This window comes from Salmo salar, chromosome ssa06, assembly GCF_905237065.1.
Source record: "Salmo salar chromosome ssa06, Ssal_v3.1, whole genome shotgun sequence".
Lineage (NCBI taxonomy): Eukaryota > Metazoa > Chordata > Actinopteri > Salmoniformes > Salmonidae > Salmo > Salmo salar.
Window position 1 is genome coordinate 42,115,346 of NC_059447.1, and position 128,645 is coordinate 42,243,990.

Consider the following 128,645-nt stretch of genomic DNA (forward strand, 5'->3'; position numbering starts at 1 on the left):
GCTTCACAAAGGCAGGTCAACACTAGACCCCACCTCTCTCAGTACTGAGCAGTTAGTTATGGAATGGCATGGATGGAGTGGCTATGTTCCTTTCCAGTATGGAGCAGGAGTGAGAATGTTAACGTTCTTTCCAGTGAATCAAGAATGGAAGATTTGACTCCATGGGATCATGATATGGAAGGGACTCTTTGGAACTTAATCTTCTCCTTGGTAGACTGTTGTCTTGGGCCTGGCGGTGGAGACTGTCAATTACACTCTGCATTATGGGTCATCCAACAGAGTGAAGTCATGAAAGTCGTATTGGAATCCCAACTTTCCTCTCTCCTCGGGCTCTTGGTGTTGAGCAGCAGCAACTGAACAGAACTAACGAGTGTAAACCTGGCATCAGCCTCTTCTCTGGGCGCCCTCACAGGCAGAGCCCAAACCCAACCAATCCTGTCAAGCCTGTCCTGATTTGACAGGCGCTATCACTATGGAGAGAGGATGAGGGACTGCCACTGGTCACAGCGGGAACCCGGTTCCGTTGTCACACTCCGTTTCATTGCCCCAAGGTTATGTCAAAAAGGACCTGCATTGTTCTACGGTTGGAACTTTCCGTGTCTCTTCGCGCGCTTCTCAGTGATGGAAGAAGTAGAAAACGTGTCAGCGCAACAGCTCCTTTCATAAGAAACGTAAATCTTACATCAGGCATTTTTAGGGTAAGTACAGTCAATTCCATTTTTAATTGGCCATTGAGGCAATGTTAACATTCTATGGGTTTATGAGTTCATAGGGAATTAGATGGGGATTAGGTTACTCTAACATAAAATCTAACAGTTCATTTGGAGAAGAAATAGCCTACAGGTTATGACAATATTGTTCACCTTGTTTTTATGCACATCTAATTCTGCAGACAGTTCAAGGTAAGGTAATTAAGTTTTACACAACTGAATTTGTTCAATTGAAATGTTCCCTCCCCCAGATATAGCTCATATGTTTAAATCGTTATCTGTTAATGCAAAGGAATTGGCTCCGCAATGTGCGGCGATGTTCTGTATGATGAGTTCCAAAATGTGTAAAATCCAAGATGTGTAAACTGACGGGCACGCGCACTGTCAAAGATGCGCAACATCCCACCGTTCTTTCGCATCACATCGACATCACTGCGCTTCTGACAGAAAATCGAGCTGTCACTCTCCGGTGTCATCGTATCTTCAACCAAAACGTGTCACCTCGAAGTCTAGTCAGCGACTATGCCATGCCAAATGGTAAACAAACGTTCGTCTGCCATAATAAATACGTGAGGAGAAGTCACTGTCGGATTGAGGTGGATTAGACCAGTTGAAATCACTTGCACAAGACATCAACTCTCTGGTTTTCCGACGATGAACCAACCCAAGAAGGAACAATAAGATGTGAGCGATTCATGGCTTTGTTCGAAATTTAGAATTGCGGCAATTGCGACAGACATGAACAAAATAACGATTGCTGTCAATTTTTCTGAGAAGATGATGCTACTGTTCCATATGCAAAGAAGCCTTTAGACCCGACAATAATAGGCTACCAAAATGACAAGACTGTTCTGGAATGCGCTCATTGGGATTTTGGCATGCATTTTACGCAGCAGAGAACTTCGCTTTAATCGACGTACTTGTATCACGAGATAATACTAGTTATCCGAGGAACATGGACAAAGAATGCACAAGCTTTCCCTGATGTGATGAGATACTCTTCAAGTTCTCTTGAGAATTGGAGCCAACCATATCAACACCGACAAATTCAATTTTGGACTGTCTGTAAAGCCAGAACCGACAACTAATTTCACGGGAACACCGTATCTATATTAAAGCATCTTCACAGACTCGCATAGCGGTAAGAATTTCCTCCCTATTCAATAATGATACTGCTCTTTATTTGCCTATTCATTGTCTGCACGAGGTTGTGTTCCGTAGTGCGTGTTGGTTAGCCTTGGGTAACTAATGCGCCTTTGCAACAATGGCAAATCGAACGCTCATTTTTGCATGGTCTATTTTTTTTCTTCATAATTTGTGATATACATTTTGCATTGCCTGTTTCACCGTTATGTTGCCTACAGGCCTACTGTACCTTAGTATCACCAGGAGGGCAACTCTCAGCCGACCACACCGGCATGCACATGTGATTGGAGAGGCGGATTGCGCGACGTCAATCTATTGTGTGCGTGCAATCCGTTTGCCCATCTCAAATGAATAGTCTACCACTGGTTAATTGTATATATGGTTATTTAAAATGAGTGTATTGGTTTACATGATAATAAGCGCTTCATTAGCCTTTGTTACAGTATATTGACAGTTATGTTGGATGATGATCTTTTTTAGTATGCATTCATTTAAATGTATATAGCCTTTAGGAACTAATGCTTGGCTACTCCATAGATTTATTAACGATAATGTGCAGTGCGCTCAATGAATGGGATTAGCAAGCGTTCCTTAGCCACAGTCAATGAGTTGGGGACAATAGGCTCTGGAGCGTTAGCTACTGTTCATAGTGTTTGGTGTTTACTACTGTGCGCCTTTGCACAATAAGACAATACACAAAGGAAATGTAGTTGTCAAGATGTACATATACCTTTTTATTTTTTTTGGAAAGGTTGTTAGGCTATTCAGAATATCTTAATTATGTGTTTTTGTCTCATGCGAATATGGTAACATTAAACATTATTTATCCTTTACTTTGTTATGACGTTAGTATTATATAACAATTCAATTATTATACATTTTTATTAAAGGAGCAAAAGTGAGTCGTAGACAGTGGAAGAAGCTATACTCTGATTTTCAGAAATGGCCCTCCTTCCCATAGCCAGCTATTCCGTTTCTCTCCATTCTCTGGGTGTTGCTTTATTAACCACCTGATTCTCTAATCCATGCAAGTATTCATTTTGAACAACTTCCCTCTCCCTGGATATGTTTAATTGATCTGTAACTGGTTCAGTCAGAGGCACTCCCATCACTTAATATGGTTAACGCCAGACATAGCCTGGATATTCCATTCTTATGTTACTGTAATTAGTTCCTGTTCCGTTATCCTGTATGCACTTTAAATATACACTGAACAAAAATATAAACGCAACATGTAAAGTGTTGGTCCCATGTATCATGAGCTGAAATAAAAGATCGCAGAAATGTTCCATACACACAAAAGCTTATTTCTCTCAAATGTTGTCCAACTGTTAATGAGCATTTCTCCTTTGCCAAGAAACTGATTTGAACAGCATGATCGTTACACAGGTGCACCTTGTGTTGGGAACAATAGGACACTCTAAAATGTGCAGTTTTGTCACGCAACACAATGCCACAGATGTATCAAGTTTTGAGGGAGCGTGCAATTGGCATGCTGAATGTCAACCAAAGCTGTTGCCAAATAATTTAATGTTAATTTCTCTACCAACGTTGTTTTATAGAATTTGGTATTACGTCCAACCGGCCTCACAACCGCAGACCACGTGTATGGTGTTGTGTGGGGGCGAGAGGTTTGCTGATGACAAACCTTTCTGAACAGAGTGCCCCATGCTACAGACAATGAACACAATTGCATTTTATCAATGGCAATTTGAATGCACAGACGAGTTCCTGAGGCCCATTGTCATGCCATTCATCCACCGCCATCACCTCATGTTTCAGCATGATAATGCACAGCCCCATGTTGCAAGGATCTGTACCCAATACCTGGAAGCTGAAAATGTCCCAGTTCTTCCATGGATTGCATACTCACCAGACACGTCACCCATTAAGCATGTTTGGAGTGCTCTGGATCGACGTGTATGACAGCGCTTTCCAGTTCCCGCCAGTATCCAGCAACTTCACACAGCCATTGAAGAGGAGTGGGACAACATTCCACCGACCACAATCAACAGCCTCATCAACTCTATGAGAAGGAGATGTGTCGCGTGAGGCAAATGGTAGTCACACCAGATACTGACTGGTTTTCTGATCCACCCCTACTTTTTTTTTAAGGTACTGTATTTGTGACCAACAAATTCATATCTGTATTCCCAGTCATGTGAAATCCATAGATTTAGGGCCTAATTTATTTATTTAGATTGACTGATTTCCTTATATGAACTGTAACTCAGTAAAATCTTTGAAATTGTTGCATGTTGCGTTTTATATTTTGGTTCAGTATACATCCGGTTTCTGTGTAGTATCTAACACTGACAGACTAGGATTGACTTCAATGTGTTAGAAATGACTTTGCACCAAGCTGCAGGAACACAATACAATGTCTGTCTACAAAATGCAGATACATTTTACATAGCACAGAAAAAGCTCTAGTCATGAATCCTACTTATTGGTTTGTATTAAATATGGAAGATATGTATTTATTCTGTGTCTCCTCTTTGGTGAGATGACCATTGAGTCATCCCCCCATTTGCCCCTTATTCCCCAATCTCTTCCTGTCCTCCTCTCTGCTTTTTAGATTTACTAGGTGTGTTTTGACCTTTCTCTTCATTTCCACCATGGGACTGTGGTACACATTTTTTAGGCAGTCTATCTCTGTCCCCCTCTACAACCCCTGGACCAGCCCCCTTAATCCTGAGCTCTCATTTTAGTCCCTGGAGAGTGTGTGGGAGACCCGACCACTGTAGGGATGAGGGAGGGGGGTCAGCAGGGAGACCAGCCTCCCTGGCCCCAGTGCTGAGAGGGGGATGAGTAGCAGATTCTCCGTGGCAGCAGACAAATGAACACCATCCCCCCATCAGTTCTTTATTATCATGACTGATGTGTTCTTCTATTTCCATTCAAAACACACACATTGCTCTCTGTTCAATCATCTGTTGGGGGAAACCACTGGGCCAGACTTATACTGTAGAGAATGAAAAAGAATGGGATAAACCAATGGAATAAATCGTGGATATTAGAGTCTGCTAGGTGGTAGAAGAGAGGGATTCGTCTCCCCTTGAGTAATAGTGTAGAATGTAAAATACATCATAGCTGTTGTAAAATAGTAGGCTAATCATGGACCTCAAAATGGTCTAGGTCTGAATAATGGTGTACGCCGACGGACTGTATCTTGCAAAATATGTCCTGAAAATGTAGTGTGCTCTTTCAGAAAAGGATTTGAAATCCACCTTCTTTAAATAGTGAATGTCATTGTAGAGGGCTCCTCAGTCTCCGTCCAATTTTCTAGCTGTATGGCACAAGAACTGAAATGCCTAGGCGTTATGTGTATATCCAGTTTAGCGGATGTAAACACACCTCAGATTTAACCCTGGTCACACAGCACACAGACAGAGAAGACTGAGGCTTTGTGTCTGAAATGCAAACGCTTTAGATTCCCTCCATTTTCCTCTTGGCTAGTGCTTTTAGACTTGTCAAAAACAAAAAACTGAGAATAATCTTGAAGTACAAATAAGGGGCCTGTTTCATCAAATAGTGTAAATGGTTGTTGTAAATTGGGTTTGTTGTGTGGAACTAACAGTCTTGGTCTGGTATCCAGTTTTGGCAAAATTTGAATAACATACAGTAGGGGGAAAAAGTATTTGATCCCCTGCTGATTTTGTATGTTTGCCCACTGATAAAGAAAGGATCAGTCTATAATTTTAATGGTAGATTTATTTGAACAGTGAGAGACAGAATAACAACAAAAATATAAAAAAAACACGTCAAAAATGTTATAAATTGATTTGCATTTTAATGAGGGAAATAAGTATTTGAGCCCATCTCAATCAGAAAGATTTCTGGCTCCCAGGTGTCTTTTATACAGGTAACGAGCTGAGATTAGGAGCACACTCTTAAAGGGAGTGCTCCTAACCGCAGCTTGTTACCTGTAAAAAAGACACATGTCCACAGAAGCAATCAATCAATCAAATTCCAAACTCTCCACCATGGCCAAGACCAAAGAGCTCTCCAAGGATGTCAGGGACAAGATTGTAGACCTACACAAGGCTGGAATGGGCTACAAGACCATCGCCAAGCAGCTTGGTGAGAAGATGACAAAAGTTGGTGCGATTATTCGCAAATGGAAGAAACACAAATGAACTGTCAATATCCCTCGGCCTGGGGCTCCATGCAAGATCTCACCTCGTGGGGTTGCAATGATCATGAGAACGGTGAGGAATCAGCCCAGAACTACACGGGAGGATCTTGTCAATGGTCTCAAGGCAGCTGGGACCATAGTCACCAAGAAAACAATTGGTAACACACTACACCGTGAAGGACTGAAATCCTGCAGCGCCCGCAAGGTCCTCCTGCTCAAGAATACATATACATGCCCGTCTGAAGTTTGCCAATGAACATCTAAATGATTCAGAGGACAACTGGTGAAGGTGTTGTGGTCAGATGAGACCAAAATGGAGTTCTTTGGCATCAACTCAACTCGCCGTGTTTGGAGGAGGAGGAATGCTGCCTATGACCCCAAGAACACCATCTCCACCGTCAAACATGGAGGTGGAAACATTATGCTTTGCGGGTGTTTTTCTGCTAAGGGGACAGGACAACTTCACCGCATCATTTGACAGGGCCATGTACTGTCAAATCTTGGGTGAGAACCTCCTTCCCTCAGCCAGGGCATTGAAAATGGGTCATGGATGGGTATTCCAGCATGACAATGACCCAAAACACACGGCCAAGGCAACAAAGGAGTAGCTCAAGAAGAAGCACATTAAGGTCCTGGAGTGGCCTAGTCAGTCTCCAGACCTTAATCCCATAGAAAATCTGTGGAGGGAGCTGAAGATTCGAGTTGCCAAACGTCAGCCTCAAAACCTTAATGACTTGGAGAAGATCTTCAAAGAGGAGTGGGACAAAATCCCTTCTGAGATGTGTGCAAACCTGGTGGCCAACTACAAGAAACGTATGAGCTCTGTGATTGCCAACAAGGGTTTTGCCACCAAGTACTAAGTCATGTTTTGCAGAGGGGTCAAATACTTATTTCCCTCATTAAAATGGAAATCATTTATAACATTTTTGACATGCGTTTTTCTGATATTTTTGTTGTTATTCTGTCTCTCACTGTTCATATAAACCTACCATTAAAATTATAGACTGATCATTTCTTTGTAAGTCGGCAAACGTACAAAATCAGCAGGGGATCAAATATTTTTTTCCCCACTGTATGTTCTTTTTTTGGTGGGGGGGCCCTGTATAACTGACCTGCCTAGTTAAGTAAAGGTAAGGAAATGTCTCTGGGTTTTAATCTGGTTTATCTTGTGGAACAGTTATGATATGAACATCTTGGCTATGGATTGAGCTGGTCTTGTGAAACTGTTTTGCTCTGGATGATGAATTTTGCTAGTCTCTTAGAACTGTTTCAATTTCAGTAAGATATTGATATGATTCATTGAACACTTGACCACCATTTTGTGACACAAAGCATTCCTCTATCCACTGACGGAAGGTCATACTGTGTGTGTGTGTTAAGGAAGCGAGTAGAGGATTTTGAAATGCGTGTGGGGAGTGTGTTAAAGGAAAGTGCCTTTCTTGAGAAAGACTTTGACCTTGCTGTTTTTTTTAAACTAAAAATGCATTTTTTTCCCTTCCAATTAATGTGTAAGATTAATGAGTGTGCACTCCAACTACACACTTTCTTTGTTCTTGCTTGTTCTTAACACTGACACAGAAACGTGGTGGGGTGGCTGTAGTCCAAAACACAAGATTAACATCACTTTATTTGGCAATCGTACACAAACGGTCCGACTGAAATTTGACTTCGGCTTTATCCCAACCCTTCCGAACATTCCAACAAAACTACACAGTGAGCAGTGGGGAGAGATCGTGTCCTTGTCCTCATGACTCATGATGACTTGACGTCAGTCTGAGGAGAATATCCCCTGCAGTCACCCCTGCCCCCCCCCCCTTAAAACACAAATGTCCGTAGTTGGCATTCCACGTGTAACGATGAGTCTGTCATTTTGTTAAGCAACAGAAATTGCTCACTTTTCTAACTAAGAGAATCTGTATCGTTACGATTCATACACCATATTTATCAGGGTAATTTTTCGGGGGAAAAAAGTAAACTGTCATTTGTTAATTTACTTGCACCACCCCTCAGATATTGAAGACTTGTAGATGGGCTTATATAGAGCCATGAATGTTCGTCAGACCAGACGTCAGAAACTGTATATCAGTGTTATAAAGGTCTGTAATGCAAAGGAAAATGTCTGTGTGTGCATGTGGGCGTGTGTGCATCTGTGCGTGCGAGCATCTGTGCGTGTGTGCGCGTGTGTGTGTGTGTGTGTGTACAGACTGTGATGTCTGGTTTACCTCAGTGTGTGCTCCTGAGGGGAGGTGAGCAGCACAGCAAAATGCGTACAGCCATGAGACTCCTTCCTACTGGGAATGTCACTGCTGAGCACGGGGATCCGCTCAGACACATGTGCCTCGTGTAACACACACACAGCGTCTCTCTCTCTCTCTCTCTCTCTCACACACACACACCGTCTCTCACACAACCTCACAGATTCACACACGCACACCGTCTCAAACACACACAGATTCACACACTGCTCATACACACAGAGACGTTTACGCGCCGTTCATCGTGGGACATACATATTCACACGGATTTCTCAGTCTCATGTGTCAGGACGCCGTGATGCATTTACATACAAGCGTGGAGGAGACGGCACGGGCCGTAACGCGTGGCGACAGGTCTCATGACTCCCGCCCGCAAGTCACTAAAGGGGTGGAGCCGCAAAGCTAAAGGCTGGCTGCACTACACACAGTAGAAAGGAATGTACTTTAAACACAGAGGCGCTTGTCATTCACTCAATGAAACTGAGATCTATGTGTGTCGTGTGTGTGGACGTTTGCGTGTGAGGTGCAGCTGTTGCTAGGGTGAAATATAATCAGGACGGAGGATGCACAGTTACACTGTTCAAACATAACCGCATACTAGGTGCTGCTTGAATCGTATTATATTGCGATACTGTATTTTGGCTCCTTAAACCAAAGCCTTTTTTCGCCTGCCTGAGTTCTAAGCTCTGTGGCTAATAAGTAGCTCTAGACTAGCACACACACACACACAGTGTGATACTAAGGTGAAACACGCTGTGACACACTGTGACAAATTATCAGCAGGTTGTCTCTGCTGTGGTGGAACACACAGAGAAAGCCCTTTCACACACAAACATACACACACAATATCAGCACACGCAAGGGTCATCTGCAGGGCGCAGATACTGATGTGGTCGTCAATAAGAATCCAATAGGGGATCTGTGTCACAGTGCTGTGCGGATTTGTCCAGCAGCGCTCACTGCTCATGCCCCATTGCTTTAGCTGGGCCAGACGTGGCTGCATGGGCTCTGTCTCTCTGTGTCCTCGTCACCAGGAGAGGAGAGCTGAACACAACAGCCAAGCTCAGGGGCCACCGCAGCAGAGACAACCTGTTACTCCCTGGCAGCCAGACACAGCTATACAGAGAGGGGAGGAAAGGCACAGAGAGAGAGAGAGAGAGAGAGAGAGAGAGAGAGGGAAAGGGAGACATTTTGTTTGCTTCTTTGCTGACAGAAGTTTTTTTTGCTTATTCACAGTATTCATTTATGTCAAATCTGACATAATGATCTTACAACGAATAGATGTGAATGAGCAGCGGAAAACAGACACTATAAATGTCTAGTCTGAAACCAAGGGTCTTGCAACTCTGAGTTGTCCAAGAGAATCCTTCCGGTCATTTGAGCATCTTTAAGGGTCTGCAGTACACACGACCAAAATGGAAGAGATAGAGAGACAATCTGGCACTGGGTTATTTTTAGCCACTGCTACATGTGCAGGAAGGGTTATTTTTCTGAGACATCCCACTGCCTTTGGTCATGTAGCTGTCCATCCAAACTCCATATGGTGGATAGGCAAACAGGTGGATAGATCTGCAAGATGATATCAGAGATGGTAATTTATGTTAAATGGTCGAACAATCATGCTCAGTCAAGCATTACAGTAGTCCTTCACTTGCAAGATCTGATCAAACAGGTAAATATTCTCCAATGGGCTGAAATATTCAAGAGGGATTTCTCCATTTACACTGTGATCAGATCACAGACAAATCACCGAACTGACGTTCTCCACAACTCTTCTCCCTGAAATAGGCTACATCTATATGCTGATATGCCATTAGCTTTGTAAGCATGCATATTTTACTGGCCTGACTCACTGTGGTGGGGTGGGTCAGTTAGAAAATGACTATGTTACACTTGAAAGATATGGGTAGGGTTGTAGAGAATCGAAGGACCATGAATGCAAAAAGAAACCTTAGGTGCTGGTTTAAGGCCGGAAGCAACCCGCCACCGGCCTTAAGAACAAGGATGAGGCGGATGTCCAGGTTCAGGGGAGTTTAACGGAAGGAGATGTCCACATTCATACACACATCTGACCACCCTTGGTTCTCATCCAGTGAGAACGGACATGAATTGTGTCTGAAAATGATTGTGGTTCTGAAAAGAAAGAATAAATACATTTAGGCTGTAGCACTGATATAATATGCGTGACATGAAAGTACAAGCTAGCGTACAACACTGTAATAAGGCCTAACAGAAATTAACTAGTAAACAGGCCCCATAAACTAGAGGTCCTGTACATAAACAAATATATAGCAAATACAGCAATGTAGAAATGTCTACAGAATATAATTAGAATATAACACAGATTATTAACCGGGTGGTTCAAGCCCTGAATGCTGATTGGCTGAAATCCGTGGTATATCAGACTTAAGGTATTACACAAACGTACGATTTACTGGTCTAATTACGTTGGTAACCCGTTTATAATAGCAATAAGGCACCTCGGGGGGTTGTGGTATATGGCCAATATACCACGGCTAAGGGCTGTATCCAGGAACTCTGCATTGCGTCGTGCATAAGAACAGCCATTATCCATGGTATATTGGCCATACACCACAACCCCTCTGGCCTTATTGCTGAATTATAGCATGAGCAATATACACTAATAATATAGCCTGTCACCATGCATGAGAAATGCAAACAAATTGCTAATGGCTAATAAGCATGCTAAATCCTAATGCATTCTGAATACAAATTCTAATGCTAGCACTAACGCAAATGGGAGTGCGAGCTAACTAACAAGCTCAACACAATATAATTATTGACAACAGACGCTACTTGGCTCCAAACCCACAAGACATAAAGATCTCTTGGCACTTGCGTTAAGCTGCAGTCACAATAAAACAACCAAACTGCAAAGGTATGTGACCTCATGCAGGAGAACGAGTAGCGTGACCTTGAACAATAAGAACTCAAATAATTCTAGGACTTTCTAAATGACTGAAAAAGACCAGTAGAGTGTGCTAGAACAGCTGACTGAAGCTGGCTGTTTTGACCCTACTCTTCTGTCCACTTCTGTCCTTTCGCTCAACTTGTCTGGTTTAGTCACTCTTCTGCATAAACCCTTTTCTCTCCTCATCAAACTCTAGGGAGTCAGCACCAACTACTTATGGAACTACTCCATGATCTGAGTTGAGGCAGAGAGAGAAGGGGAGGTCAATTTGAAGGGTCTTAGCTATGGGTTACATTTAAGGCTGTCACAGTAACATTGCCCTAATCTAGGCATCTCTTTATCACTCATTGACCTATTCTCTTCAAATCAGCTGTCAGTCAGTTGTCAGGCCCCTGTCAGATAATGACCTTTCATCTAAACAGATTTATGGAACAAACAAACAAACAGACACAGCCGTCAGCTACGCACAGAGGCAGGTTGACAACAACATGAAACGATTGGGCAATAATTGAAAACAACCGCAAAAAAAGTAATGGCACGCTCGTTGTTTTCCAACAGCCTTGTTACATCCCCACCATGAGCTAGCTCTCTCAGGACGATCCTGTCCTCTTCCCCCCTCCGGCCCGCAGTCTCTTCTCCTCCCCCAATCTCTTTCCCTCTTTTTCCCCAAGTCATTTTTCACCAAAGTAACATTCATACATGAATGGGTTTCCATGGCCATGGGGTCTGGCGATTATCTGGTGGTGTGATAGACAGGAAAAGGCCCAAAGGGCTGCACAGATGCTACATGCTACTCGGGGAATAGCTTCAGAGCTAACGCTTGGAGATTTCAACAACAAAAGAGAGAGAAATTATGGGCTTGACAGAAGCACTCAAGGCCAAAATTGTTTTGCTTATTCACAGTATTAATTTGTGTCAAGTCTATGTCAAATCTGACATAATGATCTTACCATGAATAGATGTGAATGAGCAGCGGAAAACATACACTGTAAATGTCTAGTCTGAAACCAAGGGTCTTGCAACTCTGAGTTGCCCAAGAGAATCCTTTCGGTCAATTGAGCATCTTTAAGGGTCTGCAGTACACACGACCAAAATGCCAGAGATAGAGAGACAAGCTGGCACTAGGTTATTTTTAGCTACAGTGGCAAGAAAAAGTATATGAACCCTTTGGAATTACCTGGATTTCTGCATAAATTGGTCATAAAATTTGATCTGATCTTCATCTAAGTCACAAAAATAGACAAACAGTGTGCTTAAGCTAATAATACACTAATTATTGTATTTTTCTTGTCTACATTGAATACATCGTTTAAACATTCACAGTGTAGGTTGTAAAAGTATGTGAACCCCTAGGCTAATGACTTCTCCAAAAGCTAATTGGAGTCTGGAGTCAGCTAACCTGGAGTCCAATCAATGAGACAAGGGATTGATCTGTTTATACTGTGATCAGATCACAGACAAATCACCAAACTGACGTTCTCCACAACTCTTCTCCCTGAAATAGGCTACATCTATATGCTGATATGCCATTAGCTTTGTAAGCATGCATATTTTACTGGTCTGACTCGCTGTGGTGGGGTGGGTCAGTTAGAAAATGACTCGAAGACCGTCTTTTCTGTCCTCCTCTTCAGTCCTCTCACTTCACTTTTGGGGGTTTAGTCACTCTTCTGCATTAATCCCTTTCTCTCCTCTTCAAACTCTAGGGAGTCAGCACCAACTACATATGGAAGGCTACACTGAAAGCCCTTCCTGATTGATGCTGTCTCCATGATCTGAGTTGAGGCAGAGAGAGAAAGGGAGGTCAGTCTTAGCTATGGGTTGCGTTTAAGGCTATCACAGTAGAAACAATAGTTTAACATTGCCCTAATCTAGGCCTCTCTTTATCACTCATTGACCTATTCTCTTCAAGCTGTCAATCAGTTGTCAGGCCCCTCCAAGATAATAACCTTCAATAACAGATCATGGAACAAATCAAATCAAAGATTATTGGTCGGGTACACAGATTTGCAGATGTTATCGCAGGTGCAGGGAACTGCTTGTGTTTCTAGCAACAACAGAGCAGCAATACTGAGCAATACAAAACAATACACACATAATCCAAAAGTAAAAAGAAAGAAATTAAGACATGTCAGAATTAATCCAATTAACAACACAAATAGCACTGTAAAAGTAATCCAAATGGAATCTGTATGTATCTACACCAGATTAATGTACACAAGATATTCTAAGAATGATATGTACAATACATTAGTAGATATGTTAGAATCCAGTATATAAACAAATATGCGGCGTGTATAAGTGTCACGGATTGCTTCGGTAGTTCTGCTCATTCCGTGCACCAGTTCCCGAGTTCTACGTCCCCGGCTTCCAGGTGTCACTGAACTGGTTCATTACCACCAACCCTGGACTGTCTTGTCTAATTACGCACACCTGGTTCCTATTTCCCCTGATTAGTAATTGTATATATGTGCCCTCTGTTCACCATTGTGTAGTGAGTTAATGTTCCAATGTCCGTTGGTCTTGTGAGTATCCAGTCATTTATGCAACGTGAAAGAATAACCGACCCTAAATGGAGACAGCGGGAATGGCCTGTCCGATGCCGCCGCAACTTCGTCAGCTGCAACTGGCTCATCCCTGTGCCTTTTCATGTCATGTTGTATTTTTGGGTGGTGTATTAAAACCCCCTATTACGTATTCCTGCGCCTGTCTCCAGTCATTTATACAACGTGACATTGACCGACCCTAAATGGAGACAGCGGGTATGGCCCGTTCGCCGCTGCAGCAACTTCGGCAGCTGCAACCGTCCAGTCCGACGCAACCTCGGCAACCGTCCAGTCCGACGCAGCCGCAACCACGACAACTGGCCAGTCCGACGCAGCCGCAACTTTCGGCAACTGGCAGTCCGGCAGCTGTAACTGGCCAGTCCGACGCTGCCGCAACTTCGGCAGCTGCAACTGGCCCGTCCAACGACGACGCGACTTCTGCAGCTGCAACTATCTCATCTGACAACGCTACCTCTGAAGCTACAACTGGCTCTCCACCCGGAACCTCTGCCTGCCCTGACCGACCCGCACCTCATCCCTGTGGTTGTCCCTCAGGCCAGTGTCGTCCCGCTGCTAGTGCAGTGCGTCAGGGGGTGGGGGGTACTGTCACCGATCCCTCCGGTACTGCTGCTCATTCCGTGCACCAGTTCCCGAGTTCTACGTCACCGGCTTCCAGGTGTCACTGAACTGGTTCATTACCACCAAACCCGGACTGTCTTGTCTAATTACGCACACCTGGTTCCTATTTCCCCCTGATTAGTAATTGTATATATGTGCCCTCTGTTCGCCATTGTGTGTTCAGTTAATGTTCCAATGTCCGTTGGTCTTGTGAGTACCTGTGCTTTGTTGTTTCGGCTTTCGTGCTGTGTGTATTGTGTACTTGCTATTACGGGTCTCGTCCTGTGTAGTATTGTGCAATTGTTATTACGGTCTCGTCCCGTACATTGTTTTACGGGTCTAGTCCCGTGTATTTATTAGAAGTTTAACCTTGCTCTTTTGTTTGGGTTACATCCCTGTGTTTTTGTATACGTGTTTGTTTTGGGCTTCGTCCCCGTGCCTTTTCATGGCATGTTGTATTTTTGGGGGGAGTATTAAAACCCCCTATTACGTATTCCTGCGCCTGTCTCCAATCATTTATACAATAAGCAGTGTAACTAAAATGCAATGTACAGTAGTAGAAATATTAGAGTGAGCTCTGTCGAGAATACAGTACAAAACCCCATAGCAAAATGGATAGAATTGCAGGAAATTAGCTTCCGGACCTGAGTATAAAGAATATTATATAGGATGAGCCATGACTAGAATACAGTATATACATATGAAGTGGGTAAAACAGTATGTAAACATTATTAAAGTGTTCAATGGATCTGTGTACATATGGCAGCAGTCTCTAAGGTGCAGGGAGTGTACCGGGTGGTAGCCGGCTAGTGACAATGTCTGAGGTTCAGGACCGGGTACTGGGCGGAGGCCGGCTAGTGGTGACTGTTTAAGATAAACAACTTCTATCTCCAGGCTACCAGTTTCTCAGTCCCAGCTTTGATGCATCTGTACTGTCACCGCCTTCTAGATGGTAGTGGGATGAACAGGCACAGCCTGTCGGCCTACCACCAGCAACGCACAGAGGCCGCTTGAAACAACATGAAACGATTGGGCAAGAATTTAAAACAAACTAATGGCACGCTCGTCGTTTTCCAACAGCCTTGTTACATCACCACCATGAGCTAGCTTTCTCAGGACGGTCCTGTCCCCCCCCCACAGTCTCTTCTCCTGCCCCAGTCTCTTTCCCTCTTTTCCCCAAGGCATGTTTAAACAGTAATACGAGTGGGTTTCTATGGCCACGGGGTCTGGCGATTATCTGGTGGTGAGATAGATAGGAAAATGGCCCAAAGGGCTGTGCAGATGCTAGCTAATAATGGGCGATAGCTTCAAAGTAAACTTTGAGATTATACCCTTTTTTTTTAAATTTTGAGATGAGCTTGACAGAAGAGCTCAAGGGTTAACTTTAAATAGGTTTGGATTTTTGAAATGTTTTGTAATTGTTTTGTTGTAGTCCCCTCACCTTGGTTTCCACCGTCGAATGGGAAGGGCATGGATTCGGGGAAGGGCCTCTTACATCAACAGCCTTAACTCAAGTGTTTACAGTACGACAAAGGAAGGGCTGATGGGGAATGTGTTCTATCTGAAGGTGGTAATGACATAGTGTATGTTATGGTGTGGGGCATGGGGGAGAGACTGAGTAGGGGTCCTTGGCTGGGGCAGTGGAGTTGTCTGGATCTCATCTCGTCTACTGAACTTGGCATCAGAGGACTCCTGGAGCAGCCGGTCCTCTCCCCTACACTCTCCACCCCAAGTCATCCAATTATTGACCCAGTGAGGGACCAATGCTGGAAAACCGGTCAGTTTGTGTGTGTGGAGTCACTGGCAGCCCTGGCAAGACTTAGGCTACACACATGAATAATAACTGGAGTTCGAGCTACACATAGTGAGCCAGGACTGTGCTTCTTCAGCCCAAGTCTGTAATCCTCCAGCGTGCCTCTTATCATTATTGTAAAGGAGCACGCTTCTCCTTCAAACATTGGTTACTGTGGAGAACGCCAACAATGAGATTACATGGAAACTAAGACCTTCATGGGCAATGAACAAACCAGAGACATGACTTTATCTGTCTGCTTGCCTGAACAATAAGCATCAGTGTGTGTGGTCTTGGATGTGAGGCAGCACAATGTACAACAGTAGGCCTACAATGGTGTAGTCATGGTATACTCTTATGCTTTAGCCTACACCGTTTTTAGGTCAACAAGGGATTATTTATATTGTGAATTCACTTTGTTACTGTTTTTGGGAGTGAATCTACTCCTCCCTTACTCTTCCACTCTCTACTCCATTCCTCTCTCCTCCCTGGCGCACACAGTCTTTTGTGGAAGGTAATGTGATTGCATAGTTCAACATAATGCTCTCCATCTGTTGAATTTGGCTTCAATTAGTTTCAATTGAATAAGTTGGTGTTGGAATCTGGCTCTGGGGGCCTTAGGCGTCTCACTTAAATAAATCCATGGGAAAATATTTTTCCAGGGGAAGTCCTACACTTTTCCATTTTTTTTTTTTATCCCTTACTTAGCTATGGGATGTTTACTCTGTTTGCCACTATCAATTACCTTTAACTAACAGTTGTGTTTTCGTCTTTGCTGAAACAGGGAACCCTTTCACATCAGAAACAGATACACTATAGTTTATAGGGCAGCTCTACTGAATATCTCTCAAATTCAATGATGTTGATCCTTTTTTTCTTAAAGAGATTTGGGTTCTTGATCAAAATTCCTAGCCACTTAAAGTGGGTCATTAAAGAGCTGGTATTACGGGGTAATGTGGGGTGTCCTTTGAGAAGAACTTCTGCCGGGGTGTTAGAGTGTAATGGCCAGGGAGATCCTTGTCCCAGTTCCACTGGCCCAGTCATGGCCAGACAGTCACAGGATTTATCGATACGGCCGTCTGCTCAGGGTTAGAGCCTCTGGCTGCCCCGTCAAAGCACCAGGAACACATAGCTCACAGTCCCAGAGAGGACACGAGGCATCACTTTTTTATATATTTTTTTATTTAACTAGGTAAGTCAGTTAAGAACAAATTCTTAATTACAATGACGGCCTACCCCTGCCAAACCCAGACGACGCTGAGCTAATTGTACACCGCCCTATGGGACTCCCAATCACAGCCAGTTCTGATACAGCCTGGAATCAAACCTGGGTCTGTAGTGACACCTCTAGCACTGAAATGCAGTGCCATAGACCACTGCGCCACTCGGGAGCCCCGTAGAAGCTGAAGATTTTACCGGCCAGACTGAGAGAAGGTCTAGCACTTGGAGAGGGTGAAGCAGAGAGAGATCAGAGGAAGGAATGGAGTGAGAGAGGCAGCATGTCGGGGAAGAGAGGGAGGACAATGACAGGGAGAGGAATGGGAGGTCAGGTGAGTCCACAGCCTTGCGGGTTTATAGGTGTATATGTCCTTGGTAAAGATCCCCCCCGCACAGTGGATGACTGCTCCACTCTGTCTGTCGAAGTGCATGATGGATGTTCTACACATGATGATTTTGACTCACTGGCAGGCACGTGCACAGATAGGGGTCTTCCTGTGCCCTAGCACCTGCCCCTTTTCCTTAGCACTCGCCAAGTGCCCTTTTGGGTGGTGGAGATATACACTGCTCAAAAAAATAAAGGGAACACTAAAATAACACATCCTAGATCTGAATGAAAGAAATAATCTTATTAAATACTTTTTTCTTCACATAGTTGAATGTGCTGACAACAAAATCACACAAAAATAATCAATGGAAATCCAATTTATCAACCCATGGAGGTCTGGATTTGGAGTCACACTCAAAATTAAAGTGGAAAACCACACTACAGGCTGATCCAACTTTGATGTAATGTCCTTAAAACAAGTCAAAATGAGGCTCAGTAGTGTGTGTGGCCTCCACGTGCCTGTATGACATCCCTACAACGCCTGGGCATGCTCCTGATGAGGTGGCGGATGGTCTCCTGAGGGATCTCCTCCCAGACCTGGACTAAAGCATCCGCCAACTCCTGAACAGTCTGTGGTGCAACGTGGTGTTGGTGGATGGAGCGAGACATGATGTCCCAGATGTGCTCAATTGGATTCAGGTCTGGGGAACGGGCGGGCCAGTCCATAGCATCAATGCCTTCCTCTTGCAGGAACTGTTGACACACTCCAGCCACATGAGATCTAGCATTGTCTTGCATTAGGAGGAACCCAGGGCCAACCGCACCAGCATATGGTCTCACAAGGGGTCTGAGGATCTCATCTCGGTACCTAATGGCAGTCAGGCTACCTCTGGCGAGCACATGGAGTGCTGTGCGGCCCCCCAAAGAAATGCCACCCCACACCATGACTGACCCACCGCCAAACCGGTCATGCTGGAGGATGTTGCAGGCAGCAGAACGTTCTCCACGGCGTCTCCAGACTCTGTCACGTCTGTCACGTGCTCAGTGTGAACCTGCTTTCATCTGTGAAGAGCACAGGGCGCCAGTGGCGAATTTGCCAATCTTGGTGTTCTCTGGCAAATGCCAAACGTCCTGCACGGTGTTGGGCTGTAAGCACAACTCCCACCTGTGGACGTCGGGCCCTCATACCACCCTCATGGAGTCTGTTTCTGACCATTTGAGCAGACACATGCACATTTGTGGCCTGCTGGAGGTCATTTTGCAGGGCTCTGGCAGTGCTCCTCTTGCTCCTCCTTGCACAAAGGCGGAGGTAGCGGTCCTGCTGCTGGGTTGTTGCCCTCCTATGGCCTCCTCCACGTCTCCTGATGTACTGGCCTGTCTCCTGGTAGCGCCTCCATGCTCTGGACACTACGCTGACAGACACAGCAAACCTTCTTGCCACAGCTCGCATTGATGTGCCATCCTGGATGAGCTGCACTACCTGAGCCACTTGTGTGGGTTGTAGACTCCGTCTCATGCTACCACTAGAGTGAAAGCACCGCCAGCATTCAAAAGTGACCAAAACATCAGCCAGGAAGCATAGGAACTGAGAAGTGGTCTGTGGTCACCACCTGCAGAACCACTCCTTTATTGGGGGTGTCTTGCTTATTGCCTATAATTTCCACCTGTTGTGTACCCTATTTGCACAACAGCATGTGACATTTATTGTCAATCAGTGTTGCTTCCTAAGTGGACAGTTTGATATCACAGAAGTGTGATTGACTTGGAGTTACATTGTGTTGTTTAAGTGTTCCCTTTATTTTTTTGAGCAGTGTATATATTTTTTTTGTATATAGTTTTTGTCGTTGTTCAGAACCCACTGCCCCCAAGTCGTCGTGACGTCGTTAAGTTCACCACCCCACCCCTACCCTGTCCGTTGGCCTGCCCTGTAGGGCGCTCACGTGCACCCGGTTGTGCCTTTTTCCCAGTCTGCCCTGTACAGAGATTGCGTGCACCCAGTATCCGAACATGCACGGGTGGAAATGCGGTCACCGGTCGAGTGTGTCGCTATCTACCTAGTTTAAATATCAACAGTGCTGGTGCTACAGCACCCATGATCATTTGAAATAAATTTGCTGAAGTTCTAGAATTACTGCTGTCTATTCAGAAATAAATGAAATGATTCAGAACAGCGTACTACACCTTAGTAGGCCTATAACTTAGCCACAGAGGATCAATAGCTTCTTTAAAAAAAATTGTGTAGCCAATAACAAGGCATAGCTATGGTCGGGAACATACTGCAAATCTGTCAGTGAACAGCATACAGACAAAACAGACCTTTCGCTATATTTTAAATACAATAGCGGGAAAACACAGGTTGGAAAGCGAATGGCTCCTGCTGAAAAGAGAAGACTAATCTGTCTGCTGTAGGCTACCAAAATATTTTATTAACTTCCAAATAGGTCTATTGACCAAACACTGTTTTACAAAGTCAAATAAGAGCGAGGTAGGATTTTGGCACGAGCACACCGGCCATTGCTGGCAGTGAGCCAGTGATACTGGCAATGTTTTTCAGACTATAATTTCCTCCACATACAGTAAATTTTTTATCTATTTATTTAACCTTTATTTAACTAGGCAAGTCAGTTAAGAACAAATTCTTATTTACAATGACGGCCTACGAAAAGGCAAAAGGCCTCCTGCGGGGACAAGGGCCTGGGATTAAAAATCTATCAGTCATTTGATCAATCATTTGTGCAGTGTTAAAAAAGTTTCTGCTAAAGTCTCCAGTCATGTAAAATTACATAGAATTGCATAAAAATGCTTTAACACAAGGCAAAAAAAAGGCTACTATAAATTGTCCCCGATGTGTGCAACTTCTGTAAGTGCCTCTACTTTACTGCTCTATGCCACTAGTGCCCCGATTTACAAAGTGGGCCTAAGCACTGAACACAGGTAGTTTAGATTAGCTAACAACCATATGCTAAAATATCCACACAAGCCACTATCCAGACAGCCATATACTGTATCATGAGGTAGAAGATGTATATTAGGCTATATTATGAACTTATTCTTTAAGAGCATTAAAGATAAATCAAAATCAGCCCCCAAATAACAAGGCAGTTAACCCACTGTACCTAGGCCGTCATTGTAAATAAGAGTTTGTTCTTAACTGACTTGCCCAGTTAAAAAAAAAAAAAAAAAAGTCATTTAACAAATGTGAGCTAGCTAACTAGCAGATTTACGTCAATCATCAACATCAATGATCACCTGATAGCCCACCCTCTTTTCCCCATGTCAATCATGTCATTAGAAGGCACTGTAACTAGCTTGCTTACCATTTGTGGTGAGTGTGTTGTTGCAGAAATAAATAGGCCGATGCGAAAAATAAATACAGTAATCGCTATAGAGGCAGTTAGTATGTTATGAATTTTGAAATATGAATTTTAAAAGTCGATTCTGTGTTCTGTGCGTTCTTCACCAAACTGTCGGTGTGAAGGGACCATTTCAGGTCCTCAGTGATGTGCACGCCGAGGAGCTTGAAGCTTTTGACCCTCTCCGCTGCGGCCTCGTCAATGTGGATGGGGTCGTGCTCTCTCTGCTGTCTCCTGTAGTCCAGGATCAGCTCCTTTTGTTTTGTTGACGGCGGCAGGCAGCCTACCGGTTAAGAGCGTTGGGACGAAAGGTCGCTGGTTCGAATCCCCGAGCCGACTAGGTGAAACATTGGCCGATGTGCCCTTGAGCAAGGCACTTAACCCTAATTGCTCCTGTAAGTCGCTCTGGATAGAAGTGTCTGCTAAATGACAAAAACGTTTGAGCACCTGCCCCCTGAAAGGTCTGTGAACTGCTCACTGGCCTTGTTGTTGTGTGTGTGTAGGTGCATGTACTCACGTCTGCACAACACTTGCATGTTTTTACTGACATGTACAAGGCGATATGAACCTTGTGTGAATGTGCACACGCAGCTAAGTACCCTCCCCCAATGCGAGTTCAGCCCATAAGCATCTACTCAGCGCTCAGTCACTATGATGGCTAGAAGAATGTCTCTACTTATCTGGAACTCACCATTGAACTGAAGCTGGCAACACTGTCGGTGTGAAAGGACCATTTCAGGTTACTCAGTGATGTGCACGCCGAGGAAGTTCAAGCTTTTGACCCTCTCCACTGTGGCCCTGCCGATGTGGAGGGGGCAATGCTCTCTCTGCTCCTGTAGTACACGAGCAATGCTCTCTCTGCTCCTGTTGTACACGATTGAGGGAGAGGGTATTTTCCATTTGACCAAGGCAAGTACCTCCTCCCTATAGGCTGTCTCGTCGTTGTTGGTAATCAGGCCTACCACTGTTGTTTCATCAGCAAACTTGATGATTGAGTTGGAGACATGCGTGGCCACACAGTCATGGGTGAACAGGGAGTACCGGAGGGGCCTGAGCACACACCCCTGTGGGGCCCCCGGGTTGAGGATCAGCGTGATTGAGGTGTTGTTGCCTACCTTCACCACCTGGGGTCAGCCTGTCAGGAAGTCCAGGACCCAGTTGCACAGGGAGGGGTTCAGACCCAGGGCCCTGAGCTTAGTGATGAGCTTGGAGGGACACTATGGTGTTGAAGGCTGAGCTGTAGTCGGTGAAGTCAACAGAGGTACAGACCCCTGGATCTTAAAGTTAACGCACCCTCCTGTATGTAAGATGTCTGCTTTGACTCTGCCGGAGGGAGTAGCCAACATTGATTCATTCATTATTCAATTCTAATTCAATTCTGTAATAACTCATGTGTGTTTTGAAAGGATGAGTCATTTTCACATCCCAAATGAAATGTTCACAGCTCATGGCAATAGCTTTACTGCCAATTTAGCACGAGTGAAAAGACAAGTTCATCTAACGACTTGTTATAAGGTGAAATGTCAGGTGCTCCTCCATCCTATTGTTAATAATATTACACTCATTTCACTCACTAATCAATTTCTCATTTGTGTTGTTACGTTTTTACCATGCCGATGTCATCAATCATGGCAATTGGCAACACCGTTTGGTATTCATTTCTCATTCAGTCATTTGGCTTTCATTTCAAAGGACATGAAACAGCCCATACAGATTAGCCTCAGTCCGCCGCTGGTATCTGGAGCAGAGATGGTGAATATGTTCAGATCCCAGGTCAGTTGGGAGCGTTCAACTCTGTGACAGAGCAGCAGGGGGTGAGCACATTTGGCAGGTCTCAGGTCTGCTTTGGCCTCAGGCGATGTACCAACTACTAACACAATAGAACCAGGCTTCTGGGAGCCTGAAATCACATCCTAATGCTCTTTATGGCCTCTCTCCTGACTCTCATGGCCAATTTCTCCTATTCTTTTCCTTCCCATCCAATTGTCTATCAGGTTAATCAGGGTTTGCTCTGCTCTGACAGCAAGCTCTTTGTCCAGTCATAAATCACCATTCTAATTCTTTAGTGTATACCCAACATTCTGCTGTAATGGACTCCTCCACAGCACTGGAAATCAATCTCCTCAATAAGGGAATCTTCCCACTGTGTGTGTGTGTGTGTATTGACCCTGGTTCAGAGTCTCTGATTCCCGCCCTGTTTAATCTCCAGGGGCCTTTCCTCCACAGATTGTTAGCAGCACAGCTCACATCAGAGGCATGTCTGCCTTAAAAATACCCACCCCCCCCCCGAATTCAGAAGTCAGCTATAATGAATATGTGTCGGTCTGTATTTGGAAACATTTGATTCACCTAAATACTAAACACAGAGGCTAAGCGTTGAATGACATACTGCACATGTTACAAAGAGCAATAGACATACACCCACACACTGATGCTGCGTGTTAGATGTGGAAGGAGGGAGTCTATCTCCTCAGGGTCGTTGGTGGATGATGAGGAGTTCTGGTGAGGAAGGAGGGGGATGGGAGAGGAGAAGAGAGGAGGCCTCGGTAGCGGGGGATTAGGAAGGGGGGGGGCTACAGCTACAGACATGGTGTGGTGGACGGGGGCTGGGTGGCGAGGGGAGTTGGGGGATGGGGAGTTGGGGGATGGGGAAGAACGTTGTTAGAGAGCTGATGATTTCCCCTCTCTGAGTCCACACACAGACAGCTTCATTTTGTGCCCTGGATGCCAGGCTGTGAATGAGTTGGTGAGGGCAGCATTGTGTCTACTGGGTCCATGGTGCCATGGGCTCACAGACAGACACAGCGCCCCATTCATACACACTCTACTGGCGTAAGACTGTGGGCGCCGTGTGTGTGTTTAGTGTTGCCATGTGTGAGAATCGCTCAGCTTGCAGGTTTTTCTTTGCAAATGTATGTATGCGTTTCGGCATCATTTCACTATCTGTGGTTAGCATGGTTTTGTTTAAAAGATAGTCGGCATGGAGGGATGGGGGGATAAGATAAGACCACTGAGGAGGAAGGAGAGAGGGGGTGGATGCTTCTCTCTATCTTTTTTCTTTCTCTCCAAACCCTATCATCAAGGCTGTGTCTTTCACCCCTCAGGCCCTTGTGGAGATTTCTGCACGCATTGATGAGTGCGTTAAGCTCGCAGTGCCTCTTCCCAAAACGATGCACGGACTCGCGCATTGTATACATAGAGTACATTCCCATTCACACACTGCTGTGTGAGTCAAATGCAACGCCCAGTACAGTGCAATGGTGTCCTCAGAGACGCCATCCTATTTCTGCTTTTAAATCTGTCAGTGTTTCTTTCAGATGACAGAATGTCCCTCACAGTACTAGAGACCCAGGGTGAAAGCTGCTGCAGCTGCTACACCAACCACCCCCCCCCCCCCCCCCAAACCATGCACACACACCACCGCTGCACTCGCTGCCCCTCCCCATTTGTCTGATGTTTCGCTTTGCTTTAATAACAGGACTGATGCCATTTAAATCTCTCGCTTCACTTAACTCAGTGGAAATCCAGCTGCATAATTGGGTTGCTGTGTTCTCCTTTTTCACCAAAATATGATAAGGTACGGAATTCAAGTCATCGTGTGAGCGCAGCTATGAAAAGCTGTAAATACAAATGATATTATTAATGCTAATAACACTACTGCTAGTAATAATGATGCAGCTACTATACTACTGTAGCAATAATAATTTCAATGCAACACATTCATGTCCAAATGTATAATCATCTAATGATACAGGATCTACACCATTTTGAAAATATTCACATTTGATTGAGAAGAAAAACAGAATGACAGTATTCATACATTCAAACCATTCGTTTTGCAACGCGTTACATGATCATAATATTAGCAAATTAGCACTGAGTAAACGTCAATTGCGATAGACATATGGGGCGAAACTCTTAGGTTTAGGATAGATTTTATGAGCTGTGTCCTGACTTGGTTTGAAGGAAATCTTGCCACCCCCACTGCCCCCTCTCCCCCTTGCCTTCCTCCCAGGGGGTGCCAGCCACAGTACCCAGCACCTAGGCTGTGCCCCCAATTCCCCCTCCCTAACCAGCAGCCAGACTGTGCACTTCAAATCCCCCCCCTACCCAGCGCCCAGGCTGTGCCGCCAACTCCCTGAACATTATGCATCCCAACGCAGCCAGATGGTAATCCATCTCTATAACTAAAACACACCCTCATTTAGGAAACAGATTTGACGTTAATGAGTCTACGGGATGTTATTTAATAAAAACAGCCTCTCCTCCTACATCTATGTTTTCTCTACCAAACAAAATTTGTTCAATGGAAGGTATTTTAACTAATGCTTATTAATCAAATCACCACAAATACTATACAAAGTATATTTCAATTTAGACTAAACAAAACCAGGAAACTGCTGAGTGATGTATTAAATCTTATTTGAATGGCAATGGAGGTTTGGACCTGAGGGGTGTGTGTGTGTGTGTGTGTGGTGCACACTGTCTCCTACATCTCTACCATAGAGAATAACCACTACAACAGTGGAGGCTGATGACTTGAGACCCACGGTATAAGTGTGGACTGCACAGACGACAAAGCGGGTTTCAAAAATCGGCTAAGAAATTATTTTAAACTTAAACATTTCAATAAAGACATTTTATAGTAAAATATTATGGGGAATGGGAATGAGAGGGCTACTTACACACTGTTGGGAAGGGACCACAGCAGTGATTAAATTAGTTGAGGTGTTCAGAGGCATGACTTCAGTGCAGGACAGGGGTTGAGGTGTTCAGAGGCTTCAGTGCAGGATAGGCTCATCAAATCAAATCAAATTTATTTATATAGCCCTTCTTACATCAGCTGATATCTCAAAGTGCTGTACAGAAACCCAGCCTAAAACCCCAAACAGCAAGCAATGCAGGTGTAGAAGCACGGTGGCTAGGAAAAACTCCCTAGAAAGGTCAAAACCTAGGAAGAAACCTAGAGAGGAACCAGGCTATGAGGGGTGGCCAGTCCTCTTCTGGCTGTGCCGGGTGGAGATTATAACAGCACATGGCCAAGATGTTCAAATGTTCATAAATGACCAGCATGGTCAAATAATAATAATCATAGTAGTTGTCGAGGGTGCAACAATTCAGTAACACAAGAGTAAGTGTCAGTTGGCTTTTTCATAGCCGATCTTTGAGAGTATCTCTACCGCTCCTGCTGTCTCTAGAGAGTTGAAAACAGCAGGCCTGGGACAGGTAGCACGTCCGGTGAACAGGTCAGGGTTCCAGCAGGTCTGGGACAGCAGTTCTGGGACAGGTAGCACGTCCGGTGAACAGGTCAGGGTTCCATAGCTGCAGGCAGAACAGTTGGAACTGGAGCAGCAGCACGGCCAGGTGAACTGGGGACAGCAAGGAGTCATCAAGCCAGGTAGTCCTGAGGCATGGTCCTAGGGCTCAGGTCCTCCGAGAGAGAGAAAGAAAGAAAGAGAGAATTAGAGAGAGCATATTTAAATTCACACAGGACACCGGAAAAGACAAGAGAAATACTCCAGATGTGACAGACTGACCCTAGCCCCCCGACACATAAACTACTGCAGCATAAATACTGGAGGCTGAGACAGGAGTGGTCAGGAGACAGTGTGGCCCCATCCGATGAAACCCCCGGACAGGGCCAAACAGGTAGGATATAACCCCACCCACTTTGCCAAAGCACAACCTCCACACCACTGGAGGGATATCTCCAACCACCAACATACCATCCCGGGACAAGGCCGAGTATAGCCCACAAAGATCTCTGCCATGGCACAACCCAAGGGGGGGCGCCAACCCAGACAGGAAGACCACGTGAGTGACTCAACCCACTCAAGTGACGCACCCCTCCCAGGGACAGCATGGAAGAACACCAGTAAGCCAGTGACTCAGCCCCCGTAATAGGGGTAGAGGCAGAGAATCCCAGTGGAAAGAGGGGAAACCGGCCAGGCAGAGACAGGAAGGGTGGTTCGTTGCTCCAGCCTCATCATGGATGGATGGTGTTGGAGAAGAGCTCAACTCTTCCACTGAGGGCAGGACAAGATTTAACTGGGAAGACAAAAAACCATTACACTACACAATTAGACAAAAGAGTTAAGAATGAGTTAGTCCAAGCACGGATTAAAATCACATTGATGTGAAATAAAGTGATTTGTTGATTGACTCTACATCACGTAGTGAGAGAAAATTGAGAGGAAACATTCAATGTGCCAGATGAGACATTGTTTCAGTTCATATCAGGAGAGAGTTGACACTGGTAGTGGAGTGGTCATCCCCTCTTAATCAGGGAACAGGAGGGGACTTGGCTGTAAATACGAATAGAAGATACATTCCATTACAGCCGCGCCATCCTAGGTTTGGGCAACAAGTTTCTCCACGGAGTTAGACTCAGAATTGATATTCAAACACAGACTGCACATGGCGCCCACTTAACACATCAAAGTAGCCAAAGAAAAGTTTCTGAATAAAGCCCTGATCATCCACATACCTGATGATAACTAACAACTGCCCGCGACACCTGATGTCTGTGGTTTCATCCATTTGCCATCCGTCAACCACTCTTTTAATCTCATTTTTAATGGATGATGCGATGGAAGTTATCAAATCATTCTGAATTGATTTCTACATCCCAGAGATGCTCAGCAAGTAAAGCATCCTAACGTGGAATTACCTCTTCAAGTTCCTTGTACTAGTTGCCCTTGTTAGCAGAACTTTCCATCTCATCGTGCTCTTTTGCTTCACAACTTGTCCCTTAATTAAAACCCCAAGAATGCAGTATGCCTTTTTCTTCTTATCTTCTTGTTGTGTTGCGCAGTTTGAATACGCAGACCGTCGTCCATTACATGATCAATGCATCTTTTTCTCAGAAGCTTGAATCTGATGTGGGCAATGAAAGGGGGTTCTTCAACAAAAATTCCACTATGTTGTTCCACTACAGCGTTAGCGTTAACTAGCCATTCTGGCGAGAAAAACAGCACTCTAGTATCTAGCTAGCTAATTGCTACTAAAGTTAGCAGGGCATTAATGGCACTAACTCGACACCAAAATAAAGTTATAATACCAAGAAAACAACATTATCTACCCCCTCCGTCTCCTGTAGTTTGAAGAAACACATTTGAATTGAATAATGTTAAATAATGAAAAATGCTAAACTGTCACTTCACTATCTCAATCTCATTCTATCCAACAATGTCACCAACTCACAAAGCTTCTAAATCAGACTTGCCTAGTTCTCTTAATTCTCTGATCCTTTGATTGGATGGACAACATGTCAGTTCATACTGCAAAAGCTTTGATTGGTTGCAGGATGTCCTCCGGAAGTCGTCATACTTACCATGTAAGTCTATGGAAGGGGGTAAGAACAATGAGCCTCCTAGGTTTTGTATTGAAGTCAATGTACCCAGAGGAAGATGGAAACTAGCTGTCCTCCAGCTACACCATGGTGCTCCCCTACAGAGTGCTGTTGAGACAACTGTAAACCTTCATTGCAAAACAATGTGTTTTAATCTGGTATTTGGTGACTTGTGGATACAGTATATATTTTTTTCACTGAGTAGGATTGTCCTCCCATTCCTCATCTGAGCAGCCTCCACTGTACAGCACATACAAACACTCATCCCTTCTACTCCCATACCAGTCACTTTAGGCAAAGCACTATGTACACACACACACACACACACACACACACACACACACACACACACACACACACACACACACACACACACACACACACACTATTCATGCCTCAAGATACAACAAGAAACACTCACTCCCATCCAGGTTCACAAACACAGTAAAGTATTTTTCAGCCTGAAGTTGACTCCCTCTATCCACAGCATTTTGCCTGTGGTTAGTTACAACTGGGATGACCTTTATCTCTTTATTATAGCCTATACATACTGTACGTAGCCAACTCACAAATACTTAACATACACTACAGTACCTGGCTTTCCGTTATACCGTTCATGATCCCACCCCCACACAGACACACAAACACACACACACACTTACATACAGACACGCACTCTTTTACACACTTCCAGTGGAACGTCCATGAAACCCTTGCCTTTACGATCCTGTCTGTCACAGACCATATTAATAGGGTTTCCGACAGGGGACAGACATACGTATGCAATAACCCTCCAAAGTGTACGCAAGCACATGTGCATTCTCTTATACACTCACATGAACTCTACTATCCCCTCCCTCCCCTCCTCCTTCCTTCATCTCTCCCTCCCCTCCTCCTTCCTTCATCTCTCCCTCCCCTCCTCCTTCCTTCATCTCTCCCTCCCCTCCTCCTGTCCTGCCTGCTAATGAGATATCTTTCTAGGAGCTCGCAAGTGAGTCGGAGCTCGCATTGCATAGGTGTTTGCGTGTGCACTTCCGTGTGTGTGTGTGTGTGTGTGTGTGTGTGTGTGTGTGTGTGTGTGTGTGTGTGTGTGTGTGTGTGTGTGTGCTTACAGTGCAGGCTGATAGTGCTCCTAGCCTCACTTCACCCCCAGGTCGACTCATTTCCTGAACACTAACTACAGACAAGAATCTCAGAAAAGCTTTTGGTGTTTAAAGGCTTCCATGAAATTACAGTTTTATGGTTAAAGTCTGCATCTAATAAAGTAATTAGATTTATAAGATATAAACTCATAACTGCATACTTGAGTATAGTTATTTAAAGGTAATGGTTTTCTGTACCATTATATTGTTGTGCCTTTATTTAATAGATAATACATTTATAAATTATAATTATTTATTAATAAACCTGGCAAACTAACCAGGGCCAGTCACAAGTGACAGATCACCACTTAGAAAACAAGGTTACTACACAGAGTCCACTTTTTGTGGATTTGTGAGATGTGATTTGAATTTTAATACACAGATTTTTCTTTCCATGGGAGATGCTGTAAAATGTGGTGATAGGAATCTGTCCACTCTCAATAGAGAGAGAACAGAGCTGAGTTAGCCCTTAACTCTCATTTACATTACACCAGAACCACTGGTGAGTCGATTCCTACAATACCAACAAAATCTTATTATTCTCAGCAGGGAATGATTATAACTCTATGAAGGTTTGAAAAGGGGAAGTAAGGGATGGAGAGATGAAGTGGGAAAAAAGAGATTAGAAGGATGAAAGTGCTAATTTTGCTCCTCTGTATTCATTGCTGTCTTGATGCTCTTATTGTACCCTACCATTCCAATCATGAAGCTTTTCTTCCCCATACACTGCCTATTCTAATAGATTCTACAAGGTCATTCCTTCTGCCGCGGACAGTTAGCAATTATACCGCTTATATTACCTTCTTCCAATACCCCCTCTCTTACCACCTCTTCCCCCTCTCATATCACTATCTACCCCCCTCTTCTTCAGGGGGATTTACCATAGAACCCCACCCCACCCCCATCTTGGCAGGTAGCCTAGTGGTTAGAGTGTTGGACTAGTAACCGAAAGGTTGCAAGACCGAATCCCCGAGCTGACAAGCTAAAAATCTGTCATTCTGCCCACTGTTCCTAGGCCGTCATTGAAAATAAGAATTTGTTCTTAACTGACTTGCCTAGTTAAATAAAGAATCCACAACCCTTGTCTGAGGAGATGAATGGTAAGTGGGGAACATTGTGTTTGCCTCAGAGAGACCGGATGCTCTCTCTTTCATCAGTGCCTCACACTTGGTTAGACATACACACTGCTTCCTTGTTTAAGCACATGGCTCCGTGGTCATCTGTGTTTTGTGTTGTTTAGTGCGTTGGGATTAGGCCAGGGCACTGGGACGCCAGCTCAGGTTAATTTAAGAAGTTGCTAAAGGAGACTGAATAATAACAATATAGTCTAGTGAGTGTGTATATGGTGTGTATATATAGTCTATTGAGTGTGTATATGGGGTGTATATATTGTCTAGTGAGTGTGTATATGGTGTTAAGGAAATAAAGAGATGCAGAGGAAACACAGAAACAGGCTCAGAGAGAAAGGAGAGAGCTGACACGTCCGGGCTAGGAGTGAGAGTATGTCGCCTCCCTATTTCTCCTTGTCGCGCCTTTTGTTTGTGTGTGTGCACGCGTGTGTGAAAGAAACAGACTGTGTGTGTGAGACCTTTTGTTTGTTTACTTGTTCATTTAGTACTGGAGCTCTTGGGAAGATTCAGTCTTTACTTGTTAATGTAATACTGGAGCTCTTGGGAAGATACAGTCGGACAGTTTGTTTACGTGTGCAGTGTTTTTTTCTCAAGTTGAGGAGAAATCCCAGATGCCTACAGTACAGTGCCACTCAGCCCCAAGAGAGGAGAAGGAGAGACTGAGAGATTGTTCAACTAGCAAACATATGGAACAGCTTCATGGTTGCCGTCACTCCCTTTAGGATGCTGTAAAAGACAGAATTCCTCACAATCTGTAAGCCTACTTTCCCACGAACACAGAGAAGCTTACACTTCTCCCTCCTTCCTCCTCCCCCAAATGTCCCAAGCCATCTCTCCAAAGACATCCGCATTCTCCACCCTGATTCCTCACATGGACAACGGTCCAATATATCTGACCGGATGGGAGACTGTGCTTTTCTTAGAAAAGGTCAGAGGTTGTCCAACGCTGCATCCATATTTACCCTCTAAGGAGAAAGATCTGTGTTATTCTTGATGTCTCATAGTGAAAACATTCTTTTTCCTCCTCTTGGTCTTTTTATAGAACAGTTGAGGCCCAAATGAGGGTCTCCCCATCCATCTTCTCTCCACTGTGGAATGAACTGTTGTGTTTGGGGCCCTTGTGTTTGGTTTTGATTTGTGTGTGTCTGTACAAGTGACTGATCATTTCTTATGTCGCATCCCTCCAATAGCGTTCCAGACACTTGTAGAATATATGCCAAGGTGCATTGAAGCTGTTCTGGTTCGTGGTGGCCCAACACACCTGATTAAGACACTTTATGTTGGGGTTTCCTTTATTTTGGCAGTTACCTGTATGTCAATGTGTAACTGAAGTATATAGGCATCTAGCAGCATGTTTGCGTTAGATGTGGAGAGAAGGACTGTCTGAGAATATGAAGTCAGCTCTTTGTAATGTGTGATCATAAACACTGATAACCGGCTCAGTTTAAACCCAGCTGTATACTGTCGTTTTTGGCAGACATTCTTACATATCTGCTTATCCACTCCCAGGGTTATTGGTTGGTGCTTAGACAAAATAACAGGCAAGGAGTCATGATAAGAATTATTTTATTAACTATGCAGGGATTTTAATAATTGGAATATTCCTGAACATTTAACAAAGGGGCTAATCCAACCCCCCTAGCTCAGATATGATAGGGTAACCAAGCAGGAGAGAAATCCTGTGTGTATTGCCTTAAGGGTTTACCATTGCGTCCCCTGCTGGCTGGAAGAAAACAACTTCCTCCCCCAGCCAGCTGTCTCCAACATTCCTGGTTGGGTCTGTGCACACTAACATTAAATCACACAGATGTGAATTGCTCTCTCTCTCTCTCCTTCTCTCTCCCTTTCTCCCCCCCTCTCTCTCCCACTCTCTCGTTCTCTGTCTGTCTGTCTGTCTGTCTGTCTGTCTGTCTGTCTGTCTGTCTGTCTGTCTGTCTGTCTGTCTGTCTGTCTGTCTGTCTGTCTGTCTGTCTGTCTGTCTGTCTGTCTGTCTGTCTGTCTGTTTGTCTGTCATTTCTCTCTGTCTGTCTCTCTCTCATTTTCTCTGTCTGTCTCTATCTCATTTCTCTCTGTCTGTCTCTCTCTCATTTCTCTCTGTCTCTCTCTCATTTCTCTCTATGTCTCTCTCTCATTTCTCTCTGTCTGTCTCTCTCTCATTTATCTCTCTCTGTCTCTCTCATTTCTCTCTCTGTCTCTCTCTCATTTCTCTCTGTCTGTCTCTCTCTCATTTCTCTCTCTCTGTCTCTCTCTCATTTCTCTCTCTCTGTCTGTCCTCATAAGACTTTCCTCTAGTGTTCATTGTTGTTACACCATACTGGACATTCTACTGTGCATAGTGTTGTGTGTTATGACTCTGTATTAGAAGATGGCTCCCTCACATTAACCTAAATATACCAATTTAAAGGGGTTATCTCTTACAGATGCCATCCCGGCTGTCAGTTTAGCAGATTACTATGGTGTGTGTGCAGAGCCGGTCCTGACCTCCCTGGGGCCTAAGCAAAATTCTGCTAAGGGGCCCTCCTACCTGACCCGTGAGACATGTAAACCCTTTGCCATTGCCACACAGTCATACCTGACACCCCAGTGCTCCCACTACAATCTCCCTCCTTTTAAACATCTGTCGGTCTAAGAATAAGTAGACCTATACAGAACAAAATTAGGTACAGTTGAAGTCGGAAGTTTACATACACCTTAGCCAAATACATTTAAACTCAGTTTTTCACAATTCCTGACATTTAATCCTAGTAAAAATTCCCTGTCTTAGGTCAGTTAGGATCACCACTTTATTTTAAGAATGTGAAATGTCAGAATAATAGTAGAGAGAATGATTTATTTCAGCTTTTATTTCTTTCATCACATTCCCAGTGGGTCAGAAGTTTACATACACTCAATTAGTATTTGGTAGCATTGCCTTTACATTTTTCAAACGTTTCGGGTAGCCTTCCACAAGCTTCCCACAATAAGTTGGGTGAATTTTGGCCCATTCCTCCTGACAGAGCTGGTGTAACTGAGTGAGGTTTGTAGGCCTCCTTGCTCGCACACGCTTTTTCAGTTCTGCCCACACATTTTCTATAGGATTGAGGTCAGGGCTTTGTGATGGCCACTCCAATACCTTGACTTTGTTGTCCTTTAGCCATTTTGCCACAACTTTGGAAGTATGCTTGGGGTCATTGTCCATTTGGAAGACCCATTTGCGACCAAGCTTTAACTTCCTGACTGATGTCTTGAGATGTTGCTTCAATATATCCACATAATTTTCCTCCCTCATGATGCCATCTATTTTATGAAGTGCACCAGTCCCTCCTGCAGCAAAGCACCCCCACAACATGATGCTGCCATCCCCATGCTTCACGGTTGGGATGGTGTTCTTCAGCTTGCAAGTGAATATTAACATTAACATAAATAAGAAATTGTAGAAATATAAAATGTAGAAAATAATAAATATTACACTGAGCTTTCGCTCTGCTGCCTGGAAATTAGTCCAGTCCTCACAATATTATACACTTATCTTTGTCTATACAATGTAAACATAAGCCTATAGGCAATGGTTGCAGCTATATGTCTCAAAATAGTGAAATAAAACCTGTACACCTGTGTGATTAACTTTGGTTCCCTTTACAGCCTGGGCATTTTCAGCATCAGCATGGGCACCAGTCTATCTGGACTGTCTGGAAGAAATTGAGAAAGTATGTCACATAGTTAGTTAATTAACCTCTTACATCTAGACGTTCCGCTAGCGGAACACCTGCTCCAATATCCAATGATGGGCGTGGCGCGAAATACAAACTCCTCGAAAATCCGAAAACTTCAATTTTTCAAACGTATTACTATTTTACACCATTTTAAAGACAAGACTCTCCTTTATCTAACCACACTGTCCGATTTCAAAAAGGCTTTACAGCGAAAGCAAAACATTAGATTATGTCAGCAGAGTACCCAGCCAGAAATAATCAGACACCCATTTTTCAAGCTAGCATATAATGTCACAAAAAACAAAACCACAGCTAAATGCAGCACTAACCTTTGATGATCTTCATCAGATGACACTCCTAGGACATTATGTTCTGTTCAATCAAGTTCATATTTATATCAAAAACCAGCTTTTTACATTAGCATGTGACGTTCAGAACTAGCATTCCCACCGAACACTTCCGGTGAATTTACTAAATTACTCACGATATACGTTCACAAAAAACATAAAAATGATTTTAAGAATTATAGATACAGAACTCCTTTATGCAATCGCGGTGTCCGATTTTAAAATAGCTTTTCGGTGAAAGCACATTTTGCAATATTCTGAGTAGATAGCTCGCCATCACGGGCTAGCTATTTTGACACCCACCAAGTTTGGTACTCACCAAACTCAGATTTACTATAAGAAAAATTGGATTACCTTTGCTGTTCTTCGTCAGAATGCACTCCCAGGACTTCTACTTCAATAACAAATGTTGGTTTGGTTCCAAATAATCCATAGTTATATCCAAATAGCGGCGTTTTGTTGTGCGTTCAAGACACTATCCGAAGGGTAACGAAGGGTGACGCGCCCGACGCGTTTCGTGACAAAAAAATTCTAAATATTCCATTATTCCATTCTCAGATCGACCACTTACCAAATGCGCTACTGTTTTTCAGCCATGGCCTGCAAAGTCATCATTCAACGTTCTGGCGCCTTCTGAGAGCCTATGGGAGCGTTAGAAAATGTCACGTTACAGCAGAGATCCCCTGTTTTGGATAGAGATGACAAAGAAGGCCAAGAAATGGTCAGAGAGGGCGCTTCCTGTTTGGAATCTTCTCAGGTTTTGGCCTGCCAAATGAGTTCTGTTATGCTCACAGACACCATTCAAACAGTTTTAGAAACTTTGGAGTGTGTTCTATCCAAAGCTAATAATTATATGCATATTCTAGTTTCTGGGCAGGAGTAATAATCAGATTAAATCGGGTACGTTTTTTATCCGGCCGTGAAAATACTGCCCCCTATCCATAACAAGTTAAGCAGTCATTTACACAAATGCACTTCTGCCATACAATCTTAAATGTTACTAAGTGTGTAAACATTTGAATGTTTGAATTAAAATCTTACCATCAAAATATTCCTCTTCTGCACTTTCTTGAGGCAAAATCATCAATGATGTCGTCATAGGACATGTGTTTCCCCACATCATGATTTTTGCTCATGATGGCCAGATCACTCAAACCTTCCTGTGACATGGAAGACCTCAGGTAGCTTTTGATGAGCTTTCATTTTGAAAATCTCCTCTCTGCCGATGCTACTGTTACTGGTAGGGATGCTACTGTTACTGGTAGGGCTATCCAAAGGTTAGGATAGAGTTCCTCCAGGTTCTTCTCACAGAGAAAGGAAAGCAGCTCAAAGGCAGTCATCATATCTGATGACAGATCAGGTCAATTCTGAATGTCGTGTGCCAGATCCATTCCACTGACGTCACAGTCATCTCTGAAGGTTAGAGTGTTTTCAACTTTCATGCAGTGAGCCTTTAAAGATTCACTGGGCATCTGAGAGGCAGTGCTGAAGTTCCGCACACTACATATTTTGTTTTCACCTGGTTGAGTGTTTCAAATCTCTCATCCATGGATGTCTCAGCAGAGTAGATCACAATGTTGAAATAGTTAACTTCAAGGTTTTCCAGTGCATCAGTCACTGGTTCATCATAGCTGAAATGCCTCTTGCTGTTTCTGTCTCTTCTCTTTCAGAACAGCCTTCCCATTCATTTCTTCACAGATGCTTTTGGTTGTTGTCTGAGCCTCCAAAGAATCCAGTTTCACTGTATGTAGCGAGGGAGGCCTTTGCATTTGATATTAAATTCACTGAGATAACCAACTGCATTGAGGCGGATTGGAGGAGCTTGTTCACCTTGTTTGTCATTGTCAGGATCTCACACCATACGACACAGCAAATCAAGAAGCGGTAGGACCAAACTTCCTCTGCAAGCGCTTGTGCCTCCACTTTGGCCACAGGATCGTTGATCGTCTGTCTGGCTTCCAGTAATGCCTCCCGAACCTCAGAAGCCTGATACCTGATTGCATGAGCACTTTGGAGCCTACTCTCCCGTCTTGTGTCACTCCATGACTTCACGGTTATGTTCACGTGTTTCTTCAAAACACTCCATCTTTGTGTGCCAGATGAAAAGAAGGTGAAGAGCTTTTGCAAATGCCCCAAAAAACCCAACTGCATATTTTGAAGATTTGGCAGCATCTGCAATGACAAGGTTTAGAGTATGTGCTCCATATGGGACGAACACGGCTCTGGGATTTTTTTGGAGCAGTCTGGCTTTACTCCTTGGTGCTTGCCCTTCATGTTGGCCCCATTATCAAACAGTAAGCTTGCCCTCTGCAATCTTCAAATGGAATCTTCAGCTCATTCAGCTTATCGAAGATGAAAGTGGACAGATTCAAGCCTGTTGTAACCTCAACATTCATAAAGCCGAGGAGGTGCTCCTTGATCTCTGGCTTTCCCTTTAAAGCCACGCTTCTCAGAATAATGGACATTTGCTCCTGGTGACTAATGTCAGGTGTACAGTCCAAGATAAATGGAGAAGTACTTTGAGTCTTACTTGACTCACTATTGCTTCCAGAATCTTGTCACTCACAATCTGTATCAGCTCATTCTGTGTGCTCTCCCAAGGTAATGAGCATGTGTCTCCATCTTTAATTTTGCTGAGATGATTTTCCATAACGGGGTCAAATTTAGCCAGTAATTCAACCTCTTTTAGGAAGTTTCCATTATCTGGTTGGAAGAGTTTGTCTGAAACCCTGAATGCTAGGTTTCTTTCAGCCAGAGACTGGGTGATACTTATTAAATGTGTAAGGACATCCCGCCATCTCTTTCTTTCAGCCTCCAAAATTGTAATTTGTATCTGGTCAAGAGTCTGTCCCCGACTTAGGCACAGATCAAGTTCTCTCCACTTAATCATATTGTTGTGAGTTCAGGACTACCCTCATGGTGTTTCAGAATGGCGTTGATATTTGGCCAGTCATTCACACTTCCCTTTATTATTTTGTAGTCTTTTGTAGAAAAGAGCTTACAGCAAAAACAATACACAGTGTTGTTTTTGATTGAGTATCAAAAGTCAGGTAGTCTTTTCCCCATTTGACAGCTGTCTGTAATAAGCCAGAATGGAAACCTCTTCTAGAATTGTCTTTAGGGTAAGAAAAATCCAGTCCTGGTTTGAAAGGACCTCTGCGCACTATTTCAGTCCTCATAAAGTCTGTTAAGACTGGGGGCCAATCTGCTGGCCCCCAGAGCAGCAACTGTTCTATTAGGGTCTGAGCTGCTTGTATCTGATGCTTGCTGTACAACTCTGGTTGTGCTAGTAATGACTGAGGCTGCCTGTACTTCACCTGGGTCTGTGTTAGTACTTGCTGAAGCCAGCTGTACTGGGTCTGTGTTAGCACTTGCTGAAGCCAGCTGTACTGGGTCTGTGTTAGTACTTGCTGAAGCCAGCTGTACTGGGTCTGTGTTATTACTAGCTGAAGCTGGCTGTACTGGGTCTGTGTTAGTACTTGCTGAAGCCAGCTGTACTGGGTCTGTGTTAGTACTTGCTGAAGCTACCAGTACTGGGTCTGTGTTAGTACTTGCGTAAGCCAGCTGTACTGGGTCTGTGTTAGTACTTGTTGAAGCTGCCAGTACTGGGTCTGTGTTAGTACTTGCTGAAGCTGGCTGTACTGGGTCTGTGTTAGTACTTGCTGAAGCTGCCTGTACTGGGTCTGTGTTAGTATTTGCTGAAGCTGCCAGTACTGGGTCTGTGTTAGTACTTGCTGAAGCTACCAGTACTGGGTCTGTGTTAGTATTTGCTGAAGCTGCCAGTGCTGGGTCTGTGTTAGTACTTGCTGAAGCCAGCTGTACTGGGTCTGTGTTAGTATTTGCTGAAGCTGCCAGTACTGGGTCTGTGTTAGTACTTGCTGAAGCTGGCTGTACTGGGTCTGTGTTAGTGCTGGATGTGGATCAAATGAGTCTGTGCTTGTACTGGCTGATGATCCAGCATCTCCTCTACTGACAAACGTAAGCATAGCACCTATAAATTATAGATAACAATACTATTATTAATTTTATCATCTGCATCAGGCCCATTCAAAGTGGCTCCCCCAGATTTCCTTTTATACATTCTCAAATCTGAAATACTATTTATACTATGGCTTGGCTGAATACTTGATGGTTATTATTTACTGAGAGATGTGTATCCATATTACCCGGTATGCCCAGCTAATCAACATGTTAAATTCAATATATAAATCAATAGTCAATGTCAATCCATTGATTTCCATCTTTTATTAGTCCAGAGTTGTAACTAAAACCTTGACTGAGAGACTAGATAATCATTGTGTTGTTTTAAAATGATGTGCACCTATGAGGAGTGCCATCACGCCCGTATATGGTCTGGACGGGTCCTCACAGAGGTTGCTGCTGGAACGCGTGAGTTTCATTTTGTGCACGTGCATATGAACGCATGTTCAGGCGCGACGAGGTTATGTTTTCCGAGCTGCCGTTAATAAACACCGTTGCCCGTTGGCGTTTTATCAAACTTAATAAATAGTTGTATTTCACTCTCACTTTTGTCAGGCACAAAGTCACAGAACACAGTCCCGGAAGTGGCTGGAAAGCAAGCAAGATACAGACAGACCAAGAGATGCACTGCCCAGCTAGGTTAGCAAGACAGACAGACTAGAGAGAGATGCACTGCAAGCTAGGAGATCAAGTTAACGTTACTGTTATTGGCTGACATCAAACTTGGAGAGGAGAGAACACACGTTTACCTGATTGCTGTTCCCGCAATTCACTCTCATTGTGTTTTTTTCTTTCTCTTTTCGTGACCAGAAGGATAGTTCCGCTTCATCCTCTCATCAAAGTTGTAAACATTAACACCCGCTTTGACATGAGGGGGAGGCGGGGCCCTTGCATAATTTGCAGGGTCCTACGCAACATGCGTAGTGAGCGTATAGGGCCGGCCGGCTCTGTGTACGTGTCTGCGTTTGTGCATATGCGTATGTGTGTGTGTTGCTTGCGTGTGGAATGTGTGTGTTTTACATGTGTTGAAGCATGTTTCTGATTTGGGGCGTACAATCAGACATGGAGTCGACTGCCAACTCCCCATATGGTAGTGCCAATTAGGACATGGAAGTTTGGAGTGGATACAGGAATGAACCTGAGGGAGATTTGGCATGGGTTTAGGAATGAGATGTTGTGACGAGTGGGAGAAGGGAAGGGAGAGAAAATAATGAGATGTTGTGACGGACGGGAGAGAAAAAGAATGAAGGGAGAGTAGAAGAATGAGATGTTGTGACGAGTGGGGGAAGGGAAGGGAGAGAAGAAGAATGAGATGTTGTGATGAGTGGGGGAAGGGAGAGAAGAAGAATGAGATGTTGTGATGAGTGGGAGAAGGGAAGGGAGAGAAGAAGAATGAGATGTTGTGATGAGTGGGAGAAGAGAAGAGGGAAAGGCAAAGACAAAGGATGTCTCCTTTTGATTTCCTGTTATTGTCACAATTTGCCTAAAAGAGAGGCTGGCTCTCACATGGCGAGCTCCAGCAGTGTGCTTTTAGTTCGGAGGAGGAGCAAGAGAAGGAGGGATCAAATCATCAAATCAAATGTATTTATAAAGCCCTTCCTACATCAGCTGATGTCACAAAGTGCTGTACAGAAAGGTGTAGAAGCACGGTGGCCTAGAAAGGCCAGAACCTAGGAAGAAACTTAGAGAGGAACCAGGCTATGAGGGGTGGCCAGTCCTCTTCTGGCTGTGCTGGGTGGAGATTATAACAGAACATGGCCAAGATGTTAAAATGTTCATAGATGACCAGCAGGGTCAAATAATAATAATCACAGTAGTTGTCGAGGTTGCAACAGGTCAGCACCTCAGGAGTAAATGTCAGTTGGCTTTTCATAGCCGATCATTCAGAGTATCTCTACCGCTCCTGCTGTCTGTAGAGAGTTGAAAACAGCAGGTCTGGGACAAGTAGCACATCCGGTGAACAGGTCAGGGTTCCATAGCTGTACGCAGAACAGTTGAAACTGGAGCAGCAGCACGGCCAGGTGGACTGGGGACAGCAAGGAGTCATCAGGCCAGGTAGTCCTGAGGCATGGTCCTAGGGCTCAGGTCCTCCGAGAGAGAGAGAAAGAAAGAGAGAGAAAAAGAGAGAATTAGAGAGAGCATACTTAAATTCACACAGGACACCGGATAAGACAGGAGAAATACTCCAGATATAACAGACTGACCCTAGCCCCCCAACACAAACTACTGCAGCATAAATACTTGAGGCTGAGACAGGAGGGGTCGGGAGAGGCCAAACAGGCAGGGCCAAACAGGCAGGATATAACCCTACCGACTTTGCCAAAGCACCGCCCCCACACCCCTAGAGGGATATCTTTAACCACCAACCTACTATCCTGAGACAAGGCCGAGTATAGACCACAAAGATCTCCCCCACGGCACAACCCAAGGGGGGGCGCCAACCCGGACAGGAAGATCACGTCAGTGACTCAACCCACTCAAGTGACGCACCCCTCCTAGGGACGGCATGGAAGAGCACCAGTAAGCCAGTGACTCAGCCCCTGTAATAGGGTTAGAGGCAGAGAATCCAAGTGGAGAGAGGGGAACCGGCCAGGCAGAGACAGCAAGGACGGTTCGTTGCTCCAGTGCCTTTCCGTTCACCTTCACACTCCTGGGCCAGACTACACTCAATCATAGGATCTACTGAAGAGATGAGTCTTCAATAAAGACTTAAAGGTTGAGACCGAGTCTGCGTCTCTCACATGGGTAGACAGACCATTCCATAAAAATTGAGCTCTATGGGAGAAAGACCTGCCTCCAGCTGTTTGCTTAGAAATTCTAGGGAGAGTAAGGAGGCCTGCGTCTTGTGACCATAGCGCACGTGTAGGTATGTACGGCAGGACCAAATCGGAAAGATAGGTAGGAGCAAGCCCATGTAATGCTTTGTAGGTTAGCAGTAAAACCTTGAAATCAGCCATTGCCTTAACAGGAAGCCAGTGTAGAGACGCTAGCACTGGAGTAATATGATCACATTTTTTGGTTCTAGTCAAGACTCTAGCAGCCGTGTTTAGCACTAACTGAAGTTTATTTAGTGCTTTATCCGGGTAGTCAGAAAGTAGAGCATTGCAGTAGACTAACCTAGAAGTGACAAAACCATGGATACATTTTTCTGCATCATTTTTGGACAGAAAGTTTCAGATTTTTGCAATGCTACGCAATGCTATGTAATGCTATGTAGATGGAAAAGAGCTGTCCTTGAAACAGTCTTGATACGTTCGTCAAAAAAGAGATCAGGGTCCAGACAAACGTCGAGGTCCTTCAACATTTTATTTGAGACGACTGTACAACCATCAAGATTAATTGTCAGATTCAACAGAAGATCTCTTTGTTTCTTGGGACGTAGAACAAGCATCTCTGTTTTGTTTAACCTGTTGAGGACAGACGTTCCGCTAGCGGAACCCCGTTCCACCTGCGGAACCCCTAGCCAACAGCACGGCGTGAAATACAAAACCAACTAAAATACCACAATTCAATTTTCTCAAACAATCAACTATTTTACACCATTTTAAAGATAAGACTCTCGTTAATCTAACCACATTGTCAGATTTCAAAAAGGCTTTACAGCGAAAGCAAAACATTCGATTATGTTAGGAGAGTACATAGCCACAAATAATCACACCCATTTTCCATGCAAGCATATATGTCACATAAACCCAAACCACAGCTAAATGCAGCACTAACCTTTGATGATCTTCATCAGATGACACTCCTAGGACATTATGTTATACAATACATGCATGTTTTGTTCAATCAAGTTCATATTTGTATAAAAAAAACAGCTTTTTACATTAGCATGTGATGTTCAGAACTAGCATACCCACCGAAAACTTCCGGTGAATTTACTAAATTACTCATGATAAACGTTGACAAAATACATAACAATTATTTTAAGAATTATAGATACAGAACTCCTTTATGCAATCGCTATGTCCGATTTTAAAATAGCTTTTCGGCGAAAGCACATTTTGCAATATTCTGAGTACATAGCTCGGCCATCACGGCTAGCTATTTTGACATCCACCAACTTCGGGGTCACCTAAACTCAGAATTACTATTAGAAAAATTGGATTACCTTTGCTGTTCTTCGTCAGAATGCACTCCCAGGACTTCTACTTCAACAACAAATGTTGTTTTGGTTCCAAATAATCCATAGTTATATCCAAATACCTCCGTTTTGTTCGTGCGTTCAGGTCACTATCCGAAGGGTAATGCACGAGCGCATTTCGTGACAAAAAATTTCAAAATATTCCATTACCGTACTTAGAAGCATGTCAAACGCTGTTTAAAATATTTTTTATGCTATTTTTCTCGTAAAATAGTGATAATATTCCAACCGGGCAACGTTGTATTCATTCAAAGACTGAAAGAAAAACATAGCGAGTTCTCGTGACCGCGCATCTCCAGTCTCACTGTCCCCAGCCTGACCACTTACAAACTCTGCTCCTATACTTTGCCCAGAGACAGCAGACACCCCATTCCACTTTCTGGCGGCTTTAGAGAGCCAATGGAAGCCTTAGAAAGTGTCACGTTACAGCACAGATGCTGTATTTTCGATAGAGATGCAACAGAAGGACAACACATTGTCAGACAGGGCACTTCCTGCATGGAATCTTCTCAGGTTTTGGCTTGCCATATGAGTTCTGTTATACTCACAGACACCATTCAAACAGTTTTAGAAACTTTAGAGTGTTTTCTATCCATATCTACTAATTATATGCATATTCTAGTTTCTGGGCAGGAGTAGTAACCAGATTAAATCGGGTATGTTTTTTTATCCAGCCGTGAAAATACTGCCCCCTATCCCAAAGAAGTTAAAAGTAGAATATTTGCCGCAAATCCACTTCCTTATGTTGGAAACACAGGCTTCTAGGGAGGGCAATTTTGGGGCTTCACCATGTTTCATCGAAATGTACAGCTGGGTGTAAGGAAGGAGGAATGGAGGTGTTCACCAGGCTGGGACCGTGGTGTCGGGAGAGAGAGGGAAGTTGAGGGAACTTGTGACCCCGAGCGTGTATCGACATTTGTGCGCTGCAGGAGGGATCTCTATTGTCATTGAATGTTTTTCTTTGTGTTTTTAGGTGTGTTTGTCTGTTTTGTGTATATAGGCTTCATGCTCCAGCACTTTCACTTCTGTGAAGTCTTCCCTCCCCAGCTGGAGAGACAATCACTATTTCCCTCTCAGGAGTATTTTCATACAATTTATGTTCATTATCCAACTGCCCGCCCACATTTTCCTTCTAACGCACACAGTAGCAGTGTGTATTTATGTGTGAATATGCAGAGCCCGGCGGCAGTTAATGTAGACAAGCAAATGTAAAGTCTCTCATTCCCTTTGGGGGTGAGTGTCAATTCAACCTTGAGAGAGAAATAACACAAGAGAGAGAGAGTGAGAGAGACACAATACACTGCCTTCGGGTGTGAGGGGGAAGGGGAGGGGGAGGGGGAGAGAGTAAACATGCGTAAGATAAATGGCTGTTCGTCATGTTAGTTTACAGTTTATGGTGATTCTATGTAGTTATTTGTCTAATGTAGCCTATCCACTGCTCAACAACACCCATGTAGGATATATCTGGATACAGTATATCCAGTGACACAAACACATTCCCTCTCACTGGGCTCTCCTTCCACCCCATCCTCACATGGAGACACGACCCTCCATGCTCAGCTGTCCTGCTTTAGGACAGGGTTGGGGTCAAATCCATTTCAATTTCATTAAATGCTTTTCAATGAGGAAAATGTAGAATTGGAATTTAGGGCTCGATTCAATCCGTATCGCAGAAGATTAGCGTTAAAGGCAATGTTTCCCCGTACGTAGATACTGCATTCACGGTGAATGCTGCATATGTTGGCTCAATCGGAAATGACCTTTAAATTTCAACCACGCTACAACACAGATCTTCCACACTACAGACTGAATCTAGCCCTTGGTTTACTTTCTGAATTGACTGGAATTAATATTTTATTGACCCCCAACCCTGGTCCCCATGCTCCCCTGTCCTGTCCCATATCCAGCCCCATGCTCCCCTGTCCTGTCCCATATCCAGCCCCATACTCCTTTGTCCTGCCCCATGCTCCCCAGCTAGCAATGAGGAATCGGCCCAAAAGCGGTCCTCTTCTGGGGGGCCGGAACTGATTGAATCGGCCCGGAATCGGGTGTCGGACTTGGCCCGGAATCAAAATGAATGACTGCCCAGAATCGGCCCAAGTACATCGGGCCGTTTCCGTCTACTGGAATTCAGCCGACTTTGCCGGCATCTTACCAGAATCCCCCCAGAATCAGCCTGATGCAAATTTAAATAAATGTATACAAAATTACCAGATTTTTGTAATTTTCAATATTACTATTATACATTTTATACATACAAATTTTACCCGTCCACAAAAATGTTTTGTCTCTGAGGAAAGACCATACACCTGGTAACCGTGCATGCGCCTAGCCCAGCACAGGAGTCACTACAGCGCGATGGGACAAGGACATCCTGGCCGGCAAAACCCTCCCATAACTCAGACGACGCTGGGCCAATTCTGCGTCACCTAATGGGTCTCCCGGTCGCGGCCAGCACGGGTCTCAATCCAGCATCTGTAGAAACGCAGTTTGCACTGCGATGTAGTGTCTTAGACCGCTGCACCACTCGGGAAGTTCAAAATGCAAAAGTTCAAAATGCAAAGCTTTTCATTCTTATCAGTTGCCTTGCACAAAGTATCAAAATACTAAAATACTACACAGGACTATTAAAGAATTTCATTTAAATGTTCATTGTATACACCTACGACAACATCCGATGAAATTGCAGAGCGCGAAGTTCAAAATACTAAAATCGTAATATTAAACATTCATGAAAATACAAGTGTCATACATCATTTAAAAGCTTAACTTCTTGTTAATCCAACCGCGTTGTCAGATATCAAAAAGGCTTTACGGCGAAAGCATACCATGTGATTATCAGCACCCCACACAAAACAGCACCCCACACCAAAATACTTTTTCAACCAGCACATGCATCACAAAATCACAAACAGTGATTAAATCAATCCCTTACCTTTGAAGATCTTCCTCTGTTTGCAATCCAAAGGGTCCCAGCTACACAATGAATGGTCATTTTGTTCGATAAAGTCCTTCTTTATATCCAAAAAAGTCAGTTTAGTTGGCGCCAATGATCTCAGTAATCCACTCTTTCAACATGCATACAAACGAACCCAAAAAGTTACCAGTAAAGTTCATCCAAACAAGTCAAACGATGTTTCTAATTAATCCTCAGGTACTCTAATATCTAAATAAATGCTAATATTTAAGACGGAGAATAGTATGTTGAATAGGGAAGATAAATAACGAAGTGCACGCACCTCATTCCCACGCCAACAAGACCACTTTTCTAATGAGAGACTCCTTGGAGTTCTTCAAACTACTTGTTCATTTTTCAAAAACAAGCCTGAAACCGTTTCTAAAGACTGTTGACATCTAGTGGAAGCCATAGGAATTGCAATCTGGGTCCTATCTATTTGTATATCTCATAGGAAACCATTGAAATAACCTGTGACCCCAAAAAAAGAAAAGTTTCCGGATGGATTTTCCTCTGGTTTTTGCCTGCCATATCAGTTCTGTTATACTCACTATTTCACTCATACTCACTCATTATTTTAACAGTTTTAGAAACTTCAGAGTGTTTTCTATCCAATGCTACCAAGTATATGCATAGCCTAGCTTCTGGGCCTGAGTAACAGGCAGTTTACTTTGGGCACGTCAGTCATCCGAAATTCCGAACAAAAAACAGTCTCCAAAACAGGTTTTAACTAGGCAAGTCAGTTAAGAACAAATTCTTATATTCAATGACGGCCTAGGAACAGTGGGTTAACTGCCTTGTTCAGGGGAAGAATGACAGATTTTTACCTTGTCAGTTTGGGGATTTGATCTTGCAATCATTTTGGTTGCTAGTCCAACGCTCTAGCCACTAGGCTACTGAGTGCCCTGACTCTTAGCCTGAATCGGCCCAGATCCACTGGGCTAGCTGCCCCTTCTCCAGCCCCATGCTCCCCTGTCCTGACCCCTACTCCAGCCCCATGCTCCCCTGTCCTGACCCTACATCCAGCCCCATGCTCCCCTGTCCTGACCCCTACCCTCCAGCCCCATGCTCCCCTGTCCTGCCCCTACCCTCCAGCCCCATGCTCCTCTGTCCTGCCCCTACCCTCCAGCCTCATGCTCCCCTGTCCTGCCCCTACCCTCCAGCCCCATGCTCCCCTGTCCTGACCCTACTCTCCAGCCCCATGCTAACTCCAGCCCCATGCTCCCCTGTCCTGTCGCTACTTCCAGCACCATGCTCCCCTGTCCTGCCGTTACTTCCAGCACCATGCTCCCCTGTCCTGCCTCTACATCCAGCCCCATGCTCCCCAGGAGGACCAGTGTTTCTCTGGCTGCTGAGGTTACATTGAGTCACAGCTGGCCCCTCAGTCCTCACCAGGACACACACTCCACTGCTCTGCTCTGTCTGTTGGGAGACTACATACACAGATGGTCCAGAGTCTGTTGTGTATGAGGAGGGACATTCTGTTTGATCTCTGAATTAGTACTCTACTTCTCTGAATTAGTACTCTACTTCTCTGAATTAGTATATACACTCCAAGCTCTTTGGTCAGAATGCAAGTGTTTAACAGAGTGGAATTTCTACCTTGCAATTTCTCTCAGGCTCACCTGTAAACATCACAACTGTAAATGTAAACAAGGACTACTCCAGGTTGCTGTGAGTTTGTCATTTTCAACTGTAGCTGTGCTCTTGTGTATTTGAGTGAGTATGTTGAGGGGCAGACAGCTGTTTCTATGTGTGTATGGTTGTGAATCGTGACGGGTATGGTTGCGTGCACATTTGTGCACGCTTGTACAAGTATGTGTTAGTGTGGAGGTTGGCAGGCTGGCTCATTCTAGTAACACAGAAAGTGATAGACATAGAATGATTGAGAAAGGGAAGGCCAGGATGTGGGGGGTTGGTAGGATGGTAGGGGGAGGCAGCTGGAGCCATATGCCCATGTTGGAGGCTCTCGCATGGGCAGGTGGTGGTATGACGGCTCCAGGCTGCTAGTTCTTTCCATGGAGCTCCAGGCCTTTGAGTGCAGAAAGAGGCTAATCCTGACTGCAAGGCAGAGGACACTCTGGCCATCTAACATGGTGCCGTCTCTCTGTTCACAATCACTTTCTGTTACTTTTTCACAGTCACACATAAACGTATTCCACCTCTAGCTCACACACAGTTGCACACGTGTGAACACACACACACACACACACACACACACACACACACACACACACACACACACACACACACACACACACACACACACACACACACACACACACACCTTCCCATTCCAGAGAGACAGCATGTTAACATCCAGGGGTCTGTTACCCAGATCTTCCTTTCACACGGCGATGACTAATTGACAGGTGTCACTCAAGATCCCGGCTAGCGCTGACAGATAAGAGAAACACAATGCACATTCAAGAAACAGAAAACTTGATTGGGCTTACACGGCAGAAACTTCCAAAAAGAACTCATTTAGGGTCAACAGGCGTTGGAGCACTCAGAAAAACAGGCAGACATATTTATCTTCTTACGCTCAGGCTGTATTCAAACACGTACTGACATCTGACGGATCCTCAGTGACGTCTTCCTCAGATGAAAAGATCCCCGTCCGTGTCGCACTGTGCAATAAATTACAAGTCACTTAGTGCCGTTTATTAGCCTCGGACTGGGTGATTGTACGGTATGTGTCTAAGTGTGTCTAGGGATAACAGATAGCAGAGGGATAACAGTGAGGGTTCTATAACGACGGTGTGTATAATGATGTCATGCAGGAGAGGAAAGGCCAGAGCCAGACAAGAGTCCAGACGGTTGAAGGACAAACTGCCTAATTGCTCTATGTGTTAATGTCAGCTCAACTCCTTTCCTCACTCTCAATATGACCTCATGATACTTATTCATACATGTCGGGTATGAAGTGTTAGTACTGGTGCAATACTCACTTTTCTGTTTTGGAAATATATTATATATATATATACTACCATTCAAAAGTTTGGGGTCATTTAGAAATGTCCTTGTTTTTGAAAGAAAAGCACATTTGTTTTGTCCATTTTTAAAATAACATCAAATTGTTCAGAAATACAGTGTAGACATTGTTAATGTTGTAAATGACTAAACGGCTGATTTTTTTAACGGAATGTCTACATAGGCGTACAGAGGCCCATTATCAGCAACCATCACTCCTGTGTTCCAATGGCACGTTGTGTTAGCTAATCCAAGTTTATAATTTTAAAAGGCTAATTGATCATTAGAAAACCACTTTGCAATTATGTTAGCACAGCTGAAAACTATTGTTCTGATTAAAGAAGCAATTAAACTGGCCTTCTTTAGACTAGTTGAGTATCTGGAGCATCAGCATTTGTGGGTTCGATTACAGGCTTAAAATGGCCAGAAACAAATAACTTTCTTCTGAAACTCATCAGTCTATTCTTGTTCTGAGAAATGAAGGCAATTCCATGCGAGAAATTGCCAAGAAACTGAAGATCTCGTACAACGCTGTGTACTACTCCCTTCACAGAACAGTGCAAACTGGCTCTAACCAGAATAGAAAGAGGAGTGGGAGGCCCCGGTGCACAACTGAGCAAGAGGACAAGTACATTAGAGTGTCTAGTTTGAGAAACAGAAACTTAATTAAATAGTACCCGCAAAACACCAGTCTCAATGTCAACAGTGAAGAGGCGACTCCGGGATGCTGGCCTTCTAGGCAGAGTTCCTCTGTCCAGTGTCTGTGTTCTTTTGCCCATCTTAATCTTTTATTTTTATTGGCCAGTCTGAGATGTTTTTTTCTTTGCTACTCTGCCTAGAATGCCAGCATCCCGGAGTCGCCTCCTCACTGTTGATGTTGAGACCGGTGTTTTGCGGGTACTATTTCATGAAGCTGCCAGTTGAGGACTTGAGGTGTCTGTTTCTCAAACTAGACACTCTAATGTACTTGGCCTCTTGCTCAGTTGTGCACCGGGGCCTCCCACTCCTCTTTCTATTCTGGTTAGAGCCATTTTGAGCCTGTAATCGAACCCACAAATGCTGAACCCACTGGACTTGTGATACAGTGAATTATAAGTGAAATAATGTGTCTGTAAACAATTGTTGGAAAAATTACTTGTGTCATGCAAAAGTAGATGTCCTAACCGACTTGCCAAAACTATAGTTTGTTAAAAAGAAACTTGTGGAGTGGTTGAAAAACTAGTTTTAATGACTCCAACCTAAGTGTATGTAAACTTCCGACTTCAACTGTATATAAACTCAGCAAAAAAAGAAACGGACCCTGTCTTTCAAAGATAATTCGTAAAGATCCAAATAACTTCACAGATCTTCATTGTAAAGGGTTTAAACACTGTTTTCCATGCTTGTTCAATGAACCATAAACATTTAATGAACATGCACCTGTGGAACGGTCGTTAAGACAGATGGTAGGCAATTAAGGTCACAATTATGAAAACTTAGGACACTAAAGAGGCCTTTCTACTGACTCTGAAAAACACCAAAAGAAACATACCCAGGGTCCCTGCTCATCTGCGTGAACATGCCTTAGGCATGCTGCAAGGAGGCATGAGGCCTGCAGATGTGACCAGGGCAATAAATTGCAATATCTGTACTGTGAGACTCCTAAGACAGCGCTACAGGGAGATAGGACGGACAGCTGATCGTCCTCGCAGTGGCAGACCACGTGTAACAACACCTGCACAGGATCGGTACATCCGAACATCACACCTGCGGGACAGGTACAGGATGGCAACAACAACTGCCCGAGTTACACCAGGAACGCACAATCCCTCCATCAGTGCTCAGACTGTCCACAATAGGCTGAGAGAGGCTGGACTGAGGGCTTGTAGGCCTGTTGTAAGGCAGGTCCTCACCAGACATCACCGGCAACAATGTTGCCTATGGGCACAAACCCACCGTCGCTGGACCAGACAGGACTGGCAAAAAGTGCTCTTCACTGACGAGTCACGGTTTTGTCTCACCAGGGATGATGGTCGGATTTGCGTTTATCGTCGAAGGAATGAGCGTTACACCGAGGCCTGTACTCTGGAGCGGGATCGATTTGGAGGTGGAGGGTCCATCATGGTCTGGGGCGGTGTGTCACAGCATCATCGGACTGAGCTTGTTGTCATTGCAGGCAATCTCAACGCTGTGCGTTACAGGGAAGACATCCTCCTCCCTCATGTGGTACCCTTCCTGCAGGCTCATCCTGACATGACCCTCCAGCATGGCAATGCCACCAGCCATACTGCTCGTTCTGTGCATGATTTCCTACAAGACAGGAATGTCAGTGTTCTTCCATGGCCAGCGAAGAGCCCGGATCTCAATCCCACTGAGCACGTCTGGGACCTGTTGGATCGGAGGGTGAGGGCTAGGGCCATTTCCCCCAGAAATGTCTGGGAACTTGCAGGTGCCTTGGTGGAAGAGTGGGGTTACATCTCACAGCAAGAACTGGCAAAGCTGGTGTAGTCCATGAGGAGGAGATGTGTACACACACACACACACACACACACACACACACACACACACAAAACCACTCTAAAACAGCAGTATGCACAGCATTCCTGACATGTACAGTACCTCCTCTATCCAAGGCAGGCCTTTTATGGTGACAGTGATCAATACCGCACATGTTTTATAGTGACTCCAGGAAGGCAGCTTCAAACATTCCCATCTCTAACTCTCACTCCCTTCCTTCTCCTCTCCTCTCCTCTCCTCTCCTCTCCTCTCCTCTCCTCTCCTCTCCTCTCCTCTCCTCTCCTCTCCTCTCCTCTCCTCTCCTCTCCTCTCCTCTCCTCTCCTCTCCTCTCCTCTCACACTATTGGAGACACTAACCAGGGGTCTGAGGAGCTCCAGCACAAGGGTTGTGTGCCTATGGGCCCTGGTGAAAAGTAGCAGGGAATAGGGGTCCATTTGTGACACATCCTACAGTACGTCTACTAACAGCCAACAGCCAAGCCTCCACTCCCTCCAGCGTTCAGCAGACCATTCTTGGCCTCCCTCTATCTGGGCTCCCAACCTTCCTGTGAGGGGGAAGGAAGGCAGGCGCTGTGGAGCTCCTTTTAAACCTCAGCCCAAGCTCTTGTTTCATGGTTGGGTTCAGTTCGACTCACAATGAGCCATGCACCATTGGAGCTACTTAGCAGGAAGGTGTGACTCTGTGCAGAAGGCAACCTGGCTCTGGACACCTGTTCCCTCACCACCCTCACCCCCTCACACTACCCTGGAGGCAGGCAGGAGGGTTAGGGTTCTGATCCAGTGCCTTGCCTAATGTGGGTCTACGGTGTAACTCCGTGCTCCACTTGTTTTGGCCAGGCCGCCTGCTGGTTTAACTGGTCCAGTTGGACTGGCTGCCTGGAGCCCACGGCTAATTTACATAGACAGGCTTCATCTCTCCCACACACACATCCATTTTAATATAGCACTACACACAACACCACACCACACTACACTACACAATGCCATTTACACACCAGAACAACACCGTTAAGTCAACACAATCTGCACCTCACAGAGAGGAGCAAGAGGATTTATTCCCGGAGTGTTTGTGTGATAGTAAAATGTGTTCTGTGATAGCTCAGTTCCTATTGGGATTATTTTGGCTCCCCTCTCTGCTACATTTGAGCATCTTTTTCTTTGGTTTGATATCCTATTGTTGTACAGTACAGCCCTTCAAAATACCCCCATTTATTTCACTGTGCTGAAACTGTGTTGTTGGGTTGGAGCGTCTATTCATTTGGGGTATACCAGAGAATAGAATGGATCTAATGCATGTGGAGATTGCAGTCTGTCTCAATTTCAGAGAGAACACTTGTTTGGATTTAGGCTTTTCTATCTGTCTCCTCTCCGTAATTGATCTGTGACTCCTTCTGTTGAACTTGAATTCTAACTGTACTATCTCTACATTCCCTGTCAAAATCCTCTCACTCATCCGCTTTCATGATAAGAAATTGCGCGCTCATATTTCTTTGCTTCCTTCAAAATTTTTGAGACATATTGGTAGACAGTACGTTATGTATAATGTCCTTTCATATTTGACTAATTCTTTCTTTCTTTCTCTCCCTCTATCTCTCATCCCCCTGTCTTCATCACTCCCTATTCTTCTCTCTCCTCTCCTCTCTCTCTCTCTCATCCCTCTGTCTTCATCACTCCCTCTTCATCTCCCTCTCTATCTCTCTCCCTCTGTCTTCATATCTCTCTCTCTCTCTCTCTCTCTCTCTCTCTCTCTCTCTCTCTTCATCACTCCCTCTTCATCTTGCTCTCGCTCTCTTTCTCTCTCTGTGTGTCTCTGTCTCTCTCTCTCTCTCTCTCTTTGTGTGTGAAGAGTCTGTGAGCAGGTGAGTGCGGGACCCTGTCTGCCCCACTGTCCAGTGACATAATGAGCTGGAGCTTCCTCACGCGGCTGCTGGAGGAGATCCACAACCACTCCACCTTCGTGGGGAAGCTGTGGCTCACCGTGCTTGTCGTCTTCCGCATCGTCCTCACCGCCGTCGGGGGAGAGTCCATCTACTACGACGAGCAGAGCAAGTTCGTCTGCAACTCGGGCCAGCCGGGCTGCGAGAACGTCTGCTACGACGCCTTCGCACCGCTATCGCACGTCCGCTTCTGGGTCTTCCAGATCATCCTGGTGGCCATGCCATCTCTCATGTACATGGGCTACGCCGTCAACAAGATCGCCCGGCTGGACAAGGGCGGGGGAGGGGTGGCCACTGAGACAGGGGGAGGGGGTGGAGGGGGCTACACCCATCGGAGGCCCAAGAAGATCTGCTTCGGGGGCGCGGCAGCACCGGGGTATAGAGGAGGACCAGGACCAGGACCAAGAGGATGACCCTATGATCTACGAGGTGCCTGAGCCCGAGCCCCCTCGCCGGGTCGACCCGCTAGCCCCACGGCCCAAGCCCAAGGTACGCCATGACGGGCGGCGGCGTATCCAGGGTGACGGGCTGATGCGTATTTACGTGTTGCAGCTGGTGACTCGCACGGCGCTGGAGGCGGGCTTCCTGGCGGGCCAGTACCTGCTGTACGGCTTCCGCGTCATTCCCGTGTTCGTGTGCTCCTTCAAGCCCTGCCCCCACAGCGTGGACTGCTTCGTGTCGCGGCCCACGGAGAAGACCATCTTCCTGCGCATCATGTATGGGGTCACGGTGCTCTGCCTCACCCTCAACGTGTGGGAGATGCTGCACCTGGGCATCGGGACCATCTGTGACATCCTCCGCCGTCGCCGCTGCCCGCCCCAGGAGGACGAGTACCAGCTGGGGCTGCTGGGACCCAGCGTGGGGGTCTCCGTGGGGGTGCCAGTCCCGGAGCCGGGCACGGGGGGAGGGGTGGTGGGGGACGGGGGTGCTGACTACGTGGGGTACCCGTTCTCGTGGAACGCCCCGTCGGCTCCGCCGGGCTACAACATCGTGGTGAAGCCAGAGCAGATCCCCTACACGGACTTGAGCAACGCCAAGATGGCGTGCAAGCAGAACCGGGCCAACATTGCCCAGGAGGAGCAGCAGCAGTTTGGGAGCAACGAGGACAATTTCCCCACGGGAGGGGAGGCCCGTGTGGCCCTCAACAAGGACATGATCCTGCATGCCCATGACCAGCTAGAGGCAGCCATCCAGGCCTACAGCCAGCAGCACAGGGCAGAGGAACACCTGGTGGACAACCATGATGACAAGCCCCGAAGCAACATCACCCAGGCCCAGGCCCAGCCGCACCCTCACAAGGAGCGCAAGCACCGCTTCAAACACGGCAAGGGGGGCAGCAGTGGAGAAGGGACTGGGAGCAGCAGCAACAGCAGTAGCAGCAAGTCAGGGGTGGGCAAGCCTTCTGTGTGGATTTGACCCTGTACACACACAAATAGACAAATACACACACACACACACACACACACACACACACTCCAGCCCTGGCCTGAGCCAGCACTGACGGAGCCCCATATCCCTGTAGAGTATGTGTCAGTGAGGGAAGGGCTGGCCCCGAAAACGCCAGGACCGGCCCTGAATGGAGGGCTGAGGTAGTGGGATGTCATGTTGTTTTTCTGTGGATATTTCAACACCATGTTGTGCCTTTAAAAATCCCACAAGCTGGAGGAGACTAGCCTACAGTCTTAGTATGTCAGTGTGGACAGGTGAGGACAGGTGTGTCAGGAACATTAGTGATTTTGTAGCAGGCGGCAGTTTGTCTGGGCTGTCGCTGTCTAACCTAAAACACCCCGACACAACTCTCTGAAACAGTCTCTATTGTTTCTGAACTCTTCCAGTTCTGAAGCAGACACTTGTTCTCTGTTGTCTTTCAACTGTCCCGTCTTCCAGTAGCCTGATTACTCACACTAAATGATTCTGTAGTTCTCTGCATACTTTAGTCTGAGCCTGCCATCGTTGAAGTCATTTGTGGTGACGAAGGGCACATGGGGCATTGTACAAAACAAAGTCATCAGCGACTGGATCGTCTCTAACCACTCAGAGCCCATGGGCGCCGCTTTACCCATGTGTGTTCTGGCTCTGGCCCAACCCATCGGTTTCTGGACCAATCAGATGGCCTCGAATGTGTTTGCATTCGGGGAAGGGTGCTCAGATCCAGACTTATTGAGGAGAAGAAACTAACATCCGTGGGTGTGGCATAGCGTCTGGCCGGAGCAAGGATTCTGGGCAACCAGGCAAGTCTTCCAGAGGATATTGGGCTGAGAAAATTACTATATCTTTATCACCATCTTTTTTTTCTGATGCATTTATTTATATCCCGTCCGTTCTATTGGTGATCCTGATTTCATTCCAGATTTCGATCAAGCTAATCTGTTGGCTGACTTTCTGCAAAGTCACAGACTTTGTAATACATTGGCATCAGAATGAATGGATATCATAATGCAATGAATGACATCGTAATACAAAGACAGTTTAAACAATGACTTTATAATGCAATGACATCATAATTAAATGACATCATAATGCAATGACTTCATAATGCAATGACTTCATAATGCAGGGATAATAATGAAAAGGCCAATCATAATGTGGATGTTCACCTTCCCTGAAGGCTATTGTGTAACTATTATCTCTCCAAGGTCACTGATGTTTAGTGTGTGCGACTTCATATTTGACCCAGGCCAAGTCTTTGAGTGCATGCATCTTCCAGGTGGAGGGACAGTTGATGGCTTGATCAGATGAAAGTGGTCAGGGATATGGTTGATGTAGACGGAGTCTGGTGAAGAGTGCTACTCTAGTACCCACTGGAGTTCCCCCTCCTTCACAATGTGTATGAGAATAAATTATTCTCACCATTAATTAATACCACTTATTGACAACTCCTTCTGTAAACCTGCAATCTTTTCACTTTATTTTCTCTGTGTTTCTCCATCTCTAGTTCTCTCCAGTTTGGACCTGTGTAAGGTTTCTCAGTACTGGGTTGGCATTTTATCTGTCTGGTTATTGAGTGCCCCCTGGTGGTACAGCTTTTAAACTAAGGATTTATCATCCCCTTAGTACAATATTGCTTACTTTAATTTGTTATCTTACTAGTACTTACTAATGTCGAGTTACCAATGATCACCCAGCATTCCAAACACCTGCGTTAGTCTCTCCAGTTACACAGTAGGCCACTGTTTCCCTTCCAACCTCTTCCTTACAAGAGTCTTCCGTACAGTGTTCTATATGAGACCAACAAAGCTGCAATAAAAACAGCTCTCTAAGCTAGCTGTGTTGATGATCTGCCTCTCTGTTCTCCTCTGTCCAAGTATTTCTCTGAACTGCCATATAGGCTGCGATGCGATCCTAAATAGCACCCTATTCCCTATGGGCCGTGGTCAAAAGTACTGCAATATATAGGGAATAGGTTGCCGTTTGGGATGAAGCTATAGAGACCAAACACTGTTCGTGTGATGAAGGCAGCGTCACTGCCAATGCCAAGACAACGTTAGGCTACTATGCAGCCAGGTTGTGATGCAGCTTTGCCAAGGAATACTGTGGCCATGATACCTGAATCACAAAGGAGAAGAACATGTGTATGACCAATCCTTTGTATTTTTTGTAAAAGTCGCAATTTTTTTTATTATGTGTAAGTGTGTTTTGGTGTGTTTTGGGAGGTCTAATGTAGCAGAGGTAAAATTGGTTTGCGTTTTTTTTTTGACCAGTCGTGTTTTTCAAACAACTTTTTTTTCTTCAATAAAGATTTTTAAAATTAACAATAAAGATTGTATTTACAGATATCTTCTAGAATTGGTTCTTTTATTGCCTTCAAATTGTAAAGATAATATATTTTTTATAGGTACAGTAGTTGTGTATCATGTTGTTGATGTGTAAAATAAAAAATACAATTGCCAAATGTATCCTTGTATGGAAATAGACTCATATTTGCAATGTAGCAAACTTCTGGGCCCATATTCAGAAATCATCTCAGGGTAGGAGTGCTGATCTAAGATCAGTTTGGCCTTTTAGATTGTAATTACACTCAGTGTACAACACATTATGAACACCTGCTCTTTCCATGACATAGACTGACCAGCTGAATCCAGGTGAAAGTTAGGATACGTTATTCATCCCACTTGATAAATCCACTTCAATCAGTGTAGATGAAGGGGATGAGACTGGGTAAAGAAGGATTTTTAAGCCTTGAGACAATTGAGACATGGATTGTGTATGTGCCATTCAGAGGGTGAATGGGCAAGATAAAATATTTGAGTGCCTTTGAACAAGGTATGGTAGTAGGTGCCAGGTGCACCGGTTTGTGTCGAGAACTGCAGCGATTTTGGGATTTTCATGCTCAACAGTTTCCCGTGTGTATCAAGAATGGTCCACCACCCAAAGCACATAGTCAACTATACAGAACTGTGGGAAGCATTGGAGTCAACATGGGTCAGCTTTCGACACCTTGAAGAGTCCATGCCCTGATAAATTGTGGCTGTTATGAGGGAAAAATGGGGGGTGAAGGTATTCTTAATGTTTTGTACACTGAAGATCAGCGTTACTACTCTGAGACGCTTTGTGAATACGGGCCCTGGTCTGTATCTTATTAAAAAGTTCTGAGTAGTGAGTAGTGCTGACCAGCTGTGTGTATAGAAGCGTACCAGGTTTTGGGAATGGGGGAGAAACTGCCAAGTCTTTCTTGGCCCTGCTTGACAGTAACTTTTCCCAATTTTAGGACTAATAATCCTGCTCTTTCTGTCCTAGTTGTAGTGTTGGTTTATTAATGGGTAGACCTTTCTCCTGATAGGACTCTCTTAAATCTCATTAGCCTATGTAAACTAACAGTACTTCATAACCTATAGTAACCAATTCAAATAAAAAAAAGCACTCCTTGTAAGTAATAATCCTATATTCTATTGCACATGTTCAGTGCCATGTGTCCATGGTGATAAGGCAGGCATAAATGACAGGATCTACTCCGTCCAGTCAGCTTCTCCTCTGGCAGTGATTGGCTGATTGGCATGGATGCCAGGCAACCACTCACTCTGCTCTGATCCCAGCAAGCCGCAGGTGAGTTATATCAACCGCCCAATGAAATCAAATCACATTTTATTGGTCGCATACACATATTTTGCAGATGTTAACGCAGGTGCAGCAAAATGCTTATGTTTCTAGCTCCAACAGTCTAGTAATACCTGACAATACAAAACAATGCACACAAATCCTTCAAAAAATTAAGGAATTAAGAAATATCAGAACAATCAATGTGACACTCAGGAATATAAATATATATGTGTATAGACATTATGGACAGTATATGAATAGAATCAGTGTGTACAGCGGTAGTTAAAGTCGGAAGTTTACATACACCTTAGCCAAATACATTTAAACTCAGTTTTTCACAATTCCTGACATTTAATCCTAGTAAAAATTCCCTGTCTTAGCTCAGTTAGGATCACCACTTTATTTTAAGAATGTGAAATGTCAGAATAATAGTATGGAGAATTATTTATTTCAGCTTTTATTTCTTTCATCACATTCCCATTGGGTCAGAAGTTTACATACACTCAATTAGTATTTGGTAGCATTGCCTTTAAATTGTTTAACTTGGGTCAAATGTTTTGCGTAGCCTCCCACAAACTTCCTACAATAAGTTGGGTGAATTTTGTCCCATTCCTCCTGACAGAGCTGGTGTAACTGAGTCAGGTTTGTAGGCCTCTTTGCTCGCACACGCTTTTTCAGTTCTGCCCACAAATTTTGTATAGGATTTAGGTCAGGGCTTTGTGATGGCCACTCCAATACCTTGACTTTGTTGTCCTTAAGCCATTTTCCCACAACTTTGGAAGTATGCTTGGGGTCATTGTCCATTTGGAAGACCCATTTGCGACCAAGCTTTAACTTCCTGACTGATGTCTTGAGATGTTGCTTCAATATATCCACATAATTTTCCCTACCTCATGATGCCATCTATTTTGTGAAGGGCACCAGTCGCTCCTGCAGCAAAGCACCCCCACAACATGATGTTGCCACCCCCGTGCTTCACGGTTGGGATGGTATTCTTCGGCTTGCAAGCCGCCTCCCTTTTCCTCCAAACATAACGATGGTCATTATGGCCAAACAGTTCTATTTTTGTTTCATCAGACCAGAGGACATTTCTCCAAAAAGTAGGATCTTTGTCCCCATGTGCAGTTGTGAACCGTAGTCTGGCTTTTTATGGCGGTTTTGGAGCAGTGGCTTCTTCCTTGCCGAGCGGCCTTTCAAGTTATGTCGATATAGGAGCCGCTTTACTATGGATATAGATACTTTTGTACCTGTTTACTATAGCATCTTCACAAGGTCCTTTGCTGTTGTTCTGGGATTGATTTGCACTTTTTGCACCAAAGTACGTTCATCTCTAGGAGACAGAACGCATCTCTTTACTGAGCGGTATGATGGCTGCATGGTCCCATGGTGTTTATACTTGCATACTATTGTTTGTACAGATGAATGTGGTACCTTTAGGGGTTTGGAAAGGATGAACCAGACTTGTGGAGGTCTACAATTTTATTTCTGAGGTCTTGGCTGATTTCTTTTGATTTTCCCATGATGTCAAGCAAAGAGGCACTGAGTTTGAAGGTAGGCCTTGAAATACATCCACAGGTACACCTCCAATTGACTCAAATTATGTCAATTAGCCTATCAGAAGCTTCTAAAGCCATGACTTCATTTTCTGGAATTTTCCAAGCTGTTTAAAGATATAGTCAACTTAGTGTATGTACATTTCTGACCCACTGGAATTGTGATACAGTGAATTGTAAGTGAAATAATCTGTCTGTAAACAATTGTTGGAAAAATGTAAAAAAAAAATGTCCTAACCGACTTGCCAAAACTTGTTTGTTAACAAGACATTTGTGGAGTGGTTGAAAAACGATTTTTAATGACGCCAACCTAAGTGTATGTAAACTTACGACTTCAACTGTATATAGGATACACTTTGACTAGAACACAGTATATACATATGAAGTGGGTAAAACAGTATGTAAACATGATTCAAGTTACCAGTGTTCCATGACTATCCACAATGCATTCGGAAAGTTTTCAGACCCCTTTCCTTTCTCCCCATTATGTTTCATTATGATAACATTGTGACACCAGTAGGAGTAGTAACCAATGATGGTGACACCAATGAGACATTTTTGGTAAATAAGGATTTTCTGAAATAGAGGCCACAAGTGCTCAAATCTAAGGTAATCAATAATTTAAAAACAATTTACTAAAGTGATATGAATAATAATTGTACAATGTTATTTCCCTTCATTTAAATTTACTTATGACCCTGTACAGACCCTGTACCGACACACCCAGGTGCTCTGGGCTTTTCATTTTCTCTGTGGCATTTAGACTATATACTCTACCCAGTTTGATTTCAAAGAGGGGCCCAGCTCTCCCCTGCCTCTTTAAGGGTCATTCTTGAATTGCGGTGGTAAATGCTGCCCCATTTTCAAGTCTTGCTTTACATTTTCAAGCCGATTTAAGTCAAAAATGTAACTAGGTGAACTCAGGAACATTCAATATTGTCTTGGTAAGCAACTCTTGTGTTTTAGATTATTGTCCTGCTGAAACGTGAATTTGTCTCCCAGTGTCTGTTGGAAAGCAGACTGAACCAGGTTTTCCTCTAGGATTTTGCCTGTGCTTAGCTATATTCTGTTTACTCCCCAGTCCTTGCTGATGTCAAGCATACCAAGAACATGATGCAGCCACCACCATACTTGAAAATATGAAGTGATACTCAGTGATGTGTTGTGTTGGATTTGCCCCAAACATAACATTTTGTATTCAGGACATAAAGTTCATATCTTTGCCACATTTTTTGCATTTTTACTTTAATACCTTATTGCAAAAAGGATATTGACCTCATCCCGTCAGTAGAGGATGCCTGGTTATACTTTAAAAATGCCTTCCTCACCATCTTAAATAAGCATGCTCCCTTCAAGAAATTTAGAACCAGGAACAGATATAGCCCTTGGTTCTCTCCAGACCTGACTGCCCTTGACCAGCACAAAAACATCCTGTGGCGTTCTGCATTAGCATCAAACAGCCCCTGTGATATGCAACTTTTCAAGGAAGTTAGGAACCAATATACACCGGCAGTTAGGAAAGCCAAGGCTAGCTTTTTCAAGCAGAAATGTGCTTCCTGCAACACAAACTCAAAAAAGTTCTGGGACACTGTAAAGTCCATGGAGAATAAGAGCACCTCCTCCCAGCTGCCCACTGCACTGAGGATAGGAAACTCTGTCACCACCGTTAAATCCACTATAATTGAGAATTTCAAAAAGCATTTTTCTACGGCTGGCAATGCTTTCTACCTGGCTACCCCTACCCCGGTCAACAGCCCTGCACCCCCCACAGAAACTCGCCCAAGCCTCCCCCATTTCTGCTTCTCCCAAATCCAGATAGCTGATGTTCTGAAAGAGCTGCAAAATCTGGACCCCTACAAATCAGCCGGGCTAGACAATCTGGACCCTTTCTTTCTAAAATTATCTGCCGAAATTGTTGCAACCCCATATTACTAGCCTGTTCAACCTCTCTTTCGCGTCGTCTGAGATTCCCAAAGATTGGAAAGCAGCTGCGGTCATCCCCCTCTTCAAAGGGGGGGACACTATTGACACAAACTGCTACAGACCTATATCTATCCTACCCTGCCTTTCTAAGGTCTTCGAAAGCCAAGTCAACAAACAGATTACCGACCATTTCGAATCCCACCGTACCTTCTCCGCTATGCAATCTGGTTTCAGAGTTGGTCATGGGTGCACCTCAGCCACGCTCAAGGTCCTAAACAATATCATAACCGCCATTGATAAGAAACAATACTGTGCAGCCGTTTTCATCGACCTGGCTAAGGCTTTCGACTCTGTCAATCACCACATCCTTATCGGCAGACTCAACACCCTTGGTTTCTCAAATGATTGCCTCGCCTGGTTCACCAACTACTTCTCCGATAGAGTTCAGTGTGTCAAATTGGAGGGCCTGTTGTCCGGGCCTCTGGCAGTCTCTATGGGGGTGCCACAGGGTTCAATTCTTGGGCCGACTCTCTTCTCTGTATACATTAATGATGTCGCTCTAGCTGCTGGTTAGTCTCTGATCCACCTCTACGCAGACCACACCATTCTGTATCCATCTGGCCCTTCTTTGGACACTGTGTTAACTACCCTCCAGACAAGCTTCAATGCCATACAACTCTCCTTCCGTGGCCTCCAACTGCTCTTAAATACAAGTAAAACTAAATGCATACTCTTCAACCGATCGCTGCCCGCACCTGCCCGCCCGTCCAGCATCACTACTCTGGACGGTTCTGACTTAGAATATGTGGACAACTACAAATACCTAGATGTCTGGTTAGACTGTAAACTCTCCTTCCAGACTCACATCAAACATCTCCAATCCAAAATTACATCTAGAATTGGCTTCCTATTTTGCAACAAAGCATTCTTCACTCATGCTGCCAACATACCCTCGTAAAACTGACCATCCTACCGATCCTCAACTTCGGCGATGTCATTTACAAAATAGCCTCCAACAATCTACTCAACAAATTGGATGCAGTCTATCACAGTGCCATCCGTTTTGTCACCAAAGCCCCATATACTACCCACCACTGCGACCTGTACGCTCTCGTTGGCTGGCCCTCGCTTCATACTCGTCGCCAAACCCACTGGCTTCAGGTCATCTACAAGTGTCACGTTTCCCACCGACGGTGGCGCCCCCTCCTGCTCGGGTGGCGCTCGGCGGTCGTCGTCACCGGCCTATTAGCTACCACTGATTCCCTTTTTGGTTTTCCCTTTTTGGTTTTGTGCACCTGTGTTTAGTTTGGTTAATTAGCGGGGCTATTTATGTTAGCTGGTCCGCTTCCGTGTTGTGCGGGATTATTTCTATTGTGACGGTTCATGTTCGTGTCGGCGCTATTTTACGCCGTGTGTACTTTCTCCCCTGTGTTTGGGAATATTTTGTTTGATGAGTGAGTGTACATTAAATACGCCACTACCCTGTACTCGCTGCTTCCTGTGCCTCATTCCTTCACCACGACTGCCAATCCGTTACAACAAGACCCTGCTAGATAAAGCCCCGTCTTATCTCAGCTCGCTGGTCACTATAGCAGCACCCACCCGTAGCACGTGCTCCAGCAGGTATATCTCACTGGTCACCCCAAAGCCAATTCCTCCTTTGGCCGCCTCTCCTTCCAGTTCTCTGCTGCCAATGACTGGAACGAACTACAAAAATCACTGAAACTGGAGACACTTATCTCCCTCACTAGTTTTAAGCACCAGCTGTCAGAGCAGCTCACAGATCACTGCACCTGTACATAGCCCATCTGTAAATAGCCCAAACAACTACCTCATCCCCTACTGTATTTATTTATTTAACTTGCTCCTTTGTACCCCAGTATTTCTACTTTGCACATTCATCTACTGCACATCTACCATTCCAGTGTTTAATTGCTATATTGTATTTACTTTGCCACCATGGCCTATTTATTGCCTTACCTCCCTTATCCCACCTCATTTGCACACATTGTATATAGACTTGTTTTTCTACTGTATTATTGACTGTATGTTTGTTTACTCCATGTGTAACTCTGTGTTGTTGTATGTGTCGAACTGCTTTGCTTTATCTTGACCAGGTCGCAGTTGTAAATGAGAACTTGTTCTCAACTTGCCTACCTGGTTAAATAAAGGTGAAATAAAATAAAAAAAATAAAATAAAATAGGATGCATATTTAGGAATATTTTTATTCTGTACAGGCTCTGTCATTTAGGTTAGTATTGTGGAGTAACTACAATGTTGTTGATCTATCCTCGGTTTTCTCCTATCACAACCATTAAACTCTGTAACTGTTTTAAAGTCACCATTGGCCTCATGTTGAAATCCCAGAGCGGTTTCCTTCCTTTTTTGTCTGCCCATTTGCGGTGCATTGGAAAACCTCCCTGGTCTTTGTGGTTGAATCTGTGTTTGAAATTCAGATAATTGTATGTGTGGGGTACAGAGATGTGGTAGTCATTCAAAAATCATGTTAAACACTATTATTGCACACAGAGTGAGTCCATGCAACATATTATGTGACTTGTTATGCACATGAATTTACTTTGTCTTTTCATAACAAAGGGGTTGCACACTTATTGACTCAAGAGATTTCAGCTTTTCATTTGTATTAAATTTGTAACAATGTCTAAAAATATAATTGCACTTTCACGTTATGGTGTATTGTGTGTAGGCCAGTGCCACAAAATCAAAATTTTATCCAGTTTAAATTCAGGCTGAAACAGAATAACATTTGTAAAAAGTCAAGGGGTGTGAATACTTTCTGACGGCACTGTAAATGCCAGGGCCGATTTCTGGTCCTAGACCGCCCCTGCGTGCTTGTGTGTGTGTGCCTGCAAGTGGATTTGGGCACTCTTCCAGACTCTGTGTCAACATTGTCCCAACATGGTCCCATGGTGCTTGGTGAGTGGGGTTGGAACTAGGAGGCGAGGGTATTCAGCAGAAGTGCAGATGTGACACATCGCTTTCCCAGCACTTTTCAGTCCAGCAGGAGACATAATGGCTTGTGATTGGCCTTGTAGGCTGTTTGTCTAACTGTGTGGGAGCTGGCGGTTCTACATTAGACAGATACTTTTCTCAGACGTCACATTATGTTGATGTCAGGCCCGGAATATAAACTGAAAAAAATCAAAGATCTCCAGTCAGACTGAATCAAAATGAAATTTTGTCAACTGTGTCTACTCATCAGGAGGCCACATTCTCTTCCTTCAGCATGTGTCTGTTGATGTCTATTTAGTGAAACACTTGATGTACACGCAGGGATCTATTTGTCTGATGATGGGTAGTCTGTTAGAGGTCCTTTCGGGGATGTCATCATAAACCAATAGTAGAAAAGCACTGTTTCATAAATAACACATTTGTGTTTTTCTAGACTTTTGTGAAGGATGTTTCTGAGAGTTCCAGTCTGGTATCCCCATCAATGTACTGCATGTCTCCCTGATGCCTGTCTCTTCAGTATAGAAGCACCATATCACCAGAACAAGACAAGACTGACATGGACTCTTGGGATGTTGTTCTATTGTCCTCTTACTCTCACAGTCGGGTTCCCGTTTGATTTTGATTGGTGGAGAGCAGGGGGCTGTACGGTCCTATCAGAAGGATTACAGTCATAAAGGCTGATGCTGTGTCACTATTCCAGGGACCCATGCAGCAGACGGGTCAGATATGTCACTTCTTCTCATGTCAGCTATGTCATATTTGTTTGGAAGTTGTTAATTTGGTGACAGTTGAGTTTCAGGTTGGTATGAGAACATTTCGATCCTTCAGGGAAGCCTTGATTGACTGTCAGAGAGGCCCCACTGGTATAAAGCCAATAGAGGGGATTTCCTATTTGCAATCTTTCCGAAATGCATTTTTGATTCCATCTATGATCCGATATAAGTAGAATCTCAGAAAACTCATAATTTCACCACAATTCTAAGAACTTCAACTCTAAGAAACTTAAACTCTCTCTAATCCTTCCATTTGTCAGTCAGTTCATTAGTGAGTAAACAGCTGAGGTGGCAAGGGAATATTACAGTGTAAAAATGGAAAGATTCAGTTAGTGTACTTGTTTGTTCAATTTCCTGAAATAAGTGCTCCCCAGAGATAAGGGCCAGTGGGACACAGAGCAGAGCGGAGCTGAGAGCAGCAGCTGGTTCTACACTGAGGTCACAGTCCACATGAATGGAATCTCATGAACCCATGTTCTTGAACCACAACATGTGGGGACCGCTGCTTTCAAACAGTAACAAAAGTATTTTCTGACTGAATTGGCATTAAAGAAGCTATGTTAACATTATGTATTTGGGGAAAGCAAGGGAAGGGGAAAGGAGTAACACCAGTGCTTTCCAGGGGATTAATTCCGGTTGGTTCTCTGCCCCAGGACGATAAAAAAAACAAGAGTATCCAGCCGGTAATTGAGGGATCCCCAGTGGCTGGAGACACAGTGAAAATATCTGCTCTGGACTGGCAGGGTACAGTAATGATAGTACAATACAGGAGGAATAATATGTGCTAAAGGTTACTGGTGGCGCATTATTGTGTTCAGACACCTTGACTGTTTCCACATTTTGTTACATAACAGCCTTATTCTAAAATTGATTAAATTGTTTTTCCCTCTCAATTTACACACAACACCCCATAATGACAAAGCAGAAACAAGTTCATTAAAAATAAAAAAACTGAAATATCACATTTACAGAAGTATTCAGACCCTTTACTCAGTACTTTGTTGAATCACCTTTGGCAGCGATTACAGCCTCAAGTCTTCTTGGGTATGACGCTACAAGCTTGGCACACCTGTATTTGGGGAGTTTCTCCCATTCTTCCCTGCCGATCCTCTCAAACTCTGTCCGGTTGGATGGAGAGCGTTGCTGCACAGCTATTTTCAGGTCTCTCCAGAGATGTTCGATCCTGCATTGTCTTGGCTGTGTGCTTAGGTTCATTGTCCTATTGGAAGGTGAACCTTCGCCCCAGTCTGAGTTCCTGAGTGCTCTGGAGAAGGTTTTCATCAAGGATCTCTCTGTACTTTTGCTCCTTTAATATTTCCCTCGATCCAGATTAGTCTCCCAGTCCTACCGCTGAAAAACATCCCCACAGCATGATGCTGCCACCACCATGCTTTACCGTAGGGATGGTGCCAGGTTTCCTACAGACGTGACACTTGGCATTCAGGCCAAAGAGTTCAATCTTGATTTCATCAGACCAGTGAATCTTGTTTCTCAAGGTCAGAGTCCTTTGGGTGCCTTTTGGCAAACTCCAAGCAGGCAGTCATGTGCCTTTTACTGAGGAGTGGCTTCTGTTTGGCCACTCTACAATAAAGGCCTGATTGGTAGAGTGCTGCAGAGATTGTTATCTTTCTGGATGGTTCTCCCATCTCCACAGGGGAACTCTGGAACTTGGTTAGAGTGACCATTGGGTTCTTGGTCATCTCCCTGACCAAGGCCCTTCTCCCCTGATTGCTCAGTTCCAGCTCTAGGAAGAGTCTTGATGGTTCCAAACGTCTTCCATTTAAGAATGATGGAGGCCATTGTGATCTTGGGGAGTTCAATCTTGGTTCAATCAGACCTTTTTTGGTAGCCTTCCCCAGATCTGTGCCTAGAAACAGTTCCTTCGACCTCATGGCTTGGTTTTTGCTCTGATATGCACTGTCAACTGTGGGACGTCATATAGACAGGTGTGTGCCTTTCCAAATTATATCCAATCAATTAAATTTACTGCAGGTGGACACCAATCAAGTTGTAGTAACATCTCAAGTATGATCAATGGAAACAGGATGCACCTGAGCTCAATTTCGACTCTCATAGCAAACGGTCTGAATACTTGCAAAAACCAGCCTCAATGTTAAGACATTTTCACACAGCCTTCCGTACATAGTTAATGCTATTTGTAGTGGCATAAGTGTCACGCCCTGACCTTAGATTGCCGTTTATTTTCCCTTTTTTTGGGTTAGGTCAGGGTGTGATGTGGGGTGGGCATTCTATGTTTTCTATTTCTTTGTGTTGAGCCGAGTATGGTTCCTAATCAGAGGCAGCTGTCTATCGTTGTCTCTGATTAGGAATCATACTTAGGCAGCCCTTTTCCCTCCTTCTGTGTGGGATCTTGTTTTTTGTATTGCTCAGTGAAGCATGCAGAACGTGATGTTCGTTTTTCCTTTGGTTATTGTTTTGGCTAGTGTTCTGAGAATAATAAATTATCATGAGCACTCACCACGCTGCACCTTGGTCTACTCCTTTTGACGAGCGTTACAATAAGAGTCCGTTAATGTCTATCTTTGAAGTCTAGCAAAATACATTGAAATGGTGTGGAAAGCATATTGGAGTGAGGTCGACGAAATGTAGCTAAGGGATAATCAACTAGGGGCTATGCGTTCTATGGAAAATAATGAACGAGGTGGAAGGTGTGTTCCACGACACGCTAGGTGAGTGGAACTGACCTTCCACAGAGTTGCATTATTTTCCAGGGAACTCATAGAGCCCCGAGTTGATTATCCCCTTTATACCATTATAAGGTTTCAGGTAAGACCCAAGTGCAGACTGTGTTGAAGTAACAATGTTTATTGCAACAACAGGGGCAGGCAAACGACAGGTCAAGACAGGCAGGGGTCTATAATCCAGAGTAGTGGGGCCAAGGTACAGGCAGGCCCAGGGTCAGGTCAGGCAAGGGTCAAAACCAAGAGGACGAGAAAAAGAGAGACTGGGGAAAAAGCAGGAGCTGAGACAAAACGCTGGTTGACTTGAACAAACAAGACAAACTGGCACAGACAGACAGAAAACACAGGTATAAATACCCAGGGGATAAGTGGGGAAGATGGGCGACACGTGGAGCAGGGTGGAGACAAGCACAAGGACAGGTGAAACAGATCAGGGCGTGACAACCATGGCTATAATTTAAGACATTTGACGCTAGAAATGTGTTCAACATCCACTAAAGTAGCTAGCAAGTTTACTAGATAGCTACAGTTTGCCGTGGTAACCAAACAAACAGACTTGCTAGTTTAGCTAATAAAACCATTAGTCCGAGCTTACCATTATGAAAATCGAATAAAAAATATGACAATGTTTTCAATTTGACATTTGCTTTCAAAAGCAGTTCAAACATAGAACATGTAAGAATGAATAGCCAATGAATTCTACCTTCCAAATATACCTTGCATTATAGGGAAATAATTCAAGCTCTAGAATGCCAGTAACCATGAAAACTCTTTATGAAAGGGGACTCCCCAGAAATGTTTATGGGTGTCATCACTTCCCTGGTCTTCTTCTGTTCCCCCTCCTGTGTTTTGTCCTTTGCTCTGAGTCTGAACCCTGTATGGGGTCTTCAGAAGCACCCTGCCCCAGTCCTGATGGTCCAGAGACGTTGATGTTGGGCCCAGCCCAAGGCTTCTGGGTCTGGGAGGTTGTGTTGTGTTGTACCAGTGTGGGCATGGCACTACCCAGAGAGCCAACCGGGAGACTGAAGCCTGAGACTGAGGCTGAGGCCCAGGCCATCTTTGAGCTACATCCAGGACTGTCAAATGGTACAAAGAACCAGAATGGAAAAGATCTCTCTTTGAAGGGTTATGTAACATCAGTGTATTAATGTTATTAATAAAACATACTGTGCCAGGTCACTTTCAAGCACTGGACTAACACTGAACTAATGACACTCACTAGATCATTTTCACATTTGTTTTCAATTAGGTGCAAAGACAATTGCGTGCTCCAGCATCATTACTTAGTTAGTTGGACATGCTGTGTAAGAACCCTTTATTGTTATTTTATGTTTACAGGATCATTGAAACACTGTTTTTCTTTCCCAAAATGTATTTTGAAATTATGAAACAAAAAGTGTTTATATAGAAGTAGGGTCGTTCCAGGAAATGAGTCCCTTCTGGTGACCTAATGAGACTCTTAAGGAAACGTTCTCTAAAGTTGTGGGAACGTTTGTTGTTAGCTGGGTTTTGGGTAGTCTAACTTGGTGAAGAAATTTTTTTTTTATTTCACCTAATTTTAACATTCTGTCATGAATAGCACATGTTCAACTTAATAAAAAATGTGTTTTCCCATTTTAAGAGTTTGAATAAAAAATGACTAGTCAGTGCCAAATAAAGTATCAGGGTTGACTGCAAGAGGGTATACCATTTAATCTTAAATTAGCCATTCCTCCTTGTGACAGGAGCAATGGAAGCTTGTTGGGTGAAACAGAGAAGGGCACTTGAACGCAAATATCACAAAAAAAATAAAAATTGTAAAATAAATTCTAGCCTGTTCCCATGTTATGCTCGACCCACTCAGTTTTCCATCACAAAACACCAGAAAATTGCCAAAAAGAGTAGAAGCAGCTCTGCTTTTACACTATGATTTGACTATTAGATATTCAATGTTTCGTTTAAAAAAAAAAAACATTTTTAAAAGGAATAGTTTCACCATATTAAAACGAGAGTTCAGTTCACAGGGTTGACCTTAAAATGACGAACAGGCTTTTTTTTAAATCATATGAAATAAATAATAATCTTCAGAAATGACTTGGTGAAAGCAACAAAAAAGCTAGGGCTTTACAATGAAGGTAAAAAATATGTTGGTGTTAAGTGCGTTAGAATCTTTCTTGACGTCACAGAGGGTGCACAGAGGGAGATATACAAATTCTGGTACTTTAGCAAGTCTTTATTCATATTAAAAATCTGATATATTGAATTTTCCATGTGGTCTATATTAATGGGCACTTCATTTAATATAACAGTCTTTTAAAATACAATATTGGTGGACAATTTCTACTTAAAATATCAATGAGACAAAAAAGGGACTCATTTCATGGAACGACCCTGTACCACATTGAATGTATTATACATGATGTCATAATGAGATATAACACATTTAATCATCATTGATATTAAATATGTTTATGACTGTAACAGTCCAGCTGAAGATTGTCGAATCCAGGAGGTATTAGATTGACATGACCATACATTCAGTTAACTCTTAAAGGCTTGCATGTGATCATTTTGGCTATAGTCAGGAAGGTGAGTCATATTAGGCACTGCACTGTAGTTGGGAAGGCCTCATCTAAATCTTTCATGTTCTAAAATACTTTGTATTTAACCACCAAAATGGCTTCTCAGTTAAAGTCCAACAAAACAAAAACATTCTCTAGATTCTAGCTGGAACACTTGTGACGATAAATACATAATTGTAAATCTATACAGTATATATGCATATTTCATGTATTTATACCCATTTTGGGTACAGTACAAATCATTTGATTGCAGATCAACCTGTTCTGCAGACTCTCACAATGAAAATCTACAAACGGCTGCTGGGGAGATTAAACGTCCCAGCCTTCACCTTGCTCCTCCACTGTGACCAGACAGCTGACACATAAAACATGCCCCTGTGCTGAATACCAGAGTGTTCAGGGCCAGTCGGGGCCATCCGATCTGGCATGTAGCAAAGACTGGGTAAGACTCCTGAGAGAGTCTACAGGAGGGCCCTATGTCCCTGTTGTGTCTGTCCTAGCTGTAGGTACATTTCCGGTAAAGGGGTGGGGCCTACCTGGCGGTGGGTGTACACTCTCCCAGGTGTATCCTGAGCACGCCCTGGGTGTGGAGTCTTAGCAGGTGGTCGAACTCAGCAGGCATGGCGTGCACCGTCTTCTTACTCTGCCTGTCGTCGTAGTAGTGGTTGGTGAGGTTCTGGTGTCGGTGGGGGTGTTTATTAAAGGGCCAGAACCCGTAGAGATGCACGTTGGCACACAGCTCCAGCGCCAGGCTAGCCACGATGAGTCCTGTGCTGAGGCGTACCGTTCGCAGGCCCTGGCCCTGCCAGAAGCGCGCCAGACTCTGTAGGTACTCTGGGTTGAGGAAGACGGGCCGCGAAGGGCTGTCAAAGTCCTGGATGGTGTAGAGGGCCCGCAGAGACACGGGTGTGTTGTGGCCGTACGAGAAGGCTGGCAGGAGCATCAGGGAGTCGCCATAGCTACGCAGGCTCTCCACGAAGGGCCGACGACGCTCCTGCAGGCCCCCATATCTGAGAGAGGATGGGATGGAGAGAAAAAAGAGAGAGGTGAAGAACAGCTGGAGGAGATCAATTTGACCAGCACTAGAATATATGATCAGATCATTTCTCAATCCACCATAAAACACCAGATGATAAGCAGTATGAGAAGCCCAATGTACCCCCAAACTCACTTCTCCATGAGGATGCTGGGATTAGCTGTCACCAGGTCTGTCTTGTTGCCCACGTCTCTCTCATAGCCGTTCTCCAGAGGAGGGAGGTTACACCTCAGAGAGGGAGACATAGAGGGAAGTAGTCAGTGAATTTGTGTCTAACAATGTTTGAGAGGAAAAGGTCATTATTGTGGAGTAAGTTTTCTGTCTCACACCTGATAACAAACTGGGCGGAGTCGATTTTCTCTCCACAGCTGCTATTAGCTAGGATTCCCCCATTCCCAACGACAGAACACGTATCCCATGTCGTATTCACAAAAGGATTCTCCTGTAGGCAACACAACATGTGTCATGTCACTCGCTTTCTTAAACACACACTCACACACACTATTCATTGAGGTGACACTCTGGACCAGAGCAACAAACCTTAGCGAAGGTGCTGAACAGTTCAGGGGTCACCTGAAGAGGCTTCCTCTTCTCTCCATCGTACACAACCTTTGACCCCAGAGGAGTGTTAGCCTGTGTCACCATAGCCTTGGTGAGTCCATGACATCTGTTACTCAGAAGAGACCTGAGAACACAACAATAACCTTTTGATTATAAGATAAAGACAGTATTAAAAGCGTACTGTAAATGAATCGTACGTCATGCACACATTTCTCTTGTTTTGAAACAGACTGGTTGATAGGTTAGGTATAAAAAGCTACTGGAGATAAATTGAAGAAAATATCAGATACAGGAATACATAAACAAGGCCTCATCGTCTTGTCTTGATATAAATATACAAATTGGAAAGGGATGTTTATAGAAAAATATTGTCTTTTAGAATATCCGCTCTGAGTGTCCTTCCTTTCAAGTGTTTATTCATTTACAAAGCTCCTTGCAGTTCTCTTTGGTGTTGTTTGGTGTTGTTGAAGTCTCTGTATACTCAGAGAGAGCTTTACTAAGCCAGTGTTAGCCTGCGGAGACAGGACAGCTGAGAAGAGAAATACCCACTGACTGACTGACGGATGCAACAATCACACGACTCTGACCTCTGCTACTGCTGCTACTAACAGCATGAAGAAGTAAACGCTAACATTTCACAGGTCGCTTCTCCTGCTTTTAAGCACACTTCCACCTGCTTTTGTTTCTCATTCTGCTAAGGTAGAAAGGAAACATCCCTTTTGTTATAGTTTTTGACCCTCACAACGTGGTCTTTGGCTCATCTTGGCTGGCTTTTAGTGGGGTTCAGAGTCTGGGTTTATTGTGTGCTTATATTTCACCTGAAATTTCTGAACTTGTCCTCCTGCTTCTTCCAGCTGTGAGAGTAGCGCTCCACCACTTTTTCAGTGACTGTATCCCTTTGACACACACACACAGACACACACACGCACACACAAACATAGAACATGCAGTTATGAACCATATAATGAAGTTAATAACAGTAGAGAGACAGATGAGGTGGTTGTTGAGCAGAGAGGATTGTGGGTTGCCAGGGCGTGTGTCTAGTCTCACCTGCAGCCCTTGCATGTTCTGGAGGGGACTGGCCCAGAGTTCATAATATTACTTTTGTGGCGGAGTCTGCCAGGTTGGACATTACTATGTACACCCACAGGGAGAGAGAAAGACAGAGAGAATAGGAGGATGAGTAGATCTCTGTTTGAACCCAGTACACCACTTATCTTGTCAACCCTTGTATAGCTGCATTGTTTGCTGTTGTATTACAGTGTATTGTTTGAGTTTATCATGTTACCTTCGCTGAATGAATTGTGTTGATGTGATCATTTACAGTGTGTTTACGTTAAATCAATAGCTGAATGTTGTGCGTACTGTAACAATAACCTGGTGAGCGAAAGGGTTATCCAAGCCAAAACAGAACACACTGGGCAGCCATTTTACCTTATCCCTCTGAGTCTAGGGTGTTTTACTGATTATCTAACAGGAAACCCTGAATGCTTCGAAGTGGTTTCACAGCAGCATTAAACAACCGCAAATGAACGGAAAGACAGGGGACTGTTCATATTTAGATCTGATAAGAAATCCAAGGGCAAGCCTGGATTTACTGTATACAGATAATCCCCCTTGAAGTATGGGTTTCCCCACTCCAGAACGCGACACTCTTGTGGACAGTTATTTATGGCGGGATAATTGTCATATCCTGCAGATGATGAATGTCAAACAACACTTAGTTCTATGATTCATCTGAGAGTCTAGAGTCACATTCAGACAGATACCAATTAGACAGTTAGTTTTATCGAGACATGGCTGGAAGAAAAGAAAAAAAGGCTCTCAAGTTTCACTGTCACAGAAGGGCAGACACTAAGCGAAAACAGTGTTCATCAGGCGTGTTTCGGTAACAGCGCGAGAAGGCATTTTACAGTGACTTTTCGATCTCGATCTCTTGTACAAATGTTCTGTTCCCCTTTCACTTACTTATCTTCCTCTGTCTACAGGCAACTTATTAATTTCCCACAGAAAATAGATCACTATTTAAAATCAATATCTAACTGAGCACACCTACAAGCACATGCTAGGTTTGTATGTTTTTAGAAACAACTGGTCAAGGGGAGAAAAGATCTGCTATAATGTTTTTGTTTGAGTATGATATTTCAAAATTCACCAATGTTTAACCATCCAGGTGCCTTTGCAACACCTTCCACTTATTCTACCTACATTGTCAAATAAACAGTTGAGTTCGCTTCAACACAAGATGTAAAATTGGTACGGGTTGTTCGGAGTTCATTAATAGTGGTCTCGTATGAAATCCATCAGCTCTGCTGGGGCACAAACAAACGTTTCTCTCTCTCCCTCTCTTTTCCACCACCTAATCATGGTGTTTCAGTGGTTTAGTTAAGATACCCACAGTAACAAGCATTGAGAAAGCCAACCACTTCTCTGAGGAGAGAGAGAGAGAGAGAGAGAGAGAGAGAGAGAGAGAGAGAGAGAGAGAGAGAGAGAGAGAGAGAGAGAGAGAGAGAGACAGAGAGAGAGAGAGAGAGAGAGAGAGAGAGAGAGAAAGAGAGAAGGGGAGGTGGTGGAGGGGGGACCAGTGAACAGGCATAACCACCAACACCAAACATATAATATTTCACCCCCTGCACAACTCTTACCTTGTTCCACTAGAGCAGCTACTCACACCAACCGATGTGAAACAATCACACTATTAAAATCAGAAGTGTGGAGACTCACTCCCTTCCTCCCTTCCTCTCGGCATCTGTCTGGAGGATATGCAGCTAGCTACCACCAGCCAGACCTAATCCCCCCACCCTAGCCCGGGGCTAAAGGCTCCAACACCTGCCCAGTCAAGATGGAGGAAGTTAGGGAGAAGGGGTGTGAAAGGAGTGGGACTCACCGGTTGCTGAAGACGTACCAGACGAGTGCAGTCATGACAGTCCCCAGGATGGACAGGGTGAGCATAAAGGAGAACAGTCCCCTCATGCCTCTCTCGCCCTGCTACTTCCTCTGGCTGGCCCCCTCCTCTTCTTCTCTCTCTCTCCCTCTCTCCTATTGTCCTTCACTCAGCACTTCCACATTAGTTTGTTTCAGACCTTTCCCCTATTTCCTTTTCTTATTTTTACCTCCCCCTCCCTCCCTTGTTATTTGTCCCAGATTGTCCTTCACTGCTCACTCTCGCTCTTTCTGACTGTGGTTAATCTTTCTGTCTCACTCACTCCCCCCTCATTTTCCGCCCTCTCTTTCTCTCTCTCTCCCTCCCTCCCTCTCTCTCTGTCTGTCTCTCCCCCTCTGTCTCTTTCTCAGAGCGTTTCCAGGCACACTCTTCTATAAGCAGACTATCATATCTCTGTCTGTACCCTATAAAAATCTCTCATGTGTCTCTCTCATGCGCCTCTCTCCTTTCCTCTCTCCTTTCCCCCCTCTTTTCTCCCCCTCCGCTAGGCTCCTGTAGAACTACAATGTCAGTCTTTTGTCCGCACGCCCTCCTTTACGTAGATTGATGTGTCTTGTTTCCTTTCATCTCTCTTTCTGGCTTTCTCTTTCTCACTCCTTCATTGAGAGCACACCACGTTCTTACTTTCACTGTAGTCCCAGAGCTCAAGCTGTTGCTCTGTCTGCATTCTCCAACCCCACCCCTGAGCCCTAGACTTCTCTATGCTTTCCCCCTCCCTCCCTCCCTCCCTCTCTTCCTGTAATTTCCCTCTCCCCTCTTTTCTCCCCTCCTCTGCATGAAGAGCAGCCAGTAATATAATTCCATGGTACTGAATTAGCCCAGGGTCTGCCTCTTGACTTATGTGAGTGAGTGCGTATGAGTGTGTGTAGTGTATGTGTGTGTGTGTTGTGTGAGCGTCTGTGTGGCAGGGATTTATTTTTCCATTAGCCAATGATGGTCAGAGTAGGCTAGGAGAAAGGCCTATCGACCAATCAGATTTACGGTTTCCCTGTTCTCTATCTCGTGCCCTTCTTTGACTGTCCCGTTCCATATCTGGCTGGCTCTACAAGTTTACTTTCCGGGTGGTTTGCAGGCTCAAGCTCAACTTTGTTTACAGCATCAGGCATCAGTTCTAAGAAGCTATTAATTAATACAACTTTTCTCACCCTGTGAGACGATGAGAGAAAGAGAGAGAGAAATATATACTTTGTGTACAACGCAAAACTCAAAACAATGCATGCAGAGCAGAATTAGGCCTATACCTGGTAGTTATCAAAATGTAATTCTACAAACACCTAAAGGGAAGTGATGCCCACAAGCGCCACCACAAAGCCCTCACCTACAGAGAGATGAACCTAGAGAAGAGTCCCCTCAGCCAGCTGGTTCAGGCCAGCAACACAAGTAGACCCAACCAAATTATGAGAAAGCAAAAAGATAACTATTTAACACACTGGAAAGCATCAACCAAAAAACAGAGCAAATTGGAATGCTATCTTTTCCTAAACAGAGAGTACACAGTGGCAGAATAACTGACCACCGTGACTGACCCAAAATTAAGAAAATCCTTGACTTAGTAAGCATAGCCTTGCAATTGAGAGAGGTCGCCATAGGCAGACCTGGCTCCCAAGAGAAGACAGGATATGTGTACAATGCACACAAAATGAAGTGGAAACTGAGCTGTACTTCCTAACCTGCCAAATGTATGACCACATTAGAGACACATATTTCCAATAGACCACACAGACCCACAAAGAATTTGAAAATAAATCAAACATTGATCAACTCCCATATCTGTTAGGTGAAATACCACAATGTGCCATCACACGGCAAGATTTGTGGCCTGATGCCATGAGGAAAGGGCAACCAGAGGGGCACATTGTAAATACCACCAACATTTATCTGTTTATTTATCTTCCCCCACTATTTGTATTACAACTATTTGCACATTGCTAAAACACTGATAATATAACACTTGAAATGCCTTTATCTTTTTGAAACCTTTTTGAGGAAAGGGGTGGAGGAAAATGTTCAGGGTTTGGCTTTAGGAAAACCGTAGGCGCAATGAACAATGAACACCGAGCTTATTGAGGCCACACCTAAATCATTTGTATTATACAACATATATACAAAAGTATGTGGACACCCCTTCAAATTAGTGGATTTGGCTATTTTAGCCACACTCGTTGCTGACAGGTGTATCAAATCTAACACACAGCCATGCTATCTCCATAGACAAACATTGGCAGTATAATGGCCGTACTGAAGAGCTCAGTGACTTCAACGTGGCACTGTCATAGGATGCCACCTTTCCAACAAGTCAGTTTGTCAAATGGCTCAGTCGCGAAGTGGTAGGCCACACAAGCTCACAGAATGAGACCACCGAGTGCTGAAGCACGTAGCGCGTAAAAAGTCTTCTGTCCTCGGTTGCAACACTCACTTCCGAGTTCCAAACTGCCTCTGGAAGCAACGTCAGCATAAGAACTGTTTGTTGGGAGCTCTTCATGAAATGGGTTTCCATGGCCGAGCAGCCGCACACAAGACTAAGAACACCATGCACAATGCCAAGCGTCGGCTGGATTGGTATAAAGCACACTGCCATTGGACTCTGGAGCAGTGGAAATGCGTTCTCTGGAGTGATAAATCACGCTTCACCATCTGGTAGTACGATAGACGAATCTTGGTTTGGCGGATGGCAGGAGAACGCTACCTTCCCAAATGCATAGTTAGTGCCAACTGTGAAGTTTGGTGGAGGAAGATTAATGGTCTGGGGCTGTTTTTCATTGTTCGGGCTAGGCCTCTTAGTTCCAGTGAAGGCAAATCTTAATGCTACAGCATACAATGACATTATAGATGATTCTGTGCTTCCAACTTTGTTGCAACAGTTTGGGGAAGGCCTTTTCCTGTTTTAGCATGACAATGCCCCCGTGCACAAAGCGAGGTCCATACAGAAATGGTTTGTCAAGATTGGTGTGGAAGAACTTGACTGGCCTGCACAGAGCCCTGGCCTCAAGCCCATCGAACACCTTTGGGATGAATTGGAACGCCGACTGCGAGCCAGGCTTAATCGCCCAACATCAATGCCCGACGTCACTAATGCTCTTGTGGCTGAATGGAAGCAAGTCCCTGCAGCAATGTTCCAACATCTAGTGGAAAGCCTTCCCAGAAGACTGGAGGCTGTTATAGCAGCAAAGGGGGGACTAACTCCATATTAATGCCCATGATTCTGGAGTGAGATGTGTCCACATACTTTTGGTCATGTAGTGTATGCGATGAGATTTTATCAACAACTTCTAGGGAAAAGCCCCATTGATTATGAGTAGGGCTCTGTGTCTTATAAACTACCGTTAATCTGGGAAGTTGCCCAGTAGGCTGGACTGTGCGGTCTTAAGCCTCCCAAAACAATAGAGCTCTAAGAGAGGTTCTCCTGGCACATCTCACAGTATGCCCCTGTATGCCCCTGCCCATGTAAAGATCCTGTTCAGTACTAAATGTTCTACATTGTGATTATGTGCAGTAAGGCTAATAAAAGATAATGATGATCGGTCTGTTAATAACACACACACTAGGACTAATAGTATAGCTAATGTTGGAGCTCATTGAGGCAATGAGGGAGCATACAAACAGTCTGACAGTGTTATTAGCTATTTGCAGGCAGGGAGGGAGGTGAATGGGTGAGTTGTCTAATGGTTTTGTGAACGATGACTGGTGTCTCTATACTAGGCTAGGCTCATGGAGTCAGTGATTTATGTAAGCAGCTGGGCCTCCCATGGGGAATGTGTGCTATGTGTGTGCTGTGTGTTCCATTGGCCTAAGCCTGCTGTACCATCTGGACTTTACATACCCCCTACAAGTGACACCTATAGGCAACTGCCTGTGGTCAGGAGGAGGGGTGGATGTTGTGTCCTTCTAGCTCCGTTGTGTCGTTTCCTGTTTGCAGACAGAAGGACAGACGGACATACACGGACACGTCGACTCTTCTATCTCCTATACACAGATAACAGTATTTCCCATCAGATAATGATATGTATCCTTTCATGATAGAAGAGGGAGTTCTGGAAAAGCTCTGTCTTCTTCAGACTGTATGAACCATGAACCTTGTATAGACTCCAGATAAATGACTCAGTCCTAGATCATGGGGAGAAGTACACGGCAGCATGCATGCCCACAAAAATGATGAGATAGGAGCGGGACTGTGAAGACCGCGCCAGCTTGGAACCCTAAAAACAACAATAGCAGCAGGCAGCAACATTGAGTATATAATATGCTGATAGTAGAGGGAGGCAGTGTTCTCTCTCTCTCTCTGTCGCTCTCGCTGTTGATCAAAGTATCTAAGTCTCATCTCATTCTCCTTGTTACATGGTGTCCCACACACAGCACTCCAAACCACATTAATTCCTTCTTGTTACAAGCAAATATGCCTTTTTTTCTAAGGGCACATTTCTAACCTTATTAAAGTCTCTCTCTCTGGCAACAACCTGCTCTCCCCCGCTCTCCCCCGCCTTCCCCGCCTCCCCCGCCTGACTGAACAATTCAGGAATTATCAAACTAATTAAATTGAGTATACTTTAATGTGATGGATCTATTATTTAACAGAGAGAGGAGGAATCAGTCCAGAACACTCTTGATAAATGATCAAGATTTGTGATTGTGTGTGTGTGTGTGTGTGTGTGTGTGTGTGTGTGTGTGTGTGTGTGTGTGTGTGTGTGTGTGTGCGCGCGCGTGCGTGCATGCGTGCGTGTGTGTGTGCGTGTGTGTTTACTGTTGAGCTACTACAGTAGATTTGTGTATGGATAAAGGTCTGTTTGAGAGTTCTAAGTTCATCGTGAATGGTTTTCTGTGTATTTAGGTGAGTGTGTTTTGTGCCTGTGTATTTGTGTAGGCGTACATAAGTGCTGCTGGTCTTGTTTGTCTAGGTGTTGGTTAAGTGTCGCAGTGTATGTTTCCAGGCTGACATAGCCCAGCTGTTCCACACAGGGAGCCTGAGAAGGAGCTTAGCATGTGGTGGTGGGATGGAGGGATAGAGGGGAGGGGCAGTTACTTCCTGCCTGGCCCCATGTGACATCACACGGCATGGCTGGGCAGCTTTCAGATACAGGACAGACAGACGGCAACAAAAGGACCCATTGTCCCCCGGCAAATCAAATGAAATCAAATTCTATTGGCAGCATACACATATTAGTAGATGTTATTGTAGGTACAACGAAATGCTTCTGTTCTGAGCTCCAACAGCACTGTAATATCTAACAATACACACAAATCTAAAAAGTTAAATAATGGAATTAAGAAATATAGAAATATTAGGATGAGCAATATCAGAGTCCAGAGTATAAATATTTATGTATTTGATGGGATGTATAGACGTTATGGACAGTATATGGATAGAACATGTAGTATATCTGTAGAACACGTAGGATAGAATAGTATATGTACAGCAATAGTTAAATAGGATAGGCCTTGATTAGAATACAGAACGTATTTAGTTGCAGCCTTATTCTAAAAGTTATTAAATAAATTGTTTTCCTCATCAATCTACACACAATACCCCATAATGACAAAGTGAAAACAGGTTTTTAAAAACAGAAATACATAATACATACACTATTTACGTAAGTATTCAGACCCTTTGCTATGAGACTCGAAATTGAGCTCAGGTGCATCCTGTTTCCATTGTTCATCCTTGAGATGTTTCTACAACTTGATTGGAGTCCACATGTGGAAATTAAATTGATTGGACATGATTTGGAAAGGCACACACCTGTCTATATAAGGTCCCACAGTTGACGGTGCATGTGAGAGCAAAAACCAAGCCATGAGGTCGAAGGAATTGTCTGTAGAGGTCAGAGACAGGATTGTGTCAGGGCACAGATCTGGGGAAGGGTACCAAAAAATGCCTGCAGCATTTTAAGGTCCCAAAGAACACATTCTTAAATGGAAGAGGTTTGGAACCACCAAGACTCTTCCTAGAGCTGGCCGCCCAGCCAAACTGAGCAATCAGGGGAGAAGGGCCTTGGTCAGGGATGTGACCAAGAACCCGATGGTCACTCTGACAGATGGGAGAATCTTCCAGAAGGACAACCATCTCTGCAGCACTCCACCAATCAGGCCTTTATTGTAGACTGGCCAGACGGAAGCCACTCCTCAGTAAAAGGCACAAGACAGCCTGCTTGGAGTTTGCCAAAAGGCACCTAAAGACTCTCAGACCATGAGAAACAAGATTTTCTGATCTGATGTAACAAAGATTGAACTCTTTGGCTTGAATACCAAGCGTTACGTCTGGAGGAAACCTGGCCCAATCCCTACAGTGAAGCATGGTGTTGGCAGCATCATGGTGTGGGGATGGTTTTCAGCGGCAGGGACTGGGAGACTAGTCAGGGTCGAGAGAAAGATGAATGGCGCAAAGTACAAAGAGATCCTTGATGAAAACCTGCTCCAGAGTGCTCAGAGCCTCAGACTGGGGCGAAGGTTCACCTTCCAACAGGACAACGACCCTAAGCACACAGCCAAGACAACGCAGGAGTGGCTTCGGGACAAGTCTCTGAATGTCCTTGAGTGGCCCAGCCAGAGCCCGGACTTGAACCCGATAGAACATCTCTCGAGATGAAAACTGAAAATAGCTGTGCAGCCACGCTACCCATCCAAATTGACGGATCTGAGAGGATCTGCAGAGAAGAATGGGAGAAACTCCCCAAATACAGGTGTGCCAAGCTTGTAGCGTCATACCCAAGAAGACTCAAAGCTGTAATCGCTGCAAAAGGTGCTTCAACTAAGTACTGAATAAAGGTTCTGAATACTTATGTAAATGTGATATTTACATATATTTTTTGTTTATACATTTACAAAAATGTCTAAAAACCTGTTTTTGCTTTGTCATTATAGGGTACTGTGTGTAGATTGATGAGAAAGAAAGTTATTTAATCAATTTTAGAATAAGACTGTAATGTTACAAAATGTGGAGAAATTCAAGGGATCTGAATACTTTCCAAATGCACTGTACGTATTAAGTGGGTAAAACAGTATGAGAGATTATTAAAGTGACCAGTGTTCCATGACAATGTACATAGGACAGCAGCCTCTAAGGTGCAGGGCTCAGTACAGGGAGAAGAGGAGGGGGCTGAACATGCACCCTTGTGGGGCCCCTGTGTTAAGGATAAACATAGTAGAGGTGTTGTTGCCTACCTTCACCACCTGGGGGGAGGGCCCGTCAGGAAGTCCAGGACCCAATTGCACAGGGCGGGGTTCAGACCCAGGGCCCTGAGCTTAATGACAAGCTTGGCGGGTTCTATGGTATTGAAGGCTGAGCTGTAGTCAATAAACAGCATTCTTACATAGGTATTCTTCTTGTCCAGATGGGATAGGCAAGTGAACAGTGGATCTATTGGAGCAGAGAAGAGGATCTATTGGAGCAGTATGCAAATTGCAGTGGGTCTAGAGTGTCGGGTAGGGTGGAGGTGATGCCTCTCAGAGCACTTCATGATGACAGAAGTGAGTGAGTCAGGTCGATAGTAATTTAGTTCAGTTACCTTCACTTTCTTGGGTACAGGAACAATTGTGGACATCTTGAGGCAAGTGGGGACAACAGACTGGGATAGGGAGAGATTGAATATGTCTGTAAACACTCCAGCCAGCTGATCTGCACATGCTCTAAGGATGTGGCTAAGGATGCAGTCTGGGCAGACAGCCTCGCGAGTGTCAACACACTTCGTTGTCTTACTCACATTAGCCACGGATAACAAGAGCTCTCCATCTTCGTGAGCCTCGGTGGCCCGCTTCAGCGGCCCACATTGGAGGCACTGTGTTTTCTTTGAAATGTGCAAAGAAGGTGTTTAGCTTGTCCGAGAGCAAGACGTCAGTGTCTGCGACGTGTCTGATTTTCCCTTTATAATCTGAGATTGTTTGGAGTCCCTGCCCCATATGTCTTGTGTCTGAGCTGTTGATTTGCGACTCCACTTTGCCTCTGTTCTGACGTTTCGCCTGTTTGATTGCCTTATTGAGAGCCTAACTGGACTGTTTGTACTCTACCATAAACCTAGTCACTATGCCGAGGTTAAATACAATGGTTCAAGTTTTCAGTTTTGCGCGAATGCTGCCATCTATCCACGGTTTTGGGTTTGGATCGGTTTTAATCATCACAGCGGGAACAACATCCCCTATGCACTTCCTGATTAGCTCAGTCACCGTGTCAGTGTCAATGTTATTCTTAGAGGCAACCCGGAACATATCCCAGCCCACGTGATCAACACAATCTTGAAGCATAGACTCCGATTGGTCAGAACAACGTTGGACAGTCCTTACCATGGGTACTTCAGTTTCTGTCTATATGAAGTGAGGAGCAGAATGGAGGTGTGATCTGATTTGCCGAAGGGAGGGCGGGGGCCTTGTAGCCATCCCAGAAAGGAGAGTAGCAATGGTTGAGAGTTTTTCATGTGCGAGTAGCGCAGGCAATGTGTTGATAAAACTTTGGTAGCGTTTCCCTCAGTTTTGCCTCATTAAAGTTCCCAGCTACAATAAATTCAGCCGCAGGATATGCGGTTTCTAGTTTGTACAAAGTCCAGTGTAGTTCCTTGAGAGCCATCGTGGTATCGGCCTGAGGGGAAACATACATGGCTGTGACGATGACCAAAGAAAATGATCTCGGCATGTAATGCTTTCGGCATTTGATTGTGAGAAATTCTTTGTCGGGTGAACAAAAGGACTTGAGTTCCTGTACGTTATCACAATCAGACCATTCGTAGTTAATCATGAAACACACCTCCGCCTTTATTTTTCCCGGAGAGGAACAATTCCTGTCTGCGCGATGTACGAGAACCCAGCTGGCTGTATGGACGGGGACAGTATATCCGGAGAGAGCCATGATTCTGTGAAACAGAGTATGTTGCAGTCCCTGATGTTTCTCTGGAAGGAGATCCACACCCTGAGTTCATCTACTTCCTTTTACAGGGACTGAGTAATATACTCAGAAACAGTGGATGGTAGGCATCGCCTCCTGAGTTGGACTAAAAGTCCCCTCCGAATGCCTCTTCTCTGCAGGTGGCATCTTGGAGAAGCCTCTGGAATAAGTGGAATCGCCTTGGGAGGTTCAACAAAGAATCCAATTCAGGAAAGTCGTACTTCTGGTCGAAATGGTGGTGATGGTGCCGGAGGAGATGGCTGCTGTTTTATGGGCTCCTAACCAGTTGTGCTATTGTGTGTGTTTTTCACCTTATTTGTAACTTATTTTGTACATATTGTTTCTGCCACAATCTCTTATGACCGAAAAGAGCTTCTGGATATGAGGACAGCGATTACTCACCTCGTACTGGACAAAGATTTTTCTTTAACGATTCGGACACAGATTTACTTCAGACACCGGACAAGGTCCAATCCCCATCATTCGCATGAGATAGAGATATCGGGGACGTAGGTCGGGGTTCCTTGTAAGGATCTGACGGCGAGTGAGTAATCCGCCTCTACCATCAGTTCTATTAACCAACGTGCAATCATTGGATAATAAAATGAATGAGGTCCGATCAAGAGTAACCTACCAACCGGACATTAAAAACTGTAATATCTTATGTTTAACCGAGTCGTGGCTGAACGACGACATGGATAACATACAGCTGGCTGGGTTTTCCGTGCATCGGCAAGATAGAACAGCTGCCTCCGGTAAGACAAGGGGTGGCTGGTCTGTGTCTATTTGTTAATAATAACAGCTGGTGCACAAAATACAATATTAAGGAATTCTCAAGGTTTTGCTCCCCTGAGGTAGAGTATCTTATGATAAGCTGTAGACCACACTATTTCTCAAGCGAGGTTTCATCTACACTGTACTGTACACTGTACACTGTATTCCTGATCAATTTGATGTTATTTTAATGGACAAAAAATTTGCTTTTCTTTCAAAATCAAGGACATTTCTAAGTGACCCCAAACTTTTGAACGATAGTGTACATCTCGTGTCTGTGCTGTTAAATTGTGACTCCAATTTGTCCTTATACCGACATTTCGCTTGTTTGATTGCCTTGCAGAGGGAATAACTACACTGTTTATATTCGGCCATATTCCCAGTCATCTTTTCATGGTTAAATGCAATGTTTCACGGGAATGCCGGCATCTATCCACTGTTTCTGGTAAGGGTAGATTTTAATAGTCACTGTGGGTACAACATCTCCAATGCACTTCCTTAAGCAACTCACTAAACAAATCAGTGTATAAATCGATGTAATTCTCTGAGGCTAGCCGGAACATTTCCCAGTCCGCTTGATTCCGGATTCTGGTTCTTGTCACGGGTACATCCTGTTTGAGTTTCTGCCTATAGGACGGTAGGAGCAAAATGGAGACGTGGTCGGATTTGCCGAAGGGAGGGCAGGGGAGGGCCTTGTGATCCAGTGTATTTCCCGCGTGAGTGCTACAATCAAGGTGCTGATAAAATTTAGGTAGCCTTATTCTCAAATTGAATTTGTTAAAATCCCCAGCTACAATGAAGGCAGCATCGGGATATATGGTTTCCTATTTACATCGAGTCCAGTGAAGTTTCTTGAGGGCCGTCGTGGTGTCTGCTTGGGGGGGGGGGGGGGCACTCTGTCTACCTCTTCTGTGGCGACGTTGTTTTGGGTCAGCCTCTGGGATTAGATCCAATGTCCTGGGTGGTGGTCCGAACAAAGGATCCGCTTCGGGAAAGTCGTATTCCTCGTCGTAATGTTGGAAAGTTGATATCGCTCTTATATGCAATAGTTCTTCCCGGCTGTATGTAATAAAACTTACGATTTTCTGGGCTAACAATGTAAGAAATAATACAATACAACCACCTGCCAATCACACTCATAACCATGCAATCCATACTCATTAACATACACAATGCTTTAACATACACAATGCTGATAATCCTATATGCCTCCTCCGATGCATTCACAAACACACACAGACATGCACGCACGAACGCACACAGGCAGTGCCACCCACCTTCTCCCCATAGCACCTGATAAGTGTAAGTGGCTGTGGGTGTGCTGTGAGAGCTGGCAGAGAGTACACCTGTCACATTAGACCCTGGTCTGAGCTGAACTGATCTGAACTGGCCCTAGTAGAGTAGCCTGGAGTGACACAAACCAGACCAGAGCTGCTACATCTTATCTTTCTCCCTGCCTGTGTCTGCTTTATGAGACTGGCCTGGATGGCAAGGTCACTGCCAGAGAACCAGCCTGGCCTCAAAGCCATACGAAACATACTTTATGTATTTCTGCGCACCTCCAAGATGTATGATACCCACTAAAGGTTTAGTCACCTGAGACAGAAACGAAGGTAGGGAGGTTGGTCGGAGAGGATGGGTGGGCTTAATCCGTTCAGTCTTGCAATCTGAAGGACAACGGTAGCATTTTAGCTAGCCCTTCCCCTAACTCTAATTCTAAACTTAACCCAATTCACCTAACTTGCTACATAAATTCACCTAACCTTTGTCGTTTTAGTTCTCCTAACCTTTGTTGTTAGCTCCCCTGGGCCAAGCAACCTGTTCTCGGTTGAAGACATGCAATACTATACATCGTCCAAGATGTATGATAAGTTGTGTGTTCCAATTCCTATGCTATGCTATTGTACGACCGAATAAGACGTATGATACCATACGTCCACTAATTCGTATGATATTGTATGACCGCTATTCAATTCATAATGTAGCCTAACGTAACGTAACATATCATACTAAATGGAGTGTCACAGATTTACGTACAGAATAATACAAATTGCCCTGAGACCACGTTGAAAGGCCAGAAGCTGTATACAGAACACCGGATGAAGATCAATGTGCTTGTGTATGTGTGTGTTAATCAGTGACGCCCATAATACATTTGGAAAAAGTGAATAGCAAAACCAGGCGGGATAAAGGAAAAACACATTATATGTCTTTGACTGGCGGAACTGAAGATCATTAATATGATTTATGAATGCAGAGTAGTCAGAGATGTTGAACCTGAGAGTTCATTGAACAGCAGCTATTAATAGAGGGCATAATGAAGTTAATAACTAATCATGCACAGAGCATTTCACTAATGATGTGTTCAGTAGAGGATATTTCTGCTTTGCGGTTCCCACCTGCCCCTTGATGAAGTGAAGCCTTGGCTCTCAGATAGTAGATTCATCCTGTGCCTCACGGAGTAGAATGAAGTTGCCCCTACACGCTGATCTTAGTTCAGCTTTGTATTTCCTCAAATAATAGTTAAGGTTAGGGTTTGGGAGGGGGGGGAAGCTGATCATAGATCTGTACCTACGGGAAACGTCACCCTGGAGTGCAGGTCATTGAGTGTGGAGTGTGGGTAAGCTCTCAGGGAGGTGCAGTGGACCACAGTGACCTGAGGGGAGCAGCACTGGGGTCAGGTGGAACAGCAACAGCTGACCCCGGCGCATTCCATGGGTGGTTAATGTGGGGCCTGGCGCCCTGGTGCCTGTCTGAGCTGTTACTGCTCTCTCTGTGTCACACAGCAACTCACACAATCAGAGAATAAATATACTACTCACACAGGCACACAAGTGCACATAGACTGACTGTAATGTCCATGAGACACAGGTGCACTTCACTTTGTCACATTGCGTAATTGATGCACTCTACTATGACCACAATGTCTCTCACATGATAGTGTTGAAAGTTTGTTATTTTGTGTGACATCCATGAGCAATATCTCTCTCTCTCTCTCTCTCTCTCTCTCTCTCTCTCTCTCTCTCTCTCTCTCTCTGTGAGCAGTACTATTCTACTGTATTGTTGATCGTTTCGTAGAATAACTATATGCATTTGCGCCCGTGTACACACACATACTAGTAATTCTCTGAAGTCATTTCTAAAGTGTTTCCTGTTCATAGATAAACTGTAAAAAGCAAACCGTTGCGGTTACAGGAAGAACACTTCAAGGAACCCAACCTGAAAGAGGAAAAGCATCTTCATGCAAACATGTGACCTCCTATCATTCTGTGATTGTTTACCACATTCTATAGTCTCTAGCGCACGCACGCATGCATGCACGCATGCACACACACACCACAACCGCAGGGCTCTCCAGAGGGTGGTGAGGTCTGCACAACGCATCACTGGGGGAAAACTACCTGCCCTCCAGGACACCTACACCACCCGATGTCACAGGAAGGCCAAAAAGATCATCAAGGACAACAACTACCCGAGCCACTGCCTGTTCACCCCACTACCATCCAGAAGGCGAGGTCAGTACAGGTGCATCAAAGCTGGGACCGAGAGACTGAAAAATAGCTTCCATCTCAAGGCCATCAGACTGTTAAACAGCCATCACTAACACAGAGAGGCTGCTGCCAACATACAGACTTGAAATCATTGGCCACTTTAATAAATGGATCACTAGTCACTTTAATAATGTTTAAATATCTTGCATTACTCATCTCATATGTATATACTGTATTTTATAACATCTATTGCATCTTGCCTACGCCGCTCTGTCATTGCTCATCCATATATTTATATGTATATATTCTTATTCCATTCCTTTACTTAGATTTGTGTGTATTAGGTAGTTGTTGTGGAATTGTTAGATTACTTGTTAGATATTGCTGCACTGTCGGAACTAGAAGCACACGCATTTCGCTACACTCGCAATAACATCTGCTAACCATGTGTATGTGACCAATATATTTTGACTTGACACACAACTCAATTTCCCCAAACACACTGCACACACTAAGAAAGAACTCACAGTCCCCATCACACTAATCTAAATAGGCACTATCAGTAATGAGTCACACTTTGAATAGCAGGAGACTGTTAAGAGGAGGAATAACTAAGCAGAGCAGCTCCTCTCCTCTCATATGGCAATAGGTGTTTTCCCCGCCTCAAACAGCAGTATTTCTACAGCCTTCTTCCAGTCCAAAATAATCTATCAGATTGCCTTTTTGGCAGCAGTTTCTTTCCAATGGGGTTTTTCATTTCCTTATTTCAATTGAGACATGGATTGTGTATGTGTGCCATTCAGAGGGTGAATGGGCAAGACAAAAGATTTACGTGCCTTTGAATGGGGGTATGGTAGTATGTGCCAGACGCACCGGTTTGTGTCAAGAACTGCGACGCTGCTGGGTTTTTCCGTTTCCCCGTGTGTATCAAGAATTGCGCACCACCCAAAAGACATCCAGCCAATTTGACACAACTGTGGGAAACATTGTAGTCGACATGGGCCAGCATTCCTTTGGAACGCTTTCGACACCTTGTAGACTCCATGCCCCAACGAATTGAGGCTGTTATGAGGGCAAAAGAGGGGGGTGCAAATCAATATTAGGAAGATGATCTAATGTTTTGCTCCCAGTAATTTATTGGGTAAACCACCAACGTTTCGACATCAATGTGCCTTCTTCAGGTTCATGACAAAACTTCGGTGGTTTATTTTTATAGGCTACAATTTACTCTCCGTTATTCAGCACCACTGCTAACTTTTTGGGGGTGTGAGCCAGCTCATAATTGTCACTGTAACTGTGAAATGGCTGAGACATGCCTTTCTGGGATGGAGCAGACTTGCTGTAGCAGTCTGAATGCCATGTCTGTCCTCATGAGTACAGGGGTTAGACACAGTAGTGAGAAAAACACACACCGATTAACACAGGTAGAAATTAGAGATAAACTCCCCTCCGGATGTATTTGTTGCCTGATGACTCAGACTGAATTTAATTCCGCTACATACATTATCTCTCTCTCTCACTCTCTCCATAGTATCCCCTTGGACTTTATTCAAAGACAATACTAAACCTGGAGACTTGGTGGACCTTTTACAGCACATACAGAGCGAGTAAGTTTAGAATACTGTACTAATACTGTAATACTGTACTTTGTTGTAAATGTGAGTGTGAGTTTAGGGTTACAGTAGTTAACATTTATCTTGGAGCAGGTACTGTATATTGTGAGAGGGCCTGATGGAGTGACAAGCACGTTAGTTGGAGGCGACCGACTGACAGAAAGGAACAGTCGCAATATCCAGTGGGCCTTTGCTGAAGGAGAGACAAGGGAGGATAGACCGGAGGGCCTTGTCCTCAAGTTTGAGCACTGGCATTCAATCAGAAGTGAGTGGTAGAAAGTGAGGATAAGTGCTAAGTGTTCAATAGTTTTAGTGAGGTAAACAGATGAGGAAAGTGGCTTTCAGTAAAAAACAATAGTGTAAAGGCAATGTTGAGATCAAACATATCCAAGACAAGTACAAGTTCAAATGCTAAGTGAAAACTATGGGGAAACTTAAATTGGTTCTGCTGTATTGATTATCCAGTTATCCTAAAAGCAACACTGACTCCACACTATTAATTTACTGAATGTCACTTGCCTCATCTGTTGACCTCACTTTTCTAACTGCTAAGGCTAAGGCTTGCAGTAGATTATGTAACATGGGGCAGGATATGATAAGCAATGTATGTGTTGGAGAAGACTTGTAAATAAGCATTGGCAGTATTAAAGAAGAGGAGGGGCATTTGTAAGGGGTATGACATATGGTATGACCAAATGTAAGGTATAAAAGGCTATGTGTTTGTATGATTGGCAGAGCTCTCTGAATAAAGAACTAACCTTTTGGAGACTTCTGGGACTTTGTCGAATTCTTCTATTAACTGGTGTCTCACAACCACCAGGGAATTGGTCAAAGCATATAGTGAGTTTTGAGTTAATAACATTGGGATGAAAATTCTTGTGACACCTATGGAAAATCTCAAGGCCAGGTTGCAGTGTCCTAAGTATTTGCTCTGTGGTGCTCCTCAATATGAGGTTACATCCGTTATACCTTACTCCATAAACCAGGGGAGCTTGGGTAAAATGTGTGTATCACTGTAATAATCAGCACTAATTTCTGTCCAATGTTATTAATAATGTTTCTAAAGGAAAAATATATTCCATGTGTAAACTACAATGTGCAGGCTGGTCCAAACAATTGTTCTGTTCAAAACACACTTGCGTGTACTGTAACAGGCTTCCCTGTGGCTCAGTTGGTAGAGCATGGTGTTTGCAATGCCAGGGTTGTGGGTTCGATTCCCAAGGGGGCCAGTACGAAAAAAAAAAAGAAATGTATGCATTCACTACTGTAAGTCGCTCTGGATAAGAGCGTCTGCTAAATGACTAAAATGTAATGTAAATGTAGAAGTTGTTGTGACAGGTTAGGAACCAGTGTTGGTCAGTTTCCCAGGGGACCCTCATTACATTTGAACGTTGCATTTAAGAATAAATTGCAACCTCTTGCGATATGCCTATTGCACATGTCAATATTGCAATTTCTATAATAACTCGAATAATTGTGCAGCCCTAGCTAAGACTGAAATTTTCTTCCATTAGCTGTGAGAACAGGATACCATTAATGCAAAGATTAGTTGTCAAATGCACATGAAGCTACCAATACCACATAGGATCTGACAGAGAAGAACACACGACAGCACACAAATATGTGATAATTATGGCTACTCGTTTTTTACTTCTGAAAGTTAGCAGAGTCTGTTAAATGTACATTATTAAAAAAGGCCCAACATTACAACTTCTCCTCAATCTCCAAAAACAAACATACAACCCCCCCCCCAAAAAACCCAGGACAGTATAAAGCTGCACAATTTTGTACCAGATACTCACAATAATAAAATATGCAATGCCACATTAAGTGGTTACAAATACAAATACAATGAACCATTGTATTTCTGTTCAACATGTATCAAGTCTGCCCAAATGGTTTATTAACTGTGCACTCTCAACTAGCATGGTATTCTTTCACTAATAGCTACTGTAAATTAGATAGTGCAGTTAGATTATCAAGAATTTAAGCTTTCTTCCCATATCAGATATGTCTATTTCCTGGCAACCTCATGATAATCACATTAGCGCACCCGTCCCGCGGGGGGGGGGGACACCGATCTTGTAGAGGTTACTGGGGTGCGGCTCAGGTCCCTAACACTCATTCACACAAAACAAAAGGGGGTTAACCAATTCAAAACCAGTCACATAAGTAAACCAAAACCCAACACACAATAAATCAATTCAAAATAAAGCACGAGGGAAAAGGACTAAATAGAATCATAGGCACACGTGACATATGGACTAAGTCCCTCTGCAAATGAGCATGTACTAAAGGACTCAAATGTAAAAATTCTTAGTGTCAGACTGACCTTTAAAATATACTGCTCAAAAAAATAAAGGGAACACTTAAACAACACAATGTAACTCCAAGTCAATCACACTTCTGTGAAATCAAACTGTCCACTTAGGAAGCAACACTGATTGACAATAAATTCCACATGCTGTTGTGCAAATGGAATAGACAACAGGTGGAAATTATAGGCAATTAGCAAGACACCCCCAATAAAGGAGTGGTTCTGCAGGTGGGGATCACAGACCACTTCTCAGTTCCTATGCTTCCTGGCTGATGTTTTGGTCATTTTTGAATGCTGGCGGTGCTTTCATTCTAGTGGTAGCATGAGACGGAGTCTACAACCCACACAAGTGGCTCAGGTAGTGCAGCTCATCCAGGATGGCATATCAATGCGAGCTGTGGCAAGAAGGTTTGCTGTGTCTGTCAGCGTAGTGTCCAGAGCATGGAGACGCTACCAGGAGACAGGCCAGTACATCAGGAGATGTGGAGGAGGCCGTAGGAGGGCAACAACCCAGCAGCAGGACCGCTACCTCCGCCTTTGTGCAAGGAGGAGCAGGAGAAGCACTGCCAGAGCCCTGCAAAATGACCTCCAGCAGACCACAGATGTGCATGTGTCTGCTCAAACGGTCAGAAACAGACTCCATGAGGGTGGTATGAGGGCCCGACGTCCACAGGTGGGGGTTGTGCTTACAGCCCAACACCGTGCAGGACGTTTGGCATTTGCCAGAGAACACCAAGATTGGCAAATTCGCCACTGGCGCCCTGTGCTCTTCACAGATGAAAGCAGGTTCACACTGAGCACGTGACAGACGTGACAGAGTCTGGAGACGCCGTGGAGAACGTTCTGCTGCCTGCAACATCCTCCAGCATGACCGGTTTGGCGGTGGGTCAGCCATGGTGTGGGGTGGCATTTCTTTGGGGGGCCGCACAGCCCTCCATGTGCTCGCCAGAGGTAGCCTGACTGCCATTAGGTACCGAGATGAGATCCTCAGACCCCTTGTGAGAACATATGCTGGTGCGGTTGGCCCTGGGTTCCTCCTACTGCAAGACAATGCTAGACCTCATGTGGCTGGAGTGTGTCAGCAGTTCCTGCAAGAGGAAGGCATTGATGCTATGGACTGGCCCGCCCGTTCCCCAGACCTGAATCCAATTGAGCACATCTGGGACATCATGTCTCGCTCCATCCACCAACGCCACGTTGCACCACACACTGTCCAGGAGTTGGCGGATGCTTTAATCCAGGTCTGGGAGGAGATCCTTCAGGAGACCATCCGCCACCTCATCAGGAGCATGCCCAGGCGTTGTAGGGAGGTCATACAGGCACGTGGAGGCCACACACACTACTGAGCCTCATTTTGACTTGTTTTAAGGACATTACATCAAAGTTGGATCAGCCTGTAGTGTGATTTTCCACTTTAATTTTGAGTGTGACTCCAAATCCAGACCTCCATGGGTTGATAAATTGGATTTACATTGATTATTTTTGTGTGATTTTGTTGTCAGCACATTCAACTATGTAAAGAAAAAAGTATTTAATAAGATTATTTCTTTCATTCAGATCTAGGATGTGTTGTTTAAGTGTTCCCTTTATTTTTTTGAGCAGTATATATATATATATATATATTTTTATTTTTTATTTTTTTTTACATCTTTAAAGAATATACATTGTTATTTTTCTTAACTAGCCAGGATTTTAGTCAAAAGTGCATTCTATATAACAAATATGAAAGGAGGAGAATCATACAGTAAATCGGAAGAGAAAATGTTATGCAACAAAGAGGAACCTCTGGATATGAGGCAGACAAACACCTCAATGTATTTCAGATCAGATGAAGCAGGGAGGGGCTAGTGTAAAAATCGCCAAAGCAGGAGGAGCAACACTACTCGATCACTCTTTGGGAGTCCATATTAGAGCCAGTCTATTGACTTACAGGAAAAAAATTCAACAAATTTATGAACTAAACAAAACATTTCCTTATGCCATGGTCCCTTCCACGCTATCCACCTCCAGATTGATTCTCCTCCTTTTCCTTACTCAAACAGCCACTCACCAAACCAACCACCTCCCTCCTCCATGACCCAACACATCACTTCACTCACACAATGCATCGTCAGTCCCTCCCTTCACATCGACTCGCTCACGCAGAAGTAAAGTGCAGAGGATACACACAAATGGAAAAGCTTTTTAAAACGAACGTAAAAAAAAGCTGAAATAAAAAGCCTCATATTGAAACGCCATGAAAAACACTAAGTAACTCATGGTTAAGCTGATACAGAGGCCCAACTAACAGACCCACAGTAATGGCAGAATGGTTGTAGCTCTCTGGACGGGGGGCATCTGTTAAACCAAATCCAATGGGCCAAATACCCGCAACTCAAGGTGGTACAGGGACTTGCTAATAGACTGCTACTGTTCCTCTTCAGTTTCTCCCAATATACAAACAGTAACCTGATCCACCACTCAGCCTGAACCACTACGCTATACCCATTGTGTCAATCCACAGAAACATGTCAGACATATTCTTGTGTGTGTGTACAAAAATCACCCTCAGAACCCCCTTCAACAGATGGCACGGCATTAGCAGGGAAGTGCACAGAGGGAGAGACCCAGAGAGTTGAACGACAGAAAGAACATGGCCAGGGCCAGACTATGTAAAAGCAGCTTTTGTTACAACGGCACCAGAGGGTTTCCATTTTGCCATTACTGAGACAAACACACACCTTAATGTTGCTCCTCAACACTGAGTCTTATCTGATAACAGTCCCAGACAGGATGTTGTCCGCCCTCCTTCAACCTACAACCCACTACCAACAATCTGACAAGACAGAATCTCTCTCGGTCATTCATCAATACTAACAACAACCGGACTGTCAGAATATCATACAATGGGACAGCGGAACATTCACACAATAAAAAGGTTACATATCCAAATGTGATTTCTTTGAGTAAATGTACAACTTGAGTAAATGTATCTACACCAGAAATTGAAACGCATGTTAGACATACCCTCTAACCTTTCCTATGACTATCACTCAACAGTATGTTCAGAGCGAGATGAGAACAATTCTTCAGTCTGAAACTGAATGTAGCATATTTCCAGAAAATAACACATTTGATTGCTAAACCGTTAGCCCATATCACTACATCTAGGCAACAATCAACATGTTTTGATTCATCATTATTTGCCCATGTGTGTGACAGGGCCTCAATGTTTGTGTAACCTTATACAGTATATGTAACACTAAAGAGAACAAACCGTTACATTACAACAACAAAAAGTGTCCTGCTCCACACCAAGCTGTGGAAGATAGGCTGGTTGGAAAAACACAGATTTTTCAGTTAAGAGTTGTGCTGAAAAAGTCAGAACCTTGTGTTTTAATGACCTTTTACAGGGTGACCCGTATTATCTCAGCAGCAGCAGCGGGAGAGACAGAATAGCGAGAGACAGAAAGAAAGCGAGAGAGACAGAGGAGCGAGAGACAGAGAAAGAAAGAGAGAAAAAGAAAGCGAGAGAGAGGAGTGAGAGACAGAGAAAGAAAGAAAGAAAGAAAGAAAGAAAGAAAGAAAGAAAGAAAGAAAGAAAGAAAGAAAGAAAGAAAGAAAGAAAGAAAGAAAGAAAGAAAGAAAGAAAGAAAGAAAGAAAGAAAGAAAGAAAGAAAGAAAGAGAAAAAGAAAGCGAGCGAGAGACAGAAAGAGAGAGACATGCGAGGTCCAGGTTGGGTCGTATGTGATAACCCGAAATGTATGCATTCACTACTGTAAGTCGCTCTGGATAAGAGCGTCTGCTAAATGACTAAAATGTCAAATGTAATACATTGCTTATCAAATACCTTTTCAATAATAAAATGTTGAATGGATAAACATAGCTTATTTGATTACATTATGAAATATTTATTAAATGTTCATGGGGATTTTTTTCACAGTAATCATAACAAAAATATCCACATTTAAATAAGGATTGTACCAGCTTATGCTATAAGAAGGCATAGTTAGTACAGCTCTGTCATGCTCTTCAAATACAACAAAACCATGTGAACGTCCTTAAAGCTATGAACTCCTCACAGAACATTGGTGCAGTTCAGAGAAATGAATACTGCTGGGTTAAAGCAACATGGAGTACATCCTTTATGAAAACTGGTTTGTTTAGGGTTACATAAGGTTGAGCATGAATACGATCGAATGTGTCAAATGTGTGGCAGGGAAAGGAAGGCAGCAATCTACAATCTTTGCAGTGCTTGCAAGATCAGAGTCTTACTGCTGCAAGATGTTTTCACAGGTTCATCTTTCAATTCGCTATTTCCGTACTAGTTCACATTTTACTCAGCTGGAGTAGTTGGTGGCCATGTCAAGGCCATCAGTCTTTATCAAAATGGCCCATGTAATAAAGATCTGGCTATGAGAAGCTTTTCCCCATGAAGCTAGTCTCAACTCTTTCAATATCATCAAACACCTCACTATGATGTTTAATATCGCTTTCGCGTGTTGTAGTTGAATATAAACAAGATCAAATATATATTCACTCTTTTATACCACTGCATCTAAGTTTGGTGGTAAATCCAGTACACACATCTATGTCAGTAAAAATATGTGGTGTGTCCTTAACCCTATAGTAACTTAAAATGTCTAATCAAAATGTTGTAATTTGGTCCTACTTCTCTACACTTTGTACAAGTGGAAACCACTTCCTTTAATGCTTCATGGTTAGGAATTGGCTTCCCACAAACATGTTGAATGACAGTATGTGCAGCACAAATGCCCTGGCTCTACATTAATGGGTTGATATTCAAAGTGGCCATACAGTGCTTTTCTAAGCATGACTTGGTGCCTGACTGCATGATCTCATCAACTGTTTAGTCAACACGCATGGAATGATTTGGAAAATACAGTATTGCACTTGCTTTTGTCTCACTTCGACCAGCCCTGTTAACTTGGTGAACTACAGTGGCTTGCGAAAGTATTCACCCCTCTTGGCATTTTTCCTATTTTGTTGCCTTACAACCTGGAATTAAAATACATTTTGGGGGGTTTGTATCATTTTATTTACACAACATACCTACCACTTTGAAGATGAAAAACATTTTTTATTGTGAAACAAACAAGAAATAAGACAAAAAAACTGAAAACATGAGCATGCATAACTGTTCACCCACCCCCAAAGTCAATACTTTGTAGAGCCACCTTTTGCAGCAATTACAGCTGCAAGTCTCTTGGGGTATGTCTCTATAAGGTTGGCACATCTAGCCACTGAGAGTTTTGCTCATTCTTCAATGAAACTGCTCCAGCTCCTTCAAGTTGGATGGGTTCCGCTGGTGTATAGCAATCTTTAAGTCATACCACAGATTCTCAATTGGATTGAGGTCTGGGCTTTAACTAGGCCATTCCAAAACGTTTAAATGTTCCCCTTAAACCACTCAAGTGTTGCTTTAGCAGTATGCTTAGGGTCATTGTCCTGCTGGAAGGTGAACCTCCATTCCAGTCTCAAATCTCTGGAAGACTGTAACATGTTTCCCTCAAGAATTTTCCTGTATTTAGCGCCATCCATCATCCTTCAATTCTGATCAGTTTCCCAGTCCCTGACGATGAAAAAAATCCCCACAGCATGATGCTGCCACCACCGTTTTTCTGGCCACTCTTCCATAAAGCCCAGCTCTGTGGAGTGTACGGCTTAAAGTGGTCGTATGGACAGATACTCCAATCTCCGCTGTGGAGCTTTGCAACTCCTTCAGGGTTATCGTTGGTCTCTTTGTCACTTCTCTGATTAATGCCCTTCTTGCCTGGTCAGTGAGTTTTGGTGGGCGGCCCTCTCTTGCCAGGTTTGTTGTGGTGCCATATTCTTTCGATTTTTTAATAATGGATTTAATGGTGCTCCGTTGGATGTTCAAAGTTTCAGATATTTTTTTTATAACCCAACCCTGATCTGTACTTCTCCACAACTTTGTCCTTGACCTGTTTGGAGAGCTCCTTGGTCTCGTGGTGCCGCTTGCTTGGTGGTGCCCCTTGCTTAGTGGTGTTGCAGACTCTGGGGCCTTTCAGAACAGGTGTATGCATACTGAGATCATATGACAGATCATGTGACACTTAGATTGCACACAGGTGGACTTTATTTAACTAATTATGTGACTTCTGAAGGTAATTGGTTGCACCAGATCTTATTTAGGGGCTTCATAGCAAAGGGGGTGAATACATATTTGTTTTTGAAACAAGTAATTTTTTCCATTTCAATTCACCAATTTGGACTATTTTGTGTGTGTCCATTACATGAAATCCAAATAAAAATCCATTTAAATTACAGGTTGTAATGCAACAAAATAGGAAAAATGCCAAAGGGGGATGAATACTTTTGCAAGGCACTGTACAGTGCATTCAGAAAGTATTCAGACACCTTGACTTTTTTCACATTTTGTTATGTTACAGCCTTATTCTAAAATGTATTAAATAAAAATATTCCTCAATCTACACACAATACCCCATAATGACAAAGCGAAAACAGGTTTTTAGACTTTTTTGACAATTTCTTTAAAATAAAAAACAGAAATATTTACCTAAGTATTCAGACCCTTTGCTATGAGACTCAAAATTGAGCTTAGGTGCATCCTGTTTCCATTGATCATCCTTAAGATGTTTCTACAGCTTGATTGGGGTCCACCTGTGATAAATTATATTGATTGGACATGATTTGGAAAGGCACACACCTGTCAATATAAGGTCCCACAGTTGAGCTAAAACCAAGTCATGAGGTCGAAGGAATTGTCCGTAGAGCTCCGAGACAGGATCTGTAGAGGTTACCAAAAAAACGTCTGCAGCATTGAAGGTCACCAAGAACACAGTGGCCTCCATCATTCTTAAATGGAAGAAGTTTGGAACCACCAAGACTCTTCCTGGATTAGGCCGCGCGTCCAAATGGAGCAATCGGGAGAGAAGGGCCTTGGTCAGAGAGGTGACGAAGAACCCGATGGTCACTCTGTCAGAGCTCCAGAGTTCCTCTGTGGAGATGGGAGAATCTTCCAGAAGGACAAACATCTCTGCAGCACTCCACCAATCAGGCCTTTATGGTAGAGTGGCCAGACGGAAGCCACTCCTCGGTAAAAGGCACATGTCAGCCCATTTTGAGTTTGCTAAAACGCACTTAAAGAACTCTCAGACCATCTGAAACATGATTCTCGGGTCTGATGAAACCAAGATTGAACTTTTTGGTCTGAATGCCAGCCTGACGTCTGGAGGAAACCTGGCACCCCATCATGCTGTAGGGATGTTTTTCAGCGGCAGGGACTGGGAGACTAGTTAGGATCGAGGGAAAGATGAATGGAGCAAAGTACAGAGAGATCCTTGATGACAACCTGCTCCAGAGCTTCCAGGACCTCAGACTGGGGGGAAAGGTTCACCTTCCAACAGGACAACGACCCTATGCACACAGCTAAGACAACGCAGGAGTGGCTTCGGGACAAATCTCTGAATACCCTTGAGTGAGTGGCCCAGCCCGAGCCCAGACTTGAACCAGATCAAACATCTCTGGAGAGACCTGAAATTAGCTGTGCAGCAACACTGCCCATCCAACCTGACAGAGCTTGAGAGGATCTGCAGAGAAGAATGGGAGAAACACCCCAAATACAGGAGTGCCATGCTTGTAGCGTCATATGCAAGAAGACTCGAGGCTGTAATCGCTGCCAAAGGTGCTTCAACAAAGTACTGTGTAAAGGGTCTGAATACTTATATAAATGTGATATTTCAGTTGTTTTTTTAGACATTTGCAAATATTTCTACAAACCTGTTTTTTCTTTGTCATTATGGGGTATTGTGTGTAGAATGATGAGGAAAAAACTATTTAATACATTCTGGAATAAGGCTGTAACGTAACAAAATGTGGAAAAAATAAAGTGGTCTGAATACTTTCCGAATGCACTGTGTATCGTCTACATCCCCTGGTGTGCCATACATCATAACATGTGAAATGTTATGGAAATCCAAACCCATTATCAGGGCAGTTGTTGCCTCAACAACTCTACAGTTTTCATCCCCATTAAGAGAAGACACCACTCGTCTTGTTCTTTGGTATAGTTTTGCTATGATACATCTCAATAAGTACAGTTGAAGTCGGATGTTTACATACACTTAGGTTGGAGTCATTAAAACTTGCTTTTCAAACACTCCACAAATTTCTTGTTAACAAACTATAGTTTTGGTAAGTCAGTTAGGACATCTACTTTGTGCATGAGACTAGTCATTTTTCCAACAATTGTTTACAGACAGATTATTTCACTTATAATTCACTGTATCACAATTCCAGTGGGTCAAGTTTACATACACTAAATTGACTGTGCCTTTAACCAGCTTGGAAAATTCCAGAAAATTATGTCATGGCTTTAGAAGCTTCTGATAGGCTAATTGACATTATTTGAGTCAATTGGAGGTGTACCTGTGGATGTATTTCAAGGCCTACCTTCAAACTCAGTGCCTCTTTGCTTGACATCATAGGAAAATCAAAAGAAATCAGCCAAGACCTCAGAAAAAAATTGTAGACCTCCACAAGTCAGGTTCATCCTTGGGAGCAATTTCCAAACGCCTGAAGGTGCCACGTTCATCTGTACAAACAATAGTATGCAAGTATAAACACCATGGGACCACGCAGCCGTCATACCGCTCAGGAAGGAGACGCGTTCTGTCTCCTAGAGATGAACGTACTTTGGTGCGAAAGTGCAAATCAATCCCAGAACAACAGCAAAGGACCTTGTGAAGTTAAACGAGTCCTATATCGACATAACCTGAAAGGCTGTTCAGCAAGGAAGAAGCAAGGAAGAAGCTCCAAAACTGCCATAAAAAACCCAGACTATGGTTTGTAACTGCACATGGTGAAAAAGATTGTAGTTTTTGGAGAAATGTCCTCTGGTCTGATGAAACAAAAATAGAACTGTTTGGCCATAATGACCATCGTTATGTTTGGAGGAAAAAGGAGGAGTCTTGCAAGCCGAAGAACACCATCCCAACCGTGCTGTACGGGGGTGGCAGCATCATGTTGTGGGGGTGCTTTGCTGCAGGAGGGTCTGGTGCCCTTCACAAAATAGATAGCATCACGAGGAAGGGAAAATGATGTGGATATATTGAAGCAACATCTCAAAACATCAGTCAGGAAGTTAAAGCTTGGTCGCAAATGGGTCTTCCAAATGGTAAATGACCCCAAGCATACTTCCAAAGTTGTGGCAAAATGCCTGAAGGACAACAAAGTCAAGGTATTGGAGTGGCCATCACAAAGCCCTGACCTCAATCCTATAGAATATTTGTGGGAAGAACTGAAAAAGCGTGTGCGTGCAAGGAGACCTACAAACCTGACTCAGTTACACCAACTCTGTCACGAGAAAGGGGACAAAATTCACCCAACTTATTGTGGGAAGCTTGTGGAAGGCTACCCGAAACGTTTGACCCAAGTTAAACAATTTAAAGGCAATGCTACCAAATACTAATTGAGTGTATGTAAACTTCTGACTCACTGGGAATGTAATGAAAGAAATAAAAGCTGAAATAAATCACTCTCTACTATTATTCTGACATTTCACATTCTTAAAATAAAGTGGTGATCCTAACTGACCTAAGACAGGGGATTTTTACTAGGATTAAATGTCAGGAATTGTGAAATACTGAGTTTAAATGTATTTAGCTAAGGTGTATGTAAACTTCCGACTTCTACTGTAGGTGTTCAGATTTATGTTCAGGATCTTTGTCAACCCAAGCACTTTGCCCAAGTACCTTGAGTGAATTACAGTAAATAAGGATGGGAGACATGAACTGTCCTTTCTCTTCAACCTCCTTTACCACCCAATCAAGGCAGTTCAGGTCATTGGCAGGAACCTGACGCAGTCCAAGCCGCAGTCCAAGCCTAATGTTCGCACTAACAGCTACTCAAGTTGCCCTCATCATATTCAGGATCTTGGTCAACAGGCGTCTGGACTCAAGATAACCACCAACAGTAAAAAAGCAGCATTTATTTTGTTAGATTGTTTTTAGAACATTGTGTTCAGCACATCATGAATCTCCTTAAAATAACAGTTGTTTTATTTGATTTGGTATCAAAACGGAGCTGTGTGGTTTAAGATAGTTTAGCAGGAAGCTCAGTCACAGCAATCTCTGGCGCGGCCCACGCTTGGATTGCGTCCTACCTGACAGGTCGCTCCTACCAGGTGGCGTGGCGAGAATCTGTCTCCGCACCATGCGCTCTCACCACTGGTGTCCCCCAGGGCTCTGTTCTAGGCCCTCTCCTATTCTCGCTATACACCAAGTCACTTGGCTCTGTCATATCCTCACATGGTCTCTCCTATCATTGCTATGCAGACGACACACAATTAATGTTCTCCTTTCCCCCTTCTGATAACCAGGCGGCGAATCGCATCTCTGCATGTCTGTCAGACATATCAGTGTGGATGACGGATCACCACCTCAAGCTGAACCTCGGCAAGACGGAGCTGCTCTTCCTCCCGGGGAAGGACTGCCCGTTCCATGATCTCGCCATCACGGTTGACAACTCCCTTGTGTCCTCCTCCCAGAGTGCTAAGAACCTTGGCGTGATCCTGGACAACACCCTGTCGTTCTCCACTAACATCAAGGCGGTGACCCGATCCTGTAGGTTCATGCTCTACAACATTCGCAGAGTACGACCCTGCCTCACACAGGAAGCGGCGCAGGTCCTAATCCAGGCACTTGTCATCTCCCGTCTGGATTAATGCAACTCGCTGTTGGCTGGGCTCCCTGCCTGTGCCATTAAACCCCTACAACTCATCCAGAACGCCGCAGCCCGTCTGGTGTTCAACCTTCCCAAGTTCTCTCACGTCACCCCGCTCCTCCGCTCTCTCCACTGGCTTCCAGTTGAAGCTCGCATCCGCTACAAGACCATGGTGATTGCCTACGGAGCTGTGAAGGGAACGGCACCTCCATACCTTCAGGCTCTGATCAGGCCCTACACCCAAACAAGGGCACTGCGTTCATCCACCTCTGGCCTGCTGGCCCCCCTACCTCTGAGGAAGCACAGTTCCCGCTCAGCCCAGTCAAAACTGTTCGCTGCTCTGGCACCCCAATGGTGGAACAAACTCCGTCACGACGCCAGGACAGCGGCGTCAATCACCACCTTCCGGAGACACCTGAAACCCCACCTCTTTAAGGAATACCTAGGATAGGATAAAGTAATCCTTCTAACCCCCCCCTTAAAAGATTTAGATGCACTATTGTAAAGTGGTTGTTCCACTGGATATCATAAGGTGAATGCACCAATTTGTAAGTCGCTCTGGATAAGAGCGTCTGCTAAATGACTTAAATGTAATGTAAATGTAAATGACATTTGTTAATATTTCAATAGATATTAAGCTTTTCAAATAAACTATAATGACTAAAAGGGAGAGATGACAGGAAGTTAATAATAACTCAAATAAAAGTTGTGTATTTTTTCTTTGTTTCAAAAGGATTACCTTTTTTATGCAATTTGAGTAGTGACAAGTTCACTCAGCCTTTTTGGTGAGAGACCGGAGCTCACCAAGCCTTTCAAAGTTCTCTCTGAATGCTGGATTTCCTTTTGAACCCTCTTCCCTGATTAGGCCTAATACAAACCAGATAAAGAATCTTGATGAGTGTCTTTGACTGACGTTAAATGCAATGTTTCCTCAGTAATGATAACTATTTCAGTTCCGTAGCAATGAGATGTGTATATGTAAGGTTTCGAACACTATCTTCATTGATATAACGATAGCCTAGACATTTCATTAGCTATCCTTCACAGCCATACTTACCATTTATTTATAGGCTACGTGGACCTCATCAACTACAATTCAGAATGGTCTTTCCTTGTAGACTTCAGATCCCGGCATGTTCCTCCACTTGTCGTTGAGGATCCAGGCTTCGGACTATCGAAATACAAACTGACATCGGCCGTCCAGTATGTCAGTGTTCACCCCAAACTGATCACCGCCTACTTTACCTGGTCGTCCATCAGCATGATCAACGGGAATCTGACAATGATAATAGGCCTTTCACGATCCCTTTCTAAAAATATTTGACAAAAAATACAAATGTACTTACTGTGACTGATGTGGTTGTCTCGCCTAACTGTAAGTCACTAACTAACTATATGTGTCAAAAACCAAAGTTCTCTAAATCCCAATATCACAGACAGGCAGGAGGCAGACAGTTTACGGTTCTTTAATATCTTTCTTATTATTAAAAGGTTACAGGATAAAAGCAACACAAAACATAAGGACATGCTCGGGAACACTCACACCACATGGTATGGAGCATTCGTCGCGTCAGCATCGTGGTGTTCCGATGCCTTGTCATAGCAGGCCACTTCTGGAGAGGGTGGAGAAAGCTTAATCAGTAACATCATCAGGACCGGCTTGAGCTTTGTGCCCCCCCCTCAATGTCGCTTAGGGGGGCCCCCTACATATTCTTTTTTTTTTTACCCCCTTTCATGGTATCCAATTGGTAGTTACAGTCTTGTCTCATCGCTGCATCTCCAGTACGGAAGGCGAAGGTCAAGAGCCATGAGTCCTCCGAAACACGACCCAACCAAGCCGCACTGCTTCTTGACACAATGCCAGCTTTACCCGGAAGCCAGCCACACCAATGTGCCAGAGGAAACACTGTACACCTGGCGACGGTGTCACCGTGCATGCGCCCGGCCCGCCACAGGAGTCGCTAGAGCGCAATGGGACAAGGACATCCCTGTCGGCCAAACCCTCCCCTAACCTGGACGACGCTGGGCCAAATGTGACCAACCCCATGGGTCTCCCGGTTGCGGCCGACTGCGACAGAGCCTGGACTTGAACCAGGATCTCTAGTGGCACAGCTAGAAACTGTGATGCCGTGCCTTAGACCACCACTGCACCAGTCGGGAGGCCCAAGCTTTTTTAAAGATGTCTGAACTGCTGATCGATATGCTATATTTTCATTGATGAACTTAACAGCCCCCCACTCCATTCCTGATGTTCAATATTTTCTTTCCTTTGACAACTACTCTGTTAATATGCACTGCCCATGTCATTCGAGTGTCAAACGAGACCACCAGGAACCTAAACACTACCACCCTCTCCTGATTCCTTCCATGCAACTTCAAGCATATTTCCTCCCCAACCTTCCTTCTAGAAAAAAAGTATGTTTTCTCAACTGAAAACTTGAAGCCCTACCTGAGGGACCACTGCTAAACTTAACTAATTGCTTCTTGAACTCTCCTGACTGTATGGGTAATATTTTTCACTCTCTTCCACAGTTCCCCGGCATCTGCAAACAATGACCTCTCAATATCAGGTCTCACCTGGGAGAATATATCATCAATCATAATGGAGAACAACAAAGGACTAAAGCCACTTCCCTGGGGAGTACCATTATCTACCTCATAGCTTTCTGACATAGACATCACTTGTATTGATCGCCCAAAAAGAAAATCCTTTATCCAGTTAAAAACCCTTCCTCCAACCCCCATGATATCCAGCTTAATAAGTAGGCCTTCCTTTCACATCATATCATAGGCCTTCTCTACATCGAAGAAAATGGCTACCACCAGCTCCTTATTATTTGCCTGTGCCTTCCATATGATTGACTCAAGGCACAGTACAGGATCCATTGTTCCCCTGCCTTTTCTGAACCCATTGTAATCTGGTGAAATTAGTCCTCCACTCTCCAGAAAGTAAGTCAGCCTTTCTGTTATCATCCTTTCCATAAGTTTACATACGTATGATGTCAACGCTGTCGGCCTATAGCTTGGTTTCCGTATCGGCACCACTACAGCCTGCTTCCAACTTCCAGGCAGTTTCTCTTCCTGCCACACCTTATTGTAAAGGTCCGATACTTTCCCCATTGCAGTCACTGAGACAAGCCATCATGTAACATTTCATCCTTCCCAGGAGATACTACCCCAGCTTTAGCTAATGCTCTCTTAATCTCAGCCAATGTAAAAGGTGCATTCAATGCATCCCCCACCATCTCTCTCTGATCCAGGACCCCCAGATGTTCTCCTCTGACCCTCTCTCTTCCACGCTGCCCCTCTTCTGTCAGATTATTTGAGCTGTACACCTTCAAAAATGCCTGCGCTAACATCTCTGCCTTCATGTCTCACTGCAACGATCTAACCCACTTTTCAGCACAGGGAGATCCCAATCTCGTCTGACCCCACTCATCATCTACCATACCTCTCCCACAGGAGTGGTCCTGCCTATGTTTCCACAGAACCAGCACCAACACTCCCTCTTAGCTGTCCTAATGATCCTCCTTACTACTGCTTGTGCGTGTTGATACTGAATCAGATGCTGGTAGTTATGGGACCTTGTCAACATTCTGAAAGCCCTGTTCCTACTCTTCACAGCTTCTGTACACTTTCCACCAGGGAACTGCATTACTCTTTCTCCCCCGTACCCATAGGAATCACCAGCCTTGCAGTCCCTTCTATTGCTCCTTTTACTACATCATTCACTGTTTCTATATCTTAATTGAGATCAACCTGAGAGTAATTTATAATTTCCTTAATTTTGTGGCTAGAGTCAAATACTTTCTGTGGCACACATCAGAGTCAAATACTTTCTATAGAACAAACTTCACATCGGGATAGGCAACCGAAATTAATAATTAATGTATGTGTGTTATATTAAACATAGAGGAGGGAGTAAAATGTTGGCAAGCAATAAATATTTCACAACAAATACTAGTCGAATATGACGAATTTTGGCAAAGCGATGTATTTATAGACTCATGCACCTGAAACAAATTGCCAAACCGAAAACTGCAGACATTACTAGCACCTCCCCCGTGATCAAACCGCCATTAAAAAAATTATGAAACGCAGCATAACATGATCATTGACAGCTGCCTTGAAGGACACAAATAACAAATGCTTTCAGCTACTAAAATCAGTGAAATGTAGGCTAAACTGACGACGGAGTGAAGAGCAGAAATCTCAACTAGCAAGGAAGTCGCTGCAACGAAGAATTGAGTGTGCCGTTCACGCGAAAGGGGGGGGTAATTCTGGCAGGGGGGGATATTTAACACCTTAATGCCACTATAAACCACACGTTTACATACCTGTTTGAGTTTCAGCGCCTTCTCGCACTGTTTAGTATTGATACGACCCACCACCAAACTTCCATCACAAAGAACTTTAGCAGACTCAACCTCTCCTACTTTTCTCTCCAAATCCCTAATCATCGTGATCGGACTCACCGCAGTGACCCCACCCTTGTCCTTACATTTCACCAACACCATGAACTCCACTTATCTCGGTACAACACTGCGAACCGAACATCCCTCATCACTACTCTCCTCCGACAAGAACCTCAACGGCTCCTCAGGCGTCCTCTTCTTAACCTTTACTCTCACGACTCCACCACTACACTCCATCCCGTCTTCCTCAACTCCTAACCCCCCTACGTTTCCAGCCATCTCTGCGCCAGTCACAGCCCAGTGTTGCCCAACCACCTCCACAGGATTTCACGCTACAAACCACTTTCATGTTCGTTAAAACTTCGGCAACTAGTCATAACACTGAACTGAATTTTGAGGGCTGCCTTTGCGCAGTGGCACCTCATTAATCTTAAGGCTTGGACACTTTTCCCTCCAATTTTCGCCTAAAATGACATAACCAAATCTAACTGCCTGTAGCTCAGGACCTGAATCAAGGATATGCATATTGTTGATAACATTTGAAAGAAACCCTTTGAAGTTTGAAATTGATGTAGAATATATCACATTAGATCTGGTAAAAGATAATATACAATGAAAAAAAACATGTTTTTTTGTTCCATCATCTTTGAAATGCAAGAGAAAGGCCATAATGTGTTATTCCAGTTTAGGCAAAATTTAGATTTTGGCCACTAGACAGCAGCAGTGTATGTGCAACGTTTTAGACTGATCCAATAAACCATTGTATTTCTGTTCAACATGTATCAAGTCTGCCCAAATGGTTTATTAACTGTGCACTCTCAAATAGCATGGTATTCTTTCACTAATAACTACTGTAAATTAGATAGTGCAGTTAGATTATCAAGAATTTAAGCTTTCTTCCCATATCAGATATGTCTATTTCCTGGCAACCTCATGATAATCACATTAGCGCACCCGTCCCGCGGGGGGGGGGGACACCGATCTTGTAGAGGTTACTGGGGTGCGGCTCAGGTCCCTAACACTCATTCACACAAAACAAAAGGGGGTTAACCAATTCAAAACCAGTCACATAAGTAAACCAAAACCCAACACACAATAAATCAATTCAAAATAAAGCACGAGGGAAAAGGACTAAATAGAACCATAGGCACACGTGACATATGGACTAAGTCCCTCTGCAGACCTCCCTCCCATCTTCCACCAGCTTGCTACCTATGGCCCGGCTAGCTGTCTGAATCTCACTGGACCCTTTGATCACTCGGCTAAGCATGCCTCTCCTTAATGTCAATATGCCTTCTCCATTGCTGTTCTGGTTAGTGTTTATTGGCTTATTTCACTGTAGAGCCTCTAGCCCTGCTCATTATACCTTATCCAACCTCTCAGTTCCTCCACCCACACATGCTATGACATCTTCTGGTTTCAATGATGTTTCTAGAGACAATATCTCTCTCATAATCACTAAATGCCTAGGTTTACCTCCTCTGTACTCACATCCCACCATAACTTTGTCTGTACATTATACCTTGAAGCTATTTTATCGCCCCCAGAAACCTGCTCCTTTTTCTCTCTATTCTGGACGTCACAGACGACCAATTCTTATAGCTTTTAGCCGTACCCTCATACTTATTCTTCTCTGCTCCTCTGGGGATGTAGAGGTGAATCCAGGCCCTGCAGTGCCTGGCTCCACTCCTACTCCCCAGGCGCTCTCTTTGATGACTTCTGTAACCGTAATAACCTTGGTTTCATGCATGTTAACATTAGAAGCCTCCTCCCTAAGTTTGTTTTATTCACTGCTTTAGCACACTCTGCCAACCCGGATGTCCTAGCTGTGTCTGAATCTTGGCTTAGGAAGTCCACCAAAAACTCTGAAATCTTCATCCCTAACTACAACGTTTTCAGACAAGATAGAACGACCAAAGGGGGCGGTGTTGCAATCTACTGCAGAGATAGCCTGCAGAGTTCTGTCCTGCTATCCAGGTCTGTACCCAAACAATTTGAACTTCTACTTTTAAAAATCCACCTCTCCAAAAACAAGTCTCTCACCGTTGCCGCCTGCTATAGACCCCCCTCGGCCCCTAGTTGTGCTCTGGACACCATATGTGAACTGATTGCCCCCCATCTATCTTCAGAGCTCGTGCTACTAGGTGACCTAAACTGGGACATGCTTAACACCCCAGCCATCCTACAATCCAAGCTTGATGCCCTCAATCTCACACAAATTATTAATGAACCCACCAGGTACAACCCCAAAGCCGCAAACACTGGCACCCTCATAGATATCATCCTAACCAACGTGCCCTCTAAATACACCTCTGCTGTTTTCAACCAAGATCTCAGCGATCACTGCCTCATTGCCTGCACCCGTAATGGGTCAGCGGTCAAACGACCTCCACTCATCACTGTCAAACGCTCCCTGAAACATTTCAACGAGCAAGCCTTTCTAATCGACCTGGCCCTGGTATCCTGGAAGGATATTGACCTCATCCCGTCAGTAGAGGATGCCTGGTTATTTTTTAAAAATGCCTTCCTCTCCATCTTAAATAAGCATGCCCCTTTCAAGAAATTTAGAACCAGGAACAGATATAGCCCTTGGTTCTCCCCAGACCTGACTGCCCTTAACCAACACAAAAATATCCTGTGGCGTTCTGCATTAGCATCGAACTGCCCCCGCGATATGCAACTTTTTAGGGAAGTTAGAAACCAATACACACAGGCAGTTAGAAACGCCAAGGCTAGCTTTTTCAAACAGAAATTCGCTTCGTGCAACTCCAACTCTAAAAAGTTCTGGGACATTGTAAAGTCCATGGAGAATAAGAACACCTCCTCCCAACTGCCCACTGCACTGAGGATAGGAAACTCTGTTACCACCGATAAGCCCACTATAATTGAGAATTTCAACAAGCATTTTTCTACGGCTGGCCATGCTTTCCACCTAACTACCCCTACTGCATTCAACAGCACTGCACCCCCACAGCTACTCGCCCAAGCCTCCCCATTTCTCCTTCTCCCAAATCCATTCAGCTGATGTTCTGAAAGAGCTGCAAAATCTGGACCCCTACAAATCAGCTGGGCTTGACAATCTGGACCCTTTCTTTCTAAAATTATCTGCCGAAATTATTGCAACCCCTATTACTAGCCTGTTCAACCTCTCTTTCGTGTCGTCTGAGATTCCCATAGATTGGAAAGCAGCTGCTGTCATCCCCCTCTTCAAAGGAGGTGACACTCTTGACCCAAATTGCTACAGACCTATATCCATCCTACCCTGCCTTTCTAAGGTCTTCGAAAGCCAAGTTAACAAACAGATTACCGACCATTTCAAATCCCACCGCACCCTCTCCGCTATGCAATCTGGTTTCAGAGCTGGTCATGGGTGCACCTCAGCCACGCTCAAGGTCCTAAACGACATCGTAACCGCCATCGATAACAAACAATACTGTGCTGCCGTATTCATTGACCTGGCCAAAGCTTTTGACTCTGTTAATCACCACATCCTCATCGGCAGACTCAGTAGCCTTGGTTTCTCAAACGATTGCGTCGCCTGGTTCACCAACTACTTCTCTGACAGAGTTCAGTGTGTCAAATCGGAGGGCCTACTGTCTGGACCTCTGGCAGTCTCTATGGGGGTACCACAGGGTTCAATTCTTGGGCCAACTCTTTTCTCTGTATACATAAATGATGTCGCTCTTGCTGCTGGTGAATCTCTGATCCACCTCTACGCAGACGACACCATTCTGTACACTTCTGGCCCTTCTTTGGACACTGTGTTAACAACCCTCCAGACGAGCTTCAATGCCATTCAACTCTCCATTCCGTGGTCTCCAACTGCTCCTAAATACAAGTAAAACTAAATGCATGCTCTTCAACCGATCGCTGCCTGCACCTGCCCGCCTGTCCAGCATCACTTCTCTGGACGGTTCTAACTTAGAATTTGTGGACAACTACAAATACCTAGGTGTCTGGTTAGACTGTAAACTCTCCTTCCAGACTCACATCAATCATCTCCAATCCAAAGTGAAATCTCGAATCGGCTTCCTATTTCGCAACAAAGCATCCTTCACTCATGCTGCCAAACATACCCTCGTAAAACTGACCATCCTACCAATCCTCGACTTCGGCGATGTCATTTACAAAATAGCTTCCAATACCCTACTCAACAAGCTGGATGCAGTCTATCACAGTGCCATCCGTTTTGTCACCAAAGCCCCATATACTACCCACCACTGCGACCTGTACGCTCTCGTTGGCTGGCCTTCGCTTCATAATCGTCGACAAACACATTGGCTCCAGGTCATCTACAAGACCCTGCTAGGTAAAGTCCCCCCTTATCTCCGCTCACTGGTCACCATAGCAGCACCCACCTGTAGCACGCGCTCCAGCAGGTATATCTCTCTGGTCACCCCTAAAGCCAACTCCTCCTTTGGTCGTCTCTCCTTCCAGTTCTCTGCTGCCAATGACTGGAACGAACTACAAAAATCTCTGAAACTGGAAACACTTATCTCCCTCACTAGCTTTAAGCACCAGCTGTCAGAGCAGCTCACAGATCACTGCATCTGTACATAGCCCATCTATAATTTAGCCCAAACTACTACCTCTTCCCCTACTGTATTTATTTATTTAATTTATTTTGCTCCTTTGCACCATATTATTTATATTTTATCTCTGAACTTTCTTCAAACTACAAATCTACCATTCCAGTGTTTTTCTTGCTATACTTTATTTACTTTGCCACCATGGCATTTTTTTGCCTTTACCTCCCTTATCTCACATAATTTGCTCACATTGTATATAATCTTTTTTTTATTTTTTATTATTATTATTATTATTTTTTTCTACTGTATCATTGATTGTATGTTGTTTTACTCCATGTGTAACTCTGTGTTTTTGTATGTTGTCGAACTGCTTTGCTTTATCTTGGCCAGGTCGCAATTGTAAATGAGAACTTGTTCTCAACTTGCCTACCTGGTTAAATAAAGGTGAAATAAATAAAATAAATAAATAAAAATAAATGAGCATGTACTAAAGGACTCAAATGTAAAAATTCTTAGTGTCAGACTGACCTTTAAAATATACTGCTCAAAAAAATAAAGGGAACACTTAAACAACACAATGTAACTCCAAGTCAATCACACTTCTGTGAAATCAAACTGTCCACTTAGGAAGCAACACTGATTGACAATAAATTTCACATGCTGTTGTGCAAATGGAATAGACAACAGGTGGAAATTATAGGCAATTAGCAAGACACCCCCAATAAAGGAGTGGTTCTGCAGGTGGTGACCACAGACCACTTCTCAGTTCCTATGCTTCCTGGCTGATGTTTTGGTCACTTTTGAATGCTGGTGGTGCTTTCACTCTAGTGGTAGCATGAGACGGAGTCTACAACCCACACAAGTGGCTCAGGTAGTGCAGCTCATCCAGGATGGCACATCAATGCGAGCTGTGGCAAGAAGGTTTGCTGTGTCTGTCAGCATAGTGTCCAGAGCATGGAGGCGCTACCAGGAGACAGGCCAGTACATCAGGAGACGTGGAGGAGGCCGTAGGAGGGCAACAACCCAGCAGCAGGACCGCTACCTCCGCCTTTGTGCAAGGAGGAGCAGGAGGAGCACTGCCAGAGCCCTGCAAAATGACCTCCAGCAGGCCACAAATGTGCATGTGTCTGCTCAAACGGTCAGAAACAGACTCCATGAGGGTGGTATGAGGGCCCGACGTCCACAGGTGGGGGTTGTGCTTACAGCCCAACACCGTGCAGGACGTTTGGCATTTGCCAGAGAACACCAAGATTGGCAAATTCGCCACTGGCGCCCTGTGCTCCTCACAGATGAAAGCAGGTTCACACTGAGCACATGTGACAGACGTGACAGAGTCTGGACGCCGTGGAGAACGTTCTGCTGCCTGCAACATCCTCCAGCATGACCGGTTTGGCGGTGGGTCAGTCATGGTGTGGGGTGGGGTGGCATTTCTTTGGGGGCCGCACAGCCCTCCATGTGCTCGCCAGAGGTAGCCTGACTGCCATTAGGTACCGAGATGAGATCCTCAGACCCCTTGTGAGACCATATGCTGGTGCGATTGGCCCTGGGTTCCTCCTAATGCAAGACAATGCTAGACCTCCCTCATGTGGCTGGAGTGTGTCAGCAGTTCCTGTAAGAGGAAGGCATTGATGCTATGGACTGGCCCGCCCGTTCCCCAGACCTGAATCCAATTGAGCACATCTGGGACATCATGTCTCGCTCCATCCACCAACGCCACGTTGCACCACAGACTGTCCAGGAGTTGGCGGATGCTTTAGTCCAGGTCTGGGAGGAGATCCCTCAGGAGACCATCCGCCACCTCATCAGGAGCATGCCCAGGCGTTGTAGGGAGGTCATACAGGCACGTGGAGGCCACACACACTACTGAGCCTCATTTTGACTTATTTTAAGGACATTACATCAAAGTTGGATCAGCCTTTAGTGTGGTTTTCCACTTTAATTTTGAGTGTGACTCCAAATCCAGACCTCCATGGGTTGATAAATTGGATTTCCATTGATTATTTTTGTGTGATTTTGTTGTTAGCACATTTAACTATGTAAAGAAAAAAGTATTTAATAACATTATTTAATTCATTCAGATCTAGGATGTGTTATTTTAGTGTTCCCTTTATTTTTTGGAGCAGTGTATAATTGCCCATGTAAACCAGCATAAAAGGTCTCTGGCCCGTTTGGATTTTCATACAAAATGAAAATGTCCATTTGAATATACCCTCCATGATCCACTGCCTTAGTCCATTCCCTTAAATAAAAATGTTATGGGCACCATTCTGAAATAGCATAGAAAAGTTGCCCGACTGATAATCATATTATGCTGATCAGTGCTACAGTGACCACGAGATCAGCAGATTTGCCAGAGCATAGCAATGATTCTACAGGAGCCATTTTGTCTAACAGGTAGGCATACCAAGGTTGATGTAATGATGGCCTACTGCCTCCGGAATTAGCTCACTTAATCCACTAAAAGGATTTAAAGTGGACAAATTGTAAAGCTTTTCATTTTGTACTTGCAAATGTTTGATAATTTAATCAAATAAACAATTTCACTAATGGCTTTGGAAGTCAGCTGATGTACAGCTGAAAAAGGGTAGGGAAACAGTCACAGGACAATAAAGGGTACCACATATAACCACTAGATGGCAATACCCCACATATCCAAACCGCCAACTCTAATCACATTCTCAAACACCTTGTGGCACATCTGACAAGTTTTACAAAATGTCTTCATAGCCCAACAATGTTAGACTAATCATAGCTCAAAAGTTAGACTAATCAATAAAATAACAAGATTCTTAGCTCGTCATGTGGCAAATGTAAGGTAACGACGAGAAAAAAAAGAGGGCACAATACTTTGCAGAGTGGCTATCTTCTGTCAACTTCCTACAAGCTTTTTGAAAACGTCTGGACTGAGGAAAAATACAGTAAGATCAATCACACAATGTCATAGTGTAGGACAGGTTATATCGTTGTAACTAGAAGTAACCCAATGCCACTTATCAATTGTGTAGGCAGTTAAACACATGAAACCATGTCAGGTAGTGTACATTACAGGTGTGATCGAGTAAGAGTGGACTCAGGAGACAGGGTTGTGTCTTTCGTACACTTTATTGTCAACACTTGACAGAGGGAGGTACAGCAGGTGCATATCAGGGACAAGAAGCTGTTTACTTCTTGGTGGTCTCCTCCTCCTTTGACAGGGTCTTGATGATCTCCTCTTTCTTTGCTGCCAGGCGCTCCTCTCTGCGCTTACGGGCCTCCTTTGTCTTGGAACGACGGGCCTCAGCCTGGTCACTGTAGAGAGAAAAGTGGTCAAACAATGCTGTAACTTGTTTTTTGGTTGAACACAAATGTACATCTTAGCAGCTATAAACACTCCCATATAAATATCTGCTTTTAAGTGCTCATCAGCTCAGTTCCTTCTCCACTCTACAAAACATTTCGGCATAGACAAGTCTAAGGCAGATGGGAGTTGGTTTTAGACGTACCACAGAAGCTTCTTGCGGGCCTTGTCTGCCTTCAGCTTGTGGATGTGCTCCATGAGGATACGCTTGTTCTTGAACACATTACCCTTCACCTTAAGGTAGAGGCTGTGGTACCTGCGGGAAGGAAAGGGGCAAAACAAGAATAGTAAATCAATCTACAATACATGCTTTAAACAATTCAATAAATACAAAATGAATAATTTAGCAACTCATGAGCTACATTTGAATTTCCTTCCTAAATCAAATAGGAATTTGAACAAGGGTTAATCAGATAGCCAAGAGAAACATGACATCACAAATTTCAGCAAAGTTTGCGAAACCATTCTCAGGGAATCATCATTTTTTACCACTATAACTCTCGGTTGTTAGCCATTATAGCTAGCTAGTTCAGCCTAGGCTAGTAGAGTTAGCTAGTTCAACATAATCCATGTGTAACAGACATCCTTGAAATGGACCCAATAGGAGTTGCTATGCCTTGTGAATTCTTTATACTCAAGGGTGGATGTGGAGAACTTACATGTGCCTGTCAATCTTATGGGACTCCCTGTAACGACGGAGAAGACGACGCAGGATTCTCATGCGACGCATCCAGGACAGCTTCTCTGGCATACGGGCATTGGCTGTACCCTTTCTCTTACCTGGTAGGGTGGGCAGAGGAGAGGATGGTGTTAGGCCTGAGATAGTAATACTATACCCCAAAATTCTGTATCCTGTTTTCAATACAAAACAGTTAAGTAAATAAAATTACTACCTGATTGGCTTATCGCCATCACTAGTCGATATAGCTATGAGATGTAGGACAGCATTCACTCACCAATTCCTGTGTGCCTTCCCTTGCGACGTGCCAGCGTGTTCTTGCGGCAGCGGGCGCGAGAGTGCACCGTGACAGGCTTGCGGATGATAAGACCATCCTTTACCAGTTTACGGATCTGCTGGCCTGGGGGGGGCAGAAAATATGGGTTAGACAAGGCAGATGAATTTACAGCAACAAATCAATATTCAGTCACCTACTGTGTAGATTACGCACAAGCTACATTAACTACATCACACAATACCAAAATAACGTGCTAAAAGACAGATTGACTGAATCCTTACGTGAGTTGGCGTTAGCAATCTCATTGGTCTCGTTGGGGTCCAGCCATACCTTCTTCTTGCCACAGCGCAGGACGCTGGAGGCAAGCCTCTTTTGAAGCCTGAGCATGCTGGGTTAGAGATGAAGAGTTAGTTATCGCATTACACTTTGTTTAACGCATAAACTGTATGTTGCTAACAATATAACTTAAATGTGTGTAGTGTGACCATGGGTGAATCAGATAGCCAAGAGAAACGTGACATCAGATTTCAGCATAATTTGCGAAACCATTCTCAGAATCATCATATTAACCATTTATCCAATATAACTCCGGGTTGATTGTTAGCCATTATTGCTAAGTTAGTTCGATGCTGATGATTAACGTTACCTTGGTTGCAACTGGGCTAACGTAACTCGACGTTAGGATAGTAACATTATCGAACTAGTCGTGTAGCTAAATATCATCCACTATGTTACTGTTCTTAGAAAGCGACATATTTGACACAGAATTTTACAAGACACAAGTAACCAGTTTGCTAATATAAACGGGGAACATTAGTCAAAATCGTGAGACCAGTGTCCAGGTAGGTGTATGTAGCTAACATTACTACTATAGATGGCCAATGTGGTAGCCCACATTTGATAGCAGCGTAGCTAGCTAGCCTGTCTAATGGCAACTTTCAGATATGGAACATGGATATCGTTGATACTAACAATAAGGGAATCAGGATTTTTTTTTTTAAACGATCATAATCTATTCAGTTATGTTACAGCGGTTTAACTCGCATTTGTTTAACGTTAGGCCTGAATTTCTCGTCTTAGAATTATTGGTTGACAACATGGCATCCCTGGCTTGGTACATCGTGCGGCACATTTACACATGAAATGTAGGTTTTCCAAAATAAAATATGTCAAGGGACTTAGACGGTACGGTCGCGTAAACTTTAGGGGAACCTTAGTAAACGTTTAATGGGCAACTCATTTGTATTTCATTAAATATATGAGAATTTAGACTCACACAAAGTCTGTATGCTTACCTCATGGCTGCTATTGCAATAGAAAAAGGAAGGGTTACGAGACGGACAGGGCCCTACCATTAAAACTACAGGAGAATCCAAAATGAGATAATACACCAGTTATTTTGTGAAATAAACGAAATACAAATGATTTTTTTTCATGTTAAGAGTTAGTATTAAAATACTAATTGGTGTTAAAAAACTAAGTTAGAAAGAGCGATATTGTCTGAAATCATAAGATAAAGTGTATAGAAAATATGTTCTCCCCTTATCTGGGAATAATAGTATATTCCAAAGGTGGGGAGCGATTTCGCACGGCATTGTGGGTTGAATCAAGCAGAATGCAACTCACTACTCCGCCACAGGAGAGCAATGTTGAAGCCAGACAGCTGACACTGACAGACGGAAAGTTTCTGTAAGGCTACGTTTAGACAAGCAGCCCAATAATTCTATTGTTGGTCTTTTGACCAATCAGATCACCTCTGAAAAAGATATGTGAAAAGATCTGATGTTAAGCATTTACTTTTACTAAAGTATGGCAATTGAGTAATTGTCCCATCACTGTACTTAAGTACATTTAAACAAGATACTTTTGACTTATAGTCAAGTAGTATTTTACTAGCTGACTTTTACTTGAGTCGTTTTCTATTAAGGCATCTTTACGTTTACACAAGTATGACAATGGAGTACGTTTTACACAACTTTGAAGGAGACCCTAAAGTTGAAGCCAAGTTTGTGTGACATGCATGCATTGTGTGATTTCCTCCATTATTTATTTAACTAGGCAAGTTAGTTAAGAAAAAATTGTTATTTACAATTGAAGGCCTATTTTTTATAAATATAGGACAAAACACGCGTCACGATGAGACAACACTACATAAAGAGAGACCTAAGACAACAGCAAGCCAGCAACACATAACACAGCATGGTAGCAGCACAAAACATGGTACAAACATTATTGTGCACAGACAACAGCACAAAGGACAAGAAGGTAGAGACAACAATACATCACGCAAAGCACCCACAACTATTGAGTCTTTGAATGAAGAGATTGAGATAACTGTCCGGTTTGAGTGTTTGTTGCAGCTCGTTCCAGTCGCTAACTGCAGCGAACTGAAAAGAGGAGCGACACAGGGATGTGTGCTTTGGAGACCTTTAACAGAATGTGACTGGCAGAACGGGTGTTGTATGTGAAGGAGGAGGGCTGCAGTAGATATCTCAGATAGGGCTGAGTGAGGCCTAAGAGGGTTTTATAAATAACCATCAACCAGTGGGTTCTTGCGACGGGTATACAGAGATGACCAGTTTACAGAGGAGTATAGAGTGCAGTGATGTGTCCTATAAGGAGCATTGGTGGCAAATCTGATGGCCGAATGGTAAAGAACATCTAGCCGCTCGAGAGCACCCTTACCTGACGATCTCTAAATTATTTATCCGTTATATAGCAATTATCTCTGAACTGAAATAGATGGAGACCCGCACACTGTCGAGAAAAATAATACATCCAAAATTGAGGCTTAAATGCAAAATAATGATTTTTATTAGAACATCACGGTGCCGAACAAAAATCATGAATGGAATGTGAAAACAAAACAAACGTTTTGGCCTCAGGCCATCCTCAGTGTAAATCATCAGCAACATGCACACCTGGCTACTATTTCAAGGATAATTGCATATGATCAAGCAAGGCAGTACATCAGAAAATCAGTATAAAGCACAACAAGCATGATCTAGATTATATACAAAATGTACAAATGCGGACTGAGAAATATCATCAATTGTTGCTTTTACAAATACCATGTGAACATTTCCTCTGAATAAATAACACAGGATTTGAATAGAGTATGGAGCTAAAGAAACCACTAGATGGGGATATCGATCACCAATAAGAGGCAATATACCAGCTACAGAAAACACTTCAATATCAATTCTTAATTCATTAAATCAAATCAAATGTTATTTGTCACATGCAGTGACATTTTTAGCATGTAAATCTTGGTGGGGCAAAACAAAAAAACAGTGGATGCATGCCAGCAAAGCCACTACAAAACACAACACCAGACCTGCTGATGGCGCTGACAGAGATGGTTGCCTCGCTTCGAGTACTTAGGAAACTATGTATTATTTCTTACATTGTTACACATGTGTGTATAAAGTAGTTGTTGTGGAATTGATTACTTGTTAGATATTACTGCATTTCAAGCATTTCGCTACACTCGCATTAACATCTGCTAACCAGGTGAAATTAAGAGGGGTAAATAGACCAAATTATTAGGGTGAGGCACATGGGCTACTAACATGATGACTGCTAGCTAAGATTTCTAAAGTATGATGTTGACATGATCAGTCCAGTCAAAGCTGCTGTACATGTAATGTGATTTGACGTAATTTTATCTGTGGCCAATGACCTTGAGCCTTCTTGGATGGGCACTTCTAATCTAATTCTATGGCAGCTCCTAAGGGGCTAGAATTTTCTAGCTCTACCCTTAGACTTGGCGCTGATGAGTGACAGAACACTGAGCCAATCACGGTGCAATGCTCCGTATTTTCTGCTGGCTTGCCCCACCACCACAGAAAGCACTGAGCTAGGCTGAAACACCTGCATTTTAGAGCTGCTTTACTCAAGAAAACAAAAAAGAGACTGTTTGTATGCAGCTTTTTTAACTTAATGATATATTTTTTTACATTCTTTGCAAAATGATATATGACACGTATTAATACAAAAATAACATGCAAAACAGGCAAGCCCCCCCCCCCCCCCAAAAAAAAGATATATCATGAATGACGGATCGCCACTGGTCACATGCGTCAAATACAACAGGTGTAGTAAACCTTACCGTGAAATGCTTACTTACAAGCCCTTAACCAATGCAGTTTTAAGAAAATAGAGTTAAGAAAATATTGACTAAATAAACTAAAGTAAAAAATTTAAAAAGTAACACAATAAAATTATCAGGGCACGAGGCGAGACCCAAATGCAGACACAGGAGGCAGATGGTTGGAGTCTTAGACGTTTATTGATCCAAAAAGGGGTAGGCAAGAGAAATGGTCGTGGACAGGCAAAATGTCAAAACCAGTTCAGAGTCCAGGAGTGGCAGGCAGGCTCGAGGTCAAGGCAGGCAGAATGGTCAGGCAGGCGGGTACAGAGTCCAGAAACAGGCAAGGGTCAAAACTGGGAGGACTAGCAAAAAGAGAATAGAAAAGGCAGGAGCACGGAAAAAACACACTGGTTGACTTGGACATACAAGACGAACTGGCACAGAGAGATAGGAAACACAGGGATAAATACACTGGGGAAAACAAGCGCCACCTGGAGGGGGTGGAGACAATCACAAGGACAGGTGAAACAGATCAGGGTGTGACAAAAATAGCAATAATGAGGCTATATACAGGGGGTACCAGTACCGAGTCAATGTGCGGGGGTAGTCAAGGTAATTTGTACATGTAGGTAGGGGTAAAGTGACTATGCATAGATAATAAACAGCGAGTAGCAGCAGGGTAAAAACAAAGGGGGGGGGTTCAATGCAAATAGTCTGGGTTGCCATTTGATTAATTGTTCAATTCTTCAGCAGTCTTATGGCTTGGGGTAGAAACTATTGAGGAGCTTTTTGGACAAAGACTTGGCACTCCGGTACCACTTGCCGTGCAGTAGCAGAGAGAACAGTCTATGACTTGGGTTACTGGAGTCTTTGACCATTTTTTGGGCCTTCCTCTGACACCGCCTAGTAAATAGGTCCTGGATGGCAGGAAACTTAGCCCCAGTGATGTACTGGCTGTACGCACTAACCTTTGTAGCGCCTTACGGTCAGATGCAGAGCAGTTGCCATACCAACTGATGCAACCGGTCAGGATGCTCTCGATGGTGCAGCTGTATAACCTTTTGAGGATCTGGAGACCCCTGGCAAATATTTTCAGTCTCCTGAGGGGGAAAAGACGTTGTCGTGCCCACGACTTTCTTGGTGTGTTTCGACCATGATAGTTTGATGTGATGTGGACACCAAGGAACTTGAAACTCTCGACCCGCTCCACTACAGCCCCGTCGATATGAATGGGGGCGTGTTTGGCCCATCTTTTCCTGTAGTCCATGGTCATCTCCTTTGTCTTGCTCATGCTGAGGGAGAGGTTGTTGTCCTGGCACCACATTGCCAGGTCTCTGACCTCCTCCCTATAGACTGTCTCATAGTTGTCGGTGATCAGGCCTACTACCGTTGTGTCATCAGAAAACTTAATGACGGTGTTGGAGTCGTGCATGGCCACACGGTCGCGGGTGAACAGGGAGTACAGGAGGGGACTAAGCACGCACCCTTGAGAGGCCCCCATGTTGAGGATCAGTGTGGCGGATGTGTTGTTGCCTATCCTTACCACCTGGGGGCGGCCCATCAAGAAGTCCAGGATCCAGTTGCAGAGGGAGGTGTTAGTCCCAGGGTGATTAGCTTAGTTATGAGCTTCAAGGGGACTATGGTGTTGAACGCTCAGCTGTAGTCAGCATTCTCACATAGGTGTTCCTTTTGTCCAGGTGGGAAATGGCAGTGTGGAGTGCAATTGAGATTGTTTCATATGTGGATCTGTTGGGGTGGTATGCGAATTGGAGTGGGTCTAGGGTTTCCGGCATGATGGTGTTGATGTGAGCCATGACCAGCCTTTCAAAGCACTTCAATGCCAGATGGCTGGAGAGTTTTGAAATAGAACATCCACCTGCACTCTGTCTGGAAAAGACTAAGTTCAAGATTACCGCCCTACATTAATGTTTTTCCTGCTCTATAGCACAGAAGGACATGGAGGAGATGGGGTGACCGGACTGAAGCCATTTTCCCATAAAACTTCTACCTGCAACTAGCCTCTGCCACAAGCTTTCACCTTCAGGAGCGAAGCCATGGAGCTAACCTGCTTGCTTTGTTCATGTTCAAGTTGATCAAATCAAAATCAAATCAAATTGTATTAGTCACATGCGCTGACTACAACACCTTACAGTGAAATGCTTACTTACAAGCCCCTAACCAACAATGCAGTTTAAAAGATACGAATAAGAATAAGAAATAAAAGGAAAAATAGCAAGACTATATACAGGGGGTACCGGCACAGAGTCAATGTGCGGGGGCACCGGTTAGTCGAGGTAATATGTACATGTAGGTAGAGTTATTAAAGTGACTATGCATAGATAATAACAGAGAGTAGCAGCTGCGTAAAAGTGTGGGGGGGGGCAATGTTCAATGTTCAGTAGTCTTATGGTTTAGGGGTAGAAGCTGTTTAGAAGTCTCTTGGACCTAGACTTGGCGCTCTGGTACTGCTTGCCGTGCGGTAGCAGAGAGAACAGTCTATGACTAGCGTGGCTGGAGTCTTTGACAATTTTTAGGGCCTTAAACATAAATGCCCTCCAAGCTATTCAGGCTACCCAACAGCATAGAATGCAATTGACATCTCTCTTCTTGATGAGAAGGCATGCCAAATGGGTTACTGGAGTAATTTGCTTGACCAAAAAAATAACTGTATGACTTTAACACCTGCAGTGTCATCTGAATCAGGAATTGAATGGACAAACAGCTGGAGAGAAGGATCTCACCTGACTGCTAAGCCCTTCTGCAGCCCAATTGAATTAGTAAATTAAGCAATGAGGCACAAGGGGGTGTGGTATATGGCCAATATACCACGGTTAAGGACTGCTCTTACACACAACGCAATGCAGAGTACCTCGATACACCCAATAGCAGTGGTATATTGGCCATACACCACAAACCTCCAAGGTGCCCTATTGTTATTATAAACTGGTTACAAACGTAAAAATAAATGTTTTGTCATACCTGTGCTATATGGTCTCATATACCACGGCTTTCAGCCAATCAGCATTCAAGGCTCGAACCATCCAGTTTATAAAAGCACATAACCTACATGTACACACTGCCACTCAGAACACACACACCGCAGAACTGCACTGATAAAGGGACATTCCTTGCATGAGGACCTCACATAAATTCTTTACACTGGACAGAAGAAGGGGACGAAAACCAATCTACACTCAATACATACCTGTGTGTGTTTAAGATTCATGAAGCTCCCCCAATGACGACATATTGAAGAAGACTACTTATTCAGACAGGATTTCCCCCTGTCTATTTTATTTTTGTATTCGTTCTTGCTACTACTATTTTTATAAAAAAAAGGGACATTTTCATTAGGCTTTTAAAGACATATTAATGGGAAAATCGATTTCTAAAAATGTAATATATACTGAAGTGAAGTTGATAAATACACAAAAAGGATGGTGGTCAGATTCAGTAAGAACATAGTAAGAAGTTCTAGATTAACCTAGCTGGCCACAGTACCTTCAAGACTGTTGGAAAAGCATTCCAGGTGAAGCTGGTTGAGAGAATGCCAAGAGTGTGCCAAGCTGTCATCAAGGCAAAGGTTGGCTACTTTGAAGAATCTCAAATATAAAATATAAAACAATATAAAACACTTTTTTTGGTTACTACATGATTCCATATGTGTTATTTCATAGTTTTTATGTCTTCACTATTATTCTACATTGTAGAAAATAATAAAAATAAAGAAAAACCCTGGAATGAGTAGGTGTGTCCAAACTTTTGACTGGTACTGTATTTATGACCATTATAACAATGTAGTGCTCAGGAGACTAAAGTGCTGAAAGGGAACGTGTGGGGGAACTAAAATGGAATCTACCATTGATTCTAATGTCTCATGATTTTAATATAATGTTACCTTATCTGTATAACATTGGAATAAATGTACAGTATAATTATCATCATCAGGACTATATTGATGCTTTTCATGTTTCTCTGTATGCAGATGAAATGAGTGATTTGACAGATACAATTTAGATAAGAAAAAACAGTAAGCCAACAGGTTACATATCTTCGTTGATGTACCACTGCCAACAAGTGCCTACATGAAAAGAGGTGAGCATCTAAAAATGTGGATATCATCTGTGGACAGACCAGGTTGCAACCTAGCCTAATTGCCATACCCATTACCCAATCACAAAACATCCCTTCCGTGTTGGTCTCTCATTGATTGATCAGTGATGAGGGTGGGGCCTGGTCAATGGGGCGTGGACCTCTTCCGTTCGCATCTGGAATCTGGAGTTGAGCGCACGGTCCGAATTGTCTGCGCGAATAAACGGAGGGTGGCGAGCTAGGCGGCTGTAGACGACGCAGCTGTTGCTATTGTACTACACTTGGGAAGCACCCTCGGGGAAACAACGGCAAGTACTTCTCTTCGTTGACAATGACTATAGCGACATCATCATAAATATATGAATTAGAAAATAGAATTTAAAAAGTAAATCAATGGTACAGAAAAGTAGTATGTCCAGGACGCCTTCGACCTCAACCCAGGAGATCCAAATGGACATGTTTGATCAACATCCTCACACACAGGTAAGCAGTATAGGCTACAACTAAATTCTACCCGTGGAATCTCATCGTAGTTTTGATGAGCCAGTCCGCCTGTTACTTGAAGCTTGTGTTTAGACATTTTGACAGTCCACAGTTTCACTTGTCATAACAGGAACTATACAAGCAGGTGAACGATTTTTAAACCAGCTGCGAATAAGATTTCGTGGAGTAGGCTATAATTCCCAGAGCAAAAATGAGTAGGTCTAATAACCAGGGTAATAACCAAGTAATGCACGTATTCTTCATCTATTATAGTAAAAGCAGTGGTCTGGTCACAGAGGGCCACTAATATGGTAATTAACTGTGGCTGCCGTGTGTCCCTTTGTACGGATTTTCTTCTTCCGTTTCTCGTTACCAGCTGCTGCTGCTGTTCCACTTCCAAATAAAACCACAGGAATTATTGTCTATTTTTGGTTTGACCATTTGATGGTTCGCTTTCATTGTGTAGTAAATAAAATGCAATCATTTCACAAAGCTGCCTGCCTATTATTGTAGGCTAACGCTAAATGATGTTTGAGTAACGAACTCTGATGTCTTTTCTGCAATTAGCGCAATGTGCCACATGTTACTAGATTGATGAAGTCCCCAAGTGATGCAAGCCATGGACTGTGTGGACAGTGGACACAATTTTCTCTCTCATCCGTTTTGCCTTCATGCAGGAGTATGGACACCGAATTCTGTTTAAATGGCTTTATACTCATAGGTAGCCTATTGCATTGTTATTTCTTTGCTGACAGAAACTGCCATGGCATCAAAGTGTTGCAGATTAATGATTAGGATCACTAACAAACTCTTTCTGAAATGAGAGGGGATGAATGCCATACTCCCTTGGCAGACACATTTAATGGAATAAGATCACACATAACGATGGCATTTGTTAAAATGCCCTCCCTTATAGCCATTCCTATTCTGCCCTCCAAAAAACAGCATATTGGCTGTTGTTCTTTTAGAACTCTAAATGTTCAGAATGTTACTTTTTCTGTAGCTATAAATGGCATCCAGGAAGTTACAGTATATGATATCACTGGTTACATGGGCATGATTGGACACAAAATTGAATGAAGAGAAGAAAATAGGAGAATGACCAGAACAAACCCGCCCACACTAAGCTCCATCATTGTCTCTCCACGGAAACCACGACATCACAGAAAAACAACACATGCTGTATACAACCAGACACCTCAAGCCACGCCAAGTATGCTTCCTGCACGCCTCACTCTCCCACTCTTTCTCTCTCCATCTCTCCCTTGCCCATCATTCTTTCTATCTCTCCCTCACTCTCTCTCTCTCTCTGACTGGTTTTACCTGTCAGATTTCTATCCCTTGCGTGTTGGTGCTGTGCTGAGAGACAGATGGACCCCCCCCCCCCTCCTTGTGTCCTGTGGCGGGGAAGGGTTTGTGTGTGGCACTCGGATCAATTAGATAGAAAGTTCACGCAGACCTGCGGCGGGCTACGCCGGCATATTTAGAACTCAGCTGTGGAGTGACGACCAGGGGGACCACGCTTGTAGGATGCGTCCCAAATGGCACCGTATTCCCTACATAGTGTACCTATGTTGACTAATGCCCCGTGGGTCCTGGTCAAAAGCAGTGCGCTATATAGAGAAAATGGTGCCATTTCTAATATCCCGGAGGAAAGGCCCCCCCGGCCCCCCAGCAACACTGAATGGCAACAACCAACCCAAACAGAGATGGAAATATATGAGCAGGCGCCGGAGAATCCTGAACTGATCCAAATCAAGCCTGGCTACGATAACTCAGATTATAGATTGTGTTTGTTCTTCTGCGTGCAGCACCAGCGGAGGAGTGCTGTTGCTGTATGTTTGCCTGGAGAATGTTCGACTGTGCTCTGTTAAAGCTGGAAGCCAGAGACACACCGTCGGCTTGTCCTCGCATCCCTCCCCAGTTTACAGTTCCTGTCTAACAGAGCGGCGCTCGCGTCATACCCCCCTCTAATTAGTCACTTAGCCTTGAAGGTTGTTTACCAACAGGAAACCTCCCCTCCCTACTTTCCCGGTATGGCATTTCCCTAGCCTTTACTGTAGCCAGCCTCTCCTCGTGGCCAGCTCAGTAAACCCACCCCACGCCCCCCTCATTTCCTACAACTCAACTGCCAAGGATGCAGAGATCGCGTTGTGTTTTCTCTTTTCTTCACCCTCGGAGTATGATCTGTAGTGTGTAGACCACAGAGGATGCTGCCCATGTCCGGGCCAGCGTTGTAGCGGCTGTTGAAGGCACATTTTGTTTAAAGGTTGTCAGCACAGGCAGAGCCATACCCCTGGGGAGTACGGTGCTCCGGTTCAGTGATGATGAGAGGGGAGCTGGACTACAGCTGGACTGGACCTAGAGCTTGACTCAAACTCTCTAACAGCTGGTCCGTACCTCACATTGAGGAGTATTCCGATTAGAACTGTAGTAAAGTGTTGGTCTGTTAAAGTTGGTCATAGCTGTGGGCGCAGGTGTGTGCGTGCATGTATGCATGCCTGCCTGCGTGTGAGTGTGTGTGTGGAGGTGGTTGGGTTGGGTTGCAGGGAGCAGGTGTGCAGCGATAAACTGGACAGTGTATGCACAATGTGAGCATGATTTTGTACATGAAAGAGAACATGGCTCTGAGAGGTTGATAATGTTTTTGAATGCAGGAATATGCCCCATGTGGGTGTCTACTTTTGAACACTGCACATATTCATGCATACAGTGTGTGTGTGTGTGTGTGTGTGTGTGTGTGTGTGTGTGTGTGTGTGTGTGTGTGTGTGTGTGTGTGTGTGTGTGTGTGTGTGTCTGTATTGTATGTTCCTGTTTACTATTCTTGTGGCCTCCGCTCAGGCATCTGTACACACGCATCTGTACACACAAGAGCCCACCAGTCTTCCTGATTGCCAACAAATGCAATTAGCCGGCACGGCGTATCCATGGTGACGTGACCAGGGTGGGCTCTAATGCAATGGAGGGCCCTGCCCAAGCCGGATAGGCAATTTGCCAGGGATCAGCCAATCACATTACAGGGTCCCAACCTACATGAATAATGACACATAATGGAGGTTGAACATGAAGCTGAGCTAAGAGGGTGGAGTATACTGGTGCTGGGAGAAGATCAGGACGTGATGTCTCCTCTTAACTCCCATCTCTGGCAGCGCTCCATCTGTTCTGGTCATTGTCTTCTATGTCCCTGAAGCTCTCCTGATCATAGAGTTCCAGTATCATAAACAATTGAATTTTGTGGTCTTGAGATGAATTTACCCCTAGAACAAGGCTGGGAGGTTTCGTCATGTTTTCTCAACAGAACAGATGTTTTGTGAACAAAACTTTGTTCAAGTGTACTTTTTTTAAATTAAGACTTGCTTTGTGAAGCTTGCCCTAATGTCTCTTTTTGGTTTCTTGTCTTATCTTCCTTCCTTCTAGGCAAAGTATTCCAAGAGGAAGAGCCGCTTCAAGCGCTCCGATGGAAGCACCTCCTCTGACACCACCTCCAACAGCTTTGTCCGGCAGGTAAGACCCCCTTTTTCCCTTATGCTGTACCTATACTGTACCTTGTATTGTACTGCCTGATTCCTCTAGTGATCAGTTGAAGAGATTCATAGGTGAGAATAGCCCGATATGCTGCAGCACTGTTAGCGCCTTCTCATGTAAATAACCCAAACACATTTACATGGTCACTCGCACACAGCCGTCAAAGCTCTCTGCAGTTTTACTTACATTACAAGTTACTG

At 44.1% G+C, this 128,645-nt stretch overlaps 3 protein-coding genes, 2 non-coding genes and 1 pseudogene across 8 annotated transcripts; 2 read left to right on the forward strand and 4 right to left on the reverse strand.

Moving 5' to 3' along the window:
• The first annotated feature begins 711 nt into the window (after positions 1–711).
• On the forward strand, positions 712–57,086 carry LOC106607256 (gap junction gamma-1 protein). Its single transcript, XM_045720601.1, has 3 exons — positions 712–1,851; positions 53,092–53,469; positions 53,501–57,086. Exons 2-3 carry the CDS (start codon positions 53,146–53,148, stop codon positions 54,596–54,598), a joined length of 1,422 nt encoding a protein of 473 aa, XP_045576557.1. The 5' UTR covers positions 712–1,851; positions 53,092–53,145; the 3' UTR covers positions 54,599–57,086.
• An 11,168-nt stretch (positions 57,087–68,254) lies between these two features.
• Positions 68,255–75,947, reverse strand: LOC106607255 (alpha-2,8-sialyltransferase 8E). 4 transcript variants are annotated; one of them, XM_014204039.2, is made up of 8 exons: positions 75,190–75,946; positions 73,353–73,436; positions 73,121–73,198; positions 72,282–72,426; positions 72,071–72,183; positions 71,877–71,969; positions 71,242–71,715; positions 68,255–69,220 (listed from the first exon to the last, which is right to left on the reverse strand). In XM_014204039.2, the coding sequence occupies exons 1-8, from the start codon at positions 75,273–75,275 to the stop codon at positions 68,956–68,958; spliced, it is 1,338 nt and encodes a 445-aa protein (XP_014059514.1). In that variant the 5' UTR covers positions 75,276–75,946; the 3' UTR covers positions 68,255–68,955. The 4 variants fall into 4 exon arrangements, with proteins under 4 accessions (XP_014059514.1, XP_014059516.1, XP_014059515.1 ...); XM_014204041.2 differs by lacking the exon at positions 75,190–75,946 and adding an exon at positions 74,948–75,151; XM_014204040.2 differs by lacking the exon at positions 73,353–73,436 and having other exon boundaries at positions 75,190–75,947.
• Positions 75,948–115,044: 39,097 nt separating this feature from the next.
• rl19 (60S ribosomal protein L19) lies at positions 115,045–117,579 on the reverse strand. The gene is made up of 6 exons (NM_001141581.2): positions 117,548–117,579; positions 116,534–116,640; positions 116,253–116,375; positions 115,956–116,076; positions 115,442–115,552; positions 115,045–115,247 (listed from the first exon to the last, which is right to left on the reverse strand). The coding sequence occupies exons 1-6, from the start codon at positions 117,550–117,552 to the stop codon at positions 115,121–115,123; spliced, it is 594 nt and encodes a 197-aa protein (NP_001135053.1). The 5' UTR covers positions 117,553–117,579; the 3' UTR covers positions 115,045–115,120.
• On the reverse strand, positions 115,702–115,783 carry LOC123743615 (small nucleolar RNA SNORD53/SNORD92). The gene has a single exon (XR_006770471.1). It is a non-coding gene; the product is annotated as a small nucleolar RNA SNORD53/SNORD92 (small nucleolar RNA).
• Positions 116,744–116,821, reverse strand: LOC123743614 (small nucleolar RNA SNORD53/SNORD92). The gene has a single exon (XR_006770470.1). It is a non-coding gene; the product is annotated as a small nucleolar RNA SNORD53/SNORD92 (small nucleolar RNA).
• A 7,033-nt stretch (positions 117,580–124,612) lies between the features above and the next one.
• The window catches only part of LOC106607253 (voltage-dependent L-type calcium channel subunit beta-1-like), a 44,684-nt pseudogene continuing 40,651 nt past the window's right edge, over positions 124,613–128,645 (forward strand).

What these genes read in the sequence shown, in the direction of transcription:
- LOC106607256 (XM_045720601.1), top strand. Translation starts at nt 53,146, where the DNA reads ATGAGCTGGAGCTTCCTCACGCGGCTGCTGGAGGAGATCCACAACCAC. An exon ending in TGGACAAGGGCGGGGGAGGG is followed by an intron (nt 53,470 to 53,500) that starts GTGGCCACTGAG and finishes GAGGGGGTGGAG; the next exon opens with GGGGCTACACCCATCGGAGG.
- LOC106607255 (XM_014204039.2), bottom strand. Translation starts at nt 75,275, where the DNA reads ATGAGGGGACTGTTCTCCTTTATGCTCACCCTGTCCATCCTGGGGACT. An exon ending in AGAACATGCAAGGGCTGCAG is followed by an intron (nt 73,199 to 73,352) that starts GTGAGACTAGAC and finishes TGTGTGTCAAAG; the next exon opens with GGATACAGTCACTGAAAAAG. An exon ending in TGTTCAGCACCTTCGCTAAG is followed by an intron (nt 72,184 to 72,281) that starts GTTTGTTGCTCT and finishes TGTTGCCTACAG; the next exon opens with GAGAATCCTTTTGTGAATAC.
- rl19 (NM_001141581.2), bottom strand. An exon ending in CATAAGATTGACAGGCACAT is followed by an intron (nt 115,553 to 115,955) that starts GTAAGTTCTCCA and finishes TCCTTCCCGCAG; the next exon opens with GTACCACAGCCTCTACCTTA. An exon ending in GCCCGCAAGAAGCTTCTGTG is followed by an intron (nt 115,248 to 115,441) that starts GTACGTCTAAAA and finishes TTCTCTCTACAG; the next exon opens with TGACCAGGCTGAGGCCCGTC.